Source organism: Mya arenaria, chromosome 2 (genome assembly GCF_026914265.1).
Source record: "Mya arenaria isolate MELC-2E11 chromosome 2, ASM2691426v1".
Taxonomy (NCBI): Eukaryota; Metazoa; Mollusca; class Bivalvia; order Myida; family Myidae; genus Mya; species Mya arenaria.
Window position 1 is genome coordinate 34,820,635 of NC_069123.1, and position 103,543 is coordinate 34,924,177.

At 34.8% G+C, this 103,543-nt stretch overlaps 6 protein-coding genes across 10 annotated transcripts; 2 read left to right on the plus strand and 4 right to left on the minus strand.

The window, feature by feature from the left end:
* The first annotated feature begins 12,251 nt into the window (after positions 1–12,251).
* LOC128222491 (uncharacterized) lies at positions 12,252–37,590 on the plus strand. Of its 5 annotated transcripts, none has more exons than XM_052931524.1 (12): positions 12,253–12,428; positions 19,192–19,931; positions 20,863–20,986; positions 23,035–23,517; positions 25,060–25,272; positions 26,747–26,878; positions 27,990–28,064; positions 28,725–28,831; positions 30,182–30,332; positions 33,536–33,603; positions 34,122–34,199; positions 35,120–37,590. In XM_052931524.1, exons 2-12 carry the CDS (start codon positions 19,290–19,292, stop codon positions 35,219–35,221), a joined length of 2,175 nt encoding a protein of 724 aa, XP_052787484.1. In that variant the 5' UTR covers positions 12,253–12,428; positions 19,192–19,289; the 3' UTR covers positions 35,222–37,590. The 5 variants fall into 5 exon arrangements, with proteins under 5 accessions (XP_052787508.1, XP_052787514.1, XP_052787484.1 ...); XM_052931541.1 differs by having other exon boundaries at positions 28,728–28,831; XM_052931532.1 differs by lacking the exon at positions 12,253–12,428 and adding an exon at positions 18,791–18,979.
* Positions 37,591–37,819: 229 nt separating this feature from the next.
* Positions 37,820–69,598, minus strand: LOC128222519 (diacylglycerol lipase-beta-like). Its single transcript, XM_052931566.1, has 15 exons — positions 69,568–69,598; positions 65,609–65,747; positions 64,254–64,504; positions 63,366–63,552; positions 62,779–62,866; positions 61,542–61,660; positions 60,798–60,968; positions 59,873–59,999; positions 59,238–59,321; positions 56,925–57,077; positions 55,390–55,517; positions 53,340–53,481; positions 52,289–52,399; positions 48,020–48,129; positions 37,820–42,666 (listed from the first exon to the last, which is right to left on the minus strand). Exons 2-15 carry the CDS (start codon positions 65,701–65,703, stop codon positions 42,498–42,500), a joined length of 1,935 nt encoding a protein of 644 aa, XP_052787526.1. The 5' UTR covers positions 65,704–65,747; positions 69,568–69,598; the 3' UTR covers positions 37,820–42,497.
* On the minus strand, positions 66,452–70,325 carry LOC128222538 (uncharacterized). Its single transcript, XM_052931589.1, has 7 exons — positions 70,272–70,325; positions 69,423–69,983; positions 68,713–68,745; positions 68,445–68,526; positions 67,311–67,383; positions 66,863–67,213; positions 66,452–66,736 (listed from the first exon to the last, which is right to left on the minus strand). The coding sequence occupies exons 4-7, from the start codon at positions 68,496–68,498 to the stop codon at positions 66,477–66,479; spliced, it is 738 nt and encodes a 245-aa protein (XP_052787549.1). The 5' UTR covers positions 68,499–68,526; positions 68,713–68,745; positions 69,423–69,983; positions 70,272–70,325; the 3' UTR covers positions 66,452–66,476.
* On the plus strand, positions 70,307–83,985 carry LOC128222528 (uncharacterized). The gene is made up of 10 exons (XM_052931578.1): positions 70,307–70,614; positions 71,941–71,998; positions 73,520–73,616; positions 76,947–77,139; positions 77,898–77,952; positions 79,248–79,535; positions 79,877–80,083; positions 80,654–80,692; positions 80,997–81,134; positions 82,483–83,985. The coding sequence occupies exons 1-10, from the start codon at positions 70,420–70,422 to the stop codon at positions 82,518–82,520; spliced, it is 1,308 nt and encodes a 435-aa protein (XP_052787538.1). The 5' UTR covers positions 70,307–70,419; the 3' UTR covers positions 82,521–83,985.
* A 4,249-nt stretch (positions 83,986–88,234) lies between these two features.
* Positions 88,235–91,709, minus strand: LOC128219991 (NADH dehydrogenase [ubiquinone] 1 alpha subcomplex subunit 6-like). The gene is made up of 3 exons (XM_052928216.1): positions 91,570–91,709; positions 89,616–89,731; positions 88,235–88,754 (listed from the first exon to the last, which is right to left on the minus strand). Exons 1-3 carry the CDS (start codon positions 91,694–91,696, stop codon positions 88,623–88,625), a joined length of 375 nt encoding a protein of 124 aa, XP_052784176.1. The 5' UTR covers positions 91,697–91,709; the 3' UTR covers positions 88,235–88,622.
* Positions 91,710–99,735: 8,026 nt separating this feature from the next.
* LOC128214464 (uncharacterized) lies at positions 99,736–100,758 on the minus strand. The gene has a single exon (XM_052920952.1). It carries the CDS (start codon positions 100,756–100,758, stop codon positions 99,736–99,738), a length of 1,023 nt encoding a protein of 340 aa, XP_052776912.1.
* Between the last annotated feature and the right edge of the window lie 2,785 nt (positions 100,759–103,543).

The window sequence follows — 103,543 nt, forward strand, 5'->3', positions numbered from 1 at the left end:
CTTTATGATAAAAATGAGGAAATTATGTGTATTGTAACAAAATATTTATTAATTAAATTATCATTTACACATTTAAGCAAAGTGAAGTTAGTTTATAATGCTGTAATTGTAATAGCTCTAAACAGAAATGGAATGTCAACATGCAGAATGCAAATGCCATCATACAATACGACATGTAATAATGCATATTTTAAGTTTCATATCCCGAACAGGAATGAATGTCATCAAGCATAATACAAATGTCATCAAGCTTAATACATTTTTTACTAGAAAACCATTTCATACATTAATATATACATCAGATTTTAAAACGTTTATTGGCGTTCTTACTTCTTGGTAAGCTGTGTCATTTTCCTCTGAACATGTATTGCTATGTATTTGTGTAAATTAAAAAATATCAAGCCCTGCGTAAGTAAGTCATATACTTATGAACTTCTTAAAATTCTTATTTCCATATAGTGCTGTTTGAGATAATTGGTTCAAATATGTACACTTGAGAGTTATATGTTATATTCTATTTTTTAGCTATGATCTGATTTGAAATAACATTTTCTTTACCAAATTTAAAGTCACATTCTCTTAAAATTGAAGTTGATTTGCATACTAGAATAACATACTAGTATGAAAGTTAAGTTGAATCTGAATACCACCTTTTGCTATGATGCCCGTTTTATTCTTCTGCTCATGGAATACACCGAATCAGTATGGTGAGTGAGTTTGGTTGTGAGTGGGTTCTGAGTTGTGAGTGAGTGGGCTGGTGTCGGCTGGTTTGGTGTGTCGACGGGCAGGCGTGAGAGCGAGCGAGCAAGTGCCATGCTATCATTCATATGATATTTTTTTTGCTAATCACATAAACGGAATCATCGCTCAAGCCGTTCAGCACTATCAGTGCTTTGATCGGTTTTATTTTTTTTCTTGGCTGTACCAGCGTCGGTTCGATCCCGCATAAAACCAGATGTTTTTTACACTATGATTGTTTTTTGTTTCTAAAATTTCGGTATCAAAGAGTAAAATAACTGTCTGTAAGTGGTTTCAGATGCATTGCCGTGAAAAAAGAATTGATCTTAAAACATGAGTGAGTTTGTTAGAGCATTGTTTGCCATAGATTTTGAGATAAAAAAAATTCTATATTCTATTTGGTTTCCCTGCACATTAAGCCCTTGCAAATAAAACCGAAAAAGATTAGGTCTGAATACATTCAAAATTCTATTGACTGTTTGACCTCCGTCAATACCACATCAACTACGACGGTGAGGTGAATATCCTGGTATATGGACCTGATTTAGATGGTATTGACAGATGCCTATGCCAATAACCCTTTGACTGGGTCCATGGAGTGGGATATTTACTTGGACTCGGAAAAAGCCATGCAACATTTAACATGGGACACACGTATTAATTTATATGTTACAAACTTGAGGACATAATAACAGGTATTAACATGTTAAACATATATAAGGGCTATATCATTTTTAATATCAATATTATAAGTTACGGGGTAATGTACCAGTCAATTGTTACCACGGCCTCCAGGTCCTAGAAGGTAAAACACGGCCAATTTATCATACCCGGGGAAATAGGCCGTGTTTTTACCTTCCAGGTTGCCCCGAAGTGCCGGGTGAATGCGGTGGTTTTGTCTTCGCGCCGAATATAGCGGGGAATGGGCCTTACATAGAGTCCCTTGGGTGCGGGAGCATTTGGCGTTTTACCAGCAGTTCGTCCCCGCAGGATGGGAATTTTGCCCGGGCTTGGCTGGACCGAAAGTCATAGTCCCCGCTAATCACTGGACCTGGGGGTTCGTGGTTACAATAGACTGGTGCATAAGTAGGTGACCCGATATGGGATATACGGGTTCTTACCCGTGTATCCCATATCGGGTCACCTACCCATATCCCATATACCAGGATATTCACCTCACCGTCGTAGTTGATGTGGTATTGACGGAGGTCAAACAGTCAATAGAATTTTAAATGTATTCTGACCTTATCTTTTTCGGTTTTATTTGCAAGGGCTTAATGTGCAGGGAAACCAATTTACGATTAAAAGTGATTTCAAGTGGTTGATCTTTTCCCGCGTTATTGTGACGTCATTTGAAAAAATGTTTCCGGTTACAGTCGGGTTGTTCTATTTGCAAAATGGGTAAGAGAGGATTACTGAAAAGTTTTCTTAAATGAAATGAATATTTTCACAATTCTTGAATCAAATAATGAACTATTGGTGTTAATTTAAGGAATGAATTGCGGGGTTGATGTCATTATCGGGGTATGAACGCAATTGGGCTGGTCTAAGTGTGTGGAGTCCGAACTTTGACCAGCCCAATTGCGTTCATGTCCCCGATAATGACATCAACCCCGCAATTCGGGGATATGAACGCAATTGGGCTGGTCAAAGAACGCGTGGAGTCCTTCGGACATCAACCCCGCAATTCATTCCTTTATATTTACGGCTCAACTTCCATTCCTTAAATGAACTGCCTTTCGGCAATTGCGTTCATCAATCGATGAACGCAACATCTTCGGATATGTTCGGATCGCAATTCATTGCATAACAATATACATGAAAAATATTAATACTGTTATTTTTTGTATTGTGTCAGCTGGTCCCGTAAAATATAACTCAACATTTTAGAAAGTATTATTGTTTAAATTTTTTAATGAATAGTTGCCTTAAGTGTTTGAATTTTACGTTTTAAAGTGATTTCAAGTGGCTGATTTTTTCCCTCGTTATTGTGACGTCATTTGAAAAATTGCTTCCGGTTACAGTCGGGTCGTTCTATTTACAGAGTGGGTAGGAAAGAATTACTGAAAGGTTTTCTGAAATGAAATGAAGTATTTTTTAACAATTATTGAATGAAATAATGAACTATTGGTGTAAATATAAGTAATGAATTGCGGGCTTGATGTCATTATCGGGGATATGAACGCAATTAGGCTGGTCAAAGTACGCGTGGAGCAGCATCGTTCTGTCGTATTATCGCATTTTCGTTATCGCACTGTCGAGTTATCACCATCGTAATCACGTGTTTTTGTTATCGTTGTTTCGTGGGTTTTGCGTTTTCATCATCGCAATGTCGATTATCGCGTTTCAGATCAACACATTCACAGCAATGGCCCTAACGGATTTCCCTAGACATGCACTTAATAGTACCTGCACGCAAAATATTACAACCAAAAGCAATAAGTGGCATTATATTGAACCTATTTTTGTAAGTGTGCATGTCTTCGTTATGAATCTAAGTAGTTAAACTTCCTTAGAGATTGCATCGTGTATCTAATATATGACCGGTAAATCTAGTATCTTCGTTAGAGGTAAGTCACACTGTAGTCAATATTACATCCTGTCACCGACAAAAGGCATGTGCCGTTGTAAAAAGTAGATCCTATCACCGAGAAAGACATATGCATTGTCGAATAGTACATCATGTCACCGAGAAAGACATGTGCCGTTTTCAAATAGTACATCCTGTCCCCTAGAAGGACAGGTGCCGTTGTAAAATAGTAGATCCTGTGACCAAAAAAAGGCATGTGCCGTTGTCAAATAGTACATCCTGTCACCGAGAAAGGCATGTGCCGTTTTCAAATAGTACATCCTGTTACAGAGAAAGGCATGTGCCGTTTTCAAATAGTATATCCTGTCACCGAGAAAGACATGTGCTGTTGTCAAATAGTACATCCTGTCACCAAATAGGGCATGAGCCGTTGTCAAATAGTACATCCTGTCACCGAGAAAGGCATGTGCCGTTTTCAAATAGTACATCCTGTAACCGAGAAAGACATGTGCCGTTTTCAAATAGTAAATCCTGTCACCGAGAATGACAAGTGCCGTTTTCAAAACGTACTTCCTGTCACCGACGAAGACATGTGCCGTTTTCAAATAGTACATCCTGTCACCGAGAAAGGCATGTGCCGTTTTCCAATAGTACAATCTGTCACTGAGAAAGTCATGTGCTTTGTCAAATAGTAGATCCTGTCAACAAGAAAGGCATGTGCCGTTTTTAAATAGTAGATCCTGTCACCGACAAAGGCATATGCGTTGTCAAATAGTAGATCCTGTCAACATGAAAGGCATGTGCCGTTGTCAAATAGTACATCCTGTCACCGAGAAAGACATGTGCCGTTTTCAAACAGTAAATCCTGTCACCAAGAAAGGCATGTGCCGCTGTCAAATAGTTTACCTGTCGTCACAGAGAAAGGTATGTGCCGTTGTCAAATAGTAAATCCTGTCACCGAGAAAGACGTGTGCTGTTTTCAAATAGTACATCCTGTCACCGAGAAAGGCATGTGCCGTTTTCAAACAGTAGATCCTGTCACCGAGAAAGGCATGTGCCGTTTTCAAACAGTAGATCCTGTCACCAAGAAAGGCATGTGCCGTTTTCAAACAGTAGATCCTGTCACCAAGAAAGGCATGTGCCGTTGTCAAATAGTACATCATGTCACCAAGAAAGGCATGTGCCGTTGTCAAATAGTACATCCGGTTATAGAGAAAGATATGTGCGTTGACTAATAGCACATACTGTCACCGAGAAAGACATGTGCCGTTGTCAAATAGTACATACTGTCACCGAGAAAGGCATGTGCCTTTGTCAAAAGGTACATCCTGTCACCGAGAAAGATATGTGCGTTGACTAATAGTACATCCTGTTACCGAGAAAAGCATGTGCCGTTGTCAAATAGTACATCCTGTCACCGAGAAAGACATGTGCCGTATTCAAACAGTAGATCCTGTCACCAAGAAAGGCATGTGCCGCTGTCAAATAGTTTACCTGTCGTCACAGAGAAAGGTATGTGCCGTTGTCAAATAGTACATCCTGTCACCGAGAAAGACGTGTGCTGTTTTCAAATAGTACATCCTGTCACCGAGAAAGGCATGTGCCGTTTTCAAACAGTAGATCCTGTCACCAAGAAAGGCATGTGCCGTTTTCAAACAGTAGATCCTGTCACCAAGAAAGGCATGTGCCGTTTTCAAACAGTAGATCCTGTCACCAAGAAAGGCATGTGCCGTTGTCAAACAGTGCATCCGGTTATAGAGAAAGATATGCGCGTTGACTAATAGCACATACTGTCACCGAGAAAGACATGTGCCGTTGTCAAATAGTACATACTGTCACCGAGAAAGACATGTGCCTTTGTCAAATAGTACATCCTGTCACCGAGAAAGATATGTGCGTTGACTAATAGCACATACTGTCACCGAGAAAGACATGTGCCGTTGTCAAATAGTACATACTGTCACCGAGAAAGGCATGTGCCTTTGTCAAAAGGTACATCCTGTCACCGAGAAAGATATGTGCGTTGACTAATAGTACATCCTGTTACCGAGAAAAGCATGTGCCGTTGTCAAATAGTACATCCTGTCACCGAGAAAGACATGTGCCGTTTTTAAATAGTACATTCTGTCACCGAGAAAGACATGCGCGTTGTTAAAAATTACATCCTGTCACCGAGAAAGACATATGCCGTTGTCATATAGTACATTCTGTCACCGAGAAAGATATGTACCGTTTTTAAAAAGATCATTATGTCACCAAGAAAGACATGTGCCGTTGTCAGAAAGTACATTCTGTCACCGAGAAAGGCATGTGCCGTTGTCAAATAGTACATTCTGTCACCGAGAAAGAAAATTGCCGTTGTCAGATAGTACATTCTGTCAACGAGAAAGACATGTGCGTTGTCAAATAATACATTATGTCACCGAGAAAGACATGTGCGTTCTAAAGACATGTGCGTTGTCAAATAGTACATTATGTCACCGAGAAAGATATGTGCGTTGTCAGATAGAAAATTCTGTCACCGAGAGAGACATGTGCCGTTGTCAGATAGTACATCCTGTCACCGAGAAAGACATGTGCGTTTTCAGATAGTACATTCTGTCACTGAGAAAGACGTTTTGTCGTTGTCATATAGTACATTCTGTCACCGAGAAAGACATGTGTTTTGTCAAATAGTACATTCTGTCACCGAGAAAGACATATGCCGTTGTCAAAAAGTACATTCTGTCACCGAGAAAAGCATGTGCCGTTGTCAAATAGTACATTATGTCACCGAGAAAGACTATTGCCGTTGTCAAATAGTACATTCTGTCACCGAGAAAGACATGTGCGTTGTCAAATAGAACATCCTGTCACCGAGAAAGACATGTGTGTTCTAAAAACATGTGCGTTGTCAAATAGTACATTCTGTCACCGAGAAAGACATGTGCGTTGTCAAATAATATATTCTGTCACCAAGATAGACATGTACGTTGTCAGACAGTACATTCTGTCACCGAGAAAGACTTTTTGCCGTTGTCATATATGCATTCTGTCACCGAGAAAGACATGTGCGTTGTCAAATACATGTGGTATATTCTGTCACCGAGAAAGACATCTGTGTTGTCAGATAGTACATTCTGTCACCGAGAAAGATATGTGCGTTGTCAAATAGCACATCCTGTCACAGAGAAAGGCATGTGCCGTTGTCAAATAGTACATCCTGTCACCAAGAAAGGTATGTGCCGTTGTCAAATAGTACATCCTGTCACCGAAAAAGGCATGTGCCGTTGTCAAATAGTAGATCCTGTCACCAAGAAAGACATGTGCCGTTGTCAAATAGTACATCCTGTCACAGAGAAAGGCATGTGCCGTTGTCAAATAGTAGATTCCGTCATCAAGAAAACCATGAAACGATAAATATTCACGTTGTTTTCAAATAATTACCAAATTACATATAAGTTAAAAAGACAATCATGCGACATAGTCAATATAATTTATCGGTCGCTATCAATATATCACATATCGCAGAATAGCGGTGATAAACATAATCATTTACAACGGAGGTAAACAATTGCTATTTTTCACGGAGATATATGTTTGTTTTCCACGACGAAGAAGTGCGATTGCTTTTACAACGGAGAAAAACATTACTTATCAGAATAGAAATAGACGATCGGTTTCCAAAAAGCAGATAGAGGACTGCAATTCAAGGATATAAACGATTTTAATTTACAGTGGAGATCGAATGCAATCAAAAACGATTGCTATCCATAAAACTATTGCTATCTATAACTCATGTTCACCATTGCTATTCATAAAGCAGATTTGCGATTGCCATCCATAACACTAATGCTATCGATAACTCATTTTCATCATTGCTATTCATAAAGCAGATTTGCGATTGCTATCCAAAAAGCAGATTATCGATTGATATCCATAACACTAATGCCATCGATAACTCATTTTCACCATTGCTATTCATAAAGCAGATTTGCGATTGCTATCCATAAAACTATTGCCATCGATAACTCATTTTCACGATTGCTATTCATAAAGCAGATTTGCAATTGCTATCCAAATCGCAGATTTGCGATTGCTATCCATAAGGCGGTGTAAGAGCACATAAAACTCATCTCGAATATATGCGTAATGTGTGAGCTACATGTGTTGCCCAACACATAAAGCTCGTGACAAGGTGAGCTCTATGTGGGGAAAAAGGCATGGTCATACCGCATAAAGCTCATGTATGTCTAAAAGTTAAGTTCGTCATATCCGAGTTATACTGTAATATATTAATAAAGGAATCATAACTCAGTGACTGATTGCGTCAGGTTTGCTTTTTTGATAAAATATAATACCTCCGGACGATAAAAAATGGCATTACATGTTTGAATGAATCATGCACATAACAATTACCATAACACTTCGGCCCACTGTTCCCTAAGTGTCTCTTTTGAAATAAAGTGTTTTAGCAAATATTTATTTTCATTAAATCTTTTTTTGGGAAGGAAGTGAATAAAACCTGAAATAAGTGATAACGTTATATTGCTTGTTGATCTTGGACCAATTAATTGTTTACCTTGTCGCCAACCTTTAAGTTATAAAATGCGTTACTATAATAACTTTCACGTTCTGTACCTGTGTATGAACAAGCAAAAACCATATGTTCAAAGAAATTGCGTTCACAAAATAAACATACGAAGTGCAATAAAGAGGGTCTGCCTAGCCTCAAGTTAGCAATAAAGTGCGCAAGCTTTTGGTACCCTGCCACTTATAATTCGCGCCATAAATAAATTCTGTATGTACGGTTTTATGGACAGTGCCTTTCCAGCTCGACTTCGAAGGGGTTGGATTGTTTTGAAAGAGCGCATATGTCAGGTATAAAGCGAAGGCTTTCTTATTTGACGATTAAGAAATGTCATATAATTCCTAATAAATAGCTAACTATCGGAAGACAGCGTCATTTTCCTTTGCAGAAAATATAATTAGCGAATCTCGAATAAACTTAATAAACGATGTGGTCCAACCGTTGACTAACACATGTCGAAACGAGTGTTTTTATCAAAGCCTTGGGTCATTTTAACTACATAATGTCGAGTTTTACTGATGATGCCTTGGGGTTATTCCACAATTCGCTTCCCATGTACTTCAATTTAATGTTGTCATTATTTACAGTTTTACAGAGTCTTTAATTTACATAGTCATAGCCATGGTGATGTTTAAACTTTCGACTACTGTGCTTGTTTCTGTAGTTTTTCATATAAATATCCATACTTAATAGTTGGAATAATGGCTTTATCAATACATGCTTATGGAGGTTAGTGGACAGAGACCCTCGCCATTTAATCCATAATCTTTCATAGCATGGAATGAGTTTTTGTTCTTTTGACAGCGTTCTTCAATTCGTGTTGTAGCCCTTATCCCATATTTAGAGTTACATTCTACTGACCGTTCCAAGGCGGTACGTAATCATCCTTGATAAACACCCTTTAGTTCCATATATTACATATGTTGTGTTTTTTTGTGGAGTTATCCGTTGTTGGTCCATGTTTCTGGTTTGTGATTTATTTTTATATTTATTTTATTTTTTTTTTATTTTTTTTATTTTATTTTATTTATTTTTATTTTTTTTTTTTGAGGGGGGGAGTGGAGGTGTTCTATATCATTGACGTTGACCCTGTATTATTGAACGGGATTTATGTTTAAACGTTCGACTACTGGATAGTTTTCTGTAGTATTGTTTATATGAATGTTAACGAATATTCATAAGTGGGTAGACAATTTGACTTAATTTAGCATTTGTCCGGCAAATATTACTAGTAAAGTGCCCCGGCTTTGGAAACTGGCAACTGTCTGTGCTATTCATAAGAAGTCTGATCCTCAAGATGCCGGAAGAAGTATCGTCGGCAAAGTTCAAGAAAGAATACTACATAAATAATACTACATAAATATTTCTTTAACTTCTTCCGATAGACAGGAATTCCTAACCCCTAATAAGTTTTGATTCATTCCAAAAAAAGATTTTACTATAACCCAACTTGTTTCTATTTATCACTCATTCTGTCTCGCCATTGATGAAGTTCAAGAAATCAGGGCAGTTTTGGTGATATTCCTAAAGCCTTTGATAGCGTTTTGCACGCGAGGGTCTTCTCATAAGCTTCGTCAAAGTGGCATTTTAGGAGAACTACCCTCTCGGCTTACTGATAATGTCAGTGACAGAAGACGTGTTCTGTTTTCTTTTTCTTTCTGGCACACACTCTGATACAGCCGTCGTTCTGAAAGGCTCTATTCTCGGACCACATCTCTTTCAAGTATATATAAATGACATAATTTGCGATTATATCCGTGCAGCAGGTCAACTTCTAGACGATATTAGTAAGATTCATAACTTGGCAGATAGAATGCTTGTGTCATTCCATCCAACGAAAGCAATGGCGCTCCTTCTTTCCAGAAAGACCAACAAACAAATTATATACAATGATGATGGCAGTAGACGGACCTTTAAACACCCGCGAAAGTTGAAATTCTTAATGATTAAGCCTAGTACTTACTGATTGCCTTTCTGTAATTTCATTGTTTGAACATGTGAGATGTTTTCTAAAATATTATTATGGAATGCCCTCCCAGTATACGTTCAGTCTGCTCCCTCTTCGCCAGATTTTAAACACTGACTAAACATGACTAAAGACTGTCCCACTGTTTTTCTACGACATTGATCGTAAGTCTATCACGAAAGGCTACGGTCACATTGCAGCAATATCTAAACGAGTATTGGTTTTCAAAAAAATGTGTAAAGTCGTTTTGCTAGTGCGGGGAAATGGAGGAAACCTTCCACTACTTTTTCCGATGTCTTTACAGTGTCATAATACTTATCCCACTTGAAGAGTTACCTTTTAAAGATCTCTTTCTCTCATGCTCCTTCATTTTGGTTCGAAAAATATCATGGACCTGTTGAACTCTACTATCTATTAACATATTCAAACCTACATTCGCCAGTACGACAGATTCTGAGTTTTGCGAATTAAATAGGAACATACCTCCTGTGTCTCCTGTGACTTTCACTTCGCATTGCTCTGCCACAATTCACTCTTTTTATCTAAGCAATTACTTTATCAACCTTTCTCACGCACTTACACCAAACTCTTTATAATAGTTTTTTTTTTATTAAACACTAGATATCGCATTATTATTTTTGTTTACACAAACCACAACCTGTACAAAGAAGCTTGAATGAATGGCGAAAGCGAAACCCTGTATAAGAGTAAGGCTTTCTTCTCTATCCTGTCTTAAATTCATACTGACTACTTTGCACGAAGTGAAAGTTATTGCGACTATTACTGAAATTAACAATTTATCATATGCCTTAAATAGGTATAAAATGACAGCATATTGTATTTTTTCATAAAAGCGCGTCAAAACTGTAGACCGTCAATTATAGTACGTCAACACTGATGTCCATGTACGTAAATTAATGTAAGGACGTAACGTCATTTAGGAAATAAATTGTGTCCAGCCCTGTGCGTGTTGACGTTTGAATTGGGACGAGAAAGGCCAAAGGGGGCTAAAATTTAAAAACAGTTCTTTTTTCATAGTTTGCATCATTAAAAGAAAGTGTTTTTACTCATATATCTTTTTAAACCACCGGAAAGCATAATACTATAACATGATAATTGTGTTAGGTATGTTCTCTTGTGGGTTTATCTGTCTTTTGTTAATGAACATGATCTTGGTTGCCAACTATAAGCCTTTGTTCAGAACTGTTAATACGTTAACAACGCTGTTGACGGCATCGTTGTTAACTTTCATGTTCTTATTTCTCTAAAACTTCTTATGTGCACATATGTGATCTACAGTATTTCTAACAAGATTGTAAACAATTGTATCAACTCTACCTGTTTTATTGTAATGTATGAACATATCATTGAATATTTAAACGATGCTGTAAACCACGTAGTTAAATTTAACAAAAATCTGAACGATCGGCAAATACACATTGTTAGATGTTGGGCTACTAAGCTTGTCATGTTTGTTTCAATTGTGTATTTTACCCGTTATTTTATTCTGATTTAAATAAATATACATGATAAAAATACATCCAAAAACTTCACACGGTTAATATACTGTTCTTAATTTATTTTCATAAATTGATTTTCGTATGCAATTAAACAACAAAGCAAACATATTTTATATTTTTAAAGTGACACTCCTATTTAAAATCAATACATACACATGTATAATAAACATAAATTTTGACTGATAAACCTTTAAAGCTGCAGATATACCATTTTTACAACTATTTTATTTTTTGTTTTGGAAAGAGCAACTTTTAGCGTAAATATCTGCAAACCAATGATAATAGACTGCTGACAAAACAAAAGATCAGATCCATTCGAAAATTAATGTTTAATGGCTTAAACTTGAACTTAAATATAAAAATATGCGATCTTATTTTTTGTCAGCAGTCTTATATACCTGGTTTCCAAGGATTTTCGCAAAAAATTGGCTTGGTCCAAGACAAAAAAAGTCGTCAAAACGTTCAATCTGTGAGAGTGCAGCTTTAACTTCTTACTAAATAATTCATTTATGGAAAATATTAATTACTGATAACAATATTGTTACCGTGTTTTTATAAGCAGAAAGCGCAAAAATATTAAATGATTGGTGAATGATAAAAGATTTACTGTGGTCTACCATAGTCTCATAAGGTAGAAATACAGTGTTTTATGCTTATTTCTTTCCAATTAAGCTCTGTATCCTTTCAAAGAAATATTGTTTTCGACATTTATTTATCCTTTACGGAATTTTGAAACAATATTATTAATTGTTGTAAATCTTATTTGGGAGTATTTAAAGAGTGTATCTTTAAACACACAATGATATGATGAAGGGTTTAATGGATTTGTATTTATACGTTATGGTGTCATGGGTTTACAATTTAAACGACTGCTTCTCTACTTTACTTCGAGGACACGTTCAGGTATTATAGTTAGTACTACCGGCATTCGGGGAATCACCTGGGTTTAAACGGGAAGTTTTTTTGGAGATGTGGGTTAACTTTTGTCAGTGTGAAATATACGCTCATGTTTATTTTAAACTGAACTAGTGATGGGGAAGGATTAGGAGGAAGATATTGGCTATCAGTGTCTCCATAATCGTTAACGTAGTATTCGAAAACTAGGTAAGAGTTATCTAATCATTTATTTATGATAAAGAATGATGATAGTAGGAATAACTATTTTAATAGTTATTTTTTATGATAAATAGAATAGCTACATTAATTAATTTTCGCCTATGTACTGTTATATGCTGATATATTTATAAATACTGTTTAAACCAATTTAGTTTTTATGTTAAACCTTGTATTCGAATGTAAAAGCAGATTTCGCTAGTATGATGAATAATAAGCCTGTTTAATTTGAAGTAGGTTATTAGTATAATAATTTGAGATAGTTTGAACCCTGCGCATGATTTCGCATATGGGTATTATTAAAATTCATGTACACGTTGCTTTATTCTTAATGATATAATCGCGGTATATAGTTTATGCAAAAACTATCTTATGTTTAAAATATTCCTTTTGAATAGGAGTATTAGTTCTTGAAACATATATAAGAAAATTAGTACAGTCATATACGTAAGACAAATTGTAAAATAGGTCTTAGTACTGCTATACTATGTATATAATAATAATAATAATGATATATAAATTATACATTATACATATTCATTAATTTTGTTGGCAGTAGCTAACTTAACGATCTAGTAATTGACGATCGACGAGGAAGAATATTATCGTCCTGATTGCTTATAAGAATGAGGCAATAATCTATCGATTCATCATTGATTTCAAATCGCATTGGACCGTCACAGCGCTTAAATTAACCACTTTTATCAATAAAAGCTCGTTTTAAAGAACATGATTCTTATACATACTGAAACATGCAATTATAGTATAGCGTTTTTCAAAGGTTTTAGAAACCATATTTGTCTCATTTTTTGGTCTAGGCTTGTCAAGGTTATCTTGACATCATCAACTATGTTCGGCAGTAAATGAAATACATAAATCACTCCATAAATACATAGATATAGTCGAACCCCGATGGCTCGAACTCGCTTGGCTCGAATTCATCGTGAGAGTTCGAGCCAATGGGGTTCAACTGTATATCAAAGATACAGTGTAATGCATACAGAATACAATCCTCGTACAATGTATCATATTTTACAATGTACTATGCGATTAGTATGGAAGCGTATATCGTATTTCATCATAGAGTCTTGTCGACGTACTTTTAGCATTAGGTAATTTAACTCTTCAAGTTCACATTAAAGAAGTTGACAAGGCAGTTTATTCACAATATCTGTATATACGATATACGCTTCCGTAGTAAGTGAATGGGATCGTATTCCACATCCTTATATGACGGGTAGAATCGAGACTTCAATTTCACACTGTTATCCTTATATGAAATTATAAAAAACAACACTAAAAGGCTGAATACTCTGACAGGAATATTGAGTGAATAAATTATCATTCTTTCATTTTCCCCCTTAATTTGATAACTTTGAAAAGTGGCAATACCGCATCGTATTGCAGTATCGTGATAAAAAAGAGGATACTCTGTTACCAAGTTACCATTTGTATATGCACCTATATTTTTGTATACACATGTGGCATGTACATGTTTGCATATATAAAAAGGCATAATGCTAGCACGTATGTATAAAGATATGTTATATATTACCTATATAAATATCTATATACTAAGAGTAAATCACTATTTTTGGTCGATAGAGCCGTTGATGAAAAATTCATGTGATGCTAGTGAAAAAATGGCATATCATACTGTAAAGTTATTCATGTTAAAATGTCTTTAAAACGTGTAAGTAAATATTAAGTTAAGTGATGTTATACGATATCCAAGTATTATGTGCATGTAGTATTAACATGTATATCATTTCGACCAAATGCCTACATGTACATAAACATCTTTACAACAAAGTGAAGCTTTAAAAGGAGATTAACAGGTTAATTCAATATTTATAATAATCGTTTATCTTTAGTATCATACAACGTGTAATAAATAAACAAAATAATACATTTATACATGTATACGTTAATTTTCAACGATCGCAAAATTATTGAAAACAAAGGTTGAGGTAATGAAAACACAATAGTGTCGATATTTATTATAGCGTATTCATTTTGTTACATGTGTATAATTGACTGTGTTTAATTAATCAATGAAAGTATGTATACATACATTGTTTACTGATCGATTAATCTAATCAATCACATGATTTAGCGTAAAACGTAACACCATAACGTTTCATTGTTCTAAACACGGTGTGGAGGCAGCGATGAATGAATGTTTTATATGATGTATTATAGTGACTAACTATAGTAATTATATTAACAATAACGGGCATATTTGAGGCTGGTGGTCGGCTTTAGTCACTTTCTTTTCTTTGGACGCACTGACATGAATTGTCCGATGGTTTGAAATGTATCGAATAATGAAATACTTGTATCTCGGGTTACAGAAGTTAACGGGTTCGCTTGAAACATTGAAAATCATGAATAAGCAATTTCTCACGCCACATAACAAAGGTTGATTCTTCTTTCTGAGCTTTGTCAGGCTCCTTGATTTATGTGGATGGACACATGATAGGTGTCCGTTTCGAATATAAAGGTGATCTTTGACTCATCAGTAAACAGTTCACACGTTGTTAATATTCGGACTGTGTGCCTTTCCGTGTTAGTCGTAACATACACTGAGTGACCCGTTTTAAAGCTGGACTCTCACAGGTTACCGTTTTGACAGCTTTTTAATTTGTTGTATTGGAATGAGCAAATATTTGCGTAAATATCTGCAAACCACTTATATAAGACTGCCGACAAAAGATCAGATCGCAGATTTTCATATTCCTGTCCGAAAATTAATGTTTTATGGCTTACTAACGGTTTAAGAAAAATGCATTAAACATCAATTTTTGAACTAAATATAAAAAAAAATTGTCAACAGTCTTATATAACTCTTTACCATGGATTTTCGCAAAAAAGGCTCGTTCCATGACAAAAAAATAAAAAAGTTGTCAAAACGTTTAATCTGTGAGAGTGCAGCTTTAAAAGGACTCGCTCATGTTTTGTAAACTGCACTGTTTTATGACGAAAAAATGTGGGACAAATCATAAGGATTGTTAAAACTAAGATACTGACGGCTGGAACCTTTCGACAAATGTTAATATATGCTCAAATTTTATCTTTGAAGCCCACGACTTTGAATAGCGTTAGCAAATTGATCCAACAACATCAGCAATTCCCTTTAAGGGGTCCTTTTAATTAAAGCTTGATGCTCTAATTTGTTTAACGCATTTGTCTTTAATGGTCAAAACAAAAAAAGAACATAATATTTGTGTACAGTTAAAAATAAATACCTTTATAAATGGTTTTAATTAAGATATACGTATAGCCACAAATTCCCCTGTTAAAGCTGCACTCTCACAGATTGAACGTTTTGACAACTTTTTTTTATTTTTTGTCTTAGACCGAACCATTTTTTTGCGAAAATCCATGGAAACCAGTTGTATAAGACTCATTACCAAAGATTAGATCGCAGATTTCTATATTTAAGTTCAAAAACTGATGTTTTATGCATTTTTCTTAGACCGTTTGTAACGGTTGAACCTTTTCGCTTTCACCCCTCGATAGGCATCCGAGGTTGTTTCCGAAGGAAAATGTCCGAGGTCTTCCGAATATACATTATTTTGTTCTTCTTAAATCCTCCTTGCAAATGATAGTAAAATATATGGTGAAAACAGACAACAAAAGTCACACAAGTGCACATTGAATACATTAATTTACAGGGGAATCGTCACGATCTTTCACGCAATTTTAAACGGGCTTTTAGATATATATCAAACACATTTACAATCTTATATCGGCATAATTATGTTGTTACTCTTTTTTATGATTCTTAAACTACTACATAATATTATAGTTGATATAACTGCACCTATCGTTGACGATATAAAATTGCGGTACAAGTCAACTTAAAACCGTTTAAAGGTACTTGCTTACAGATGTTATGTGACCTATTTATTTTTAACTTTGTTGAAATTGAGTCTGTTTAATTCACTTTTGTGAATAAACAACAAACATAACATAGCCAAAACTCCATTGAACAGAATCTTGTAAGCCAAAATTTAAATTTTTAAGAGTGTAACTAACGATTTTCGGCAAAATAGAGCCCTAATTTGAAGTTTTGTTGTTGTTTTTATCATTGAAACAAGCATTTTGGTCACAATAATTGTTTTGATGTATGACCCAATAAAACGGGAACGATTACCTTTAAGTTATACTAACAGCATACCATAGTAAAGAAGTACTGTAGTAGCTATGGTAACTAGCGTATATAGTTTCTTGTTCGACATGTATCATAGTCCACGTGGTTTTCGTACTTCTGATCTTCTGATACACAGCGTTATTTAGGCCTAACAAAAATATAAATAATGTTTGTTTAGGGCAACATCCCTTCCTTTTCTAGGTTATGTATGTAGAAATTTGTATTATTATTATAATTATTTATCACTATTATTATTATTACTGCTCCTCTTCTCCTCCTCTTCTCCTCCTCCTTCTTCATCTTCTTCTTCTTCTTCTTCTTCTTCTTAATGCATATGTATTACTGTAAGTACTTGTTTCAAATCAGAAAAGGAAAACAATCAAGTCAGTGACCTTAGGTCAGTAGAGTAGTGAAACCCTTAATAAACATTATGTTTTTCTTAAATGTTATCAAGAACAGAGCAATATTCTAACACTTATTCAGGAAGTACTGTTTTTTTAAAGAAGTCGAACATACTCAGTATTGACCAATGTCGACGTTTATCGCTTTATAAATATTTGCTTAAAAAACGAATAAAGTCAGTTACTATATAATATCCTCATTTATTAAAAAAAACATGCGATAAGGAAGTAAACGGGAAGTTAAAGGCGGCCAAGCTCTAATGCATGTATACATCTATTAAAACACAACGTAGTGATAAACTTCTAAGACTGTATAGCTTATAACATAATCAGTCCTGAAGTTGTAAAGCATGCACGATATCTGATTTAAAAATAATTATAACCATATACGGAGCGGCCAGTTTCATTTTTTAATGGAAATGTTACATGCGGTAAAGCCGAATACAGTCGAACCCCGATAGCGCGAACTCGTTTGGCTCAAATTTTCTTCGTTGGCTCGAACTGGATGTAGATGACCGATTTCTTAAAACTGAAGGTAAGCTTTCCCGCTTGGCTCGACTTTTCCGAGGCTCGAAGTATTTTCTCCGGTCCCTGAGAGTTCGAGCCAACGGGGTTCGACAACTGTATACCTTAAACTAGATCCATTTGACATGGGCCAGAAATTGAAACCCCCCATGTTTAATTTGGCCAGTTTATTTGTGAAACATCATATATTTTGCCGTCACATAATAAGGTATATCGATAGTTTAAAGATACCCCCCCCCCCCCCCATTGCTTTTACGTATAAATTGGCCAGTTTTTTTTGTGATACATCAACTATTTTCCGTCGCATAATGTGATATATAGATAGTTTTAAAATGAGGTGGACTACCTATAAGGCATAGCGATACTAGTCATACAAAAGAAAATGATTTTCTTTACAACACAATACATCTGAATGATAGTATCGCTCATAAAAAGCACAACTCAGATTATCAGTAAAGTCATGTGTTTCATTATAAGATAACCTTTATTCAAAGTTTGATAAACGCTATAAGTAGGTATATCAAGCGTATTAAGATAATATTCACAACACGCAGACACAGTTAATTTATCTATCAGCGAATCGGATGAAAACGGAAGAAAATATATTGTTGTTTTCAATAAGGATGTTTAAGTCCTAGCGTCAAGTGACTGTGCATGTTTTTACATACGGGTAACAACCATTTGACTAAACTATGGTGTACCATTTGGGTCAAACATCTCTGCAAGCAGAAATAGAGAATCCAAAATTCGAAGTTAGAGGCGGCGTAACTAAGGAGCGCAACCTTTTGCCTTGCGCCCCTCACCCATAACCGAAATTTAGTTGGTTTTAAATGTTGGTATTTTTTGGAGCATTTAATAACCTTTTTCTCCAATATTGAAATAAAAAATGAACTTTAAGAGGGGAGGGGATGCACCCGCCCCCTGCCTACGCTAGGGGAGGTTCAGGTATAGATTTAGGGGTGTACCTCTAGATTTAAGATGTGGACTTCTATGTATTAGGTATAGATGCAGGTTCATTATGTATAGTGGTGCAAATCTATTTGTGAGACAGATGTGCCAGTCCAATTATAAAAGTCCACCTTTAATCTATGTTTATTAAAATAGAGGTCATTCTGTAATTAGACCTTAATATCTGAACTTCAGTGGCCCACCTCTATTTTAAACATAACAACTAATAGAAGGTGGCTTATGACCCAAATGGCACATCATACTTAACTCCGTGGGATTTGAGATTACAGGTATAAAAGAGATATTTTACGTGCTTGTTATATAATATCAAAATAGTATAAAGAAAGTATGTGTCAGTATCACTATCTCATTTCAGACTTATAATAAATATAAAAGTCGATAGTGGACATTTCTATTACGATATTTAATGTTTTAAAACAAAATAAAAATGTAATTTAAATGATACAGTGTATAAAGAATAAACGGAAAACATATAAAGATAATAAATTAGGGTAAGTTTAAATTGTTTGTACTTTCAGAATAGGGGAATACGCTGACTAAAATTGGGCACTTATATAAATGATATTTGTGAACTCCTGCTGTATCGTTATTATTAAAGTTAATCAAACAACTTTTAAATGCATACACTACTTCAAAAATAGTTTAAAAATATTATCCGAATAATAGAACTTGTTTTAATAAATCGCATTACTTTGTATTGCAGTCAAAGATTCTCACCTTGCAAAAGAAATCATCTTCAGTGTCTAGAATCAAGTACTTGTATTCTTGTCAAAACCTTCGTGATTTGTAAAACAGACAACAATGAAGCACGGCGGACCGTCAGTGTTTTACGCAAAGGCGGACGGCAGTGAGTGGGCCAAATACGTGAACGAAAAGTTGAAGTCTTATGGCATTCATGGCGAGTTAAATGAACTGTCGGTAGACAAGCATTTAGTAGTAGTTTCTCAATGTATCAACGTGTTGATAATCACTCCAGATTTTCTTGAACACAAAGACTGGAGTTCTATATCGGAGCTCGACCATGACACGTGTTTCGCAGTGCTTACCGGCGTGGAGCTCTGTGATCTTAAAGACGCCGGGAAACTGTACGGTTGTGAGCACATGGCAGAGTGGGAAGTGCACGAGAACACAGGCACGGATGACTGTGTGAAGGACATGTTTGTGAAGATCATTGCAATATACGAACACTCGAACCCCCTCCCGAGTTCGCATTCACCACATTCCCAACACCCACCTCACACTCCCGCGCACGGACAAAAGCTTCCACTACGTCACATTGTCAGTGACCCTTCAAGTAGTTTTCCTTATTGGAATATATCAAGTTCCCCTCGCCACACGAGCATAGGCCACTTGCACGAGGAGGACGACGATGACAGGGGATACTACGACACGTTGCCGCAGAAGCCCCGGCAGGTCAACGCATTAAAGGAAGTGTTCTTTAAGGTAAGGGGGTGTTGTTGTTTTTAGATGTGATGGGTTTCTTATTTATTAGTGTCTTTTCTTAAAGCTGCACTCTTACAGATTGAACGTTTTGACAACTTATTTTTTGTCCTATTTATGCGAAAATGCATGGAAACCAGTCATATGAGACTGCTGACAAAACTTAGATCGCAGATTTTTACATTTAAGTTAAAAAAATGATGTTTTATGCATTTTTCATAAACCGTTAGTAACGCTTTTATCCATAAAACATTAATTTTCAAACAGAAATATGAAAATCTGCGATCTGATCTTTTATCAGCTGTTTTTATCATTGATTTGCAGACATTTACGCAAAAATTTGCTCATTCCAAGACAAAAAGTAAAAAAGTTGAAAAAAACGGTAAATGTGTGAGAGTGCAGCTTTAAACTCGTTTACAACACACTTGTAATAACCCTCATATGTCAATTTAAAAAGCACGGAAAATTCGAGTTATAACGATATAGACGATTTTTTTTTACATTTAGGTATATATGATTAACTATATGTTTGAAAAAAACAATCTTAGCTTTATCCTCATTAACTAATTATGCCATTGATTCCTCACGAACGATTTTCGTTTTATGCTGGATTTCAGAATTTGTATGGAAACGTATATTGTATATACTAATAGTGTGATAATGAAGTCTGGTCGACTTATGATATCTTCATATGCGAGGAATAACACGACATTTTGTGAAAGTTATGTCGATTTGTCCACGTTGTAAGTTGACAATTTTGTTTCAACATTTTCATGTAATAAGTCGACATAATTCTGATGACATATCGTGTTAAATCTAATCAAGTCGACTTAAAACAAGTCGACAAGACTACACGATTTCATCATTAGAATATTCGCTGTACGCTTCCATAGTTTTGTCCCTAAATACTAAATGCATTATTATCTCTTTCCAGGACGATGTTATATATATGATAGTGGAACGTCTTCCAGAGGAAGAGATAGACGTTAAAATCGGTGAAGAAAGCGTCTCACCGATCCTTACGGCGCATGTTGTGTACACGTTACCAACACTTAAAGGTTAGCTACTGACGTCATAAGCTGACATCATGCTTTTTTTGATAGACACCGAGGTATTGCCTTGAATCATTCGGAGCTCCTCGGCCATTTTTTTTCAAAAACAACCTCGGATGTATTTGGACGGTTTACATACTCAAAAAGTATTACGTTTAAGTCCGCTGCAAATAGATCGCGTAGTAATCTTATTTAGCAGTTAAACTTTATGACTTAACTTTTAAGAATCTTAATTATTTTTGCAATAAAACACTTCACTGGTAATCAATTTAAACTGAGATCAATAAATACAACTCTTAAACACTACATTTAGATATTAAGATCAATGAATTATTCCACATAAAAGTCATATGATTTATTGGGGTTGTTTCAACATAGATGCCGCAATGTCGCCTCGGTGTATGTGCGTGCATGCGTGTATGCGTATGTGCGTTCGTCCGTCCATCCTATTTCGGCTTGTGCGAGCTGTAACGTGGCCATGCACACAGGGATCTAACAATAACTTGGCACCGATGTTCACCGTGTCACATAATAGAGCCATCTTTGTAGGTCAAATGTCTAGGACACACTCAAATGCAATCGGTTAAAATCCCGTCTGTTTCCTTGTTCAGGCTGTAACGAGGCCAAGCATTTGGGATTTTGAAATAACTGGGCTTAATTTTTCAAAAATAACTTCACTATTTCTTCATCATTTGCGATTAAACATAGCGCAGTCTACGCCTCTTAAAGAGCCCCGCCTTCGGTCTTTTACCAGAGTTTGATTGAGAGTTAAGTTTCTTCAAACACTTCGACAAACCTTTTCACAATACGGCCGTCTGACGGCGGACTGTCAAAACATTATTTTGGAAACAGGTTTGTCGAAGTGTTTGATTAAACTATTTACCTTATCAAACTTCGGTAATAAAACGAAGGCGGGGCTCTTTAAGCGGCATAGACTGCCCTTTGTTTTATTTAATTTGGTGTAGTAAAAGAAAAGTTATCTTTGATTTAAGTCTTCATTTTAAGCAAAATATTGCCTTCCGACGTAGCATATATGACGTCATTTATCACGTGGTATACACACACTAAATGTCAATGAGCAATATTTCCCAAAACTGTTCCATTATTTGTGATATTGGCGGGCTCAACATTGTTGGTGTTTCGCCAAAAAACCATCAAATTTTCTTATTGCTGTATGTTCTTTATATTGACCTTCGCATATTGACTTACGCTTAGCCCGCATTATAAATACGAATACGACATGTTTAATGCATCTGCATTTCAATGTTTTAACTTGAAAGCATTTAAGGTGTTTTGTGCACCACGATCAGACTGTAATTTCCTTGTCTATTGAATACGTTTTGACTCTTCAAATATTGACATACCAAAAAGAATACCACCTCCACCCTTAACATTCATCTAAAATAACTGACTGAACTATGAACACAGCCATTTGAAGGAAGTTAACTCCTGATTTGGTGTAAAAAGTTAAGTGACATTTCGGCCTTTCAAGACTATCTGACATTGTTAAACAGCAATAATTTATAGTTATTTTATGCTAGATCATTTGAAGGAGTGTCCCCTTTAAAAAAAATCACTATAAGATTAAATTTCACTAAAATTTACAGGTCATATGACACCAAAGTAGGAGTTCATTCCCTTCCCAAGATTGTGACTGTGAAGGGTAGTAGAGTGGTTTAGGTGTCCGCCTCTAACCACAGAGATTGTGGGTTTATTCTCCACATGGGGTACCTTCTTGTGGCCACTCTAAAAGGACACCAGTACTGGTTTCTACCTAGGAAAATCGAGCGGGATTCTATAAGCTGTCAGCTGTTGCCACAATCGAGCTTACAGACATTCGTATCAATTATTATAACTGCACTTAATAGCAAAAAAGCATTTTTAAGCACAGCTTTTTTATTGTTGATGTCGTTGTTGTTGTTTTTGGCGGGTGTTTTGTTCTTTGTGTTTTGTTTTCTTCTTCTTTTTTATGTTGTGAAGTACAGCTCCACTCGACTATTAAAACACTCAGTTATATAATTATATGTTATAACGTTTCACTCAAATTATTACAGGGCATCCCAAATCTGAAGTCACTGTGTCCCAACACGGTGACGTCATCGGTAAACGTCACGTGTCATGCCTGCATAGCACACCAGAAGAAGCTTTCGACGCTGACGTTCAAAACGCTCAAAAACGTCTGACGTCATTGTCGGGAACGTCCAAATCAATCGCAACACAGACGGATGTTGTACAGATGGAAACTCCACGAAAATCTCAAGTACAAACCCCGGAGGGTCATTTGACGGACAGAGAAAGTGAATATATGACCACGAGTGCGATCAGACTTAGATCGTCGTCACAAAACTCGTGTGATTCAAAACTTGAACAATTGTGTCAGCTTTTAGAAGAGGAAACGAGTCCAGAAACGTTACTCTGCAGGTGCCTAGGCATCGAACAGGACACAGAGTTGCTGGACAAGAAGATGGCGAAACTGGTTGATACTATGGAAACGTTACGAGCAATATCATTCCCATCCCGACCACTTTCATCAGAAGGTGAGTGAACTATAGAAATTTATTCGGGGGTTTCTAGACTATCCTCTTTGTCACTTTTCTTATTCCTATGCTAAAGCGCATGACACATTTTTAGGCTAAAGGCAGCACACTTAAGTACCGCAAATGGACATCGGATATCGTGAGAGCTCGCTTTTTATTTGACTTGTTAAAAAACAATTAATGAGTTACAAAATGGAACGTATGGTGGTTTATGGTGGTTATGCGGTTTAAAATAGTGCGAATAATAGACTGCGTTATTTTAATACGTTAATAAGATTGCAACTGTAATGTGAATTCAAATGAAACCCGTAGATTTTTGAATAAATATTGTTGATGAACCGAGGGGAAAGAACGGAATAGATAATTACGCCAAAAATGGAAATGAATTGCCTTAAATACCCTGCCTTACATTTTCCTCCTACAAATAGTCAAAACTTTCGCGGCCAATATCGGGTTTCATTAATATATTTTTATAAGTATCCTAGTACACATAGATTTATCATTACCTGTTATGAAACTAGCTAATTGAATTAAAAATCCATAACTTTACATAAAGATTTATTATGTTACGACAAGACCTTTTCGGTTTAAGTTTAAGGCCACCCAAACGATTATTCGGATTATGTGAACAGAATTGTGAAAAATCAAATAAAAACAAATCCCACGTGTCAACTACAGCCTTTCAACGATTTTAGTGCTTTTATTTTAAATAGTGTGAACACTATTTAAGCGATTTCCACAACAATATAAAGATTTATTTATTCCGTCTGTCGCGAGCATACTTTTCAATCATCAATGCACTATAATCATATAAACATTGTATAATTATGACCTTTTATTGTTAGGTAAATCTTTTTAATGTAATAACATGCTTATCATATAAATACCAGTATAATAATAGATCTTAGATATTTAAAGCAAGTATTATGTAAACTCCGCAATGTTTAAACTTAAATTTTGAAATACCTTCTTTAGCGAGTCCTTAAAATAGATATGTTCATTAATGAAAGATATTTTTTATCAGATCATCAAGATTTGAAATCCCCAATTCTTTTAATTGTAAACTACTCGCATAAATACGATAGAAATCCCCTGCTCTTTTTACGGTCTGTATTTGGATAGAGCTCGAAATTAATAGGATGTACCAGTTTTTCATTATGCACGACATTTGAATGACATTCACTATATATACGTAGATCTAACTTATACGCGGACCTGCTTGCATTGGGGGATATTGAAATAACTTGGGTTTCAGATCGGGGCCTGCCTCATTGATCAGATATCATCCTTTTTCGACCTTTTTTAGCATCACTGTCATGCATTAAAAACCACCAACGTGCCAACAATTACATTAAAAAAACAAACATCAATCTTTCTCGAATCGTTTGCACGATCATGACATCTGGTGTTTTTTCTTACATCATAAACCACATTAATAAGAAGTATTTCACATTATAAACGTTTAAAATGTGAAATAATTTCAAATAACATTATCTTGCAGTTTTTCAAAAATAAAATGTTAAATATCACCTTCTTTTAAAGCCACTGAAAACTCCACGTGGCCGACGCTGGTTCATTTTGGGGCGAGGTTCAACCTTCAAACGTTCTGTGATGTGTTGCTAAGCAACCCAATTTTCTACGACGCCTGCACTCGCAAAAACTCATATGGCGACACCCCAGAAGATATAGCACGAAAACACGGGCATAGAGATTTAGCCGCTAAATTAGAGGCGTTTGCTCAAGAGCTAAAATCAAGTAAGTGTGACAGTATATAATACATATATACAAATGTATGTAAGTGCTACAGCCTCTTCCATTCCACCTAAGCGAACAAGCAAAAAAAAAACTACTCCATTATTTGCTCTGCTTAATACTATAGGAAATGAATAAATAGTTGTATTGAAAACTTCTCCCCGACTTAAAACAATTTAAGAAGCTTTTTATTGAGATTTGCTAGATCATAATTAACTCATAAGGAAAACTGGACGTTCCTCTCCCAGACAAGCTAGACTATAGACTATATATAAATGAGCTTGTGTTGTATTTCACCATTCGGAACATGTCGAAAACAGCCTCGGATGTATGGCGGTTAATCAGTACAGATAGTTCGTATTTTTTTAATGATAGTATATGTAAATTGTCCTGTTTTTATGTGAATTTTGTATTACTCGTTCTTCGTTTTAAATGATTGCCAGTGAAGGGTGTTATTGCAAAACTTATTAAGATTCCCTAGAGTAAAGTCATGTTGTTTTAACTGCTAATTTGAAACTACGAGATCTACTTGCAGCGCAGTTAAATGTAAAGATTTGTAACATTGTAAACCGTCCATATATTCGATGGAAAATAGCCGAGGTGTTCCGAATGACATTCCACCTTAACTACTTAAACTCATAGGAGCATTGATAGACAGATATGGTTTAAGTATATGTTTTAATGTTACTATATATATAATTGTGTAATGTATACGCTTAGGACATACCAAATCGTTTCTATATTTAGCGTCCGCGGACGGATAGACTTTGAGCTTCCCGGTAAAAAAAAACCCATTTTATATGATCAACGATCTTGCTGAATATTTCCTATTTCCTTTTACTATAATTTCGACTACAAAACACAAATGTTACATCATGCTTTATATGATGTACAGTCGAACCCCGTTGGCTCGAACACACAGGGACCGGCGAAAATACTTCGAGCCTCGGAGAATTCGAGCCAAGCGGGAATGGTTACCTTCAGTTTAAAGAAATCGGTCATTTAAATCCAGTTTGAGCCAACGAGGAATTCGAGCCAAACGAGTTCGAGCTATCGGGGTTCGACTGTATTAGTATTCTTGGCATCAGAAAACGATAAATGATCAACACATTTGACTACATATTCTGTTTAAACTCATTTTGCTGAGGACGTCTATATATAACAATTGAGAAGGGTACAGAATAGACTAAAGAGGCTCTGGTGTCTATATTCTACATAAGATGTCACTCAGGAAGTATTCGTTTTTTGTGGGGTTCGACTGTTTTCTCAGGATAGCTCGATGGGTTTTTGTATTAAGGGTTAACGTTAAACATAAAACCAATTTGGTATGGCCTTATGTGTACTGCCATCTATGAAACACAACGGCTGATTAATGATTAGCATTAAAGTGTTTACTTAAAGATTGACTAATCAGCAGCCAATAATACCACCAGCTCGGATAATATTTGTGTCTAACCAAACCCCAACGTGTTTACAGCTAAATACGACAGCGGCGTATCCGGTTTCTCTCTTGACCGGCCCATGCCCCGACTGTCCACCATCCTGCTTGGGGACGCCCCGCCCCCACCGCATGCTTTCCAGCGCTACATCAACTTGGACGGTGACACATGTATGTACATGTATGATTAATATTTTTTTACGATTAAGTTACGTCAGAAACTAGTTTTATCTATATTATTTGAGAACCTTTCGTTGATTTCACCTGTGGCCTGGCATTCGGTCGCCAGGGCCTCAATTCCATTTCCAAGAAGATAATATGCGTATAACATAACCTTAAATGTTATTATATTAAACTGGAAAAGGACGTTCATTCTATAACGTGGAAATCTATTTCATTTCTTGTGAGCAGATGCTGAAATAATTCTGTTAAAAGACTGAAATCATTCAAATGTCCTTTTTGGTCTCGTTTTAGCATTTATTTGCGTTTCTTCAAAGTAAATGGCGTTTCAACAAATCATCTGACACTTACACAAATTATGCATGTGCACATGTGGTCTGTCTGTGTTGTTGTGTGACGTTGTGTGTCACTCTTTCAGTGTCTTAGACCTTTTGCTTTTAAACAGGGTCTTTTTTATATGGACTCGTGCCTTTTAACGGGGTATTTGTTATAAAGCATTGATCTTTTAAACTGGATATTTGTTATATTGTCTCGTGCTTGGAGATGGGAAAGGTTTAATGTCATGTATTGGAATTAACAACATGAGCATGTGCGTAAAGCCTAAAATTAAACCAAGATCGTGCCTAAAACAGGGTCTTTGTTATAAAGCATTGCACCTTAAAACTTGGTCTTTGGTATTAAGCCTCTTGCCTTTAAACAGGGTCTTTGTTATAAAGCATTGTGCCTGAAAACTGGGTCTTTGTTATTTATCCTCTTGCCTTTAAACAGGGTCTTTGTTATAAAGCATTGTGCTTAAAAACTGGGTATTTGTTATTTAGCCTCTTGCCTTTAAACAGGGTCTTCCTTAGTAAGCAGTGTGCCTTAAAACTGGGTCTTTGATATATAGTCTATAGAAGTCTTTGTTTTTAACAGGGTATTTGTTAAATGCTTGGCTACTGGGCTTTCTATGATGAACTGTGAAATAACAAAATACGACAAGATAGTTAAAACATCACGAACGGTTGTAACTGTATGGTGGCCAATGTGCAGCTATTATGATTCCGGTGTCCGAATTCTATTATCGAAACTTTTTTTTATCACTTTTTCTATTACTCTGTTTTAGATGAAGAACGTAAACCTGAGCTACCACCCAGGCCGTTTGAAGACTTATATGATATATCTGCGGATTCAGAATTTGGTATGTATAGTTTTATAAGCACATAACTTTGATCTAAGGAGCCGTTTGAAACGTTACTTACGTCAAGTCTAAAAACAGTCAGTAGCAGACATAGGCGGGGCTTCAGTGGTGCTAAGTATAAACGTCACTCGGGTTAAGGTTAGGGCTGATAAGTTGTGGCATACATTCTCATTCATAAGAGGTCTGATAATGATACATCTACCTGTTGTGCGCTTAGCATCATCGCTCTAGTGAACGAGAATGGTGGCATATAGCCGCGATCTTTTTGGAATCTTTGTATACGTTATCGTGCCATTTTTGCCTTTATTTCTGTGTGCACGAATACATATCGGTCGTTATTCTGTCGTGAACGATTACTGTGTTAATGGGGCGTAGCCGGCTTTAGCGATTTTAATTCTTTAATTTTTAGGAATAAAGATAAATATCGGGTTAAACTACGTTGTACTGTTTTAGTTTCCTCATTATCTTTAACATGCAAAGCTAGATTCTTTTTATTTATCTTCGTTTAATCATTGCATAAAATTGCAGAACTTTTGATTTTTGTCCCTATCTATGACATTTACAAAATACATCGTTCTCATCTTATACACATCAAATATCAAAATAAGTCTATATGCGACTAGAAGATTACATTTTTTAATAACCTTCACTCCTCCTCAGCAGCAGACAAGCGTGGGAGTGGCAGTTCCGTGTCGAGCCACGAACATGGTGGTATCGACGATGTACAGTACAAACACAAGGACGTCACTGCCATGTTGGGGTGTGATGTGAGTATTTAGAAAATCGTCGTCTTGTACTTGCCTCTTAGTGCTGTTGGGGTTGGGTAGTTCAATTAAATTCGGGAGATACACAAGCATGCCAATACCATGTTTGGGTTTGATGTTAGTATTCAGAAACCGTTGCCTATAACTTGCATGTTAAAACTGTCGGGGATGGGTAGTTCGTTGAACCTTATGGATGTAACTGCCATAACGGGATGTGATATATGTGTATGTAGTTATATTCTGTTGACCTCATTTTGTGACGATTCTTACCTTTGTGGAAGTGTATTGATTGTTGGGGAGGGGTAATAGCTATATAGTAGAACTGTAAGTGCAAAGACAAGGACGTGACAGTCGTGTTGTGGTGAAATATTAGAATACCTTTTGCTATGGTTGTATTGTCAGAATGGTCGATATTCTTTCAATGATATGTACAAACACGAAAACGTCACTGCAAAGATGATGATGATGATGATGATGATGATGATGATGATGATGATGATGATGATGGTGATGGTGATGGTGGTGGTGGTGGTGAAGATGATGGTGATGATGATGATGATGATGATGATGATGATGATGATGATGATGATGATGATGATGGTGATGAAAATGTCGAAAATGTCACTTGATGATGATGATAATGATGATGGTGATGGTGGAGGTGATGATGATGATGATGATGATGATGATGATGATGATGATGATGATGATGATGATGATGCTTCTGCTGCTGCTGCTGCTGCTGATGCTGCTGCTGCTGCTGCTGCTGCTGCTGCTGCTGCTGATGATGATGATGATGATGATGATGAAGCTATTGAAGCTGCTGCTGATGATGATTACAAAAATCATTATTCTTGTTGTTGTTTAATTAAATCTACTACTTATCATGCCAATTCGGGAAATTACTACCAAAACGTGTCGTTACCAAACTACTACTTAGTGACACTCTTATTCAAAATCGACCCATACACATGTATCACAAACATAATTTTTGACTGATAAACCTTTAACTACTTACTAAGTTATGCATTTATGGAAATATTAATTACTAATAACGAAAATGTAAACGTGTATTTTATAGCTGAAAACGCAAAAAAATTAAATGATTGGTGATTGCTAAAAGATTTTCTCTTACATTCTATTGTCTCATAAGGTTGAAATACCGTGTTGAGTGCTCTTTTCCTTCAAAATGAACCCAGTATCGTTCATAATAACCATTGTTTTCAACATTTAGTCTTCCTTTTTGGTATATTAAAACAATTGTATTTATTGTGATAAATCTTACATGGGAGTAAGAGTGCATCTTTAACAAAGCTATAGTGTCTATATCCCTTTTTTCTCTACATCATCCAGAGTCCTTCACCACAAGAAGAGAAGAAGAAAAAACACTGGTACAAGCGTCTATTGTCTAAGACCGGTCGAGAACGTAGTAACTCGGAACCGGCCATTACTGTCTTGAGGGACTTCAAGGGCTCGCGGAAGGACCACTCAAGATCCAGTGGAAGTAAGTTTATTGTATTTTGTTTTCATGCAACGTTCGTTCGTTCGTATTTTCATTCATTGATGCATGATACATTCAAGTTCCATTTATTCAACCATGCGTTTATTCATTCGTTCGTTCATTCGTTCTTTCGTTCATTCGTTCGTTTGTTCGTTTGTTCGTTTGTTCGTTCGTTCGTTTGTTCATTATTTCGTTCAGACTTTATTCACATGTAATGATGTTTACACATACACATCAATTATACAAGTATACAAACACATCTGTTAGAAGAGTTCATATATTCAAATTATATAATGTGCATTTTTGTAAATTCTCTCTGGTTATAAACATAGTCTAAAATAATAGACGTTCTGGACGGAATTCTTCTGAAGGATTTGCCATATTATTTTTGCCATATCAAAAATCGTAAAAGGATCCGTCCATGTACAAATATTTGGACTAGTATTTAACCTTCCCTTTATTCAATTTAAGTCTAAATTTAAACGGTTTGTTATCCTTGTAATTATGCTGCCATGTTTCAAGTACTTCTATTATAATTAAAGAAATTATATTGTTAGAGCTGCACTCTCACAGATTGAACGTTTTGACAATTTTTATTTTTTGTTTTGGAACGAGCCAATTTATGCGAAAAGGCATGGAAACCAGTTATATAAGACTGCTGACAAAATAAAAACAGACCGAAGATTTTTATAAAAACAGACCGAATATTTTTATATTTATGTTACAAAATGATGTTTTATGCATTTTTTCTTAAACCGTTTTTAACGCTTATAGCCATAAAACATTTTCGGACGGAAATATGAAAATCTGCGATCTGATCTTTTGTCAGCAGTCTTCTATCACTGGTTTGCAGATATTTAAGCAAAAATTGGCTCGTTCCAAGACAAAAAATATATAAGTTGTCAAAACGGTTAATCTGTGAGAGTCCAGCTTTAACACGAATGTCTAAAAATCCATTTCAATGTTAAATCTACGATCTTTAAATTTGCTATAGAAATCATTTTGCACACATTTTGTATAAGGTTAAACCAACGTTAAAGTGTAAAATGATTCTTAACCTTGTACGAGTTTTAACTCTTAAAACTGTTTTCGAACAAATGCTGTGATTGTTTTTGGATTTCTTAGCAACAATTTCTAATGTGATATTAAGATTTGTAATCACATATATAATACCTTAATGTCATTTGAAACCGTATTTATGAGAATACATTGTACATTGTATGTTTTGTAAGATATAAAGACATCGGTCAACAAAAAATAAAATCACTAATTCCCCTGTATTTTAAAGATAATTTCCAAAACCACAATTCAGTGGTTAGGTTAAATGTACACTCTAGGTTAACTTACGGTAGTAAACAAGTTTGTTGACAGTTTCGATAAAGGCATTTATCCTAGTTATTTGTTATGACATAAAAGGCAGCCTTCAACTGGCTGTAAGTTTTTTGCCCTCTTCCTTCTACAGATAAGGAGTTATGTACTTAATAATTATGTCAACCGTAGTAACATCAGTATCTTTTCGTCCATTGTCGGTTCGACCTACTTCCTGGTTTTCAGGTAGTTTATCATTCGGAACTCCTCGGCCATTTTTTCAAAAACAACCTCGGATGTATATGGACGGTTTACATACTTAAAAAGTGGTACGTTTAAGTCCGCTGCAAATAGATCGCGTAGTAATCTTATTTAGTAGTTAAAATTTATGACTTAACTCTTGGGAATCGTAATTATGTTTGCAATAATACACTTCACTGGCAATCAATTTAAACTGAGAGCAATGAATACAACTCTTAAACACTACATTTAATTAATGCTTTTATTCAAAAAAATACGGACTACTTCAACAGATGTACCGGCATACATCCGAGGTTGTTTTTGAAAAAATGGCCGAGGAGTTCCGAATGGTAGTTTATTCATCATTCGGATATCCTCGGTCATTTTCCTTCGAAAATAACCTTGGATGTATATGGACGGTTTACACAGTCAGAAATCTTTACAATTTACTACGCTGCAAGTAGATCGCGTAGTAATTTCAATTTAGCAGTTAAACTAAATAACTTAATTTACTCTTGGGAATCTTAATTATTTATGCAATCATTCACTTCACTGGCAATCATTTTCAACTTAATTACACAAAATACACTTCAAAACACTACCATAAATTAATATTATTGTTTACTTTTCTACGAGTTACTTATACTGATGTACCAGTATACATCAGTAGGCTGTTTTCGATGGAAAGTGGCTGAGGAGTTCCGAATGAGCTTTTGTTTTAACAAAAAGAGGGCATGGACAATCTAAGTTACATATAGCTTTTCTCGGTAGCTATTCCGTATCGTTATGAGATCGTAGCAATAATTAATTTTAATACCTCCAAAGTTTCTCTGGGAAGTAAAGTGTCGAGTTGTACAATACAAAACAAAACGATGCGCTTTGAAGCTTGATCTAAAGACAATCGGTACATCTTGGCTATTATCCAAAGTAGTAGGACGACTGATTATATACTGACGGCCAATGAAAACGCACCGCTCAATAAACATGGAACCATTTTGTACGCTGTAACTTAAACGAAATTGAAAACATTACGATATAAAAACGCGTTTTTATTGCAAAAGCTGTCCTAAATTTAAACACGGTTAAAAAAACAAAAGTCACGAACGCGTGTTAGATCAGGGAAATGTCATGCTCAGACTGGTATTCAAATTATCATTTATAATATACGACATTCTTGTAGTAAAGTCACGATATAATTGGCATTCTACTACGGTAACATAGAGGTGACATACGTGTTATTTTTATCTCGTTACAACGACTTACGTATCTCGTTGTTTTTTTAAAACTAGTTAGTAAGTCATTTTCGCTTAAACAAGTTATTAAGTCATTTTTAAAACGAGATACGTAAGTTGTTTAAAAATAAAAATTAAGTCACTTCCATTGCTAGAGTTATGCTTTCGAATTACTGTTAGGGTGAAACGTGTTAATTTATTTTTAATGTCGACATCACGTTGAAAACAAAGCAATGACATAGTACATGTACCTCGATTCGTTTTATCAGACATCAGATGATATAAGAATACTGTTGATAAACTATACAAAATAGGGTCGTATTTCACCGATTATAAAACGATGGATTATGTTACTAGAGTTATATTTGTTGTATATTCTATAGTCATTGCTATTGTTCTGACATGTGATCTTTTTACTGTTTCAAGGTTCAAGCTCCGCGTCGACTTACTCGGACGGTCCCGGTACGGTACCCTATATGGATGAACAAGAAGAGGTGAGGCCTGAAACAAGATTGATAGGGGGTCGGGGCAATGTCAATATATTACAGAAGTGGGTAAACACCCAAACTTTAACTGTAAAACGGAGTATCATTCGAGGTGTAAACATTACGGGAGGGTAAACTTGAAGGGCGGGGGTGGGGTGGTGGCTATCACTGACATTGATCAGAGAAGTTAATTGCAGGGTCGTGGCAAAACACTAAAATAATAACTACACGTGTACAGCCGGACAACATAAGTGAATGGAACATCGGGACCGGGGCACACAATCGAACATTTAAATCATGGTATCGGGCAACATAAGAGAAGTCAACCGTAAATAGGGGGAGGGGGGGGGGGGTGAAAAAACAACAACAAAAACATTGATATAAATAAAATCCCAGACCATTTATATCGTGCTTGATGGTGATATAATAAGAAACGTTAATTTTATATACTTATGGACTACAATAAAAACCTTGTTTTAGAAATTATCATGCAACGAGTCTATATATATGTATATTGCGTGTTTCAGGTAACCCTGCGTGAATCAGTAACAAAAAATAAAGGGAAAGGGAAAATTAAAGGCATCTTAATGGACAAAAAACATTTGGTAAGTTGTATTCATTAATTATGGATTTTAACTTCCTTCTTGAGAACTTGGCAGGTAAGCCTGAGTTTATTTCCCTATTCAATGGTTTCGTGACCTGTAAACCGTGGTATTGCTACGGGAATTTTTCGCTTTAAACCATATTGATGACTTCATTGAGTCGGCTAAGGCCACACTTAATAAACTATTCGTTCGGCGTTTACCGTCCGACTCACAAAAAATACCCTCGACCTGAAAATCTGTTAAGCCCCGTTGGTGTTTGCATTGTCATTACAGATTTAGGGGCACACGCATTATTATGTTTATCACATTCGACTTTAATCATCAAAACAAACCGCTACACTAATAATTGTGGCTAAAGACTGAATTTTATGTCGTACTTCCCACCAATAATTGGTTTTCGTTTTCGGCAATCTTTACAAGACGTTCCTAGAGAAAAGGACCAAATTCCATTTACATTATGTATAACAAGTTGAATAATGATAATTGAACGAACGAACACATAAAATAATAAATCCTTTGGTTTGCAATATCATGATGCTAATTTTATATCATTGCCTAATGATTTGACAATGGGGGTGGCCATCACTAGCGGATCCAGGGGCTGGGTGGGGGATAGGGCACCCCCCCCCCCCCCTAAAAAAAGAGAAAATCGTCCAAGATAACCTTTTATTTCAATTTAGGATAACTTAAATAAAAATACGCCCAAAACGTACCATTTCGGATTAGACATTGTTAAAATTTTGTTGGGGGATGCCGAAGCTTACGCCCCTAAGTAACGCCCCCTCTAACATCAAAATCCTGGAACCGGCCCAGGCCATACTATGATGCTGATAACGACAATGATGACGCTGTTTTCATGATTTGGACGCCATTCAATGATAATCTTGAAATATTCTGATGAAATTTTTGTTTGTTTCAAGAAGCGACAGTCGATGCGAATCAAGAAGGCGGAGAAGGACAGCCATCATGATGGCCCCAAATTGCCCCTACGAGCCCAGGAACTCAAGAACTCGAGATTCTAGGCACAGGATGTGACGTCACGCCGAACAGGAAGTCACATTTCAACGAAACTTACGTTAGTAATCACCGGCAATGTTATGAGACGTTGACCATTTTTGGGATCCTTGGAATATAGGTTGTCGTATGGAATGCACGATGTTCAGGCCGATCAATTCTACTGACTAACGTTTTCAAGACGTATCACAGTACTGCAGGCAATGTCCTCCATCCTTCAATTTTAAATGTGATTCAGATGCAATAAAAATAGTATGAATTGTTAACTACCAAAAACCCACTTTATGTGCGTCATCAATGACAAGGTATTCGATGTTAAGCATCTACATCATTGTATTATTGTGTTAGTGTATATATATACTGTTATAGTGTAGAAAGGCGACTTAAATTCTGACGTGATAATATCTGCACGCAACATCAACAACTACAACTGATATTATCATACAGACGCAATTTTAAATGAGTATTGTATATACATAGTGTAATGGAGCTTACATGTTTACAACTTTATTTATAGTGTACAGGACTGTTCATCCGTGTAATGTTTAGTAAATGGTTTGATGGCCATGTTTATTTTGTTTGTAAATATAAATAATAATTCATATATAGATAATAATTCATATGTTATATGTATGTAATTTTAATATGTACATTAAAGGGACTTATTCTCATAGTTTACTTTGGCAACATTTTCATTCTTTGTAACTGAGTTATTTTACCTGCCTTTAAACAGACACCAAACATCAATTGGCAGAAACTTACTTGAACAGAATGTTGCAACTCCAGGCCTTAAATATTTTTCAATAGGGTTAAATTTGGCAAATAGATCTTTTCTGTCTCAATTGAAAAAAACAACAACAAGGCTCCAAAATTACCATCCGGGGTGGTATTCAATATTGATCTTAAATGGATCTAAGAACGATGTAGCTAATCGGATTGCTAGATATAAATTACAGACCTACATGTATACAGTTAATGGAGACAATGATGTATGACCATAAGAATGACTTAAGTCGAATATTGAAAACCACCTCTGGTGGTTTAACCAGTATTTAACAGTGAGTAAATTACAGAATTGAGAATTAACCATAATTGTTTGTTTTTTCTAAGTCTCTCTTCTTAACCTTTGAAACTTGAGTCCCTTTAACTTAACCTGTCTGATATCACTGGTGCAATGCAATATACATGTTTTCAAAGGCATTTACAATATTGTTATTATGTACAAAACCTGCCCCAAATGTTCATGCTCTGTGTATATGTATGTACTTCTATTTGATATTGTTATATTTAAGTCTCATTTATAATTATTAACGCTATTCAGATGAAGTTAAAACATATAAAAAGACACATTTAACATACTTTCAGAAGATTATGGATTGAATTTTAACTGTTCACAATAAAATGTTATAAAGCCATGAAAACTGTAACCAGTCAGTATTTTGAAAGTTTTGGTTTTTACTCATTATTTGGTAAAATCTAAATATTTCCAATTTCTATTGGAATAAAATAAATTTTCAAAATACTTCCTCATTAATAAGAATTCTCAAAATCTGAACAAAGAACCATTATGAATTGTTTATTCATTAGGTACTTAAGTATAATGGTATGTTGAAATGGGACTTTCTTAAAATGTAGAATTATAATAATTATTTAAACTTGTTAAGATTTCTTACAGCTGATATTTTTCAATCCTGATTAATACCCGGGCTTCTGTTTGAGAATAAATAAGGGATTCATACCCAAAGTAGGGTACAGTGGCAATTAAACCCTTTTGAAATGGTTTCCAATGTCATTTATATTCATTTCAAGGTAACTTCCTGCTGTTTTTTAATGAATGTGTCTGAGCAAAAAAAACATCTTCGTTACTCCCAGAACAGAAATCGAAAGTTAAAATTTCTCAATCCTGATTTAGGATTAATCCTAAACCTTGGAACCCTGGCCCAATATTCATAAAACATCTTAAGTCATGAATACATCTTAAGTCATCTTTTAACCTTAGTCCAATTCTTAACTTTTTTATAGTCAATCTAAAAGAAGTTATTTTAGTATAAAAATATGTTTATTTATTTTAATAACATCAATACAAAATAAAGCATTTCTGATAGTATCAAGCTTTTAAATAAAACAACCACCGAGATATATAGCTTAGGAAAATGAGTTAAGATGTTTTTTTGAATACCTGTCCAGCTCTAAATGCATTTAAGTGTGAAATATTGTGAAATTGAATAGAGGTTGTGTGTGTGTGTTTGATGTTCAACAATAGTTTTGTATGAACATTAACTAAAATGATTTCCAACAAGGAAATCTATTTTGGATATTGATAAGATGTACATGTACTTGTTTTCAGATGAAACAATGCAGTAAAAATAAAATCTCATATTCTTTTGTTTTTCTTTCTGATTCTGTAGATTACTTCAGGTAAACAATGCACTGATCAATGAATGTTAAGCCTGCCTAGTGGCAAATCTGGGCTGAGTCTGAAGTCTATGTCCTCCAGATGGCCAGCTATACAGGCGGGGACCCCCCACCCCCCTCCCTCCCGGTGTGGAAAAAATATCAATTTTGTGCACAATATCGACTGGAATATTGAATTCGGAACTAAGATGCTAAAACTTAAAATTTTATTGCTAAGTAAAATATCAAACAATACAAAGTGAAAGACATGCTACGTAATAGCTCTGTTGCAAATATAATAAAATAATTCAATATATAAAAAACAAAAAACAAATCCATTTAAAAACTGCGACAAGGATATTATGTCAGTTAATGGAATAAAGACAGCTTACTTCAGCACTGAAAATGTTACCTTAGATGTCAATCAATAATATAAAAAAATATAAAACCAGGAAATAAACAAACAACATGATATGTCTGATGTTAAAACACTTCTTTGAAAAATGAGATAAATCTAAAAATGACAAAAAACAACAACAAAAAAAAAAAAACAAGGAAAAAAATAAAAATGAAACCAAATATTGAGGTTTTGAGACTTTTCACTAAAACGCACTGTAGTGCATTCAAGGCAGCAATAAAGCATGAAATCAGCATTTAGCTGATAAGCCAACATTTCACGGTGAGGCAACAGACTGAAATCTAAAAATAACTAAGGAAAGTTTCAAAACTAAATATATTATAAACATCATATCAATTCATGTATTGGGACTTTTGGTAAAAATGTGACATTCACTGTTTTAACTGAAATCCTTGTTCTTTAAGATCCATTTTTTTTATTGATATTTCATAAGATGGCCCCATTCTGTTTATATCATCCATATATTGTTACTCCAAACATAATATATTTTACAACGATTGTGTAGAAAGTTATGATAACTTATACGAAGTCACTTTCATTGGCACGATTTTTCGTGAGAGTGTGGTCTTATGTTGTGGGTGAAACAAGTCAGTACCCGTAGAAAACCCACTTGTCCAGCTTGGTGACCGCTAAACAAACTCAGAGGAGCCCAGGCTGGGAGAGCATGAAATCTAAAGATAAATCAACTACAAAGGTACTCTTATGTTAAAGAAAGCGTGTGAATTTGCTTTAATTTGCGAATTTCAGTGTTTCTATTTTAGCAAGTACACTAGCTGTCTTAGTCAAATATAGAAATAAGAACAAAAAGACAAAAACAAGTGCACACGCTTTTGTAATTTTGCTATAATTTGCTAATTTCAGTGTTTTAAAATGAGGATGAGGTTTAGTAAAATATAATAAAGAAATCATGAAAGAACTGAGTTAAAACATTTTTTTTGCAACATACAAAATCTAACAATACTTAAATGGCATTTATCTAATAAACAATGAATTTCACTCAACACATGAGAAAATAATAAATAGCATTTATTGACAAAATAAATAGCATTTCATATATACATATAAATCTGTTAAAAACTTATGCATAAGTTGTTACTAAAATATACATTTCAACTACAACTGCTGGGATGACAATCAAACAAAAATACCAATCTTGGAAATTCACTTTTAGTACGAGGGATTCAGGGCTGAGAGAGAATTAAGAGGCCTAAAGCTGCACTCTCACTGATTGAACGTTTTGACAACTTTTTTTATCTTTTGTCTTGGAACGAGCCAATTTTTGCGAAAATCCATGGAAACCAGTTATAGAAGACTGCTGACATTTTTCTTATACTGTAAGTAACGGTTTAAGCCATAAAACATTAATTTTCGAACAGAAATATGAAAACTACAATCTGATTTTTGTCAGCAATCTTATATTATTGGTTTGAAGATGTTTACGCAAAAATTTGCTCTTTCCAAAACAAAAAATAAAAAAGTTGTAAAAACGGTAAATCTGTGAGAGTGCAGCTTTAAATATCATTTATAAAATTGTTTCAAAGCCATATAGATGCATGTATATTCACAGGGCTTCTGTTCAAGAAGTAAGTAAGATATTACTCCCTAAAAGTTGGGCTTTTAATTTTCAGAAACATCCATCATTTAAGTTAAAACTTCCCAAAGTGAAGGCTTCTAAGTTCAAAATATCAAAATCTTAAATCTTTTCAGTTTTCAAGTTGAAGCAGTACATTTGAACATTCCTCTGTTGAAATGTTTTTTTTACATGCAGAAAGTGATATTTTAAATCAGAATAGTATGAAAATTGAGACATTTTTAGAGTTAAGATGACTTGATCTTCCACATTTCGAAGAAAACATTCAACATTACTCAGGTTGTGAAGTTCATACTTCCAGTTTCAAATTTCTAATCCCTGTTTCAATTTTAAGTTACTTCCTACAATTTCAATGCAATATAACAGCAAAAAACAAACGTTACAAACATACCGCTATCTGATATTGAAAGCTTTTCATTGTTATTTTAGAATTAATAATGTTCTTATCATCTCTGCAAATATAATCACCGGGTCACAGCATTAATAGAATATGTTAAAATACACTTTTTTAGCACCAGGCACTAAAAGCATACCAGTATATGCCAAACAAGATTTATTCAAAATATGACTGACAAGTACTTAAAACTGCACTCTCTCAGATAGACCTTTATGAAAACTTTTTTTTGTGTCTTGGAATGAGCCAAAAAATACGTAAAATTGTCTTGAAACCAATGATAGAAGACTGCTGACTAAAGATAAGTGGCAGTTTTTCAAATTTACGTTCAAAAATGAATGTTTTATGGCTTATGAATGCTTTCGGCAGTTTCCAAACGATTGAAATCTGTTCTATTGTGAGCTTATATGACTGTATTGAAGGCATCGGTACCAAAATAACCTGATTCTGAGACAAATAATAATTAAAAGTCTAGGCTGTCAATCTGTGAGAGTGCAACTTTAAAATCAAACAGTGTCCCTTTGTTGCAGATATGCGCGGAGACATTAATATATCATAAAATTGTTGTGGGATTAGTTTTTAATGACAACAGTAACACTAGGTCACAAACTTATGTCAACACGACAAAAACTTCCTGTATACTGTCTATCACAATCCCAGGTCATTATTTGGAAGAGGGGCTATTTTTTTCCTTGTAAGACTACAAGTTAAACATCTTAAAATAGTAAGTAAACAATGTGATCTTAAAGTACCATTCATCTTAACTTTATTTTAAGAACATTATACACTGTGTCTATAAACTGATACCCAGTCAGATAATGTTTACAATTTATCAAGGAAAATAATAATAATAGCCTATCCATTCATGGAAAGTCCAACTTTTTCTCAGGGAAAATATTTATCATTCTTGGATTGTCTATTTTAGAATTAAACAGAAATAAAATATTTACTTGTAAAACAGACGTCAACAATTTTTTTCTCAGAACATTTATAATTGCTTGTCATGTTTAAAAGCAGTTTAATGTCATAAAAGATTGTCATGAAATAGCAAAAAATATAATTTAATACAGCAAGCACCTCTGTACAGTTTTTCACAGCATTATAATTATAATGAGTTGCGACAATGCACATAAATAATTTTACCCATTTACTGCAAGCAGGGCTTATCAGCATTCTTATATCTCATATGCTGACAAGCCTTTATAACATAACATTACACAAATGGCATTTGCACAGTACTATAGTATTAATTTTCAGGAAGTTTCGAGACAAACTTTCGCACTTCTAAGACAACATACCTACGTTTAATGAAACGGTTGCATTTGAAGATGTTCATCATACTGTTTACAACTTTGTTCATTTGGCACTTAGTGAATTCATCGACCTGTCACCTAAGATGAGATTTAGTGTGGGGCTTAATAATGTTGTTGGCAAACAATGGACGTATACACACATCTTCGCTAAAGCTGCAGTCTCACGGATTGACAGTTTTGTCTTCTTTTTTTTAAAAAGTCTCAGAATCAGCTTATTTTGGCACCAATGCCTTCAATTCAGTCATGTGAGAAAACACAAAATAGAACGGATCTAAATTGTAAGGAAATCTGTTAAATTTTTCATATTCTCTTAAAGTGTTCGTAACGCTTTTAGCAATAAAACGTAATTTTTGGATGTAAATATAGCAAGCTGCAATCTGATCTTTGGTGAGCAGCCTTATATCATTAATTTTGTCACTTTAACACAAAATATGACTCATACCAAGACAATTATATACAAAAGTTGTCAAAACTGTCAATCTGTGAGAGTGCAGCACTCAATTCTCTCAGATAATGGGCCTTAATTCTTCTCACCATGTTTTACACTGCATATTTTCGTCTACAAGTCTCTTAGTTACCGGGTATTAGTTCCAAATTTTAACACTGATGACATTGCTAGTCAAACTATTTGGGAATGTAGCAATTTGTGGCAAAATCCAACTAAAAACAGTTATCTCTGGAAAGGACTATTGCTTCATCACAGTCTCAATTTGAAATAAAACATTTCTTGAACAAGCCTGAAAACCATATAATAATGTTTAAATAACTGAAAGATTATAATCAACACCGTCACAATATATAAACATATAGCAAAGCTGAGATTTTTTTTTACCAGACCACATGCTAAAAGCTGCACTCTCACAGATTGATCATTTTGAGATTTTTTTGATTTTTTGTCTTGGAATGAGCCAGTTTTTGCCTTAATATCTGATAACTAGTTATATAAGACTGCTGACAAAAAAGCAGATCACAGTTTTTTAAATATTTACCTTCGAAAATATATGCTCTTTAGTCAGTTAGGTTTAGTTATATAACTGATTTGAAGGCAGTTGATGCCAGACTCAGCTGATAAAAAGACAAACAATTATATAAAAGTCAAAACTGTCAATCTGTCAGAGTGCAGCTTTAATTCAGATTCGTGACTTTCATATTTAGCTAATATCTATCACTGCTATCAAGAGTCTTTTTTTGATTCCAAGTCCAAGTGTTTGGCTAGCTGTCTCAATGCTTCCAGCAGAGTGTCAGGGAAGTGGTGAGCGATCATTCGTCTACTGAGGATGATTTCCCCGAATGTATCACAGTTTGTCCATTCTGCGTAATAGTCTGGGCTTGCATTCCAGCGTCTGTGGAAGGGAAAAGGTATATAAGTTCAAAAATTGATTTTGATAAAAAAAACACACAAACAAAACACTGTACATGGATAACATGTGCTTAAAAGTTGTGATAATAGGTTTTATCAACAAAATTCTATTGCGAAAATCATAGTGTGAGACCTTTAAAGCTCTCACAGATTGATTGTTTTGACAATTTTTGTATTTTTTTGTCTTGGAATGAGCCAGGTTTTGCTCAAATGTCTGGAAATCAGTGATACATGTATAAGACTGCTGACTCAAATACAGATGGATGTTTTCATATTTAGTTTTGAATTTTTGTTTATGTTATATGCCTAAGTGTTACTAACATTTTAAGAAAAATGAAATATTCATCAGTTTACAAACAATTGAGATCTGTTCTATTGTGAGTAAATATCTTATATGACTAAATTGAAGGCACTGAAGCCAAAATAAGCTGATTCTGAGATGAACAAGAGCAGCCACAGACAGCTATATCCCCCGCCTCATGGGGACATTTTTTGTAAGAAAGCCAATCAATGATAAGGGTAGTTTCTCAGGAACATAAGAAATGCGTAAAATTAAGAAAGGGCAATAACTCTTTCAAAAAAGATCAAATTGCAAAAGCCTGACAATATGCCCTGTGTCACTATATAGTCATAAATGAAAGGAGTTGTGAAGAAACCAATTTCAAATGTAAATAAAGGGGCAATAACTCTTTCAAAAATGGCCGAATCGCGAAAGCCTGACAATATGCACTGTGTCACTATATAGTCATCAATCTGTGAAAGTTTGGTAAAAATCGCATGAAAAACGTAAGAGGATTTGCGAAGAAACCAATTTTAAATGTAAAATAAACAAAGGGCTATAACCCTTTCAAAAATGGTCGAATCCTAAAAGCCCGACAATATGTGCTGCTTCACTTTATGATCATCAATCAGTGATAGTTTGGTAGAAATCGCATGAAAAACGTAAGAGGATTTGCGAAGAAACCAATTTTAAATGTAAAATAAACAAAGGGCTATAACCCTTTTAAAAATGGTCGAATCCTAAAAGCCCGACAATATGCGCTGCTTCACTTTATGATCATCAATCAGTGATAGTTTGGTAGAAATTGCATGAAAAACGTAAGAGGAGTTGCGAAGAAACCAATTTTAAATGTAAAATAAACAAAGGGCTATAACTCTTTCAAAAATGGTCGAATCCTAAAAGCCCGACAATATGCGCTGCTTCACTTTATGATCATCAATCACTGATAGTTTGGTAGAAATCGCATGAAAAACGTAAGAGGAGTTGCGAAGAAACCAATTTTAAATGTAAAATAAACAAAGGGCTATAACTCTTTCAAAAATGGTCGAATCCTAAAAGCCCGACAATATGCGCTGCTTCACTTTATGACCATCAATCTGTGAAAGTTTGGTAGAAATCGCATGAGAAATATAAGAGGAGATGCAAAGAAATGAATGTGGGACGGACGGACACACACACACACGCACGGAATCACGCCTACCATTACTATATCCCCTCGCCTTTTCAAGGCGGGGGATAAAAAAGGGTCAATTAACTGTCAATTTGTGAGAGTGCAGCTTTAACTTTATTTAGCTAAGGTGTAGGGTACAGCATGTTAATATAATTAATTGAAGCATTTGAACAGGAAGAATATTTAGTGAATCAGCAATATCTTTCAAAGTGTATGAAAGACGTAAGACAACTGTTGTACAATTTCTAATATTTGCATCATCTATTTGAAAATAGTTTTATTTTTTATCTAATGCGATTTATAAATTAACCATTCATTGATATGAAAGAGACACTCAATGTAACAGCAAATGAAATCAAGCCACTTAATTTTAAAGCGTTATTTTCAATAAACAGTTCTAAGCATAGTTTTCACAACTGCATGTTTGGCATATTAGTTAAGAACTGAGGAAGGAAATAGGTGATTAAATTTCAATCTTGGAATTTGATCTTTTCCGCTAACTGGAGAGCAGCCTTGATTATCATAATATCATGATTCATAATGCTAATGGTTAAAAGTGCTACCTCACATTTTTTTTTTAATCTGAATAGTAAGTTTATGCAAACAAGAGATGTTAGTGAAACATTTATGCCCCCTTGGGAGCCAAATTGTTAGTAGGATTTGGACACTTAAATAAAATATGGACAATCAGAAAACCTTTTTTCAGCTTACAGTCACACTGACCTTGACCTTTGACCCACTGACCTCAAAATCAATAGGGTTCATCTGCTGGTCATGACCAATAAGCCTACCTAGTATGAGGTCCCTGGGTCAAAGCGTTCTCAAGTTATTGATCGGAAACCGTTTTTCATGTTAAGGTCACACTGACCTTGACCTTTGACCCACTGACCTCAAAATCAATAGGGTTCATCTGCTGGTCATGACCAATACACCTACCAAGTATGAGGTTCCTGGGTCAAAGCGTTCTCAAGTTATTGATCGGAAACCGTTTTTCATGTAAAGGTCACACTGACCTTGACCTTTGACCCACTGACCTCAAAATCAATAGGGTTCATCTGCTGGTGATGACCAATACACATACCAAGTATGAGGTCCCTCGGTCAAAGCGTTCTCAAGTTATTGATCGGAAACCATTTGGTATTCCGACCGACCGACAGACAGACCGACCGACATGTGCAAAACAATATACCCCACTTTTTTCAAAAGGGGGCATAATAATGTAAAAACAGTACACCGAGAGAAGTTTCAAATGTTATATACTTCAAACATAATTTTTTTATCAACGATGAATGTTTAGCCCAGTAAATTCATGCAAAACTTTACAATAATAATTTAATTCATAGCTATGTGTCTTACTGCTAATTGATATTTGTACTTGCAAGTTTCATGTGAATATTTAAAAAAAAAATATCATGGCATTTAAGGTTTATTCTTTTGCATGAAAATGACAAAAATTAAATGATAATTTTAGCGGGAATTTTAAAAATTATTTTCAAAAGGAACATCTTACTCCTGGTGTTTAACAATTAAATTATCATATGACTCAGTCTTCAGTGGTGTTTCTTTTCCCAAAAGGCAGAGGAAAAAAGGGATCTAAAACCATATTAAAAAAAAAAGAGAAGAAAAAAGGAGTCAACTGAATTTTTTTGAGCGAGTGCCTTTAAATTAACCAACAAACATATGTTTAGAATGATATCAACAAGCTCATCCCGTACTTGACCGTACAATACTTTCATTCGCAACTCAATGCTTTATTTGTAATATGTATCATGTCCCCAGGCCACGATAAATAAAATGTTTGTTTGCCGATAACCATAAACTTAGGAGTGGGTAGGCAGGTATGCTGTTCTTTTCCCACTTCCTTACTCAGGGATGGGATTGACCTGGCAGCCGGAGGGCTAAAACATTTTCGCCCATGGGTTTATGAGGCGCTCTTTGGGTCAAAAGCGCACTGCTGTAGAAGAAAAAATGGCTTTTTAGAGGTTCTTTTGAGGGCTCTCCTGACTTTAATTTGAAGCAAACTGGAATATTAACTTAAACAACTGAAAGCAACCAAATAAAAAATTTCAGGTAAAAAAATATTTTTTTTATTTTTTTATTTTTTTTTTGGGGCCATAAGATCCGCGGAATTCCGCGAATCCGCGGACAAATCACATCCCTGTAAAATACTGTCGGAAAAAATTCAAAATTAAAACTGAACAAATAATATGACCACCAAAGAGGCTACAAAAACATTTCAGGATGCAGAGCTTTTGTGAGTTGGTCAGGAAACGCACAACAAAATATTTATTCACTGTGGCCTCAGCACGAATCATTGCAACTGGATATTGAAAAGCGCAGCTGAAAACCACATTCTACTACAAATGATAAATTTTTTTTTAAGTAAACATGGTAATACAAGCATTTTTTACAGCTATTGTTAACTATGAAGGAGTATAATTTTTTTTTTATTGTTTTCATTTCAACGAACTGATTCTGTCATGATTTCCTGTACATACAGGATATAAACAGAGCTCTTACTCAATAAAAGTAAGTGTTATCTGAATTCTAAAACTCTAAAACAAATAGTAACATATTAAAGAAACATGACAAATAGGACCCATCCTTGCATTATTTGCCTTGGGGCTTACAAGGAAAGTCGACTATACCACTTACAAGGTTGGTTCCTGAACTTCATGCATGTGAAGCATTTTTTTTGAGGAGAACAGAAGTGTTTACATACAAGATGATGAGAAAGGGGTGTGTGTGTGTGGGTGGGGGGATGGATAATGGGAGAAAAGGGAGTCACAAAGGGAGAATTGGACAGGGAGTTTTATGAGTGAGCAGAGGCATAGCTAGGCTTAAAAAAACATGTAGGCCCGATGGTTCTATGTGAGTTTGGGGACTTATATATGCATTAATATAACACACTTAATTATATTTGCAATGATTACAATAAAATCAAGCAATACAACCTGCATGTAGTTAAAATAAACACCAAACTTTGGTTAAAATAAAACAAACTTTTGAGTTGTTCAAAGTGTTTGAGAAGTTATTAGTTTTTATTGCATTTTTGGGTTACTTAAATTTGGTCATTTTTCAAAAAAGTTGTAGGCCCAGGCCTACAAGGCCTATAGCTACACCACTGGTATAGTTGACTGTAAAGTCCACATATGCCTAGATCCTCAATATATAGCCAATAAAAAATACACAGGAAATGGCCCCTACTGTGACACCAATGCAATAAACAGTAGATGCACAGCAGGGGATTATCATCCCAAACATGCCTTAAACTAGGCCTTTAACACAAACATATATACAACGTTCATCACAGAAACAAAGTGTTACGAAGGGGTAACAAGGAAAGGGCGGTTACAGGGGGTACCTTCCTGTTTGGTTAATATTTTAGCAGTACATGGAATACCTCAATGGCTAGGCGAAACCAGGAAGGAGAGTGGAGGGAGGAGTCAGGATACCAACCTGTTGGCTTGGTATTTTTCAATTATATATAGCAGCTGGCAATGGAGTATTATAAACTAGGGTTTGGAGGACAGTTCTTTTTTTGGATGATAACTATATCTATTTGGTTAATATTTCGCCAGCACACAAAATATGCATTGAGGGTCACAAGGGTGTAGAAATTGAAGGAGAAACTTCCTGTTGGGTTCATATATTTCCATTCCATAAAATAACTGCCCAGGGGGAAACAAGGGTGTGAAAGGCAATTTTTTTTGGGGGGTAGCTTATTGTTGGATTCATGTTTTCCAAAGACATAAATGATCTGCCCAGGGGTCAATAAACTGTTAAAGGACGTTTGTTAAGGTTATAACTTCCTGTTGGGAATCTGTCAGGGGGGGGCGGGGGGTAAAAAGGGTGTAGATGGCAGGGTTTTCATGGGAAAGTTACCTATTTGGATCATATTTTTCCAGCACGTGTAGTATCTGGCCGGGGGGTAACAAGGGTGTGTACACAGATGAGATTCTGTCTCTCTCCACTTCTTCTTGATGTATCAGTTCCTGAAACAGATCATACAAGTATAGCTTATGTCAGTTGACCAAGTTTAGCTTACGTCAGTTGGCAATTAAAATTGCTTTAAAATATCTTTTATTCAGTATACAGAAAACACATCTGCATTTGTCCAAATAAAGGTAAGAATTGAAATTCACCAAATATCCAGAATATGATCAAGCATGATTACATCAACAATACAATGAAACCTACCCATCAGTTGAAAATTGAACAAGGGAAAGTTACAGCCCAGACATGACAACCTATACTCTATGTTCTTATATGCAGCATTCCATTGTGAATAAACACTAAGTGTGACCTTGACCTAAGAGGTAGGGACATGGGTCTTGCACACAACACGTCTTCTTGGTATGTCAAACACATGTTGCAAGTGATTTTAAAATCTGTCCATACAAGAGAAAGTTACAACCCAGACACAAGTTATTGAGCCGGACGGACAGACGGACGGACGGACGGACAGACAGATGGTGCGATTTTTATATGCCCACCTTGGGGGGCATAAAAAAAACTCTGTTAAGGGCACAGGGCAAGGGCCAAAACTACAATGAACTAGAGACACAGACGTATAAAAAACACATTATGTAACATAAATACAAACACCACAACAGACCACAAACTTATATAAATAGATAAACCTTGTCTTTCAATGACAGTCCAATTGGTAGGATAATGTGTGTGCGACACCCCTGTCTATTTTGTAGTAATTTTGTGCCAAGGAATGGGTTAACATCATTGTTAAAGCTTCGAAACTACAAGGGTTTTAGTCAAAGGGTTATGGAAGGGTGCTGCACCCTGCCCTTTTTTGGTAGCACCCTCCTGCCATCATGGAGACCAACATGTGTGCTCTCCTGCATGTGTAGAATTAAATGCTAAAGACAATCAAATTAAATGCTAAAGACAATCAAATACTTTTGTTTTGATTAAAACTCAAAACATGACTATAAATTCATACAAACTTCTTCCCCGCCATACACAACAAGCCCTTTTTATTCCCTAACACCCTGTCCCTTTTCTGTAGCACCTTGCCCTTTTTAAAACAAGGCTAAAACCCTAATGCTATAAGGTAAACAAAGCAGTATCTAAAAACTAATTAGAAGCTTTTTCTGTGTTAGAAAGATTAAATCTTTTCTCAAATGAATGTGACATTATTTTAATCAGTATTTTCGAGGTAAACTGTCCTTCCCTCTTCTTTGAATGACCCTATAGAATGACTCTACATAAACCATATCACTACTATTTATCCTCCATACAAGCCAATGAGCTCTTCAATACTTTTGCTTTTCAAAGTTTTTCAGCATAGCATCAACCTTGAAACTTTCTTTAAACTTTTGCATTTAATCATATATAATTATAGTTTATAAAATTTGGCTAAGACTAGAAAACGTGATATTATGTAACAATACTGCATTTATTTTTCAAAGGTATCACTGTCAGAATCCGTGCATTACTCACTCAGGTTTTTTTCCTTCTAAATATACAGGCATGAGGAAGTGTGCTTAGTTGAACTTAATGCTAAATCTAGGCAGTGTACTGTAAACTGATAACCATGCACCTATAGATGGTAAGCATCTTAACAGGGACACAGGGGATATAGATAAACTGTAAATATTGTTGTCTAAATCCAACCCCTAGGGTGGGGCAATTGGTCAAAATCCCTTGGGGTTGGAGTTGAGTTGGGCATTAAAATTACTATTGGAAAACATCCTGCCAAGTCTACTACCCATGAGATGGCTTCACAGGGGCCTGTTGAAAATTCCCACCTGTCTGGAATCACCCCGATGTCTGAAGTGCCCTATATGACTGCCCCCCCCCCCCCACACACACACACAGTAGTACACCCAACCCCCGAGTAGGGCCCAGGTGGTGACTTCACCGTGCCTGCCATAGTCCTGGAAATCATCCGGTGACTTGACAGCCATATATGATTACCACCCAAAACATTTACAGTTGCAATAGATATAGTATCATTTTCTTTACTATCCCTAGGATGGCATCACACATCAAAAAGTGTCAGGATGAGTAAATAATTGTTAAAGAGACCGTTAACTATTTTGAAACGATACTTTCATTTAAAATTATTAAGTGGAGAAAGAAATGTTTCAATTAAAACTTGACACCAACACGGACATATCTAGTTTCATGAAATCTTAATATAATAACACTATGTTTTTGGTACAGTAAACATCGCCGTAATTTCAAACTGTCTCATCTTTTTTATAGACCATCTACGTATTAAAATAATTGGAGCTGGTGACATTTTTTTCCGGTACGAGGAAAAGATAAAGTACTTTAATTCAAAATAACATACACAAAGCAAAATAGAATTAATTATTCACTGATATAGTTTCATAATAAAACAGTAAACAAGAAATGACACAAAGGGATGAAACCAGTTTTTCAATTTGCGCAATGAGAACTTTGGCAAGTTTTGTGAATCTCAATACAAGCAGTGACCTTCACCTTGGTCTAGCTGCAGAGAATGTGTATATTTCACATGCTTTATGTTGAGTTTCATACATCTACACGTTATTCTAAACTAAGAAATAAAATAAAACGAAACATTTAAACCTAATATACCAATGACCTCAAATGCAATCCAGAGTACAACTTATATGAATTTGTTATACAGTAAAACTGCGATCGCTTGAGGACACCGGGGTCCGAGTTGAAACCTCGAGGGAACCTATGTTTCGAACGAACCCGAGTTTCAACTTTCCAGTCTGATATGAAATATCTTTAGTGTTTTGTTTTATTTAAGTTTGAAGTCGTCAAACTGACTGTTTAATACGACACCGATTAAGTGTTGCGTTGTGGAAATCACTCATATGTTCAAACTTAAGGCTGTCGTATACGAAGTGTAAAAGAAAACACAATTATAGATGAATAAATAGTTATGTTTATTTTTACAAAAAGCACATTTTCTAAACAAGCAACATTATATATGACAGTACATAATATGGCATAAGTAAGATTTAAGATTCGCAAAATTAAGGATTGATGATTGGCGCATCTTGTCTATCTCCCAAAACTGTTCAAACTCATAATTATCTTCTCAAATGCCCTTATTATCGGTAATGCGTAATCAGTGAAAATTGTTTTTCACACATTATTCAATATCCTTTAACTGTCATTGCAATTTTAACAACTTGCGAAAATACATAGCAATAAAATGTTTGTTTATTTTGGAACACACGTTCGGGATAAAGTGTGAAATTATGACCTCGAGGGAGCCATAAGGTTTTGTGCATGATTTGTGTATTTGGGAACGGCTATTGTCCTCAACTCCTCGACTTAATTAGGTTTCGATGCAGCATCAGAATATTTTATATGAAAATTGAAGGAAATATGTTCGGGACCAAGCTCCGACCTTGAGGGACCGCCGGTTCTCAAACGACCGCCTGTTAGAACGACCGCTGTATATCAAGTTTCATTGCTATGATTTATTGAAAAAAAAGAAAACATTTTTTTGTTCAGTTTAGGGTAACTGCTACCTTTACCTTTATCCTACTGATCCCAAGCTATGTCTTCATATTTATATATGCTACCTACACAAATTTTCTATTTTAGTAACAATGACCTTGGTCTTGACCCTAACTGCCTCGAAACCATTATCAAGTTAGAGATTTATATAATCTTCCTACACAACAAGTTCCATCAATACAAGTTATTCCCATGTTATTGAGCAAAAAACATTTTTAAGATGCACTATTACACCCAAATAACATTTACCACAATTAAGAAATATTCTTTTAATATTCCAAAAAGGATTAATAAATGTCGAAAACAATGGTTGTTATAAAGGATACCAAGTTTAATTTGAAGGAAATGAGCATAAAACACGGTATTTCTACTTTATGAGACTATAGTAAACCACAGTAAATCTTTTAGCATTCACCAATCATTTAATATTTTTGCGCTTTCTGCTATTAAATACACCGTTACAATCTTGTTATCAGTAATTAATATTTTCCATAATGCATTATTTAGTAAGTAGTTAAAGGTTTATCACTCAAAATTTGTGTTTGAAATACATGTGTATGTATTGATTTTGAATAAGAGTGTCACTTTAATATATTTAGGAACAGCATACCTGCCAAAAATGGACAAGCTAGAAATGACAATATCCAATACACACGGTCAACTTACATCAAACCATGAGCCCAGCTCGGTGTTCTGCAAGTGGTTAGCCTCTGGGTCACTTGGCTTAAATGTGCCGAACAATCTGCGCCATCTACTCTCTCCCGCTATCACTTTGTGCTGTAACAACAACAATACTTTTAGATTATAAACCATCACATAGAAAAGATGGAAACATCATTAAATAAATCATTAAAAAAAGAAATGGAAAAAACAGGAGCACCAACTGTCGCAAAATATGCATGTCCTATATTTAAGACACTAAGTTTGGTAATAATTGAATAATTGGTTGAATGTTAGCCAAGGGACACTGTAAATATGGTGTATGTCAATTTCAGGATCATAACTCTGGAGTGACTCAAGCGATATGGCTGGTTAGTGAACTTGTCCAAGATATTATGCCCATTAACATTCATATCAAATTTGATCATGATCAGACAAAGGCTTGTAAAGTATTGATCAGACAGATTTTAGATAATTTCTACAAAGAGCGATAAATCTTGAATGACTGGGGTAATATGGCTTGTTTTTTATCTTGTTTGATATATTATGCCCATACACATTCTTACCAAATTTGGTGATGAATGGACAAATGCTTTTAAAGTTATTGATCAGACTGCAGCAGTAATGTGGTCATGTAGCATTCGTTTTTTCATTTTTTAAAACAGAAATTACTGACAGACATTAATTTTCCAACGATCAAACTTCACATTTCATTTCGTTCTGAATAACATGCATGTTTGCTGTTTACAAGTTAAGATCTATGTTAGACATCTTGACAGCCAAATTAAATTAAAAATATCAGCAGAATAGTGTTTGATTGTTTATAGTTTAAGGTTGTCTTAAACTTAACCTTTTCACCTCCTCCCTCCCATAAATAAAGAAAAACTACTAAGTGGAAGGTTTTACAAAAGAATCCAAAATATATGTCAAGACCGAAATAAAATACTGGGTATCAAGGTCCCTGTTCCAAATATAATGGTTTCCGCTAAATAACATGAGTTTGGCAAAACTTATATTAATGAAAATTGCTATGTAGGAAACTTATGTGAATAAGTACCTTCGGAAGATTGCAATTTCTGAGGGCATATAGGATGTCCAACCTCAGTCTCGAGAGTTCTAGAAGTCCTAGCCTTGGTACCACGTCATAGCCCAGAGATACCGAACACACAAACTCCTCTGTGTATGGCAACAAACTTGCACTGAAAACCAAGCTGACAAAATTAACATATACTTAACTGTTTCATTGAAATATAAGCTTGATATTTTTTCAGTGTTTTGAAATTTTAGCCCATTTTAACCTCCAAATCGAGTATCAGCTCTCTGGCATACAATTTTAACGATGACATTTCATAAATTATTTAAAGTTTGTATACAATTGGGCACATTTTATAAATACCTACAGTTAAATATCATTTCATTACTTTTTTAAGCATATTATAATTCTTTTTTTAAGCATATCATAATTATATAATCAAAAATAAAAAAGGTTGTTTTTTAGTGTATTTAAAGGCAATTATCAAAATTAGACTTTTGGATGAACAAGTCTGAATTCATACACTAGTGCTTGGCATCAAAATTGTGCCAAGCCCTCCTACTCCAGAATATGAACAAGCCCAGTTGGTATTTTACTAGTGCAGGGCTAGCAAGCTAAAAATGTGCAAATTTTGACCATAGTAAAGGTTACAATAAATTTCACCTCATGAATACCAAAATAAATATATCACTCAAGGATATACCACTCGTGTTATATAGCTTTTGGTGCTCACATGGTGAAATATATTGTGATCTTACACTGGAACAAACAATCACCATGTATTCATCATACATTTATCAGCTACTAGTATCTTATGATTATAGACTACACTATCCTAAGGGAGACAACTTAGAATCTTTTAAAAAATATATCTATAATTATACAAGATCTCACTGATAAAAACCAATGCATGTCAATTACTTACAAGAGAACATTACCAGAGTTATGCATCCTGTTAATCAGCTTAATTAATTCATAGAATTAAAAGCTTAAGACTGTCAAATATTTATTTTGTTTTGATAAAAAACTTAAGATAACAAATACATACAAACTTATCATATCTGGAAGATGAAACCTAATATTACTTCAAATAAACACAATTGCTAAAATTTTCAGCCAAATTCATAATCTTCAAGTTCTTCAAAGCCCGAAACAATGTGCCCTATCCACCCTTAGCATACTGCCCTTATCCTGTAACACCCTGTCATTTCTAAAACCAGTGGCTAAAACCCTGAAATGATTTTGCTTGTACAGTTGAACACCGCTATTCTGAACACCGTTTATCCAAAATTATCGCTATTTCGAAATTATTTTTTGGTCCCGATTTTACTCCTATATTGTTGAAACTAAATTTTTAATCTTTAATCTGAAATCGCTAGTCCAAAATTATTGCTATTCTGAAGTAAAAAATACGGTCCCAATTTGGTATTTCACACCTATTCATCAATTCTTGATCATGTCATAGTTTTTCACACCATACTTTAAATGTACTCTGGCATCGGCTTGGGGTGTCAATGCAGCACAATTAGTGCTTGTTAAAGAATGACATGGAGCACGTGTATTTAACAAACATCGATGTCAGAAAATGAGCACTTAATTTGGGTGATGTAGGTTGCATATAATTACTGGTTAAAACAATCTGAATATCATTCGAAAATGTCTATCTCATCTGATTTGATTGCCCCATTGCTCACTTAACCCTCTACCAAACAAATCTTGACTATGTTCTGAATGCATACATGTGCTGCCATTTTGATTTTTAATGTTTTATGTTGCTTTAATAAAGAAGAATAATAACAAATTATTTGTCTAAACAACAAATCAACAATTATTTTTGTATATGAAAGATCACTCAAATCGAATGTATGGAATTGGTAACGTGTAACCAATATTGCAATCATCACGGCTTAGTATTTCTTATCATCTATAATTTGCGAACACTGTCATTTTCTGAAAATTGTTAATCCGAAATATCGCTATTCTGAAATAGTTTCTTGGGTCCCTGATTTCGAATTAACGGTGTTCAACTGTATTTAGTTTTGGGACAAATATCAAAATATATGGATCAGCATACCTGACTAGTTCCCCTGGTGGAGCAAAGGCAAAGCATATTATATTTGGGTACATGGGCCTCATTTCCATGGCGAGAAGGGCAGCAACTCCTGCACCCAAACTATGGCCTGTGATTACCAGGCGGTAGCCCTGAAATGATGGAATAACTATAAGATTAAAACATTATAACACAAATTTGTTACAATATTTGGGTACATGGGCCTCATTTTCCATGGCCAAAACAGAGGCACCGCTTGCCCTTAACTATAAACAGTAACCACAAAAACCCTGAAACTGATCAGCTGATCAATTATACCTAAACTGTCTCTTAAAATTATATTTTGTTGTTTTTTCAAACCATTGATACATTTTGAAGAATAAATTTTGCTGTCTTCAGTACGGAATTATAATGCAGGATTATATTAGAGGCAAAGGAAACTTTTTATTAACATAATAACAGCAAATCAAACTTAGCCCCCAGTACAGATTTCCACAAATCAGATGTTTCACCAGTCTGGAACACCCAAAATTTGTTGAGTAAAGGTTACCATGATCTTTACCTTTGACATACTGACCCCAAAATCAATGACCAAGTCCAACATGCTAACCAATGCTGTGCAAAATGATCCCTATAATATGTATATGCCATGCTTCACAGATAATATAATAAATCATACACAACAATCAGAAACATTCCATAAATTAGATTGAAACAAGAGCTGTCACAGTATGTGACGAATGCCCCCGAATGTGACATTGACCTACGAACAAGGTCAGTACATGAAAAGTTGATCTTGCCTTTACGTGTCAAATATATATGGCAAGTTATTTTAAATTGCCTTTGAACATAAAAAAATACCACCCTTACTTGACAACCTACACTGTTATGTCCTTATATTCAGAATTCCCTTGTGAATAAACACTTAAGTGTATCTTTCACCTTAGAGGTAGGGACATGGGTCTTGCACACGACACGTCGTCTTCGTATGTGGAACACATGTAGCAAGTAATTTTAAAATCTGTCCATACAAGAGAAAGTTACAGCCCGGACACGACAACCTATACCCTATGTCCTTGTATGCAGCACTCCATTGTGAAAAAACACTAAGTGTGACCTTGACCTTTGAGGTAGGGACACGGGTCTTGCACGCGACACGTCGTCTTGGTATGTGAAACACATGTGGCAAGTTATTTTAAAATCTGTCCATACAAGGGAAAGTTACAGCCCGGACACGACCACCTAAACTCTATGTCCTTATATGCAGCACTCCATTGTGAATAAACACTAAGTGTGACCTTGACCTTTGAGGTAGGGACACAGTCTTGCACGCCACACGTCGTCTTGGTATGTGGAACACATGTGGCAAGTTATTTTAAAATCTGTCCATACAAGGGAAAGTTACAGGGACGGACGGACGGACGGTGCAATTTTAATATGCCCACCTTCGGGGGCTCTAGTTTTCCGTAAGAAAGGGCAAGAAACTTAGTGAATACATGCACCAAATGCCATTGTATTAAGGGATTGAGCCTGAAAGCATGAAAGCTTATGAGTCCCACCTTGGCTCTATGGAACGCAATATCGAGTGTGGCATCTGCAATGAGCTTGTTGCGTATATACTTGGCAGACTGGTACATCCCTGTATGGACATATCCCTCCACTCCACCAAAACACACCGGCGCCCTCTCTACCACCAGGTCTGTCAACACATCCTGAAATGTAAAGATTTATTTGGTGTTTATTTCTATATGGCTCTTATCATAGTTATCATTACGTAGCAAGCAAGAAGTAAAGTTAATAAACATTTGTGTTACAGTTGAAACCTGGTGGCTCAATATTCCAGAGACCAGCCAAAATACTTTGAGCATGGTGAATATCAAGCCAAGCGGTAAAGCTTACAAAGAGTAAATCAAAATCAGTCCAGTTCAAGCGAAAGAGAAAATCGAGCCAAGCGATATTGAGCCATCAGGTTTTGACTGTTTATAACAAGTAGAGATACAACTTTTAACATGATGTCATAAATGAATAACAAAGATAATTTCTGTGCTCTATGGCAACATTTTATGTATTCTTGCTTGCAATACAAAATTATTTTAACTTGCCACTGCTCATTTTTATCATTTCTCAAAAACTTGTTTAATAAATTCGTTATTGAATGATCATTCATATAATATCCTATATATAAAGACTTTGAGACATATGTTTATTTTTTGTTTTTTTGTCTTAAAAATATAAATATGGATTACTGTTCAACAATAATGTCTGATGCAACTTGCAAATGAACATACATTCTTGTAGACTTACATGTTGACTTATTACTGGAAATTCTAAATAAAGCATCTTCGGTTATATTATTTACAAATTTGTAACAAAACTGAAAATATTATTGTGTAAAAAAGAGTTTGGCATTGATTAAAACATACTGTAGTTCAATAAGCTTAATTTCTATCAAACAAATCAATAGAATAAAGGCCAAACTGTAAGTTCATGTCACCTCTAAAAACAGAGAGTTCTTCTGATTGAGACTACTGTCAAACCTACATGTTAAGTGGCCACCTTGGGAAAGGGTCAAAGTGGCTGCTTACGACAGGTGGCCACTTAATCCAGGTGGAACATTTTCACCACTTAAGCTTTGTTTAAACACAAGTCAAGTATATATATTTAACAACCACGTCACACCACCAATAAAATCATTATTGTCATCATCAATACAGAAGTTTAAATATCATCATATACAAACGTAGATAAAATAACTTAAATAGAATACAGAAGATAAATGTTTATAAATACATATATGAACTTAATAGCATAAACTAAAAAACGCACCAAAAATCAGTTCACGGATAAATACACATCAACTTCATCGAAAGTTCACTGTTTGAAGTAATCTATCATTTTCACTTGCTTAACACCAGGCTCTAATCTAAAATGCATTAAGCATGTAACTCTGTGAGCTTTGTAGAGTAAATGTTTTAATAGTGTCCATGCAATCACTCACTTCATTTAATGAAACGTGACTTTCTCTGAGCTTACACATGATTGTATCATCTTCAATGTCCTCATCCTGGTTGAAAGAAATTGACCTGTGTCCGTCTACAGTTAAATTCCTTGGCAACACTTCTTGCAATACAACTGTTTTACAAATTAATACACTCGACATGTTCTTTTAGAACAAACACTTGCGATTTACCTTACTATCACCCATAATCAAAATTAAAAAGAAAATCACGCACAATGTCATATAAATATTTGTTCGAAAAGAAAGAAATCCGTGCACTTTGGAATTAATAATGAAATGAATCCAAATTGTAACTCGTTTCATACCTTCAAGTGATAATGCAAACTGTGAATAACCAGTGCTCTTTGTCAGTATTTGATCATTAACCTAGCAATTAATAATATTTATTCAAGTATATTCATTAAGTGTGTCAATTTTGATCCAAATATTCGAGGCCGTCGTATATTTTTCTTAAACCTCAATATGCAATTTTAGTCTGCATTGGAAAATTTGATTAGCGTATGTGTTAGTAATATGGGATAAGTGGTATATTTACCTCTGAAGAGAGAGTTCTTCTGATTCAGATCATATTTACCTCTTAAGATAACAGTTCTTATGATTGAGAGTATATTTACTTCTAAAGAGGGAGATCCCTTGATTGATTGAGACTATATTTACCTCTAAAGAAAGGAGTTCCCCTGATTAAGACTGTATTTACCTCTTAAAAGAGAGTTTCCTTGATTGAGACTATATTTACCTCTAAACAGAGAGTTCTCCCGATTCAGACTACATTTACCTTTAAAGAGAGAGTCTATCTGATAGAGACTAAATTTACCTCTAAAGATAGACTTCCCCTAATTGAGACTACGTTTACCTCTAAGGAGAGAGTTCCTCTGATTGAAACTATCACAGACTGACTGTCCTTGTCAATGCTCACATAGTAGGGAATGGCATACACCTGAAAATAAAAGCAATGCAATGCTCAAGACATTCCATGACATCTTTTGACTTGAATATTGCGTTATGATTATCATTATGATATATAGCCCCTTGTTGGGCGCCAAATGTAACAGACAGCAAAAATTGCTAAATGCACCTGTCGGGGCTCAAACCCATGACCCCTTTATCTACGGCAGACAACCTACCATTTAGCTATTTATAATACCGTAGTCATGCAGTTAAAGAGCCAATTCTTTTGAAGCAAACCTGATTTGTAAGATTCAAATGAAAAATAAATGGCAATAGCCAAGTGTATAAATCTGTTTAATTCTTTCATAAGAATAGTCAGCCATATCTTTTATTGCTTTGTCCCTATTTATCCAAATATTCCTATAAAACAATCAAATTATTTAAAGGTTAGTCAAAAGATAGACTTATTAAGGTTTGATAAAAGGGGCCGACAGCTTTTATTCCCTCAGAAAAAAAATTACTTTACAATTCGGGCGAAATAATAATTATTGAAAACCATAGTCACAGATGCATTTATACAATTACAATCCACGTTTCTACCTCATTATGGAAGGAAGCACAGACAATATTCTCTTGTTGTGTACCAGTCTGAAGTATAAAGGCTGCCGTGTTGGCACACAATCTACTGTCAGCCTCTATCTGCGTGTCTGGTGGCTTACGAAACCAACTGGAAAAATATCACAGATGTTAACATGCAAACTAGCATTTCATATACAAGTTACATACAAACCTGCAGAAGAGGAACAGGTGCTTAAGGAACACAATCACATTGTACCAGGCTGTGAAGAACTTGAACATTATGAATTTGATAAAAACTGTTTGGCATTGTGTTTAAATGAAGTAATATTAGGTTTCAACTGCAAAATATATTAAGTTTGCATGTATTAGTTATCAAATCATAATGTTTAGTCAAAGCAAAATTAATATTTGAGTTTTAAGCATTTAATTATATGTAAACAGAAGGAGGCCTATACTGGTCTCCATGAAAGCAGAAGGCTGCTACATAAATATACAGTGTGCAGCACCCTTTTATAACTCTTTAACTAAAACAATATAATTGTTCAAGCTCTTGATGTAAAGAAATCTCAGAAAATGTTACAACATTTTTCTAGTTATGTGTTCACCATTACCTTGACCTATTGACTCCTAAATCACTAGGGGTCATCTATTAAAAATGGACAATGTGTATATCAAGTTTAAAGATCATACACCAAATCATTCAAAAGTAATTGGTCAGAAATACAAGTGTGACACAAGAAAAGTCATCCATATGTGCCTGTCGTTCTTTTCAAAGGCAAAACCAAAACCTTGAATGACACAATTTTTGTCAAATTCATAACATTGAAGTTCATAATTACAGCCTGATACAATTTCGCCCCTTTCTCCCGGCCTTTGTAGCACCCTGCTCCTCTTCTGCAGCCCCCCGTCCATTTTAAAACCTCGATAAAACCCTTATTACACCTACTTAAGCATGGGCAGGAGCTTTAATGATGCCACGACTGGGTTGTTTAGTCCTATGAAATAAAACCAGCCATAGCCTCCTAGCGCGTATTTCATGAAGTGTGCGGCCTCGCTTACTGTCATCCACTGCTTGCGTGGAACTGAGGGGGATTCTGCTACCTTGTGTGGAGCACACCTAAAAGATGTATGAAAGATATGTAAAGTCATAAAACTGAATCAATGAGTATTATTTTCTATTGATTTACTTTTCATCAGTTTTATTTTGAAGACAGCTATAAGGTGATATTAATCATGCAGGTCATTTTCCTTGTAAGAAACCTGTACTGTTGACCATCTTGAAACGCCATGAGAAAGAGTCTCATTTGAATGTGGTTTTTACCACTATTTTCATTTTCAATATCCAGAACATTTGACAGATAATTGGCAAGTTACACTAACAATCCAGCAGTTGCAAAAGCCAATATTGTTCCTTGGCGAGATTATTTGGTGGAGGATTTTGCTTTTACAAAATTATAAATTTAATAAATGTTACTCTATTATTGTTCATCGGATTGTTTGCCCGAAAACTGGTAGAGTGGCCAATTACATTGACAAAGAATATGAGCAATTAATATTAATAATTTAACACAACAAATAAAACACATAAAAAATAATATTTGTGTTTGTTTTTTTTATTCATGTATTTTATTTGTTACGATTGTGCGATACGGCTCATATTTGTTATCTACAATAGTTTATTAATGTTTACCTGAGTCGAGTGTTGAGTAAAGGAGCATCTACCACATCTAGCTGTCGTCTGGTGTCATGTTGTTTGTTGTAGACTAATATCAGGCCTGTCAATATATCACTACCCACTAGCTTTTCTTTCTGAAATCAAGGGCAATAACTCTTTCAGACACTTAAATATTCAATCAGGTAGCAATATGTGGACCGCAGACCTTTCACTATATCACTTCCTACAAGCTCTTCTTTCTGAAATCAAGGGCAATAACTCTGTCAGACACATTAATATTCAATCAGGTAGAAGTGTGGATCACCACATTTAGCTGTTGACTGGAACTATGCTGTTTGTTGGATACTTACATCAGACCTTTCGATATACATCACTACAAACTAGCTTTGCATTCTGAAATCAAGGGCAATAACTCTATTAGACTTGTTGATATTCAATCAGGTAGAAAAGTGTGGATCACCACATCTAGCTCTTGTCTGGAACCATGCTGCTAGATGTAAATTAACATCAGACCATTCACTAAATCACTACCAATGAACTCCTTTTTATGGTATCAAGGCCAATAACTCTGTCAGAGGTGTAAATATTTAACCAAAAGCAAAGTGTTAATGACTGCATCTGCATTCTCATATCAAGCCTGTCACTAAATCACTCCCAAATAAAATGTAGCTCTTTTTTCTAAAATCAAAAAGAAGTATAATAGTAAATATGTCCATCCTTCATGTACAAGACAGTTTAGTGTATTCATTTTGTCAGTCTTGATTAAAGAAGGTGCATAATTTCTTGTATGTGGGACTGTTGATGTTAGGATGCGTAACTCACAATCCAACCATCATGTAACTTTTACCTCCCTTTGCAGTACATTACCAAGTCACCACTGCTGGACCAACAAATTTTTAAAGGCTTTCAGACCGAATGACTGACACATTTATTGACTTTTCCTGATGTCTGGCAACATTTGTATCAAGCTTGCACGGTTTTTGAGTTATCGCCAATGTTTATCTTGAACATATTTTGAATTATGGCAAAGTTTTTGCACGATGACCGTGACGATAACACCAACGCTATCACAACACCTGAACTTTTTTCTTTGAAAAACAAGTCACCTAAAAATGTATAAGATTTATTTTAACCAAGATCAAAAAGCAATTCCATCAAGCATAAAACACTCCTTAGATTTTTGTTCGGGAGCACATCAACAATCCATTTATTTGTAGAAACACCAAATGCTATCAGGCTTAATCATACATACCTTAAATAAATGGGAGCACAACTGCGCCAGGGTTGTAAAAACATGCTTGTTTTGATCTGCATTCAGACAACACAGGACATTCTGCCATCTGGAAAAGATATAAAAGCCAACTATAAATGTAATAAGACTAATAAAATAAGACTCTTTATAAAAAATATATAAATAAACCTTATTTATTAATCATACTGTTATATACATGTATTCTTTGTTAATAATAACATTTACATACATATTAATTTGTTTGTGCATGCTATCATCATTACATTGAATGATCATAAACTATATATCCTTGTCCCTAAATATTAATAAATGTTCTGTTCTGTAAAAAAACAATCTTCTCAAATAGTATCATTTTCAGCATATACGCAATGTGAGTTTGGTTTGAAGTCACCAAGCCAAACAAATGGATTTCCTCCGAGTAATCCAGTTTCCTCAACAACACAAGACAACAATCTTGCCAATGACAGTGATTTATAATATAATGTTGTGATAACTTGTTTTACAATCATTGTAAAATAAATAAGTTTAAACTATTACTTTTAGGGAGTAATTAGCCTCTTGTTCAAGTTTCTAAGGCCAAAACTTACCTTGTTTCCCAGTCATGTTTGGAGATAACCGGCTTATGTTCAGCAGAGGTGAACTCAAATGTGGTGAGAATGAAGATGGCTTGTATAAAACATGTTACCCAACCGCCAACCACAGCAAGACACGCTATCCAGTACACACGAGGTTGTGAGAGCGCATCTGGCAGGTGTAGCAGGATGGAGAGAGTGCCTGCAGATGGAAGAAAACAATAACATTACAGTATGAAGATGTCTTGTACAACACCGATACTCAACCATCGACCTCAGCAAGACATGCCATCCAGTACACATAAGGTTGTGAGAGTGTATCTGGCAGGTGAAGCAGAATGGGGAGAGTGCCTGCAGATGGAAGAAAACAATAACATTACAGTATGAAGATGTCTTGTACAACACACGTTACCCAACCCACAACCATGTAAGCTTGACACACTATCCAGTACACGCGAGGTTGTGAGAGTGCATCTGGCAAGCGTAGCAGTATGGATAGTGTACCTGCAGACGGAAGCAAAAAATAATATTACAAAATGAAGATATCTTGCTCATCACACATTGCTGAGGGACAAAAAAGGTACATTGTATCGGCAGTGAATAATTAAAGCATAATGACATTCATAGAAAATATTAGAAATTGTGCTTATTTAGTAGTAAATTACTACAAAAAAGAACAATTTCTAACATTTTTTTCTATTTCATTACTGTAATGTTAGGTTTCAACTACTTTAAAAATGTAAAGTTTGTTTGAATTCATACTCTTATTTCAAGTTTTAATCAGAAGAAAAGAAATATTTGATTATCTTAAGCATTTAATTCTTTGAAGACAGGAGGATACATCCTCTGGCAGGGGTCAGCACCCTGACCCTCTAGCTAAATCCAATTTGTGGATGCACTGACCTAAAATTGTCCACAAGAACTCTGCAGCAAGAGTAAACAGCCTGACGTACAGGAAGACTTTGATGTTACGTCTTGGTCTATCGTCCACTATTGTCCCCCGCATGCTGATTCTCACAATGAACACGTCTAACACTATGGTACTGGTGAAGAACATGATCACTCCCATCAGATACATATGCACCAGGTGACCCGTCTGACCTTGACTAAGGTCACTCAGGTAACGTAGGAACTCAAAGCAAACTATCAGGAGGCTGAAAAATAATAAGTAAACTAACGATTACTTATAAATAAAAGGCTTGATTGTTCATAACTTTGTTAAAGTTAACAGCGTTGTTAACGGCATCGTTGTTAACTTTCAAAGTGGAAACATTTCATGAAGGGCTGATAGTAAAACAAGCTTAGCTGATTTTTTTTTCTAAATATCTGTGTTAATTACCGCAAATCACATGTGACTGTCCTTGAAACTTTCAGAGTATTAAAAATATGAAAAGATCCAGTTTACAATGTTGTTAACTTTAACAATGTTCTGAACAATCAACTGAATGTATCACTCAATTTAGACAATATTTATTTTAAATTCTATACACATGTAAAGTAACTATGAGGGGACTGCAAAATATAAAACATTCAAAATGTATTATGTTATCTATAGACATTTTATGATTTAATATCAAGTTATCAAACTTAATATATGCATGTAAACAACAACAACAACAACATAAAAACTAACATTTCTTTTTACATAATTTATAACATACTTGGCAGATTTTCAGAACTTTGTTAAAGTTAACAACATGATTAATGACATCATTGTTAACATTTGGTTAGCAAAATATTGTAAGAATAACCTAAGTTTGCAAGTCGATCCATTAAACTTCCAGAGAAGTAAATATTTAAAAGTTAACAAAGATGACAATAATCACGTTCTGAACAATCGTCAAGTTAGAGTAATGTTTTGCTTTAGTTGTCTGGTTAGTGCAGTGGTAAGGCTACACTCCATCTCATCAAGAAATCATGGGTTTAAATCCTGCCATGGGCATATATGTCAGTAAATGGCTTGTGAACGTAACCAAGTTGAAAGAGGGTGACAAAGCATAAGTGAATATAACTTTCTCTGCAAGCGTTGTAAAAGAAATAAAGTTTAAACTAAAAGAGCTTAATATTTTATTTGTATGGTTGGTTTATAAAATTAAGATTTTTCTTTTTTCTTCCATAAATAAAAAACTATATGAGTTTAAACCCTGCTAAACTGATAAGCACTAACACAGGGTGCTGATGACAATTTTCATAAAGATCACATACAAACTTAAATTAATTGGGAAAAATGTTGTGATATGTTTTTAAGTAATATTTACCCTGTAACTCTTATCAAGATTTCAAAACATCCAGGAAAAACAAAATCATCACTGGCAATGTTGACATGCTTTTTGAAAAGCCTCAGTTTCCTCATTGTTTTGTCACAGATGGCTGCTCTCCCGCATCAAGTTCTACAACCTGAAAATTACAAGGAGATATTTTTGAAAAAGAAAAAAATGTACAATGTATATGTCTTTTTGCAATTTTAAATCTCATTAATGCACCAGTCAATTGTAACCATGGCCCACCCCAGGTCCGGGGGTATACCTGGGGAAATGGGCTGCATTTTACCTTCCAGGTGGCCCTGCAGTACCGAGTGAATGCGCTGGTTTTGTTTTTGCGCCGAAAATAGGTTGGGAGGGGAGGCTGTGATTACATTTAACTGGTGCATAATTATTATATATATTTTTTACCTCCTCAATGTTTGGCTTCCAGACAAATCGGCCCCTTACCAAATCGGCCCCTAGCTCAAACGGTTACCTTTTCGGCCCCTTACCAAATCGTCCCCAGCACGTAGACGTTTCGGCCCCTGATTACCGAGACGTTTCGGCCCTTAATTTTATTTATTTTTTTTTATTTCTAAATATAAGTAAACAACATGTTATTTTTATTTTTTTATTTTAATTGACTAAATATAATGTATACATGCATACAAAGGTATAGATAAAAATAGATTTAAAGAAAATATCTGTACACTTGAAAACATGTAAAGATTTATTCACGAGATATTTTTATAAAACGAAATAGAATTGAAGAAGGAATGTTTAAACCTTTTTTTAAAAATATTCTTTAAATATTATACACAACTATGTTGCTAATAATATGACATGTCCATTGTCTAACATTGTCTAACATCAGTCTTGACACCTATCGGCCGCCGTAGATGGCACCAACATTTTTGAGGAACTCTTCGCAGGTGACCTCATGGGAATCGTATGAGTCCCACTCATCCATGATCCTGGCGTCGATGTCTCTGTAGCGCTCTCGACGCTGACGGCCAAGGGCTGCCTCCGACACCAGTTGATGTGTTACATTCACCATTTTGGATTCCCTCAGCAGCAAACTCAGCAAAACGTAAAACTGCAGGGTTGACCGACCGGCAGAAAAGTTCAACCGGCGATGCCATCCTGAAATTACAGTCATAACACAATTAAAATTAAAACATACATGATTTTCTATTTTTAGTGAATGCTATTACCGGAAATGATACGGGGAATATAATAAATAAATATTTACAACAGTTTTGTATTTACCTTCGGTGTCATTGTTGGTTCGTATCGTCTGTCGGTACACAGACCACTCAGTGGTGCTCCAGAGGGAGCTCTCCATCCACTGATCTTCAACGTACGTGAAGAGTTCCTTCATCTGGTCCGAACTCCCCTCTGCCCGGTCTTTAAGCTTAATGAAGGCGCGCTCTATGTGTTGTCCCGGAAGAAATGGAAGGGCTAACAGCTTCCTGATGAGCTGGTGGGCTCCCTCTCTCCGCTCATAAGTTGCCTTTAGCCCCAGGTGCTGGACGTGGCGCAGAACAGCCTGGCACCAATGAAATGCGCATCCCTTCAGCTGGGTACCCGGGAAAACGGAGCGGAGGGCCTGCCATAGACCTGAAAGGAAACATTGTATGATATATATATATATATAATGTGATATTCAATTTTACCATGATGAATTGTTATTTTTTTCATTTTGCTATATCCTTACCTGCTTCAAAATCCATCACAAAACCTTCGACTTTCGGCGCCTCTTCCATTATTTCTATCAGTTTCTGCAACACCTGCAGTTATCAAACATCATTATTAAATTGTATTATTGAAATGTACGTCAAAAACGTTCCATGGTATAAAGCCTTTTAAGATGGATATTGATGGATAATGATTTATGAACAGAAGAGAACAGATATTTTATAAGAACTAGTATACAATACATCTTCTTATAACTACAATTTAATAATAAATAAACAGGCACATGGAAAGAAAGTTACATTTTATTTTTTATGAAATTCAGTAATTTATATTCAAATTAGGTAAGGATGAAAAAAACTATTATTAATCTTATACTGAATACGTATGCAAAACCATACTGGCTTAATAGGTGTTTTTAGACAGACGGTATTATGGCGAATTGTCACATTCCACAGAGGTATCAGGCGTTGGAATTGTGACACTTTGTGTTTACAAGCGTCTACAAGGTTTGTTCCGACTTTCCCAACCGCTAATTCTCACACTTACCGAATAATACCGATTATCTCTTCGCACCTCAAACAGAATATTATTTCACTCTAATATTACAGATATATTGTTTTACTCTTTTTAAAATGCATATTTGTTGTAGAATATATGTAGAACTATCAAGTTGTCGAACAGAATATTATTTCACTCTTATTACGGATATATTGTTTTACTCTTTTTAAAATGCATATTTGTTGTATAATATATGTAGAACTATCAAGTTGTCACTTGTTTGCAATTCATATCCAGAAAACAAACATTATTCAGGTATAATATGAAAAGGTAATGATATCAGTGTTATATACCGCAAGGTTCATGCTGCGTGGTACATACAACACAAAAGGAACAAGAGTATGTACATCGCGTCTGTCCTATGGATATACAGAATTATGTTTAAACACTACCGTTTATGATACAATTAACATAACAAAGACACATAGCAAAACTTTTATACTAGGGAATCACAAGTCAGACCAGTGTCAATGACAACAGCTTTGATATACCATTGGCGGTACGTGCATTTTAATCTAAATTACATGAGTTATGGGAAAGTGTTATACATTTCTATACATTTTTTGTGTCTTTAAAACATATTACTTGCACCTACCTGTATCGCAGACTCGATGCTGCCAACGGTCACATACATCGCAGGTGATGGCATGTTGCAGTGGCCTCACAACCTTATCACACTCAATACACAAAACAGAATCAGACATTATAATTTTCAATAAAAATCCATTTCATTACACAATAAAATAAAAGTAGCACAACAACGCGTTTATAATATCCAATGCACGAAAATTTAACAGTAACACAGCAACACGTTTAAAACAAATGGTACCCACTTTTAGAAACAATTTAATATATATACTTACGTTGTTTATATTACTCAAATCTTCTTTAATCAACTGTAAATAACATTAACAAATTAAAGACAATTATTCATTCACACGTTTTTGAATGTCTTTTTCACACCCACAACACTTACAGTTTGCCTTGCAAAGAACGCATGGTTCAAAGACAATTTTTCTTTGATGTCTTTAATGATCAATTAATAATTAACAATTATAACAAATAAACTTCCTTAGATTTTCTATAATTTTATATTAAAAATCATTAAAAATCGTTATTTAGTTTTTAATTATATTTTTTATATCAGTCATATCATTGTTTTTCATGCATATTTGTCTATTTGTAAATTTAAATATGTTATTTACAACTTATTTACAGATCTCATTTACATTTATAAGACGACCTACAATGTTTTACTTTATACTCAAGATAAAAAATAAAATAAAATTAAGGGGCCGAAATGTCTCTGTTAAAAATCACTAAGGGGCCGAAACGTCTCAATCATTTTAATTAAGGGGACGAAATGGCAGGGCCGAAACGTCTTAGGGGCCGATTTGGTAGTAGGCCGATTTGGTAAGGGGCCGATTTGTCTTGATCCCGTTTTAAAATGAATCAAACAAATGAATATATGGTATTAATTCTTTTGCAAGTTCAAGATTATTTTGTCCCCGTTTTAATTTTAGGATAAAAAGTGCCTTAAATGAACGGTTCAAATATATATAAATCAACGTACGTTTCTAGTATTTATCCGAAATAATGCAAGTCCGGACACATATCTCAGTATTCAGTATGCAATTTAAAAATAATATCTACCCTGGGCAAATAGGTTTGTTCATTCACAGAAAAAAATATTCTTGGTTTAAAGTAGTTACTTATACGCCTTTAATAACCTTAAATTAAGTAAAATTATTGTTGTTGTTGTTGTTTGTCGAATTATGGCGTCGTCGTCGCCTATGGTCTCGATGTACTATATCGAATATTTTTGCCGATATCATCTTAGTGCTTTATTCTATGTACTTGAACTCTTGTTACTTTTTTTTTTTTTTTTTTGGACTCATCGAATTTTGGAAAGTTGTGTGTTTTTTAAAAAGGAATTATTTTTTGTTATTTTTTATAAAATTAAATATTTATAGCCTGTTTGTTTCTGACAGATATAAGCTTAATGAATCCATCAGTTCTTCTTTCGCACAGGTATTCGTTATTTCTTCTATTTCACCCGCTAATAACCCCAACGTAATTGCTACTTTGGGTATGCAATATCTGTATAGTATTTGCATAGTTCTTTCTTCCAGTCCTGAAAATTACAGAAAAAAATGTTAACAAAAAAAACTACATATATGCGGATTTTACAATGATAAATATTTTCGGTTAAAATATACTTTATAATGTAATTGTTGGTTGTGTCCTCCGAGCGACTTCATTCAGGTGAATGGGCTAGTCCAAGTTTAACTCCTTTTTTCATTATAATAATCTGATGTTTAAATGTTTCACATTATGATTGACATAATTTTAATACTTCAAACTTATGCTTTTTACAGTATAATGACGAAATGCTCTTTTCAAATAAAGCGAGTAAATCTACCTGAATGTTGACCACCCTATTTTGCAGTAAACCGGTCCAAAACTACTCAGGTGTCTGAAATAGAAAGAAGTTGTCAAAGTTTAGTCATCTTGTATAAAAGTGTTGCTTAACGAATAAACAGTTCATTTTTAACTAACAAGTGTTGAAAATGAAGTCGTTACTGTTGGCAGGTCTTCTTCTAGTCTGTTTGGTTGTTGTTACTGGAAAAAAGGGGAAGGATATCCAGGATTTAAAAAACAAATCAGTTAAGAAAATTCATTCCAACACACATGATCGTCCAGGTCACTCAAGAAATGGCAGATACCACAAACGACTGAGGGGATCTCACCTCATGTTACGCGAGGTAAACAGTTATTTAATTTATTTTAGAAAACAAATTATTTGAAAATAAATTAATTGTATTACATTTATAGAATATATTGTTTAATCTGATAATTTATATTTTAATTATGGTAATTATGACATATCATTTATTTAAGTTGGGAAAACAAATGACATAATTATGCTAGTTCCAATGATTATTCATTTTCATCTTGTATTTCATTTAATCTTACCTGTTTATTTAGTTATAAAGACAATAGTTGAGCATACATGTATATTAGTCATTCCAAAATGCCATCCAGGGTTCTTTTTTTAATGATGCTTAGCCTAAACATCATTAAAAGATGAAGCCTGGACGGCATTTTAGAATGACTATTAAAATACATGTAATATGTATATAATCAGCATTTAGCTGTCAGTATCTAAGTTTTAACACTCTTTTAAATGATTTGTCACCGTCTCTTGATTTCGTCATACACAGAAGTGCTTAAATAAATTAAAGAACATGAGCATAAAGTTCTTAAATGGTATCATTCACTCTCGAGTCCGTTTCTTGTGCACTTCAGTTCTCACTATAATGCTCTTGTTGAGAGGTTTTGAGAAAGTGCCCCAGGGTAGGATCAAACCCACAATCTCTTAGGAGAGAGGCAGACACTTACGTGTATACCACTATACCACTCTTACCCTGGTGGGTATTGAACCCACAATCACTTGGGTGATAGGTGGACACCTATACCACTCTCACGCTAGTCGGGATCCAACCCACAACATCTTGGGTGATAGGTGGACACCTATACCACTCTCACGCTAGTCGGGATCCAACCCACAACATCTTGGGTGATAGGTGGACACCTATACCACTCTCGACTTGGTGGGGATCCAACCCACAACATCTTGGGTGATAGGTGGATACTTATACCACTCAACCACTCTCTCCTCTGTGGGGATCCAACCGACAACCTCTTGGGTGAGAGATAGACACCTATACCACTATACCACTTGCACGCTGGTGGAGATCCAACCCATAACCTCTTGGGTGAGTGGTGGACACCTATAACACTAAACCACCGTCAACCTGGTGGTGATCAAACCCACAATTTCTTCGGTGAGAGGCTGACACCTATACAACTAGACCACTCTGACCCTGTTGGGTACCAAACCCACAATCTCTTGGGCTAGAGGTGGACACCTATACTACAAGACCACTCACCCTCTGCATTCCCTTTTAAACCATTAATGCAATCTACTTAGTGAAAGTCACAGACACTCATAGAATATATTGCGTACAAACATTCCTTGTGTTTAAATTCTCATTTATAACAGACACCTTGTTGCTTTATTTTTGCAGGGAGGTTTGAAATCGCTTCATAATGACGCCTGGAAGGACCTTCCTAAGAAGAATAAAGGTAAATTCTGAAAAATTACATTGTTGTGATTTCATAAGGGGCTTTTATCTACTGGGTATATCACAGGGCTTTTTTGACTTTTTTTATATCCCAGTGGGGTTTTTCTGACCAATTTTTGGCTGAAACTCTTTCTTCTGAAGTGTGAAAAAAACAAACATTTTATTTTGAATTTATGTACTAAAACATTTTGTTTTGGACTCTCATTCATATTCATATTCATAAATGGAAAGGTAAGCCTTTTCTACAATCTTAATCTTTCTGTCGATTTTTTTCAGCATTCTATTCCCAATTTCAATCAAAATGAAGTATTTTTTTTTAATCAGAAAAAAATGCTCCATTCTCAAAATGGTGAGAGAAAAAAGTAGGCGATTTTGAGGATAATTTTGCCATTATATTAGCCTCCCTCAGCCAAAAAGCATGGGGATTTTTCACAAATGCTGTCATCAGAAATTCTTAATATTGTAAGATAATATGTCCTGAATGCATATCAAAATGGTATCTTGATAACATGCATATATATCTTATTATACCTTACAGCTATTCAGTTTTGTTCAGATAGTTTTAACTGTATTTTTATGTATCAAATAGGTTTAGAATACATTTATGCTTGGTTTCGAAATACATTCCCTTAAAACTTGAAACTAGGGTTTGTTTCATTTCGAAATGCATTCAATTAAAAGTTAAAACTGAAACCTTTTAACTTTCATTAAATGCTGTCATGCACTTGGGTAAATTGCTGAAAATTCCCAAATTCATTTACTTTTTCATAATGTATTATAATGTTTTGAATTTGTACATATTTTTTACGTTTGTCGCTTCAATTAAATCTGTTCAGGGCTTGTTTTAATGTCTCTAATATTCATCATTTTTTCAACATAAAATAAAATTCCTTAGTGTCTCTCAGTGTATCAACATCAAACTAATTACAATACATATTTTATGTAAATTTAAGTGTTACATTAAATCTGCCATATTACATCCATCATTTTTTTATGATGCAAGAAAGTGCATGAGCATTTTCATTTACCAGGTTTAACAAAAGATTGGGATTGTGTTTAGGGGCCCCTACTAGGGTCACGGTCAAGGTCACTGTTACTAAAAAAAAGAAAAATAATTGGCACTGAATACTTACTTTATTTACATAGTTGACAAAAATTATGTTGCAACCGCAAACATAGTATATTTATATACTAATTGTTTGCGGTTGCAACATAATTTTAAAGGAAGAGTAGATGGAGACCTTTCATGGGATTGTTTTTGGAGCCCCTACGGTCAAGGTCATGGTCACTGTTACTAAATATAGAAAAACAGTTAGGTACTGAATAACTTAAGTAAGGGTTGACAAATGTGACCGGCAAACTTGATATATAGGAACAGTTGATGGAGACCTTTCATGGGATTTGCTATGATGATTGAAATTTTCTCCCTCTTCCAGCCAATGTAAATGCATACATGCGTACATTTGTTGTAACTGCTGTGATATTATATGTTCCTGGCTTCTGAGAAATATTTTCTTTTCAGATTGCAAAACGAAGAAATGCGGCCACAAAGAATTCTGTCTGGTCAATCCTCAAAATGGGGACGAAAAGTGTATCAGCAGAAAACAGTTTAAGAAGGGGTTTGTACAATGTTTTTTTTTCCTCTCATTAAATCACCCAAGGACACCTCAGGGTCTTTTTACCTGCTTGCAAAAAAGGCCAAAATTATATATCTTCTATTTAAAATTTTGAATCGAAAAAAAATCCCAATTTTTTAGACAGTTTTTTCCGAAAAATCCCTTACTTTAACTTATTTATTTTTGTTTTATAATCATGGATTCTTTTTGTGTGCAGATGTTTGTTAGTTTCTAATTTCCAATTTGAAGTGTTAACAAGTAAAATCTTCCCACTTTTTACTGAAACAGCCCTGGCCCTCATTCTATTTGCTAAAGATTATGTTATCATAATGCTACAAATTATATTATGGATTAATTATAAAATAGTGATTGTATTGTTGCCTGCTGATAAAAGGGTTCAAAAAACTTAATAAATTAACTTATTTTTTATTGTTCTTAAGTCTTTTTAAACAATGGGCTAATAAATAGTTATGTAATATCAGTTTCTGTCATGAGCATGTAAATATTCATTGATACATTATCGTACACGCTTTGACATGGCGATCCTTTAAAAGTAAACCTGTCATACTTGGTTAAAAAACCACGGAATGTAGTGAAAGTGAATGAATTATGACGTTCGACTGTCATTTGTATTGTGATTAAGATTATGCCTGGGGTGATTCAGAATTTGCACTGTTTTAGTGATTACATGTACATGTATTTTGAAATCAAGATTAAGTTTATGAGAATGGTAATGTATATGTTTATAAACAAATGTACTAAAATAACTTTTTTGTGAAATTTGAAGTGAAAATCCACAGATGAACACAGAGCCAAATTGTGTGTTCACTCTATTTTGTTTATGAGCCTATTTGACTGAGTCATTTAATTTAATAGGCCTTTGACTTCAAACATATGATCTACTTATCAAGAGTTTAATCAATAAACTGCAAGCCAGTTATAATGGCTCTGACAAGTATTAATATAAAAAAAATATAAGTAAATTCATTTTAATTCCAATACATGAACTATAACCTATACAAAAAATATACAGGCTTAATAAAACAAAATATATTTAACATTTATGGTAACAAAATTAATACATAGCTGTAATGTGATTTTTTCCATTTCTTTTATATACGTAACTACTCTGAAATATTAAGTACAGGTATGGCAGCTGACCTCAATGCAATATGATATGCTGAAAGTATTGTTATAGTCACTAGGTCACTAGATAAATAAAGTATAGGAATTTTGTTACAGACGTAACGATGCTCTGAAGGGCGAGAACAATGACGTCACGCTATGTTTTTTTCACCTTTGCGAGAACACATAGTTCTTAGAATTGTGAATGTTCTTAGAATTGTAAAAAAATAGGAACAAAATGCCTAAAAATGTGAATTAACCCAGGACCATGACCAGTGATGGTCACAGAGGGCAAATCCCTTTTGACATTCCTTTGTTTGGAGAATTATTTAAAGAGCCTTATATTGCATTCAAATAAATCTGTACTCAAGATGTAGGGGGTTTTTTTTGTAAAAAAAGAATACTGTTTCAAATTGCGGATAGAGCCGGTTTCAGTTGAAAACAAAAACACTGATCACATTATGATGATCGTCTTTCGTTTAATTACGCAGATGTTCATTTAAAGGCCCAACTAAGCTGTAATTCAATGTAATCAAGATATCTGAACAATTTGAATTTAACATATCAATGTGATTATTCAGGCCTAACATGAAATTAACTTCATAAATATACCCCGGTAGTCACAGAAATAGAAAATCACAAATTTTATGATATTCATTTTCTGAGACCTTGATTTATGAAGTTTATTTATGAAAATAAATTAAAAGAAAGAAGTTCTTTTGGCCGCATCGATCGTCTGTGAGCTCGGTCCTCTCCATCTGGAGGCGGAGGCAATATCAGTTTCACTATGGTGGTATAGTTCATTGCAATAGGTTTTTATTAAGCATACAAACACAGTTGTGGCAGATTGAAATGTTACAATTTACAGCAAAAGTAAATGTTTACATTCAAATGTTAAGGTTTAATTTTAGAGCTCGTTAAACATATCTTTTAACAAAGTTATCCTTTTTTCGACATATTTCGCTACAAATCAGAAGATTGATAAGGAGTGTTCAAGTGGCCTGATGTAACTAGGAATGAATTTCTTACTTTGTAAATTTGTACAAACAAATACGCACTCGTCAAAACAGAGTATGATCAAAATTATGATGGTTTTATATTTTTGGAATAAAATCGGTCACCTGAGTGATGTATGGTTGTCTGATATTTAACCACGCTTTGGAATGCTGATGCATTGTCACTCGACCGCATTAAGAGTAAAGTACATAATTATGTCTGGCACCTGTAACTATATACTTCTTTGTAGGCGGAAAAATGGAGAGTTAAGAGATGTCTGAATTGATGGTATTAACTTGCATGAAAACATTGATAAATTATAAGAGCCATGATTTTGGTAAATTCAATTAAGATGGAAATTATAAGCTAAAATCTCAGTCAATGACTTTTTGGTATTATTGGTCTATATATAAACTTATAAAGTATAAATTCCTTGAATTTGATTGTACAAATCCTACATACCTAGTTTTAAAAATAACAAAAGAAGAGTGTCCATGCTGCACATGGTCTTCATGATGCATGGTCTCCCGGATGAGGGCAGAGGGTTGCCCATGCTGCAAGGTCTCCATGATGAGGGCAGAAGGTTACCCATGATGCATGGTCTCCCAGATGAGGGCAGAAGGTTGCCCATGCTGCATGGTCTCCCAGATGAGGGCAGAAGGTTACCCATGCTGCAAGGTCTCCATGAGGGCAGAAGGATGCCCATGCTGCATGGTCTCCCAGATGAGGGCAGAAGGATGCCCATGCTGCATGGTCTCCCAGATGAGGGCAGAAGGTTGCCCATGCTGCAAGGTCTCCATGATGAGGGCAGAAGGATGCCCATGCTGCATGGTCTCCCAGATGTGGGCAGAAGGTTGCCCATGCTGCAAGGTCTCCATGATGAGGGCAGAAGGTTGCCCATGATGCATGGTCTCCCAGTCCAGATGAGGGCAGAAGGTTGCCCATGCTGCATGGTCTCCATAAGAGCAGAAGTGTGCTTACAAAAAGGACAGGGTGTAACACCCTTCAATAAAACTTTAGCTAAAGCCCTTACTACATATATCATTAGTTGTTTTAGGGAAATTTCATACAAAAAATCATCAGTTTTGACGTGCTACGTATGTTCTAATGTCTTTCAATAGCAATATTTAAATGCTATCATTTTCAAGTGACAATACAAAATATGTGCTGTACAAATCTGGCAGATTTATTCAATGGATGTCTTTTCTGCAGGCGTCGCTTGTTTACCCAGTACCATAAGGAGAAGGAGTTCCTTCGTCAGGACAGGAAGCATGTGACTGTGTCCCCCGTAACCAAGGGCGACCAGTTACTAAAAGAGGCAGAACATATGAAAGATGTATACGATCTTGTTCACGATACTAAGATGGAAAGTCATCATAAACATCATAAACATCTCAAGAACAAGGTAAGGCTGTTAAAATTACCTAATTAGCTGTTAAAGTCAGAAGAAGTCTGAACTTTTTATATGCCCTTTCATAGATCAATTACTCTAGTTAGCAGCCTTTTTCAATCATTACCAAATTTGTTCAGAATGTGAATAGGAATAATATCTGTGACTTGATAAACAGCCATATCACTTACATCAACCAAGAGTTATAATTATGTAAATTACCTAAAATTGTCACAGTCCGATAATTTACTTTAGAAGCCTTTGTCCAGTCATCACCAAATTTGATCATTGTGTATGGGCAGTTCATCTCAGGGTTTTCTTATAAACTTAATAAGCTAACTTGGTGTCTTTTAAATTGGATGGAATTTGATGGGTGTATTTGTGATAGAAAAATGTAGCTCTTTTTTAGCTGGTATCATCATTGTCATAAATAAACTATAATATTACCCAGCGCTCAAAGACCATTAGGATATTACCATGTATCTTTAGTGACTTACAAATTTATGTTGATGATGAAAATATGAGCAATGGTTAATTTGTTTAATGTGCTATTACTCTGGGAGTTATTTCCCTTGATTGACTGAGTAAATGAATGTCTTATGCACCATTTTACCCAAACTGTTCAAGTACCCTAGATTAGATAAAAAGAGGCATTTATTCTGTCATAAGAACATGAGAATTTTTCAAATGCTGCGTAGGTAAACCAGAGTACTTTCTATGATAAAGTGTAGAATTGAATTTTTCATACAATGTATTTTCATTATCGTTTTCAGTCTGAAAGAAAGCCGGAACTCAATCATATTGAAGAAGGCAAAACCAACTCAGAAGGTAAACTTGTAGTTTTTGATAGTGTAGATTTGCTTTCAATTTGCAAGGTCCTTTTTTGTTGATGATGATGATGACGATGATGATGATGATGATGATGATGATGATCCCTTCTGATTTTATGGTCAGTAGGTGACCTTGTACACAAAAACCTTGTCTGATCGATAGCTAGCAACTGAACAATTTTCAAATGTTTGTCTGAATATAGGTTTACAGTTTAATTCAAGGTTAAACTTGAATTATCATATTTGTTTTTGCAAGATTACTACTCCAGCTGTAAATACCATTTATGCTTGATTTAAGCTCAATGCTTATATATATGCAACTTGATTAGGCTCATCTTAAACTATTCTTTCTTTACTTTGAATCATTCAAAAGATATTCATGTTACATATTTTCTGAAGGTTCTATTTGACAGTTTCCCACAGTACTTGTTAAATACATCTAGCATTTTTACAAATTTCAGTATGTTACCAGACAGTTGTCATAGTAACATGAACTATCTTTAAACTGCTGAACACGCTAATATTATACATCTATGGAGTGTGAAAACTGTGATCGAGTTATTTTTTTTTATTGTTGGAATATTGCTTGCTGTAAGACAATGGACAACCCTGTCTATAACATTAAGGATGTAGGTTTATTTAAAGACACCACCTAGGCCAAAAAAAAATTGGTTTGGTTAGGGTTACATTCCCTTAAAAAACAGGTGGGGTTACATTAGGCTTATTTATTTTATTTTTTTGATATGGTCGGCAACTTATTTGTAGGTAGGGTTGGGTACCTCAAACCAAATTTTTTTTTTGGGGGGGGGGCCTAACCTGTCCATGGGCATAGGCCCAAAAGTGGGTATTGATCTTCAGTTGTCTAAGGTTGTAGAAATGCACAGACAGAATATGACCCTGGCTAGAGCTATTTTGGTTCTTTAAGGTGTGCCTGTGCATAGCACTGTCACAATTGACCCCTTTTAACGTCCTTCCTGGGTGATGTTAATACATATTTTAAGTTATGAGGTGGGTGAAGGATTAAACCTTAGACCCCTTGGTTAACAGTCAAGTGTCCTACCACTAGAACAAGTATCTCCCACATAATCAATAAATTTAGATTTACGTAATAAGTATTTGTATTAGGGAAGTTTAACTTAATAGATTGAATCAATGCATTGATAAAACATGCACCTGTACAGCTATTATATAAACTTATGCAGAAAACAAAACCTTTAAAAAACATTTGTAAAGGTTTTTTTGCAAGGTCACAAAATTTAATATTATATTATATGTTACCAATTATTGTTTCAGAATGTCGCCCGTCAGAGATGTACGAACTTCGTGAGCGTCTGGTTGGCTGGTTTGTTATGCTGCACACCGAGTCTCGCCAGCGTCACCACATGAAGAACAAAGACCTGGAGAAGAAAAACCCTCATCTCAGTATCAGTACTCATGGGGACGTTTTTGGGGCAATAGACAAGAAGAGGGCTAATGGAATGTTAGGAAAAGATGTGAAGAAACATTTCCTGGAAATGGAGACGAAGAGCAAGAAAGTGAAGAGGTCCACACACAATGCAATGCAGATTGAAACTGAAACCCGTAAGCCTTTATACCAAGTTTAAGGACCTTAACCTCATCTGTATTGCTTTCCAGACGCCATTATTGTGAACTAATTTACCATTTACAAAAAAAGCTTTCCAGTAGATAGACTTAAAGCTTATTATATGTAAACCTTTATAAAAATGCTTTTAATTTTCATTGCTATTTGGTAAACTGATATTTTTCTAAAGATTTTGAAATTCAATGCAATCACAAATATCTCAAATTATGCTTTGCAATTTAATAACATGTAGATAGCACTGTAAATAAGCATATTCGTACTCTTTCCCATGGGGATTATTGGCCTTCATATTTTTCACCATAATTTTGTTACTTTTAAGACCACCATTGTAAGTGCTCAAAGTCTGCTATGTGGGAGTTCCACAAGCTGGATGAGGAATCTGACCACCATCTGACCCACCCAGAGCTTGCCAGGATGGAGTCACTCAAGCGTGAACCGTGCCTCAAGGCTCTCTTTATGTCATGTGACACAGACAAGGATGGCTTAATGTCACAGGGAGAATGGTGCTGCTGCATGGCAAACACAAGTAAAAACTTTCCTCCATTCTGAAACTACATTAACATAGTAGTATGGAAGTTTTCAAATTTTTGTTTACAAAATAAATCAGAGAAATTCTAGTCAACATTTACTCTAGTTATAATGACAAAGATGGTTATTTTTTTATTAACTATACATTATTGAGCATCATATTAGCATAACCAAATAATGTTACAAAAGCTATGATTATCTTAACATAATGGAATCAGGTTTTATATAACTGTTTCTTGGGTAAGAAACATGGCCTTGTTATCTAAAAAGAAACAGTTGAGGTATTGTCATAATAGCCTGGGTGTAGCTGTTACTTTTGTCAAAATGCGTTGTAATACAAAAAGCTTTCCTTGGTCATTATGTTACTAATGAAACATTCAAGATATTTGAATGAATCTTGGTACACATGTTGTCAGAGAAAAAAAACACCTGTACTAAGCAAGGCCCGTAACACTGGGTTTAATAATCATTAGTTGACACACATGCAAGCACCAAGGATTTCATTCTGTGTAGCTCTTGTGTACACAATAAAGGATGCAGGGAGAATTATATCTGGTATTTTTTCTAGTTCCCCCCTGTGCAGAGAAGAAAAGGCTTACTGATCCAGGTTTGTTGTCCATTTCATCTTTGAATTTACTGAGGAACTTTTCAATGTTATTCTTAATTATTTATTTACAAGTTCTGATGCCTGTGTAACATGCCTTTGTTTTTATCACAGTATTAAAAAGTTGTCGACTTTTTAATGTTGTCTGCTTGCATTCAAAAATGCTTATAATGACAGTCAAATTAATTGCATTGGATTATGAAACTCTTTTAACAATTGGAGAGCTACATTTTGTGTTTACTGGTATTTTATGATATTTTAACTTAATGTTGCAATAGTTCAACAACGTACTATTATTTACGTGTAGCTGTATGGGATGTTCGCTGTGACAAGGAGGGTTTCTTCGAGCGTGAACAGTGCCACGAGAAGACAGGCTACTGCTGGTGTGTCGACCTCAACGGAAATGAGATACATGGCACAAAACAACACGGCTCTGCTCACTGTGGTACGTTACTTAAGAATTATCCATATAAATCACAAAGTCTGGTTCTATCCGCTTTTCTTTGTTAGACTGTTGTGCAAGTTTATTATACAACTGAATTAAGTCTCTCTGTTAAAATTAAGGTTGACACACTATTTTTTGTCAGTGTTCTTATAATTCTTCTTATTATTATTCTTCTTCAATCAATTTTTGTCCAACACAGAACTTGTAAACAACTTGAATGAATTAATTGAAACTTGGAAATAGATAGCTGACAATGTCCAACTTGTGCCCAGTGTAGGGATCTTAACTCTTGGTCTCATAGTTGCAGAGTTATCTCCTCTTGTTCTTTGAAGGTTGTTCAAAAGCATAACTTGGAAATCACATTGCTCCTATTAATGGGTGACACCAGTTTCCAAGAGCACGCTTCAAAAACCACATTATTAGTTATTCTTGTTTTTCTCATGTCTGATTTCTCAGTGATGTTTTCATTCATTTTTATAAAGTTATGTGACTAATGAGATATGAGATACAAAGTCATGGTCATAATGTTTATAAATACTTAGATATAATTATTTTTGTAAAACTACCCGTAGTTAAAAAATCAGTATCTCCCCGCGGGGCCTTCTAGCATTATATTTGTAAATCTCCAATTATTTGCAGTTAAAGATCTGTTCTTCTCAAATTTGAATTTCATTTTAAATTGGAAGCCCTAGAAATAGCAAATTTTTCCATTTTTAGTTTTTCTGATTATTCAATTGTAAAACTAGATGCATTGAGCGGGATTTAATCAAATGAGAGAAATCTTGTTAGTTCTTATTATTTATCACATTCGGTTTCAAGATTTCAGTTCACTGATATAGAATTTTCCAAATAATGTCTCAATGGAATATATGTTTAAATAAAGCAAACAAATATGCTGAACTTAAGAAAGTCGGTAAGGGCATTTTTAGTATGGCACTTTTTATTCAAAAAGATTTTTTTGTCATTGGCAACAATAGAGTAAAATATCATTTCCGAGAAGTTCTATTACATTTTCCCAATTACAATGATTTAACATCATTCCTGTAATCAAATTTGGATGCTTCATTCTGCTTCAATGAGTTTGACATGATCATCAGAAAACTTATTTTTCTCTAGCATGACAATATTTTGATAGAACCATTTGTCCATTTTACTAACAAACTGGCAGTTACGATCAGAGATGGTGAATTTTTATATAATTTTTTTTATGTTTTTTTATATATATTTTTAAATTGCATATAATGAATTATATTAATATAAAAAATGATTGTTCCTTCTCTATTTAGATGATACTGCCATCTTAATCCGAATCTATCCCTATTTCATAGTGATAACATTTATATTTCAGGCAAGTACGATCCTAATGGACACCTATTCAAAGCCTAGATGGGAACTAAAAACAAAGGAGCCCAGCATATATGTTACCATCTTGACGCAGTTGTGATTCAACAACTACAACTCACCTTGACCTTTTTGTGTCCATATAATCATGAAAAAAACAACACAAAATGAAAAAAAGATGTCAAAAATCAAGTTTTTAAATCATAAATCAGTGAAGAGTAATTTGCTTTTTTGTGAGAATTTACAATTTATAAAGACCAACGATATTGTATTTTTCCCATTTTTAGTCTAGGATTCTTTTTTGTCTATAAAAGAACTTGCATTAAAATAAAACAAATTAAAATATAAATTTAAGTCAAAAAATGTTTCTTATAATTAAGAGTGAATTAAATTCTTGTGTTTTTTATAAATTATAATTATGTCTTTGAGAAATTTAAAAAAATAAAATATTTTAAGAACAAGCAATTTTAGCGAAAATTATTTTGTATTCATTGTTTTCTAGTTGTTTCAATTTACACAATGTATAATTTGCCATGTAAACAGTGCCTTTTCTTATTCCTATTAACTCTCACCGCACATATTTTAAGTGCCATTAATAAAAAAAATACTAATAATAATTCACCCTCATATCTATAGGTCATGATCTTTAATATAAACAGCTTTGTGAAGTTTGTTAGAATCTCATGTTAAAATTGAATAGATTTTATGTTTTATATTATTTAGTACTGTTTTCTTAAACTTTTATAATCACACAAGTTTACAATGTGATTTAAATTTTCTTTATAATATTTTCTAGGTTTATCATCTTATTTCAAAAACCTGTGGATTTTTTAACCATGTACATGATTGAGGAATTAATCAAATCATTTTTGAGAAAAAAAGTTTATTTCATATTTGAATTACTTGACATTAACTCCTTTCTTTTCTAGTGTGAACATTTAAATAAATCTCACGTGTGTTACCGAGCCATATAAATATTATATGTGTAATGTTGAAATTGTATTTTTTATCATTGAAGAAGCAAGCAAGTTCTTATATAATTATTATGTTTATCACTCTCAAAACTTAATACAAGTGCTATATATTGTGTATTGTTTTGCAAAATAATTGAAATCAGACATCAAAAAGTAAGTTCTTTAATATTATGTTTATCACTTTAGAAAATAAGTGCTATAAAAATTGTGTAATATTTTGCATTATAATTGAAATCAGATATATATCACTTTTAACATATCAAATCATGTTTCAATTGAACCTAGATTTTAAATTTATGCCTTGGCGTATAATACATCAAATATATACACATTGCAGCTAACAAACTCTTACATTCCATCATTGTTTTCCCATTCCAGTATCCTTTTAAATGACAGTAAATCAAACTTGCTTGTAATATATTATTCCCACCGAGTTAACAATATTTTAGAATAAAAAGAAGCCATATCATTGGTGTACATTGTTATAATTATAATAGATGCCAAACTATTTGAATAAAGGATTTTTCAAGTTTAAACAGTTTGTTTTACATTGCTAGTATTTTGTATAACATAGCGTAGGAATTAGTATTTTTTACTCTCTTGGTTAACAGCCAGTTTAATTAGGTCAAGTCTTATGTGTTATATTATGAATGAAACTCATTGCCAGAAACGTGATCACCCATGGCAGTAGGGCGACGAGTGCTGGGTCCACACAAGTTTTTCTCATTTGTAACAAGTTGACCATTTTTCATTCAAATTCTACCAAACTTAATAGCACTGTGTGATGGCCATAATAAAGGACAATCTTGATTGCTTCAGCTAATAATGTTTTTAAGGAACTCTTGTGCAATGCAAATTGGATTTAATATCTCGGACAACTCAGTAATATGCATGATAGATTCACCAACTCCCTAGTTACAGCCCTTGAACTCCTGAGTAACATCCCATGAACACCCGGCCCCAATTTCTCGAAACTTCTTAAGTCCCTTATAACAGGATTAAACTAATCTCACTATTTTTGTTGTTCTATAAAATGTGTTATATTTACTTCTTCCAAGAATTTTTAGAAATTATTTAGGAATAATCTGTATGATTATCAGAATAAACCATTTTTCATTTATCAAAATTAATTTTCAGTATGTATTTTGGCTGTTTGAAATAAGGGACTTAAGCCTGTTAAGCTTTCGAGAAATTGGGGCCCGAGTTACAACTCTTGATTTATATAAAAATTGACCAGACCAGACTTAGTCATCTCTTGAACTTGACCATTTCTCATCTACCATATATCTTAACCAAACTTAATCTCAATATTAATACATTTATAATTATAAAGTAACAGCAAATCACTTTGCTCTGCATCCCGAGTTCATTTTCCTGAGGACCAATTTTTAAATATTTCTTAAGATGTGCATTCCGTGCATCCTGGGAATGCACTGTTGTTATGAAACATGCTCAAAGAAATGCTTAAGACTCTTGCTCAGGATCTATTGTTGTGAAAGATGGGGAGTCTTGAGTGATGCACCACTGTATTATAATATGGCATTTTAAAAAGGAATAATGTCGCTGACTTCATGATAACCATCATCTCAATTCCATAACAAATATCACTAGCAGGCTTCTGTTAGGCCACAATAAATTTATTGGTAGATTTTCATCCATGCTCACCTTCTCTTCCTCCACCTCTCTTAAATTTTATTGACTGGAATAAAAATGTTGAACTAGGATCTCAATTTGCATTATCAGTTTGTACTGGCCAGGAATGGCGTTTATTCATACATAGAGTGTCAATGTATATATATCATTCCCAACATGTAAAAAAGAAGAATTGTTATGATTATGTTCATGGTTTGACTAGAAACACATGTATATGGTCCCTTATGGAATAAAAAAGAGCATGAACACATATTCAGCAATGCATCAGTCATCTAATTAAGACAAATAAAATGTCATATTCCGCCCCCCATTTAAAAAAAGAATGGATGAAAATCTAGCAATTAATATTATATTGGCCTTAAAGAAAGTTTGGAAAAATGTAATCATTACTCCCTGAAAATTGGCTAAAAAATCCAAACTTGAGTGCATGGTTGCATCCTAAGAATTTTCCAACCCTGGATAAAATTTTCAAAGGTGTAAGGTTGAAAGTTGAAGATATCAAAACCTGGTGTCAATGTTGCATTAAAGGCAACATTTTTAATAAGTTTGGAATTAAATCTACATTAAATTAAATATGAAGTAAAGTTGGCATGTTTTAGATGCAAATTATTTCATACAAGAATTTGATTCTTAATGAAAGCCACGACTGAAGTCAAAAAGCCAACTATAAAACACTGCACACAGATGCCAATGTTCTGGGTCTGCCATAGGCTTTTCCAATTAATTAAGAAGAATTTGACATGTAGCATAAACATTTCTTTGAACTTGACTATGAAACTATAATGGCCATCACCATGTTAACGCTTTTGTATTCAACAATGGCACAACATCCAACACAAAGGCTTCGATACCACCAGCCATCTTATTTTTTATTTCATTCTCAACAAGCCTACATGTAGCCATGAAATCTGTAGGAAGGAAAAACCTAATCTAACACTAAGTTATATACATGTTTGAAAAAGACTTGGTGGCAGACACAAACATCAACAGACCAGTTCAACATGGACAGGAATTTGTGTCCAGTGATTTTGAATCATTCCATATGCGGAGAAATTTGGAAGGGGCATGTAAACTGGATAAGATTGCATATTTAGGATTTTGTTTGAAAGGTTGCACGAAGGCATGACGCACATACTCATCAGGCTGTTTCGGTTTGATGTGATAAATATATATGCAGCTTATTTAGAAATCATCTTTTGAACGTACTGGAAATGGCTTTTTTAATTTTGAACTCTAAGTGTGACATTGACCTTGAAGGTTTGAGACTGGAACATGCTATCTCTATGTTGACATGAGGTTTTGAAATTTTTAGTTTGATTTGTTTAGAAATTAGTTTGATATCCTTCAGTCAGCTTAAGAGTTATGGATCAGTCACAAAAAAGGCTAAGGTATCCCTACTGACCAATAAGATTGACCTTGACCTTGAAGGTAAGTAGATGGAATATGCACTTAGCATGTCTGCTTTAAATAATGCAGTGAATATTTGTGCATTTTTTTCATCCCTCGATCAGTTCAGGAGTTATGGGTCAGAAACCAATGACTTTTGACCAATAAAAAGTTACCTTAACTTTAAAGTAAGGAGGCTTGAACATTCAATATCCATCCATATGGCTGAAGTCACTAGAGAGTTATAGATTGATAAGGAAAAAGTAAGGAATGCACATACATGGACATTTAAAACAAAAATAAAACATCCACTAAATGAAGAAATTACATTAAACCAGTCTTGTCTGATCAATAAATATAAAGGCCTTTGTTAATTCATCACAAAAATGGTCAGAATGTGTATGGGTATCATATCTTGGTCAGATAATACCATAGTCACTCCAGAGTGATAATACCATAGTCACTCCAGAGTGATAATACCATAGTCACTCCAGAGTGATAATACCATAGTCACTCCAGAGTGATAATACCATAGTCACTCCAGAGTGATAATACCATAGTCACTCCAGAGTGATAATACCATAGTCACTCCAGAGTGATAATACCATAGTCACTCCAGAGTGATAATACCATAGTCACTCCAGAGTGATAATACCATAGTCACTCCAGAGTGATAATACCATAGTCACTCCAGAGTGATAATACCATAGTCACTCCAGAGTGATAATACCATAGTCACTCCAGAGTGATGATACCATAGTCACTCCAGAGTGATGATCCTTAAATTGGCAAAAGCTGTATTTACAACGTCTGAGTAACTCCCTTAATCTGGCCAACGTACAACCAGTCATCACAATATTAATGTCCTAAAATCACAATATTAATGTCCTAAAAAAGAATGGGCATATTTTGCAACAGTTAGTGCTCTTCTTACACAGTAATTTTAAAATAGTTCCATTCCCGAGGAGTTACGGAGCGGGCCTTTGACCTCTAAAATGACCTCCATGTTGAAGACAGGTGACGCCTATCCTTTGCAGTGCAAACAATTTTGCAAATTTTGCTACAGAAGACCACTTTAGTTACACAGTAACAGGTTGTGGATTTACAAATTGTTTAAGTCTTATTATGTTGTGACAAACCACCTATATCAATTCTATTATTTTAACTTGGAACTCATACTTCCTGTTACCAACTATTACACTGCTGTAGTTAAACTTATCCCCTTCACTGCTATCATCTATTTTGCCTCTTTTGTTCAGTGTTTAATATTATATGAGTAATTTTGTAACAAGGCTAGGGCCTTTCTGATTAAAAAATAATAATCCGTCATTCTAATTAAAATTGGGAATTCTAATTTTGCCGGTAAATGAGAAAGGAAGTTTTAAAAAAGACTGAAAAGATAATGAAATGTAATGAGTTTTGTTTCTTTAAGAAAACAGAAACTCTTTCATACAAAAACATTTTTGGGTAGAAAAAAAACAACGTAAAATTGGGAATTCAATTTACATCTTTGTGGAAAAAGTTAATGTTTTAGCATTGGAAATGGGGCTGAATTTCAGCCCAAAATTGGTCAAATGAAAAGCAATAAAGCCACACAGTATTGTGTAACAAGTGATGGTAAAGTACAACTAATACATTGTTGAGCTGCCAGAAGGTTTCAAGTGACATTAAAAAACAAGGTTTTGCGGGTACCTCCTCGCCCAATGAATTACAAATTATGAATGGTAATATTATTTCAATACAGAATTAATATTTTTGCAATTTATTTTACCTTTCAACAATGACAACAAATTAATAGAGAGCATTATTCATGTACATTGTATTTCTGAGTTTATCTACTTGTTCAAAAAGGGGGTAATACCATACATAATCTGTCATTTCTGATTTTAACTGATGTAAAACTTTGTAACTTTCAAGTTCACTGTAAGATTGCGAATGAATCTTCAAAGTTGAAGCTTAACACTAATTCCTAAGAACACTTCCGTATTATAAATGGTCAGTAATTACCCATTTAAAATTGCTGTTTATATTTTTTCCACTTCAAATCCAATGAAAAGACAAACAGTTGCCAACAAAACAAGCACTATGCACTATAAAATAATTTATTTATATAATCTAAGGAGAAAGTGCCAGTCTATGGTTGTTGTCCATCATAAAACTTCCCCATGAAGTCTGAGGGCTTTGGGTCGATAGATTCGCGTAAGTAGTCCAACACCTGCCCCGACCCTCGCCAAATCTCCTTCGTCTCCTGTAGATCAAGTTGGCCCTGAAATACAGTATTTTTTTCCAATTTTTGCTATTCTCATCACAATTTTACAGTTATAAAAGGAAAAAATGCAGATTTGAGTCTCAAACTCAGACTCAAGATGTTTGTGAACATGGGTCTTTAAAGCTGCTCTCTCACAGATTGAACATTTTGACAACTTTTGTTTATTTTTTGTCTTAGAACGAGACAATTTTTGTGAAAATGCATGGGAACCGTAAGCCTAAAACTGATAATATAAGCCTGTTGACAAAAATCAGATCACAGGTTTTCATATGTATGTACAAAAATTGATGTTTTATGCATTTTTCTTAAAGTGTTAGTAACACTTTTAGCCATAATTTTCAACTGTGAATATGAAAAACTCTTTATCTGATGTTTTGTCTCCGCAGTCTCATATCACTGTTTTTCAAATATTAACACCAAAAAGTTGTCAAAACAGTAAATCTGTGAGAGTGCAGCTCTAAATGTCTAAGTGAATACTTTGCTCCAACATCAACAACAAAAAGTGCATATCTTCATGAAACGAAGTATCTCAGCTATTTTTCCTCGAAAACAAACTAGCATGTAAATGGACAGGTTACAATGTCAGAATTTTTTACGTTCATCTACGCTGCAAGTATGTTGCGAAGTGATTTTAATTTGGCAGTTAAAGGCCAAAAGGATTTTACTCTTAGTAATCTTAATAATTTATGCAACACATCACTGGGAATCAATTTTAACTTAGTAATAAAAATTGCATGCTAAAATACTACAATTAATTAATTTGCTTATTATATTATCATTTTTATACATATTTATTATATAAGAACATCTTTGCAATCATATGATTTAACTAAAATGATGCTAATCAGCTACACTTACTTTAATAATAAGCATGTCTATAACTCTGATGTCATTTACATGGCGATTCTTTTCAAACTGATGCCGTAGAGCAGTCCTCAATTCCTTTGGTTGTTTCTCAATGTGATAATCATTGCCTGAAATATGTACATTATAAATATGAATGTCTTGTGTGTATTTCTTTAGACCTTTCAGCCAAGGATAACCCGTGAAAGTGCAAGCACTTATTTCCAGTCCTTTGTTTTTGCTGAAGGGACAGCACGCAAAAGAGATAGTGGTAGGATACAAGGAAGTCGGGGTGCGATACAATAGCTTTTTTTCGAAGAGACCCCTTGGTTCTTTTATGTGTTATGTGGGTTAAACCAGTACTGAGTTCACCACTTTTCCAAGCACTACCCTTTAAATGCCGAGCGCCAGGCAAGGGAGCTACTTGTACCAACTTTTAATGTCTTTCCGTATGACGCGGCCAGGGATTGAACCCACAACCCCCAGGGCCACGTGGACAGTTGCTATGCTTGATTCTTCATTTTCTGAAGATAAATCATATCCAAACAAATAGGCAGCACCCTGACAATAGTAGAATGTTTTCTTAGCCAATCTCATATCACCATTAGTGTCATGTTTAAGTTTTGAGCAAGGAGTTAAATGCCAGGAGCTTCTGTATCAGTTGTTCCATGCTTGACTTAAGGTTTTGTTCCCATGGTCATACCCAGGTTTGACACCCACACTCAACAGTCTATCCTCTTAAGTTCATACAATTTCCTACATTATTACTATCTGTACATGGCAGGTGCATTTTGACTTGTGCTTGGGTTGAATTTAAGTGTCTGTACATAACCTTCCCTGTACAGAAATGACCATGTTGAAGTTTTTTTTCATGTATGGGGTTTCATTTCAGCCTTGTCACTAGTCTAAAATAATAGACGTGTTCGGGGATCTTCCAATCCCTAATGTCTAAACAGGCTTGTGCAAAAACTGGGTGAGTTTGAAAAATATTGAAATTGTATCTAGTGAAGTATTTTATGTTTGAAATGGATAATAAAGGTTTATATTCATATTTTACCATGTAAGTAGTAGTACAAAGCTATTTGGCACAAAACAAGCATTTAACACATGATCTACATTGCCAATAAAATGAAACTTGACTGACACAGACAACAATTATGCTGAGCGGAACAACTCGACCCAAGCGTAATAACTCGGCCACCTCCGACAAGCTTCGTGATAGACCTCATAAATATAATCTTAACTACCCCGCCATGACCGAAGTGCTCCGATTGTTGTAAAACTGTGAACTGCAGCCATGCGATATGTTTTGACAGAAAGAAATGAAGAAAACCCCATCAAACTCATAAAATTTTATATGTTGGGATATTTACTTTTTGTGTACGGAACTAATATAAAATAACATTATCTAGTAATATTTCTTGTTTTTATGATCTTTTATAGACGCAATATGCTTTAACCCGGAATCCCAATCGGAACAACTACCCACTTTTGGTAAAAACAATTTGAACATGAAGGATTTGCCATATCAAAAATCGTAAAAAAATCTGTCAAGGTACAATATTTTGGACTACCTTGTCACCTGCTGCTTGTTTTAAGTATATGAAAGGGGTGGTTCTTGTTTTTTCATAGATGATGATCCCCAACCTTTTTGAGTAATCTTACTTTCACTTAATGGGGACAAAAATAAAATGCGCTTTTTTGTTTCTGACAAGATGATTATTTCACCATTCTTTCAAGTTAGGATAAAACCATGTATACAGCCTTTGCTTTTGCTGAGATGGTGTTTAAGTTGATGAAAAATAAGATATCTGATCTAGTTTATAACATTATCATCATAGATCCATTATTATGACAGGAATGCTATTTAAAAATACGACAGCATTTGACTTTTGAGTACGAACGATGTAAACAAAAGAAAAATAATGCATTTTATGCAATAATTTGCCTTTTACAAAACGTCACTTACAGATACTTGGGACCTGACGGTACCAAGACTTATATAGGTTTATTACTCGGCGCTTAGCTTCGGTTCTGTCAACGGATAACAGAGGTTTTGCGTGTTTAAGACCTTGAACAGCCTTTGTGGCCGACATCTTGATTCCTAGTCAAAACGTCCATACAGAATCGGTCCGGGACATGAGACGTACATAAGAGGCAGTACCGGTCAGGGACATAAGAGAGACATAGGTGGCAGTATCGGTCAGGGACATGAGAGGGACATCAGTGGCAGTATCGGTAAGGGACATGGGAGGGATATATTAGTGACAATATCGGACAGGGACATAAGAGGAACATAAGTGACAGTTTCGACAAGGGACATAAAAGGGCCATAAGTGGCAGTATCGGTCCGGGACATAAGCGGACCATAAGTCGCAGTATCGGCCAGGGACATGAGAGAGACATCACTGGCAGTATCGGTCAGGGAAATAAAACTGAAATTGCTTCAATTTACTCGACTTTGCTTGACTCAGATATTGTATCATGCAGATATCATGCAAATATGCGTTATTCTCGTTCACAATAATTAGACATTAATTCGACAAAGTCATCTTTTCGGGATTAAACGACGATTATAAGTCCTACTAAACTTACTTTGTTAAAAAAACATGACTTTGCTTGACTTTGCTTGGCTTTGCTAGGCTTTGCTTGACTTTGCTAGGCTTTGCAGTGTTTAGTAGGACCGGTCAGGGACATGGGAAGGACATCAGTGGCAATATCGGTCAGGGACATAATATGCATATAAGTTGCAGTATTAGTCAGGGACATAAAAGGGACACAAATGTCAGTATCGGCCAGGGACATAAGAGGGACATAAATGGCAGTATCGGTCAGGGACATACGAGGACCATAAGTTGCAGTATCGGTCAGGGACATAAGAAAGACGTATGTGGCGGTATCGGTCATTGACATAAGAGGGACATAAGTGACAGTATCGGTCAGGGACATAAGAGGGACAAAAGTCGCAGTATCGGTCAGAGACATAAGAGGACCCTTAGTGGCAGTTTCGGTTAGGGACGTACATGTAAGAAGAACTTAAGTGGCAGTTTCGGTCAGGGACATTAAAGAGGGACAAAAGTGGTAGTATCGGCAAGGGATATAAGAGGGGCATAAGTGGCAGTATCGGCCAGGGATATAAGAGGGACATAAGTGGCAGTATCGGCCAGGGATATAAGAGGGACATAAGTGGCAGGTTCGGTCAGGGACATAAGAGGGACATATGTACGTGGTAATCTGGATCAGGCATATAATAGGGACACAAGTTGCAGTCTGGATCAGGGACAAAAGATGGACATAAGTGGGAGTCTGGGTCAGATACATAAGAGGGATGTAAGAAGCAGTTTCGGTCAGGACATACTAGGCACTTAGGTGCAAGAATTGTCTGTGACATTAGAGGGACATAAGTGGCAGTCTGGGTCATGTCAAGTCAAGTCAAGTTTATTGTTCAAAAGGCCTCCGGCCCATACACAAACACAATAGCATACATATATCAAACACTCATGATTGATAGTGATAATGACATGTTATGATATCAAACTCGAATGTCCATAAAATATTTTCTTTCTTCGAATGCATAATAAATAAACATTGCTAAATTACGTATATTCAAAGCATTTGTTCTAGACATTAAATCATAAAATTTATCATTAGTAGGGTTTTCTCGATAGCATTTTGCAATATAAACATTCCTTAAAACATTATATAAAGGACATATCAACAAAAAATGGAATTCATCTTCAATATAACATTCGCAGTATGGGCAAGTTCGTTCTTCTCTCTGTATCCCAAAATGTCTACCGGTTTCTATAGAAAGATTATGTACAGAACATCTGAATGATGCAAAACATTTACGAAATTTAGCTACATCTAAAACATGAACATATGTTTCAAGTGTTAAATTTGTTTTATATTGATATATAATGATAACTTTCTATTCGCTATACATCTGGCTCTCCATATTTGCAAATACTGATCTTTTAACCTATTAGTATACTGGAATAAAAACAACGTAACATTATCCACATGTTGGCTTTCCCAAATGTAGCCAAAGCCGTTACTATATAGATTTTCTCTTACAGTAGACACCCAATTACAAAAGCCGATGCTATCATAATATAAAAGCATATTATAACATAATTTAGGGTATCTAGTTTTCGGCATATTAAGAAGGCGAGTCCAGTCCCAAGTCACCTAAAACCACATCATTACAAGCGTTTTGTTGAACATTCAAGAACCTCTTGCATCCCAACATATGTACATTATCAATGCAAACCATATGTTTAAGTCCCCATATATAAGACCGGTATATAAGACGGATATATTTGGCAGTATCGGTTAGGGACATAATAGGGTCATAGGTGGCAGTATCCGTCAGGGACACAGGAAATAAAACGTTAAAGTTTCGGTCAGGTACATGCGCGGGACTTAAGTGACAGCTGGGAGTAGGTTTGTTATTTGTCCAATGTGGCAGTATCGGTCAGGGACATTAGAGGCGCATACGTTATGCAGTATCGGTAAGTGAAATAAGAGGAATCTTGACAGTATCGATCAGCGAAATGAGAGGGACAAAAGTGACGGTATCGGTCTGGGACATAAGAGGGATCGTGACAGTATCAATCATGAATAAAAGATGGACATAAGTGACAAAGTATTGGTAAGGGACATTAGAGGGATCGTGACAGTATCGGCCAGGGACATGAGAAGGACATACGTGACAACATCGGTCAGGGGCATGAGGATATACTTGACATTATCGGTCAGGGACATAAGATGGACATACGTGACGGTATCGGTCAAGACATTAAAGGGATCGTTACAGTATCGGCCAGGGACATGAGAATGACATACGTGACATTATCGGTCAGGGACATAAGATGGACATACTTGACGGTATCGGTCAGAGACAGAAGAGGGGTCGTTACAGTATCGGTCAGGGACATGAGAAGGATATACGTGACATTATCGGTCAGGGACATTAGATGGACATACGTGACGGTATCGGTCAGAGACATTAGAGGGATCGTTACAGTATCGGCCAGGGACATGAGGACATACGTGACATTATCGATCAGGGACATAAGATGGACATACATGACGGTATCGGTCAGAGACAGAAGAGGGGTCGTTACAGTATCGGCCAGGGACATGAGAAGGATATACGTGACATTATCGGTCAGGGACATAAGATGGACATACGTGACGGTATCGGTCAGAGACAGAAGAGGGGTCGTTACAGTATCGGTCAGGGACATGAGAAGGATATACGTGACACTATCGGTCAGGGACATTAGATGGGCATGCGTGACGGTATCGTTCAGAGACAGAAGAGGGGTCGTTACAGTATCGAACGGGACATGAGAAGACCATACGTGACAGTATCGGTCAGGACATAAGAGGGATTAAATGTCAGTATCGGTCTGGAATTGTGAAAACTATATGATAATTGTAATCATTTACATTATTTTTAGACGGTATTGAACATTGATTTCACCTGTTGCGCAATAAACCTTACCGTTTAGCTTTTTAAGTAATAATACAAAATGCCTGAGTACGTACAACGTACCTGCACGTGCATTGAAGGGCTTGGATGCACAAACAGCGTTTAAACAGTAAACGGTTTTCAAAGAAAATCCAGCATCTAAGCCGATGGTAACGCCGACGACATTTTAGTACTTTAATTCAGCAAAAACGGCCTGAACGTACTTTTGAAATTCTTTTTTAAATTGCATTTTCTGTTTGTTCCATCCTTTTAACGTATTTCACTTTAGTATCTAACTAAACGTAGTTATTGGACAAATTGGATTTATTGATAATGAATATTTCAGAATTCTTTACAATTAACTACGCTGCAAGCAGATCGCGTAGTAATTTAAATTTACCATCTAAACCTAATAGAGCTGATCGAACTCTTAGGCATCTGAATTATCAATGCAACATTACACTTAATTATTTCACTTGATAATCAATTTGAACTTAGTTAATATATTACAAATTGCAGATTAAAACACAATGATTAATTAATACTATTATTAAATGTTGTGCCATGGACCGTCACGTGATTAAAATGGACCAGCCAACATATTATAACTGTCAAATAAAACTATGAAATATGTTTGACAGAAAACAACCTTTATGCATAAATAATTGTACAATCTGATTAAAGAAAAAGGAAACATCAAGATAAAAAAACACGTATATATTATACCGTAATTACATACGTTTGGACAACTTAAATGCGTATCTAATATCTTGTCCCCAAACACGTAGGCTACGGTTTTTATACCTTGGCTTACGAGCGTTAGGACCAGATTTTTTTTCTTTTTCGTTAGGACCAGATTCAACCTAGCTCGGAAAAAATCAGTTCGGGGAATTTTATTTTGCTTATTTAGAGTTATTTGGTTTAAAATAAGTGGGTAAACCTGAAAATTCAATGACAATTCATTAAATATAACAGTGTGAATGATATAATGTAAAAAACTGTACGTAACCAAAGTATGCAATAAGCAAGGCCATATATATGATCGTCTTATTGCCTCCCTTAACCTCAAATTGATAATATAATAATTGAGCTTTCAATTATAATAATTTATAAAAACAGTAGTATAAGTATGACTATTTTGTTTAGAAAAATATTTAAACGAATTTCTTTTAGTCAGAATATGAAAATTGTTAGTATATAAAGCAGTGAGGTATTCTTTGCTGTAAGAAAGTCACGTGAAATGCACATTACGTAGTGACGTCTTGCGCCCTAAAATTAGACAATCTTTTCGGTTTTATGGCATGGTTTGCGATTAATGCTTTTTTATCAAACTATTTCAAAATGTGAAAAAGGTTTAGAGAAGTCATTTGGATATGCATACATTTCGATAAGTTACAACAAGATACTGGGACTGGGACTCTAGAAAAACATATATAGAATATTTGTTGTAAAATTAAGATGACTAAATGAAGTTCTTATATGAATTTGGAAATATATCATTTTTATTTTTTTATAATCAATTCAAAATATTTAAAATTTACTTAAAAGGCTTCTGTAATACGTCCCTGTTGTTCTTCTAACATTCCTCTCAATACAGTACAGTTTGTTTATTAAGACAATTGTCTTCTTGCTAATTGTTGAGTATACAATCGTTTGAATTTTTTTGTTCTTTATTTCTTTTTCTAATGTATGCTTCTGTTTTATTATCATACACCTGATAAACTGGAAAAGTATGGAATTTTCCCTTTGCACCTTAAGCTTGTGTCACAATTAACTCAAAAAATAAATATTAGGTTTATAATTGTCAGTATTAAAGCAGGGGGAATTTAATGCTCCAAAGGGTGGCTCATAGTTATAGTAGTTGTCCATCCGTCCGTCCCCATGGCTTCCAGGCAATATTTGAAGAACGCCTGGGCCTAGGGTTCTTAAACTTTGTAGGCAGATTTGTCATGACCAGCAGATAAAGTCTTAACATTTCGAGATCGGTTGATCAAATGTAAATATCGAAGTGACCTTAAAATAACATTCAACTAAAAAACGGTTTCCGATATTTGAAGAACGCTAAGGCTCAGGGATCTTAAACTTTCTATGTAACTAGACCATGATATGACCTATATTGATTTTGTGGTCACAAGTCAAAGGTCAAGGTCGTGGTGACATTCAAATGAAAATCGGTTTACATTAAATATCTGAAGAACGCTTTGGTTCAGGGACTCCAAACTTTGTAGTATAATTGGCCATGACCAACATTTGAACAATACAAATTTTAAGATAAGTGGGTCAAAGGTCAAGTTGGTGGTGATCTTAAGCTGAAAAATCGGTTTCTGGTCAAATCTGTAGAACGCTATGGCCCAGGGATCTCGAATTTGTTTGAGGTCCCTCAAACATGACCAATACCGTTACTTTTTGACGTCAGCTGGTCAAAGGTCATGTTTGTGGTGACTTTGAGCTGAACATCTACTTAATAATGCAGGTAACGTGGTTTTCTGGTGAACAGCATCTGCTCCTTTTAGTCATATTTCAGAAACATTCGCGGCGTCTTTAATGCTTTGCATCCAAACTAGTCTTGTTATTATTTTTACGAACTATACTTCTGATGCATCGGTACGGTATACAAAGTCGCTTTATGTCGTTTTGTTTCTCTGAAATAAAGAATTAAGGTAACATTGGAGGCATATCGTACATATATATTCTACTTACCAACAACATCAGGATAACAAGAAAAAGTAATCAGATAGTGCTCAATGTGAAGTAATTCACCATGTGTTTCAGCATGGGTCTGGAATCTTGTTTAGTTTCTTTATTTCTTCTTTTTACTGTTTTCGGAACAACTCGGCCTTTTCAATTAAAAACAGCCCACTTTCTCTAATGTTTGCCGGTTCATCAGTATTAGTAGTTCACAAAGTTTGAACAAATAGTATAAAGTAATTGAATTGTTTTAATGTTTATTTTGATTTACTAAGTTCAATTTGGTTGCCAGTGAAGTGTATTATTGCGCACAAAATGAAGTTTCCCCAAGAGTAAAGTAATTAAGTTTAACTGCTAAATTTGAATTATTACGCGATCTTCTTGCAGCGTAGTAAAAATCTGACATTGTAAACAGTCCATAAACACCCGAGGTTGTTTTCGATTGAAAATGACCGAGGTTTTCGGAATGCCTTAAACCGATGTGAGCAAACAATGCCTGTGGTGATCTACATGGTTTGATTTTGATTATGGGTTTTGTCAGAACAAAAATCGCTCGCTACTCATTAAAAAAATGCTTTAAACATTGTTAACAAGCGTTGTCTTCATCTTTATGGATTTATATCCGCATACAATTTTAGAACACTTTCTTAAACCTGTAGAGGCCATGTATTTACTACTTTATCTTCATTCATTGCCGTGGGTTAAACAGATGACTGGTGACGGACGGCATTAAGAGATGTTTGTCAAACAATATGTCCCTGAGAGCCGCTTTGTAAGACACTTTTGGAATATTGAATTATGCTTTCAGAAAAAATGCAACCAGCATTCATCTGCTGACCTTGTACAATATAGAACTTGTACAATATAGAGTTTGTGATCCGAGATCAAACCGTTTTTCAAGCGGAACCTACCACTGAAATTTCTTGGTTAAGGGTAAATCGAGTTATTATTCAGACAAATGTTGCATAAGACTGTTGACCGTGACCTCGACCTTATTACATAAACACAATAGGGATCAACTACTAGTCAATCGCAACCTACCACCGAAGTTTCAAAAAGGTTTTATTTTTATTTTGTGACATTGTGTGAGTCTAATTGAGTGTCTGTAAGACATTGACCCACCTGCTTAATCAAGGTCACATATCTTTAAATATTAACTGTAACACCACCATCTGTTTCAAGGTTTTCCGTTAAGCGCAGTGCTTACTGTACTCGCTTCTCCCTAAGAGTTTGATTCTCGGATTGTGGGCATGTGCGTTTGGTTTGTGGTCACCAAGCTGGAGAAGTGAGTTTCCTTCTGGTACTCCGGTTCCCCCACACAACAGAACCACACTCTCGCGTATCATCGCGCCATTGAGAGTGATAAATAAACTCTTGTAATAATAAAATGCGTTTTAACTAAACGACCTTTTCATCGACCTTTGTGTATTTATCGATTCAAAACCAGAAATGGACACTGGTGGTAAACAAGTGTATACAGCAAGTGTAGAACATGTAAAACTAGGTAGGTTGTTATATGATTTGTTTGTGTATAAAAAGGTTTAGTCTTTGAGATGAATACATGCAACATATATATTTTTCCGACAATATAAAGATGTGCAAGTTTCATGAATGATGGTGCAAGAGAGGTTTTTAAGAACTTTTATTATCACTACGTGGTTTGAAGTATACCCTGTTTCACGCCTCACTAAATAACATTTAATGTCCCTTATTGTTGGGATTTCTGATATAAAGTAATGACATATATACATATACCGTTAAAGCTTATCATTTCCTACCAAACACTAGTGAGGAAAATGACCCATGGACACCTCCTGTTTTACCTAATTATTCCAGTTCTTAAACAATGTGCACCATTTTTCTTGGTTAATTTGGCAAACACTTTCATACTATTGAGATACTTATTGAACCATAGGCACTAGTGGAGATTGCATATTTGAGCAAATTTAGCAAATACAAACATATAGTTCAGTAAATGCGAACATTTGGAACTATTTCATGTATGTCAGAATTGTTCTCGAAACTGATTCTCGGTTTGAAGTACGAGGAAAACCAATGGTGAACGGTATAAGTGAACCGGAAGTGATCTTCTCGTGACCGGATATCGCGACGTGCGAGCTCATTGCACGCGCGTTTTAAATCAACAGTTATGGACGATGTTCGACAAATCTTTCGAACCTGATCAACGTCAAAGCTGGCCGAAAGCGTGTTCATGAAGTAGTGGGTATTTGGTACATAGATTCCGTCCGCATGGTCGGAAGGAAACTTCATCTTTCCGCGTACTACGTACGGAACTGTGCTGTTCTCATCCATGTTCATCTGGACATACTTGTTTACTCTTTTTATGCCATTGTACATAAAGAATTGATTGTGAACGAATATTGGACCAGCAACTGCCAGGAAATGTTTGTTGTTTCTACTCATAATTAAGCGATCAATCATATACTTTAAAAACGGATGTTTCGGACGCGACATCATAATAGCATTGTTCAAAAGTACAGGCCATTTGAGACGAAATACAGCGTGTTCAAAATGTTCCACCGGAAATATGGCTGAGTATTTATATGTGACGCGGTCCAGGGGTCGCAAACACTGGAAGTCCAAATCGACGTATACTCCACCAAACTCATGAAGCACAAAGTACCGCAACGCATCGGCGCGATAAATTCCCTCTTTGTAGTTATCCCATATGCGCAAGAATGTCGGATATCGCTCTGATATTAACTTCCTTGCGGATGAATCCGTCCAGAAAAAGTAGGTCCAGTTTTTGTTGTGCTGTATAAAAGACTTAATCAGAGGAATGTAAACCTGTGGTATACTTTCGGATTTATATGTCTGGTGAATGATGTGTGGAATGCGCGGCTCGTCACCGGATGTTGTCGGGAAGTCTTCATTTACTTCCGGTTGAAAGAACATGGGATGAATGTCCTTCCAAATATTGTCTGCAGTGAGCAGTGGGATCGTTTGGTTTGTTTTGACTGAAATAAACATTATCTTATTGACTGTTATTTGTATTAATTGAATTTACATTTCTTGATAAACACACTTAGCTAGCTTTATATATTACATAATTATTATGTAGTGTGTTGTTTGTGGAGTTGTGTGTTTTTCGTTCCATGTTTATGGTTTTTGATTGTTTGTTTTTGTGTTCTATATCATTGACGTTGACCCGGCGCCATTAAACGGGGTTTATGTTTAATCTTTGGACTAATGCTCTTGTTTCTGTTGGCTTTCAAATAAATATTAAATAAAATCTAAATTAAGTTTTAAGCAATGCAAACATTCGTTGAACATATTTTAGAAATTGCAAAATAAAACATTTCTAGGTTTCAACAGACCGTTCAAATTTATGTATTAAGTTCGGAAAAAATGTATCTTCATGCAAAACGGAATCTTAAATGATTAAACGACTAAAAGCAAACATTTGTGCATCAAACTGCAAAGAAATATGTTTTGAACGAATTTTACGTGAGGGACCTATTAACCACATGTCCTTACTCTGAAATTGCATTTTCGGTCAAAATTATTAGAAAAAAAACAAATATGGTGCGGCCTTATTTATTATTAAAGAAATCACGAATTCAATATGGAAAGTATGTCGTGTGAACAAAGACAAGTCATATTGACATCTCTGGGGTCATATTAGGTATATTCCTTATCCTTGTACATGCCTCAATGAATCCACTCACTCCATTGGCCAGTTATTTTAACATTCCAATCAATATACTAGTACTTGGATTTCAGTCGTAAAATTTACTTAAATTCAAGGACGTAATTGAATAGCCCATGGTCAATAAGCAAACAGAACCGAGACATTTCATAGTTATCACATGTTTCAAGGAATAAAAAAAATCCGTTTGTTTTTTTCTTTTGTGTACAATTGTTCAATAATCCAACTTGCTTTTATTCACGTTGCGAAACGTTGAAATTAAAGTTTATATGGAAGTAAAAAGTTTATATTTACTGTTCTACTTTATTGGGCAAAGTAAGCAATAGCTTACCTTCGTAAAGTAATACGAATGATTGGTCCGTGCTTGTTTTATCATCTGAAAACAAAAAAAGACGGTTAAAAAATCTGCCCACAGAAAAGTTATTATTGTACAAATATTGCGCAATAGTTTTTGATTGATTTTGTAAGAATTTCTATATCATTTTGAATGTAGACTTGATCATGATTGTTTGCAACACTACAACGTCAATTTACTAATGACTTACTTTCACCAGAGATTAAAGGAAAATGAAGACATCTTAAAAAAGACATACCAAAAAACTCAAGTTTTAAAAGCAAATAAAATTATGTAACATTGGGAATATTTGTGTAAGAAAATGATCAGTGTGTGTATACCACGTGATAAAATACGTCATATTCATGCTACGTCGGAAGGCAACATTTTGCTAAAAATAAAGACTTAAATCAAAAATATCTTTTATTTTACTACACCATTTTAAATAAAACAAAGGTCAGTCTATGCCGCTTAAAGAGCCCCGCCTTCGTTTCATTATCGAAGTTTGATAAGGTGATTAGTTTTATCAAACACTTCGACAAACCTGTTTCCAAAATAATATTTTGACAGCGCTCCGTCAGACGGCCGTATTGTGAAATGGTTTGTCGAAGTGTTTTAAGAAACTCAACTCTCAATCAAAATCTGGTAAAAGACCGAAGGCGGGGCTTCGTAAGCGTAGACTGTGCTATGTTTCATTAAAAATGGTGAAGAAATGGTGAAGTTATCTTTGTTTAAATTCTTCATTCGAAGCAAAATATTGACTTCCGACGTAGCATTTATGACGCAATTTTTCACGTGGTATACACACTATGTTGATAATACTATAAATTGAGAAAAGCAATTGTTTTGAAGAAAAAGGCTATATATGTTTGATCAATTTTTGAGCAGTTATATATATGCATATTCTTGGACCTAAGGCTTACAAAATAATAATGAGGAATTTAATATTTTTAAGTCATTATAAAAATTTGGATGACAAACAGAACATCAAAATAAATATAACTTACCTTTGTCAAATGGCAATATGATCCTGTCAACATCTGTAAAAAGTTTGATTAATCATATTGATATCGTTAAATAAGTACCAACTAGTAACTTATTAAGGCTATTGTATACACTCGTAGACTGATAAAGGGCCACATTTTAACCATTCATTAATGCATTTTCAAGCTGTTTTATTGTTTACAGTAGTCATCTTACCTAATATGACTTGCTAAAAGAACGATGAAATTGTCGGAAATGTACACATCACAATGCGGCTATTTCCTATGTTGACATATATATATATATATATTTTCTTCAAAGCACAGACATTATCATGCCGATTGAGTTTCGGCTTGATTGAAACTGTTCATCGAAAATCATAAAATGTGCAACTCTCTCAACCATGATAACACAGTTTTAGCGATACATATAAAACCTGTATTAAGTGGCCACCTTCGGGAAAAGGTCAAAGTAGCTGCTTGAGAAAGGTGGCCACTAAATCCAGGTGGGATATTCTTTTTTTAAGGGTAGGTAATGTTTACGGTGTACAAATAGACTTGTCATTTAATCCAGCCATTGGCGATAATGTCAAATTTTGATGATCCCTGGCACAATGAAATTGTGGTATCATTTGAAATGAAATTGCTTATTGATTACGTAAATATGTAAATATATAACGATGAATACATGCCTGATAATGGTATGGCGTATTGTATTTTCGTTCTTTATTACAATTTAAACTGGGTAAATAGTAGGGATGGCAACGAGTACTCGAGTACTCGATCGAA

Excerpts from the sequence above, each read along its gene's own strand:
- LOC128222491 (XM_052931524.1), top strand. The coding sequence starts at position 19,290 with ATGAAGCACGGCGGACCGTCAGTGTTTTACGCAAAGGCGGACGGCAGT. Across the intron at positions 28,832-30,181 it reads CTGCCATGTTGGGGTGTGAT|AGTCCTTCACCACAAGAAGA; the intron begins GTGAGTATTTAG and ends TACATCATCCAG. Across the intron at positions 30,333-33,535 it reads CCACTCAAGATCCAGTGGAA|GTTCAAGCTCCGCGTCGACT; the intron begins GTAAGTTTATTG and ends TACTGTTTCAAG.
- LOC128222519 (XM_052931566.1), bottom strand. The coding sequence starts at position 65,703 with ATGAGGAAACTGAGGCTTTTCAAAAAGCATGTCAACATTGCCAGTGAT. Across the intron at positions 59,322-59,872 it reads GTGCTTCCTTCCATAATGAG|GTGTATGCCATTCCCTACTA; the intron begins GTAGAAACGTGG and ends TTTTATTTTCAG. Across the intron at positions 48,130-52,288 it reads AGCTGGGCTCATGGTTTGAT|GAACTGATACATCAAGAAGA; the intron begins GTAAGTTGACCG and ends GATCTGTTTCAG.
- LOC128222538 (XM_052931589.1), bottom strand. The coding sequence starts at position 68,498 with ATGCCATCACCTGCGATGTATGTGACCGTTGGCAGCATCGAGTCTGCG. Across the intron at positions 67,214-67,310 it reads TGTGATGGATTTTGAAGCAG|GTCTATGGCAGGCCCTCCGC; the intron begins GTAAGGATATAG and ends GTTTCCTTTCAG. Across the intron at positions 66,737-66,862 it reads AACCAACAATGACACCGAAG|GATGGCATCGCCGGTTGAAC; the intron begins GTAAATACAAAA and ends CTGTAATTTCAG.
- LOC128222528 (XM_052931578.1), top strand. The coding sequence starts at position 70,420 with ATGAAGTCGTTACTGTTGGCAGGTCTTCTTCTAGTCTGTTTGGTTGTT. Across the intron at positions 70,615-71,940 it reads CTCACCTCATGTTACGCGAG|GGAGGTTTGAAATCGCTTCA; the intron begins GTAAACAGTTAT and ends TTATTTTTGCAG. Across the intron at positions 73,617-76,946 it reads AGAAAACAGTTTAAGAAGGG|GCGTCGCTTGTTTACCCAGT; the intron begins GTTTGTACAATG and ends TCTTTTCTGCAG.
- LOC128219991 (XM_052928216.1), bottom strand. The coding sequence starts at position 91,696 with ATGTCGGCCACAAAGGCTGTTCAAGGTCTTAAACACGCAAAACCTCTG. Across the intron at positions 89,732-91,569 it reads CCGTCAGGTCCCAAGTATCT|GCAATGATTATCACATTGAG; the intron begins GTAAGTGACGTT and ends TACATATTTCAG. Across the intron at positions 88,755-89,615 it reads TAGACATGCTTATTATTAAA|GGCCAACTTGATCTACAGGA; the intron begins GTAAGTGTAGCT and ends ACTGTATTTCAG.
- LOC128214464 (XM_052920952.1), bottom strand. The coding sequence starts at position 100,758 with ATGTTTATTTCAGTCAAAACAAACCAAACGATCCCACTGCTCACTGCA.